This window comes from Tyto alba, unplaced genomic scaffold, assembly GCF_018691265.1.
Source record: "Tyto alba isolate M040663 unplaced genomic scaffold, T.alba_DEE_v4.0 Super-Scaffold_41, whole genome shotgun sequence".
NCBI lineage: Eukaryota > Metazoa > Chordata > Aves > Strigiformes > Tytonidae > Tyto > Tyto alba.
Window position 1 is genome coordinate 1,469,141 of NW_024881317.1, and position 121,896 is coordinate 1,591,036.

The 121,896-nt window shown below is 48.8% G+C and overlaps 3 protein-coding genes across 19 annotated transcripts; all 3 read right to left on the reverse strand.

The window, feature by feature from the left end:
* Positions 1-24,988: 24,988 nt before the first annotated feature.
* On the reverse strand, positions 24,989-42,476 carry KIF23 (kinesin family member 23). Of its 6 annotated transcripts, none has more exons than XM_042804239.1 (24): positions 42,371-42,476; positions 42,201-42,270; positions 41,969-42,097; positions 40,530-40,635; positions 39,696-39,832; positions 38,901-39,010; positions 38,144-38,314; positions 37,156-37,197; positions 36,608-36,720; positions 36,345-36,466; positions 35,714-35,816; positions 35,299-35,378; positions 35,089-35,208; positions 34,411-34,570; positions 33,703-33,870; positions 33,313-33,470; positions 32,756-32,929; positions 31,885-32,064; positions 31,209-31,514; positions 29,050-29,280; positions 27,899-27,981; positions 27,531-27,612; positions 27,344-27,414; positions 24,989-25,781 (listed from the first exon to the last, which is right to left on the reverse strand). In XM_042804239.1, the coding sequence occupies exons 1-24, from the start codon at positions 42,379-42,381 to the stop codon at positions 25,766-25,768; spliced, it is 2,943 nt and encodes a 980-aa protein (XP_042660173.1). In that variant the 5' UTR covers positions 42,382-42,476; the 3' UTR covers positions 24,989-25,765. The 6 variants fall into 6 exon arrangements, with proteins under 6 accessions (XP_042660173.1, XP_042660174.1, XP_042660176.1 ...); XM_042804240.1 differs by having other exon boundaries at positions 42,201-42,267; positions 42,371-42,470; XM_042804242.1 differs by lacking the exon at positions 37,156-37,197.
* Positions 42,477-46,415: 3,939 nt separating this feature from the next.
* Positions 46,416-61,529, reverse strand: PAQR5 (progestin and adipoQ receptor family member 5). 6 transcript variants are annotated; one of them, XM_042804325.1, is made up of 10 exons: positions 58,072-58,852; positions 57,863-57,951; positions 55,704-55,756; positions 55,030-55,240; positions 53,762-53,889; positions 53,434-53,639; positions 52,569-52,695; positions 48,085-48,181; positions 47,401-47,542; positions 46,416-46,771 (listed from the first exon to the last, which is right to left on the reverse strand). In XM_042804325.1, the coding sequence occupies exons 4-10, from the start codon at positions 55,078-55,080 to the stop codon at positions 46,524-46,526; spliced, it is 999 nt and encodes a 332-aa protein (XP_042660259.1). In that variant the 5' UTR covers positions 55,081-55,240; positions 55,704-55,756; positions 57,863-57,951; positions 58,072-58,852; the 3' UTR covers positions 46,416-46,523. The 6 variants fall into 6 exon arrangements, with proteins under 6 accessions (XP_042660259.1, XP_042660255.1, XP_042660256.1 ...); XM_042804321.1 differs by adding an exon at positions 61,481-61,529 and having other exon boundaries at positions 46,499-46,771; positions 47,401-48,181; positions 58,072-58,512; XM_042804322.1 differs by having other exon boundaries at positions 46,499-46,771; positions 47,401-48,181; positions 57,863-57,947.
* A 4,451-nt stretch (positions 61,530-65,980) lies between these two features.
* On the reverse strand, positions 65,981-121,581 carry GLCE (glucuronic acid epimerase). 7 transcript variants are annotated; one of them, XM_042804182.1, is made up of 7 exons: positions 121,102-121,155; positions 114,598-114,653; positions 103,381-103,480; positions 103,009-103,197; positions 76,559-77,115; positions 72,578-72,823; positions 65,981-69,983 (listed from the first exon to the last, which is right to left on the reverse strand). In XM_042804182.1, exons 4-7 carry the CDS (start codon positions 103,041-103,043, stop codon positions 68,959-68,961), a joined length of 1,863 nt encoding a protein of 620 aa, XP_042660116.1. In that variant the 5' UTR covers positions 103,044-103,197; positions 103,381-103,480; positions 114,598-114,653; positions 121,102-121,155; the 3' UTR covers positions 65,981-68,958. The 7 variants fall into 7 exon arrangements, with proteins under 7 accessions (XP_042660116.1, XP_042660118.1, XP_042660117.1 ...); XM_042804184.1 differs by lacking the exons at positions 114,598-114,653; positions 121,102-121,155 and adding an exon at positions 121,488-121,581; XM_042804183.1 differs by lacking the exon at positions 114,598-114,653 and having other exon boundaries at positions 121,102-121,188.
* Positions 121,582-121,896: the final 315 nt, after the last annotated feature.

Genomic DNA, 121,896 nt, shown 5'->3' on the forward strand with positions numbered 1-121,896 from the left:
GGATGTGCCCGAGCAGAGCGGGACAGCGGCTGCGGGGGCTTCCAGCCCCTCCTGGGGCCCGGCCACCCGCCGCCCCCCCGGGGACCTGCGGGGGTCCGGGCTGAAGCGGCACCCGCCGGGGATGCCCGCAGCGGGATGGGTGCTGGGGTCACCCCCAAAAGTGCAGCAGGGTGGGGTCGGGTGTGCTCCCTGCAACCCCGCGGGGACCCCCGGGGACCGGCACCGAGCTGCTTTGAGGCTCGCGCCGCGGGCAAAGCCGTGCCTCTGCCAGGGGCAGAGCCTTGGCATTTGCACAAGAGCAGCGTTTCTTGCAGCGAAATGGCCATTTTCCAGCATGCCATTATTTCTATTTTATAATGCTGCACAGCGGCCAAAGAATGGATCCGCAGAGTCTCTTTGGCACCAGGGAGGTTAACATTTTCCTCTTGGCACTTGTGCATTGATAGCTGTTAAGTGCAGGCTGCTCCTAGGCCAGAGATATGCCTTTCAATAATCTCTTCCTTTACCATTTCAAAGCCTTGACAATAAGTATTACTTCCTGGCAATTCCCGTTAGCAGCGCAGTACGTGCTCTGCCTGTGAGACAATACTCTCCGAGCAGGAGAAGGCTCTTTGCTGGAGTCTTGTTGTCGTTGCTGCTTTTGTGGTAGAGGAGGAATTCATCTGCTATTATAATTTCATCTCTTTGTCATCTGTTGGTATTGGAAAGCGTACTCCCCAGGCTTGCTGGACACCACATGAGCTAGTTAATGTTAATAAAAGATTAAATTAACTACGGGATCAGCAAGGCTTTCAAGAAACATATAACATTATATTAATCCCAGACATGCAGATTATTGCACATATTACTGGATTTAAATAGCGAATTGAAACTAGAGAAGGAAAAGGGCTATGCAATATCTGAACTATCCGAGCGTGCCCATTACCCGGAGAGGAAATAACCCCCTCGGTCCCCAAAGTCCTTGCCACTGGAAGAGCGGGGGCCGGAGCGCTGCCCAGGGAGAGCCCTTTGTCTGCCATTAGGCATCGATCCAGCCCTTAATGAGGTCAACAGGAGGCTTTCCATGGGCTTCAGCAGCCTTTGGAGCCACTCCTTCCTAACAAACCCGAATCTAAGAACCCTTAGACAAGCACAGCTTCGTCACCGGGGCAATTAAGCCCATGCTGGGAGCTGAGGAGCTGCTGCTGCCACCAGCCCACCTCCCTGCAGGTGGCCAAGCCAGGATGGAGAAGCATCCTTCCTCCCTTTGCCCAGGGCTGGCAGCCGCAGGGGAGCATCCCTGGGAGCATCCCAAGGAGCATCCCGGGGAGGATCCCGGGGAGCATCCCCAGGGAGAATCCCCAGGAGCACCCCCGGGAGCACCCCGGGGAGCATCCCCGCAGCTCTGCGGGAGGAACAGGGCCGGGGCGAGCAGGAGGAGCTGGCGGGGAGCTCTAGTTACAAGCTCAGTCCCACGTTAGGAGCCAAATCTTGATATCGAAAAACTTCGAGCGCAAAACCAGCACGACGCAGCCCCGAGTTAAATAAAGCTCCCCGCTGCGTTAGAGCCGCGGTCTTGAGGGGTTGCTCCTCGTGTTCCATGGCTCGGAGCCCTGGCTGGTTCTCTCGTTTGCTGGAAGCCTGGATTTCTCCTAATAAATCTTATTTCTCACCTTATGGCTCACCAACAGCTGCGCCAGCCAAGCGCCTGGCCCCAAGCACGTGGCTGGCCCGACGCGAGGCCGTCTCCAGCTCCCCCCATCCACACATCGGCTTCTGGGGGGAGAATATCCCATGAAAGGGTTGGAGAAAACATTGCCCAAATATCCCCATTTATCCATGTTTATGGAGTGCTGCCTTCCCTTCCTCATGGACCACTGAAGTCAGACTGAGTGGGGTTTCTTGTGGTTTTGTGTTTTGGTTTTTTTGTTTTTTTTTTTTTTTTTTTTTTTAATCCCTATCTTGGTTACATCTGGTGCATAAAAGATATCCAGTATATTATTAATACACCAACATTTTTTCCTACTTATTGTTTCAAACACCCAGAACAAAGAGCATTCGAGGCTGGATTTTTCGGGGGTGTGAAAGAAGCCCGATGGAGTCAGCAGGATGAAAGTACCAAACGTGCAGAGGCAGGAGGAGAGACCTGGGCTGGCCGGGCACATCTCGCGCCGGTTTTAACACCGGAGGCGAGCGATCGTCTTTTCGTGGCACCGGATCAGCGTGGCAATTCGCCTCCCCGCCAATGAAAAAAATTAATGCTGTGAGCTGTAAATGAGCTGAAACTTGGTGGCGGTCCAGAAGATGGCTTTCCATCCTTTGCCTGTGATGGATTACTCACCCAACTAACAAACAAGCATCTAAACTCCTGTGCCACACTGACATCTTATGGAAAAAGCATTTGTTACAATTGCAGAGCTGCAGGAGCTGGAGGGGGAGCTTAAAGGACAGGTTTTCAACACAAAGGCCCGAATTTTGTTGCCCACCTTATCCTAATAAAACTGTTGCTGTTTGCCATTGTATAAGCTGCACAAAAATCAATGAAATTTCTCTGCAGTGAAAGCAATATAAGCAAGACTGTGAGTCTCCTTCGCTGCTTGGCACAACCTGGAGGAGGTCTTGTAGCTGCAAACCTAACGCTTAACCTCCAGCCTCACTTGTTTCCAATGATTTTATAATTAAAAAAAAAAAAAAAAAAAAAAAAGGCTTTTGGTGCGCGGACCTCTACAGCAAGATACAAAATGAATTTGCTAGAAATTAATAACGGAAGCAAAAGGGAACATGGAGCTACCAGCACAAGATAACAACGTGCACATTGGACCCAAAGCCTGTGGGCAAACGGCCACTTTGTCCTTCACTCTGTAAAAAGCAGGATGTGTGCGAGCAGCACGGCCAGCACCGGGGGAGCCGAACACCACCGGCTGCCAGTTTGCCCATCACATTTTATTTGCCAGGAGATTTTTGCAGGGGAGCAGAAATAATTCCACTGCAAGTTATTGGGAAGCTTATCTGAACCTCTTAGGTGGCTTTCAAGATCACCACTTGGGAGCAAACAGGGATAATTCACCGAGTTTAGCAAAACTGCTTAAAATAAACATCACGGAGAGCAGCCATCCAGCTCACAGATAAAACAAGGATGCATCACCCCCGGGGGAATGCGGCCTCAGCCAGCCCTCCTCACTGTGTCTTACGGCTGAGCCTCCCACCTGCGGGCAGCAGCACCCTGGGGGGGGTCCCCGGCGTGATTTTTTTTCCCTTTCCTTCAAATCGCTGAGGTTTCAGGCATCGTTCCTTCTTGCACAGCCCAAAGCAGGCAGCTCCAGCTTTTCCTCCGGGGCCCTTGCACCCCCAGTCACCATCACTGCCTGTTACGGAGCGGGTGTCTGCAAACCCCCCTCTCCCGGAGCGAGCCTTCCCTTGATAAACCCCCTTCCCAACAAAAGCCGACACTAAAAGCTTTGCTAAAATCCTTGATCAGCTCCCACATCTTTTTTTTTTTTTTTTTTTTTTTTTTCCCTCTTTTTCTGCTGGGAATTAATCCTCCCTGTCACCTGCTGCGGCCACGAGCAACCCCCTTCACAAGTGTCCTTTAGATAAGGTCGCTGCCACTTAATTAGCTAATATTTGCCCAGCGGGGGCGGGGGGGGGGGAAGGTGTAGATTGCTTCCTCGGTGCTAAACGTCACAGTGAGGTGGGAGATGATCCATCCCTGCTCGGGCAGCAGCAGCAGAGGAACCACCGGGCACAGACCCAGCAGGCTCTCCCAGCAGAAAGTCACCTACAGAAACCACAGATGTCCCCTCCGGGGGCTCTGCCCAGCAGCTCCCAGCCCCAGGAGCTTTCAAAGAATTTATTTTATTTTTTATTTTATTCTTTCAAAGAATAAATGGGCCAAGAGCAGGTTAAAACACAGGCTTACGGAGCTCGGCACGGCTGCTCCGGTACCTACTGCGTTCCCAGAGACGCCGCCTTTGGGCTCTGCTTTAGAGAAACAGGAGAAGACGTGGAGGAGGAGGATGCAGCTCAAAGGCGGGAGGATGAGGATGAGGAGGGGGGGGGGGGGGGTTCGTCTCTACTCAGCCCCCCACCACGCCACGTCCCGCAGCCCTGCGGGGCACAGCAGCACATTCCCCGAGCCAGGACGCCGGGCGTGGGGCAGCGACCCTCCCGGGATAAACCCCAGTAGCAGCAGCACTGGTACCAGCAAAGCAGTTAGTACTTCATTGAGAGCTCGATCCTGCAAACAGGAGGAGGAAAGGAGCAGGCTGATCCTCCCCCCCCCCAGACCATCGCTGCTGCAGCCCTCGAGTGCTTCCAGCATCCATGAACTTCGCTCCTAAGGCATTTCTTGCCTTTCCTTTCACTATCGCCACGATAACACTGAAGGCCAAAACTTAAAGAGACTATAAACACTTCGGAGAAAAGCTGCTTATGGTAAAGCAGTTATTAAAGATATCCACAGCATTACCCAAATTGCAGGGAGAGCAACAGAAAAAGAGACCAACACGCAGAAACCCTGAGAAACGGCGGTCACACGACTGAAGCGTGAAACAGGATGGTGAGAAATCTGGGTTTTTCCCCTGCTTTGGCCCAAAAGGGAATATTTGGGACAAACTTACTGACTCTTGAGTTTCCCACGTGCATGAAGCTTCCTCGAGGTTCACTGGCTGCTCCCACGAGCCACGGCTTCAGAGCTTGGGTCACGTTCCCTGCAGAGCACCGAGGGAGCACAGAAACACCGGTGCAAAAGCATAATTAGGCGATTCTATTTTTTAACAAGAAACTTAAAGAGCTTACTCGTGGCTATCTGGGGTGGAAAGAGCCGTGCCAAACTCCGCGCCGTGGGTTCCTGCTGGGCTTCACCCCCCAGTTCAGCGGGATGTTGTTCTCGCTGGGAATTTCAGAGTGCTGAGCAAACGGCTCTGGTTTTGGTTTTATGGAGCAGAGAGCACTGGCACGGGGCTGGCTCCAGCAGCTGCGAGTGCTGGGTTAGCAAAGCCTCGTTGGAATTTACGCGCTGGTTTGGGAACCCACAGCCCTCGAGGGATCGTGTCAAATCCCCGTCATCTGCCAGAGTGCCAGATCCCACCGCTGGATCCCCTGCTCACTCAATTCCCCTCTGCAGCCCCCTGCCCACCAGCTAACCCACTTCATGGGCTGAGACAGGGTGGTTTGAGGCGGATTCCTGACCTGGGGAATTGCCAGGTTCTGTATGAAACACACGTGGACTTCTCTTGGCTTCTTTTGGGATGTCCTTTAAACACGGTCAGCCCTTCACACGCCACTTCGTACCGGCTGCTGCGATGGAGAAGGGCTCTGCATGTCCAGCTCCCCAGCTAGGAAGTGATGGAGCTCCCCCCAAAACCCCCCAAGGGATCAGAGCAGCTCTCCTGCTGCAGCCTGGCCAGCAGGACATCTGCTTGGGGCAGGATGCTGAGTTTTGGGGAGAAGCGCCTCATTCCTAGGGCTGTCATGCAGATGCTGAGCCCTTGCTATAACGCCCGCAGCCCCTCCAGCACTGACACAATTCACTCTCCCAAGTCAACGAGATGGTAAACCCGTGTTCATCCACACCTGGCAAACCTCCTCGGGTCTCGGCTCCAGCCCTGGCAATGGGCTGCAGCCACTCATCCATCCCGAAAGGTGGGAGAAAAGAAAACCCACCCAGGTTTTCACCTCGCTATGCGGAGATACGACCCAGCCCCTGCCACTGCGGGTCCCTTTAGAGGGACACTTTGCTTCGCCCAGGCCTCTTGGCAGATCCAGATGGGCTCCACATTGACACATCTGGATCCCTTCGCAGCACCTAAACAGGGATCCAAGGGTAACAACAACGATTCAGCACGGCACGGAGACAGGCTCTGCCAAACCCACCTTTTACACGCTCGCAGCGGCGCAAAACAGGTCTGCAAAGAGGGTCCCACTCCCCCCCACTGCCACGGGAGAAACATCAACACCTTGGCTAAACAGCAGCCTCTCGCACCTCTGCTGCGCCGAGGGAGCGGTGGAAAACGCGCTGTTATTTATGAGCAGCTCTCCAGCATCCCCCTCTCACTGGAGTGCCCGGTGCATTCCTGGGATCGGGGACACGAAGCGCGAGAGTCGGTGTTAACATGCAGGTGGACAAGCGGTTTGGGAGGTGACAGCCCTTTCCTCCCCCTTTGCTTTTTTTGTAGGTTTTGCTGGCGCAAGGTGCTGGATTAACAACACCCAGCTCTGGACCCCCGAGGACGGGTGACAAGGTGCTTTGCAGCCGTGCCGAGCCCGGGGAGGGCAGAGCAGCTCCCCAAATCCTGCTTTTCCAGCCAGTAGCTCCCAGCCCCTGCCACCTGGCTGTAGGTGATTAGCAGAAACCATCAGTCTTATTTCATACCTTTTAGCCAGACACTGATGACTTGAGGTCACAACCCCTCGCTAACAAGAGGCTTTGTGTGCCTGACCGATGCCCCGAAGCAATTAGTCCCTCACAATGCTTATTATTTCTATCTGACATGGATGCTGCATGAGTTTTCTTACTTTTGGCAGAATTTCCTCCCTGTGGAGTAAATAAGTGTGCCAGTATTTACCAAAAGCGTTCCTGAAGGCTGCATCCCCAGCGGGGCTGCGGCAGAGCCTTGAAGGAGAGCCAGCATCGCGTGGTGGCAGCTGAGCCAGGACACCCCGTCTCTCTTCCCTGAAAACCTTGGTTTTTAGCTCAAACCCCACAACGTGAGCAGCCCTGGTACGGAGCCTTCGACCTCTCTGCCTGGGATGGGGCGGGCGCAGCACGGGAGAGTTCTAACCCAAACAGCAATTCGTTATCTCCTTCGGCAGGCTGTGCTTTGCCAGCACTTCTGCTCATCTCTAACCTTCAGCTAAAACACTGCAACGTCTATTTATAAGACCAGGGGACTGTGAAATCCTAAATTCAAGCCCCGGAGCAGCTCAGCCAAGTCAACCACCGAATGCATTAACACCTCCCTCGCAGCCAGACCACACAAACCCAGGCTGGCAGCCTCTCCCCAGCCCGTTAACGTGCCGACCGCACGCAGCCCCCGAAAGGCCAGGCTGGCTGCAGGGGGCAAATCGCTCCCCTGTGCCCGAGAGGCAGCGCCGCGAAGCCCGGAGCACCCCGAGGAGCCCCACGTCCTCCAGAAGGGACCTGCTGCCAGATGCAAACCAGCCCAAGCGAGGAGGACCCGGCTGCAGCTCCTACGCGGAGGTGTCCCGCCGAAGCACAGCTCCCTGTAGTATTTTTTTTTAGGGTGGGGGCAGACTTATCAGCTTGCCGTTTATAGGAGACTGAGCTCCTTCAATGTCCTTTAAAGCACTTGCCTTCTGATTCGGAAGGGAGACTCGAAATCAAAATTAAAAGGCAAACAAAACCAGTGTCTCCACTTAAAAGCCCTTTAAAGGCTTGGAAATGATTAATGTGTTTAAACTATAAACTGTAGCTGTTTTAAGAGGAGATAAATACAAGATCAAGACTTCTGACTACACAAACAGTGTGAAAGAGTAAGTAAACAGCCAGGACAAGTTTAGCGCTCTGGTGGAGACGGGGCTCTGCAGAGGACACGTGTGCTCCGGGCCACCGCTGCAGGATTTAAAGAGGAAGCCTGAGGCTGACACCCAAAAGCGCCGTGCAACTAAGCTTTTCCTCAACCAGCTGCCCCACGCAGGGTCAGTCAGAGCACCTTGCTCACCCCCGGGGTGGGGTTTCAGGAGTAGAGCAGCTGGAGGTGGTTTCCAGCGAGAAGCAAGCAGAGCAGCAACGCCCCGGCTCGTTAGAAAGGTTGATGAGTTATTGGCAGCGCAGGGCTGGCCCGCAGCTTCCCCCTCTGCCTGGGGGAGGAGGCGAGACGGTGGATGGACCACGGGCAGGGCAGCACCAGCGCACGCAGCTCGAGGCAGAGCAGGCTCCTCGCCCCCACCTTGCAACGCCAAGTTTAGTGGGAATTCTGGCCCAAAGAGTCATTGCTGCCGATCGCCAGCTCCTCCCTGCAAATCCACCCTGCTCCAGATCTCGCCAGCGCCCGTTCTACTCGGGCAGGGATAAAACCAGGAGCAGGGTGACAGGGGGGAAGGCATCTCCTGCCGCCACGGCAGCACGGCCCCTCTCCCGTGGGAGCACGACGGCGGCGCCGCAAGGTGCAGATGCGCCGGCGCGTTTCGCGAGGCGGCTCATCACCTTCGCAATCCAGCAACGGCACCACGAGCCAGGGAGGGGCAAGGCAGGACTGACAGACGGGAGGACGTGGCGGGAGGGACAGGCAGACGCCCCTGCCCACTGCCGGGAGCATGACCCCACGTCCCCCAAGAACAAAACGCTTTCTCAGTGGCACTGGTTGGTCTGGTTTGTGTTAAACACGCAGGCACCTGCGACAGAAAATCCTGCGTGTCTCCCACAGAGCCCTGCTGGGACCCCACTGCTCTCCTCCCCAACCTGGCGAGCAAGAAATCTTCCCCCCAGCTCTGGCAGATGGCGAAATACTCCATAAGAGGAAGAAGGAAAAGAAGCAACAACAAAGCCCTTTCTGCCACAGAGGAGTAAAGATCCTCGAACCGCCTCCAGGGAGAGGCACCGTCTCCTCCAGGGCGGCTCGCAGCACTCCACCTGCACGCTGAACCCCGAGCCCGCGCCTCAACCACCCGAACCGCCTCAGCACCAGCCCCCTTGCTGCCCATCCCATTTCGTAGCTGGGAGCTGTGGCCCCAGAAACTCCAGGATTTACATTCCTGCCTCGGATGCCCTTTTGTCCCCGGAGCCTCCGCCCTCCCAGGAGCACAGAGGCAATCCTCAGTACCCTCCCGACCACCAGATTGCCCCTTTGAAACCAGTTTTTCCCCTTCGACATCTGAAGAACTCCTCACCCTCTTTTTGCCTGCCGGGAGGAGCCCCGGGGCTGCTCCACCTGGCCCAGCCTGCTCCCCACGCCTCGCCGTTCCGACATCCCAACGCGCCGGGTTCACCACGATTCATACCCCCGTTCTCCGGCTTGTTGTAGTTTTCTTGGTCACCCAAAACAGAGCTGCAGGGGCAAAGAAAAGGCACAAAACACAAAGACCATCAGACCTGAGCATGGAGAAACCCCTTTAACAGCTTTATCTGAAATAGCAGGGTGCAAAAGGTGAAGGTGGAGCCCACGCTGGAAACCCCAGTACTACTTTCTTCCACGCAACCCACAGTGACATCCCGAAACGAGCCCAGCGGGAAGGTTTCGGGGAAGCAGGGAGTGTGCTCACACACCCACGGATGGAGGGAAGGGGCTGAGGCTGGTGTGAGCGTGGTGGGGAGGAGGTGGTGGTTCCTCGGTGCGTGGAAGGGAAGGAAAGCAAAGCAAACCATCATCAGAGAGCGCGGGAAGCCAAGTGATGCATCGGACTTTTCTGCTGAAAGATTCCTGTTGAGTTCAATGGGCCATTTAGCAGGTAACTGTCACTTCAAACAACACGGATTATTCAGACAACAGGAGACAAGCCAGGGTAATGCTGCTCATAATCCTGTGTATGTTCAAACACTTTGACGGCTAGATAAATAGACTATTTAATTAAACCAACAAGTCATCGTTTATTTTCACATCACAATAGGTTAAATGGCTTTTTATTCCCATTTTCCATATCAACAGAGCAGACTTTTTGGTAATAAAAGCTAAACTCTAATTAACAGCTGGTATGGTTGTACTTGGCAGCATTGTGAGTAATTCAGTACAAAGCAAACACATTTACTATAAATGGCTTTTGATTGCAGAGACCAAGGTAATGGATGTTTTGCGGGCGGGTGCCAGCTACCGCCTGGTTATTGTTTCAGAGGTGCTGGGACAGGACTGAGGACGAGGTGAGAGTGGGCATTGGCCTGGCCAGGAAGCTGGAAGTGAGAAAACATCTCAATTATTTATAAACAGATCCTGGGATGGCGGCAGCACCCATGGGTGCTGCTGAAATACCTCTTGGGGAAGGCAGCCAGATCCCCCCCCTGCCCCCCGAGCACAGCAGGAGGGTCCCGTTAAGAAATTAAACCATGAGAGTGAGGGATCATCCCAACCTGCCCACGGACTCCTGGGGCTGTTTCACACCAGCCCTGGCCCCGGGGGCTCAGCCAGTGCTCGCCCAGCGGGCAGGACCCCATCCCCTGCACCCCCGGGGTGCTCCCCCTCGGCTTTCTGCAGCCAGAGGAACAGCCATGCCTGCTGCTGCCGCCGCTACAAATCAACACACGCCACTTAGGGATGGGATGTAAAAATCTGCCCAGCTCATCACTTCCTATCATAACCTTTTTTTTTTTTTTTTTTTTTTAATCCCCTCCTTTTAAATCAGCGCTGCTTTAATAAGCAGCTTGCTGCTGGTAGTGCCAGCAAGAAAGGGGCTAATGCTCTCAGCACGGGAAAATAAATTGTGTGTCAGCGGTTTCACCTGCCAGCAGCGTGATTTGCAGCTCTCCCCACACCTTCCAACCCCGCCAGCCCCGAGGTTTATCTAGGCACGCTGTCGGTCACATCTACCCCCTTTTAATGTTTTTCATTATTTATGCAGAAATATTGACAACAGCTTGAAGTCCCCGGCCGTAAAAATTATTTAAAATCAATCTCTCATGCTTCACTTACTGATTTCCCATTGAAATGGTCCCTGCGGTGATTTAAACGCCGCATCCTCATCCAGGCCTCCGTATCGATCCGCTGCTCGGAGGGAGCGGTACCCGACAGGAGAGGGATTGGGACCCTCGTGATTTGTCCCCCGCTAAGGCGACAGCTCTCCTGTAAGACACAAGCAGGCTCTCTGAAATTAAAATGGAGGAAAGGTTTATTTGGAGATGTTCTAGCAGGGTTTTGACCCCCGGACCGCGGTGGAGGTGTGGGGAAGAGCGGGATGGTCCCCAGGGAGCCACGTGTGCTCTGCGAAATGGGGGGTTGGGGCACCCCCCCAGAGTAGCTGCTGCCTCGTTTGGGCTGGGAAGTTGGTTTGGGGGCAGATTTACTACAGGGCTGGGGAGGCAGCGCTGGTGTTTTACCATCCCCCTTTGCCCCAAAGCCCCTTTTCCCCAGTGCTGCCAGTTTACCGGAAGGAAACCGGGAGCTGAGAAAACCAACAGCACCGAGTTGACGACTGTTTGGCTGGATGTAAAATTACAACCCAGTGGAATGAACCAGCCTCTGCTTCCGCCAGCAGGGTGAGAGCGGGGCGGCTGGGAGGCAGGGACGGGGGGCACAGGGATGCAAAGCCCCTCCAAACCAAAGCAGCAACCCCGCGGGGGGCGAGACGGATGGGGAACCCAGGCGCAGCCCCGCAGCGCTCGCTCTCCGCCCCCGAGCGATAGTTGAGCGTTGCACAAAGAGCAGGGAGGGCTGGAGCAGGGTGTCCCCCCCAAGCTCCCTGCCCCGGGGTCGGGCCCCCCTTGCACTCACACTGCGCTCACGCCGTCGGCGGGAGCCCGTCGCTTTGGGGTGCAGGGGGGGGGGGCTGGAACCCGGACCCCCAGCGCGTGCACCGAGGGGGCTCACGCAGCCTCAGATCTCCGGCGTTACAGAAGCACCGCCGGCCTCTGCCTGGCTGTGATAGCTGGAAAGCATCCAGCGTGCAAGGACTCGGCCGAGCAAGGACTTCAGCATGAGCAAATCCGAAAGCAAGAAAATACCCAGCGGTTTCCCTTGGTTTTAAAGGAAACACTTAATCGGATTATTTTGAGCGAGGCTGGTCGCAGCAACAGCACAGAAGCAAAACACACAGTCTCTAAACCCCCCAAACGCTCACTCCTGCCATTCTGCCTACCTGAGCAAAGCCAAGACCCCAGAACAATCCCCCCTCTTCCCGCACCGAGAGCCTCCGGTACGTTTTAGCCAGCTCTGGTTTTCCTCGAGGAAACCAGAAAGCTGAGGAAACCTGCGGCAGCCGCGTTCAGCCGGGACACCACGGCGTAACCCGATGGAAACCCAGACCCCGCTGTTCCCAGGTGAGCAGCCAGGCAGGACGGGAGCAATAAATCCACGCGCTGCTCTGGGAGGGCTGTCCACGGCCCCGGGAGGGGGGGGGTGGTTATTTGGGTTCCTTGGAGCCCTCTCCCCGCTGCTCTCAAGCTCTTCCCCTCCATTCTTGGTGCCTTAAGGACTTGTCCCACCTGCACCCTTCAGCCCAGGCATCTCCCACCTCCGCTGGGCTCGGCGCGGGGCCACCCCCCCGTGTCACCCCAGGCTGGCCAGGGGGGCGAGCTGCTGTCCAGCCAAGACTCAGGGCTTTAGGGGCACCCAGTTCCGGCTCCCAAGCGGTGCCTTCCCCAAAGCACGTGCTCCGCTCTCCCAGAGCCAGCAAAAACCTCCCGGGCAGCCACCGTGGGCACACAGCCCCCCCTCCCCGGGGACCAGGGATGGCCCAGGAGACCCGTTCCCCTTGCTAACAGCAGCAAAGTCACCTTGATATTAAAATGGAAGCCCCGGTGGATTGCGGCACGGAGCAGCAGCTGCCTTGCGTGCACAGAGAGAGCTCTCGGCGCGGGGAGCGGGTAACCTTTACGTGGAAAAAGACAAAGGCAGCAAAACAAGTGACTTTGTAAAGGCCCTCTTCCACAGAAAACACAGCAATTGTGGCAGCCTCACCTTGGTCTTCCTGGTCGGTTAGGATTAACCTGGTACAGCTTCCTTAGGGTTATTTTAATTTTAGCATATATTTGAGGGGAGAATGGGGGACCGTTCCCCTGCCCACGCAAAAATGATGGAGCTGGGGGAGAGGGGGATGTCTGCAACGTCCACCCCTTAGAGCAGAAGCCCTTCTACATGCTGCATGGGAGCCCTGCATCGAACTTCTGCACATCTGATAGGCGAGGTGCTTTTGAGCTGAGCATCTTCCTCCCCGTCGCCACCCCAGCAATCGGTTAGCTCAGTGAAATAACCATTTCTTTTCATTTTCGGGCCGTGCACCCGGGCTGGCAAGCCTGGTTCTGCAAGAGGGAATAACCGCCGGGCTCCAGGGGTTTTGCAAGAGGCACAGCCCTGCACGCGCGCTCACGCTGACCGGGTCGCTGCACAGGCTGCTTTCTTCTGCCATCCCCCCCACCAAAACGTGAGCTACGGGAGCACGGCACGGTTCAGGACGAGGCACAGGTTTTTGCAAAGCCCCGCGAGCTGCAAAAAAATCGGAGAAAACGTTATCTGATCGTAAAGCTCCCGTTTCCAAGGCGAACGTGGAAGCAGCCCCGGGGTGCAGCGCGCACGACAGGATTGGCTGGGTCAGAGGGGATGGAGCTGCTCCAGGGCGAGCGGGCTGGAGGAGCCTCGTTAGGGTATAATAGCAGCTTTGTAGGGAAATGGCTGGAAGGGCGTTGGGAGAGCCAGCCCCTGCAGCCGAGCCGCCCGGGCTGCGAGCTTGCCAGAGGTAGAGCGAGCCAAGAATGCAACGGGCTGTATTAGGCTTTGTCATCGTGGCCGGTGCTGGGGAGCGCCAGGCTGGAAAGAGCCATCGCTTTTGGAAAATGCTCGTTCCCAGCAGCTTTTCAGAGAAGCCCTAGCGGTCCCCGCTCCCCAGCCCTTCCCCAGCCGTTGGCATCAGCCTCCCGGAGCCCGGCCCGCGGGGTGAGGGGGACGCAGGGTGCTGGGTGGGATGTACAGCATCCCATCCCGGGATGCGTTTCTAGGGATGCAGGTGCGTCCTTCCAAAGCCCAGTCACCCAGAGGAGAAAGGGCTCGTGGACGCATCAGGATAACTCAGCAGCCACAGCTCTCCTCCAGCTTTACCCTCCACAATAACCTGTACAATACCTGCTGTACCTTACAGCGGTGGCCCGGGAGGCGCGGGCTGCAGCTGCACCCGGATCCGAGGGCGGCTTTAAGCAAAGCAAGAAACCAACAAGCAAGCAGCATCAAGGCTCAGCTTCCCCGGGAAGGGCCGGGGACCCGCCAAGGGGAGCTGCTGCCGGGGATGGGGCAGGGCTAAACGGCCGCTTGGTTTTTTTTCTGGTTCACTCTCCAGCCTCTCACGAGCGTCTGGTCCAGTTTCTGCTGAGCTTGGAGCCCGTGCAACGGGGGGATATCATTTGGTGTGGATGGTGTGGATTGCCCTCTTCCTGCTAAAGAAGCTCTTATTTCTCTTGTCACCTTTCATTGGCTCTGTTCGGATTGGAAAACCTGCCAGGAGAGAATAAGGAGCCGCATTCAGGGCGGATTACCCAACCCCCAAAAAAACAAGGTGATGCTTTTAGAGCCGCAACCACTCCGCTGACGGAGAAAGACAAACTCAACGATGAGAGGCAACCCAGGGAAAGGAAAAAAAAAGAAAAAAAAACAAACCTGCCCCACCACCTGCATTTACTTTGCGTGACCTCTAGCTCTGACTATCGCTCACACAAAATAAATACAGAGGGGAGAGAAAAACACCGTGTCCTAAAGCAAACAGCAAGGACAAGCTTGATGAGAGTATTTAAGCGGTTATTAGAGAGAGCTTGATTGCAAACCTTGTAGGAGCCCCATGGAGCATGTGATGTTTGTTTTACCAGCACTTAGCAGCTGTCCTGTTAAGGAAGAGAACAAAGTGTAGGTGTTATAAAGTCAATATTGTTACAAGGAGGCGTGTGACAAAGGGCCACCGAGCTGCAGTTCAATGAAATCACTCTCTCATTGGGTTTATACAGCTTAGCTGAAGTTTATATTATTTCCCCTGAATTACTTTTCCAGATGTGTGTGACATAAAAGATTAAGATCATAGACCCAACAGGATTATTTCCACTGATGAGATTAATGTGTGGGTTTGGGGTCTTTTTTTTTTTTTAAAAAAAAAATTAACTAGAAGATGGATTTTTGGATTGAAGCAAAAGTGTATTTCCAAATGGTTTCATATCCCCCCAAAGCAGCAGCTCCTCTTCAGGTGGGGAGCTTCTCTCCTCCTCCTATCCCATTTTCCCCCTGAACCTAAGAAATTATCCTTTAAATTTAAATGTATCTTGTTTACTGTTGCCAAGAGGTTTATTGAAAAGAAAGGCCACAAATCCCACCACAAATCCCCTTGGCATCTTCTTGAGTGGCCGGACTCTAAATAGCAACCTTCAGAAAAATAAAATTAAAAAAAAAAAAAAAAGCAAGCACCTTTTTTTTTTCTGCACCTGGATCATTAGAACATGAAAGGTTTTAATTGCTTATATATCCATCCCTGGGGCAGGCACCTCTGAGCTGCTAGTCCACAGAAAGTTTTATTTTAACACTTGCTTTTCGATTGCCAAATTTTTGGTGGCCTTTGCCAGAAACGTTGAGTTGCAGTAAAAAAAAAAAAAAAAAAAAAAAAAAGACCTATTCACAGAAACACCCGTGCCAATAAAATGGGTATTTTCCATTATGAAAATAATTCCTTCTAAAATTATGACCCAAATCACATGGAAGAAATCTGCTCCCCCCACCTCAGATGTGTGCCCCCCCCCCCCCCGCCAGGCAGGGCTCCTGCTCCCAACCCCCCAGCCCTGCAGAGGCCAGGGGGTCCCCCCAGTTAACCTGGAACCATTGCACAACGCCCCGAAATAAAAAAGCACAGCCCATATTTTCCTGCTTCTTTCACGGGAACCGCTGGGGCAGAGCCCTGCGAGCTTTGTGCGTTTAAATTCTGCTCCGATGCTGCAGTCCCAGATTTGTGCTTTCAGGAGGGAGGATTAACTTTATCGTTATTGCAGCTATTAACCTCTGCCTGCGAGGACACTGGAGGTAAATGAGTAACTTCATTTCTTGGGTAACAAGAAAATATACATTACTGTCACCAGCGCTCATGGAGAGGTGATTTTCTTTCCATATGTGAGAGTAAACACTTTTTTTTTTTTTTTTTTTTTAAACACACTGGATTTTTTTTTTTTTTTTAAAGGAACTTCCCAGTTTGCAAATTTTCACATTTTTATGAGGCTGTGCATCCATCAGGGGCTTGGCCTCCACTCCAGAGCCACGTTTTCTAATCCATAACTTATTTTTTCTCTTTATAAAACCAGAGGTGTCAAACCCAGACCTTGAGAGGAAGGTGGAAATCCAGGCTTGAATCCTAATACCACAGCCTGACCTCTTCGCCTGGATTTTACGCCTCTGGAAATACCATCAGCTAAACCCTGCTTTTCCACTTAAGCACCATTTAAAGATGAAACTATCTATAAGCCCGGCCTAGAACAACACAAAGGCTTTTGCCCTGTGTGGGGGCAGGTGGAGACGTCCCACCTTGACATCCTTTGCGTGTGCACCCGGCAGCCTGAGCCCCTCTCAGCAGCAGCAGAGAAACCCCAGCCCCCAAAATGGATCATTTTGGTCTCCTCTGGGTTTTGCTGCATTTTCCTACCGAGCCGGTCTCCCCCCGGCTCTGCAAATAGCAGCTCTGCCTTGTTTATAAAGGCAATGTTGACATTTTGTTATAAACGGTAATGTCAATTTGATAAAGTTAATTACTTATTATTTGCAATCTCATTTGCATTGAAGGTTGAATTCATTAAAAAGCAGGACTTGCGCTGAAAAAAAGAGGTGTCAGAAGCAGCTGAGGGGGGTGCGGGAGCGGGCTGGCCCAGCTCCCCACGCACGCCCGGCTCGGGGGGGGGTGTGCTCCAGCCCCGCTGTCAGAGGGTTTATTAACACAGCAGATGAAAGTATTAACGTACCAGAGCTAAGAATTCCCAATGCAATAATGCATTCGGATAGCCCGAGCTCAAGTAAATATTTACTTTGTCTTGTTTTTCAACTGAATTTCTTAAGGCGGCTGAGGAATAATTGCGCCTTTCCAAATCTGCTCTGGTTTCAAGTCCACAGCAAAACACCCTTCCTGCTCGTGCTAATTTTAATATCACGATGTTTAAAATATTTTTATTATTGCAACTTTGTTTTGGCATTGGTTCATTCCGATGGCATTTCTTCTAAACCTCGGAAGCCCAAACCCTTGCAGAAGGCCCGCCCTGCCAAGTGCACTCCTTGCTTTGTCAGCCACCAGCCATCCCTCCACCCGACGGCCCTGAAAATATTCAAAGCTGTTGATTTTAGCGTGTCACACGCAGAAGGGAAGCCCCAGACCTGCTGGCCCCTAACCCAGAGCCAAAGCTGCGTGCGCTCACCTTCCTCTATCTAGAAACAAAACCACGTTTCCTCCTGAACCCATTTTCTTCCACAACCCTCTGTACTGCTCATACCATTACTGAAGTCTGCAGTGCATCCACCAAAACGCCATTTAACACCCCTCTCTCCTTACGTGGCTGGCTGGGAATAATCTGGGGGGTTCCAGTGGGAGGATACAACACAAAAGGGGAGCAGCAAAGCCCCAAACCCACTGCCAAAATAGTGGGCACCTCGGCAGGACCTGACCAAGCCACCCACCCTCTGGGCTCCAGCCCACTAGCCCCGAGGAGCAGCGGCTCCCCGGGCTGGGAGCAGGGGAGGAAGGGGGTAAGGCAGCCCGGGTGCCCCACGGCGTGACAGCCCTCCCCTGGGGGAGGCTCATTTCACCCCCAAAGCATCAAAGTGCCGGGGGTCTGTAGGCATTACATGGTGCTTGACCCTTTGCAGTGCTGACAGCCCTCCGTGTCCTGCTTTTCCCCCTCACCAACCCTTCACCCACACGCCCGAGGCTGCCGGCACCTCGGCATCCCAAATGCTTCTCTCCTCGCTTTGCACTGGCAGACTCCGAGTCGCTGCTACACCAGATTTATTGCCAAAGCGATTGCCGCTGACATTTAAACCATCCTATTTTCCCTTTATCTCCTCACCCTTCTGCAGCGTGGCTTTTAGCCTATAATTCCATGCCAAGATCCTTTCACCTCGTAGCATTTAGGCTGTAGCTTGCTAGAACACACACAGCCTAGCAGGTAAGTCATTTTAATGGGATAAACACTGCCCAACGCTGTACATGCACAAGGTCTAACAACCAATTACTGCAAAACCACCACACTTAATTAGGCATACTCCAATCAGTGCTGGCAGCATCATAAAAAAAGCCACTGAAAAGGAGTCTGAGCTGGTCTTAAGGTGCGACTGTACCAGGGAGAGGGTGGGAGATGTTTCACAGCATCACTCCCACCGCTGGAGCCTGGCCAGGGACCCAGAGGAGGATGCTTGCCTGGGGACCCCCTGGCTTCTCCTCCAGCTGCCCATTAGAGAGGTTTTCCCTTTTCCTCCTCTCTCCATGTTCCACCCCTCACCCCAGGGAACACCAGACTTAATGGGTGCTGTCAGTCACAGGTTGTGCCTCAGAGCTTGCCTCGGCTTTCCTAGCGCAAGAGGGATGTCTCACGAGCGGAGCCAGGGCAAAACTCAGCTAGCTGGGTACAGTGGAGTCACTTCTCTTCGCTCCTGTGTTTGTCCTGGCATTTGCTCTCGCGGATTTTAATCACTGGTGGAGGAAAATGAGAGACCGCCCCGCCGCCACGTGCTCCACAGCGCACACCACAGTGACACGCTTCACTCCAGCCACGTTCAGCTGGCACAGCTTTTCCCCCAGCACAGCTTTTCTCCTCCGGCACCAGCCAGGTGGGAGCACCAGACACCTGCGTTTCACCTGCAGTGCATTTCCAGCAGCGCCAAACAAATCTCTCCCGCATCTGGGTCCCGGGGAGCTCACGCATCAAGAGGACCACCAGGATATGATGAAGCACAGCATCGAGGTGTTCCTCTGTTCGTTTTTCCCTGTGTGCCCTAGGAAGGCCAGAGCATCAACACCCTCATTAACCTCTCCCGATATTTTTCTAGCCGCCCTTCTAAGGCCACTTCCCCGGGGTGCGGGGGTCCCGGAGGCGTTTCGGGGCGGTGGTGGGAGCAGAGCTGGTGACAACACGACCGAGCACCATCTGCCCCCCCGTGCTGCTCGTGCGGGACCCACAGCACCAAGGGGGGGGGGGGGGGGGGGGGGCAGACAGCCCCGCTGGTGCTGGTGCACAGCAAGGGGCTGCCGTGGGACCCCAAGCCCCCCCCCTGCACTCCCCCTTTCCAGCACTTGGAGCGGCGCAAGAGAAAGGCTAAGCCAAGCCTGAGAAGCTGACAAACGGCTTCAAAACATTTCCAAGTACAGCAGAAGGGCTAGTTCACTTTGAAACACGGTAGGTTACAAGATTTACTAGGCAAAGCTGATGTTACTTACTGTACGTGTTCTCTGTAAAGGTTAAAGCTCTGCGAGCCAATATGGGTTCAGGGGCTTCGCCATGACCGGCTGCTCCACATGCTCATTTAATTTAATTTCTCTGGCTTTTGTCTGCAGAACACCTTCTACCCCTTTCAACAGTAAAGAGCCAAAAGCCCAAAGCTAATATTTATGCCTTAGATCTCCTTGATGATGCAATCTAGTAACAAATCACTACTTAAATAATCCAGCTATTTAATCATCCAGAAATGTGTAGAAATAAGAGGATTAGCCTTCTATCCTAGGGAATTGTATTTTACAGGCTCTAGGTTTTTTCCTAATAAAACAACAAGAGCAGCTCGTGGTATTCTAAAAATAAATCCAAGTATCCAAAGCTCCAGAACAACTGAGCCAGTAGGGCAGGAGGAGGCTTCACTACCAGCTAAAACTCCTTGCTCAGTAATTAAAGCGTTTTCATCTGACCCACGGGTTAAGTGATGTGTTTAATTCTTGCACACCCAGGTCTCGGGGAGCTAACGTGAACCCTTGGCAGGGGTAAACTGGGAATCAGCCTGCTGCCTTTCCCTGGGAGATAACTCGGGGTGATCCAACCGTGCCACTATTCCTGCCCCTCAGCAGTGGCTCTGGCCAAGGCAAAGGACAAACATCTTTCCTACAGAAAGCAACTGTTGTTCCCCATCGCCACCCGAGCAGCCTTTTACTCATCTTTTTATAGGTGCTTCGTCCACAAAGCTGACTATAATCAGAGACAATATAGTTTTATCACGCGGGTGGATTATTTTTAACAGCATCTGAACTCAGCATAAATCAAGGCAGCCATTGGAGACAAATGCTATTTCTGGGGAGCAGCTCGCTGGAAAAAGATCGTTACTTATCCGTCCTTCGGGCTGCCAGAGCAGGTCCCGCCCGGAGGAGGACGGCGCTGCCGGGGGACGCCTGCACAGAAACATCTGCCCTGTTTACAAGGCAGGACAAAGCCCCGGCCTTGGGACGCGGGCGCTGCCGCCCGCTGTCACAGCCACCAGCCTGTTTTTCACATCAGCTGCCCTCCCCAGGAAGACAAAACGCTCTTGCCTGAAGCGGTAAGGTTCAAGGTGATGTTTGTCACCCCCGTCCTGCCACCACAGGCTTTGCCACGGTGCCAGCGGTTCATCTGCTGCCATCGCTTTGCGAGGGCTGCTCGCGCTTGCCAGGATTATTGCTTATAATTATTCACGCTGTGCCGTGAGCAGCGAGCCTCTCGGAAGAAAAACAACTCCAATTTTAATTCCTTCAGGCAATCTAAAGCTTATTTCTGCAAACTCTTCAGGGTCAGCTTTCAGCCTTCGTCCTCAGCCCCAAAGTACCACTCGCAGATCCTCACCGTGGATGTTGCTGGGGGGACGGGGGGAGATGGAGGCCACCCCACCAGGGACCAGCCCAGGCCAGCAAGCACTGCCCACACCAGACACACAATACAGGCCACACGCTCTGCAGTCAGCAGGGTTGGAGATCAGAGAGGAGACCAGAAAAAGGAGAGGAAAATAGCACAGAGTTTACCGCGAGAAAACGTATGACAAGCAAAAACGATCCCTTAAAGAGTGAGGGTACCCCATGCATCCAGCAGTGGCTTGTTCTCTGACCCCAGCCTGCATTTTGGGGGACGTGGGGTTCAGAGCCAATTTCCTGCATCGCTGTTACACGCTGAGAAATAGCTGATGGGAACAGGGCAGCAGCAGAAGGGCAGGCCAGTGCCGGCCCCGGCAGCCCGCTCTGCCTCCATCACACAGCGGGGACAAGGTGCCAAGCACGGCTCAGGGGCCGTCAGGCAGCGGGGCTTGGCAGGGACAGCCAGAGCACAGATACTCTGCACTGACTTCGAAGCAAAAACTCAACTTCCACCCCAGCCAGCTTCCATCACCCCCCAGTCAGTCAGGTTTTTGCGGCCGGGCCTTTGATCCCTCTCTGCAAATAGCTTCTACCAGGCACAAGGCGGGGGGGGGGGGGGATCTGGAGACTGACAGTGCCCGATCGAGAGGCCAGGCTGAGAACAGCTGTAGACATGGGGGTCAGGGTCGGAGCATGTCAGCACACAAGTGTGAAGCACGCACAGGAGCTGCCAGGTCCAAAAGCAAACAGGCTCCTCTGTATCAGCTTTTTCCTCCCCTGCTCTCTGGCAGCCTGCCCAGCGCACAGCCTGGGTTCAGCCAGAACGCTTTGCACAGCAGCAGAGTGCAGGCACTTTTTTTTTTTTTTTTTTTTTTTTTCCGCAAAGCACTTGGCAAGAAGAGCAGGCAGGCTAGCGAGGTAGGCAGTAAAACCCCGTTAACTTCACAGGGAAGAGTTCAGCTAATCCTACAGGCTTCTGGTACTTACATCCTTAACAGTGATTCACTGCCGCAGAGGGGCAGGACACAACCTGGATGAAGATTGGTGTCCTGAACTTTTGTACCCTTTCTCGACCCGTTTTTAACAGCACACTTTGGAACAGCCCCAGTTCAGGAACAGCTCTACTGCTCCAGCTCGCTGTGTCTACAATTTCAGGGTTGTGCCTGCATATTATTCTTCTGCTTTTCATTACTCAGCAGAGGCTGCAGCCAATTAATGCCAAGAACATCCAAGCACTGCAGGCAACAGAGTCCAGAGCCTTCACCTTTTGCCAGTAGGAAACTCTGACGATTCGGAACTGGCAGGAAGATCGGGCAGTGTTAGCTGCGGACTTCAGCCCGTTGTGGTAGGAATTTGTTACCTCAAAAGGTAAACATGAATTCAGCTCGGTATTCCTGACAAATGCTGGCTTGCTAAGGAACTAAAGGACAAGGAAAGTGACTGAGATTCTCCCCCAGCACCAGGCTCGCTCGCAGAGCAGGGCAGCCGCTGCTCGTCAGCTCTCTTCCAGAGAGAAGCAGCTGACTGGAAGTGCTGAAATTTTGCAGGCTTCCAGCTACATGAACCAGAAATCACAGAAATGAGCCTCAGAACAAAGACACTGAAGAGCTGTTTTCATCAGCGGGCTACAAGCCTTTGCACGATCGCATGATGCGTTACGCTGGAGTAGGGTATGATCCTGCTGGCCGACAGGACTGGCAGAAACAAGGACCCGCAATAAACCCTGTTTAAATGAAGAAAAGCACTAATCACACAGATTATCACGCCTTTACATCACACTGGTTGCTTTGTTTCCACGTATAACTGAGTTCTCCTCAGCAACAGGTTCAAGCATCCCAACTGGGAGGCAAGCAGGCAGCTGCCTCTTCCACACAGAGCAAAGGGACCCTGAGCAAACATTCCTGCTGCTGAGAGGGAGACCCCAACATGCCCTTGGGTTTAGAGCCCCCGCTCTGTAAAGCACCAGCCTAATAAAATACTCTATTATTGGGCAATAACAAATTCAGGGCTGACCCCCCCTTCCCGCCCCCAAAAGCTTGCCTGCTAGAAACTTGAACTTTGAGTCACTCCAGAAGGCTACTACCTTACGGGAAATGTTAGCTGCAATCAGTACAAAGCTCAAAGGAAAAATAAAGGAAGGTATACATGCACTACAAAGGAAAAAAAAAAAGCTGCATTTCCAAAGAGGAAAATTTTTCCCCAAAGCCCACTTGCTTCAAAAGGCTTTTCCATCCTCACTGACAGCAGACTGGCAGGAGCTGGCTCTGGCCAACATCCTCGTGCAGCTATTTCACAGAGAAGCCGTGGTACAGGCAACCCTCCTACTGCGTGCTGCTGTTTGTTTTAACGCTTCCCACTGGATGTCAACGGAGTCTAAAGAACGACAAGTACACAAAGATACCCACAATAAATGCCAGCCCTTGTTAGCTGAGCAAATTGTGTGCTCAGCCGAGTCTTAGAGGAATCTTTGCAGAGTAAACACTGCCAGTACTATGTGCGAGAGTAAATATGTGAAGAAGATGCAAAGACATGAAGAACAGCTTCAGAGGAATGCGATGGAGTGGCACCGAAGGCGCTGGAAAAGCGTTGCTAGACCTGGGCTAGGAAGCTGAGCCCGAGGGGCACGCTGGGCTCCTCCTGCTGCTGCTGCCACAGAGTCCCCGTGTCTTCTCCTCCCTCCAGCTACCAGGCTTTAACCTCCTCCCAAAGAGCACAAGTCCTCAGCTAAATTCCGTTTCTTTCCAAACACGAACCCGAGGCAGCTCCCAATGCTCCTTCTCGCTCATTAGGTTCCAATCTTTAAAGTTATCTGTGGCACCCATCGTAGGAGGCAATAATAGCATTTGAGTAATTAAAGATGTAACTAGTTAAGATCGGAGGGAGGTGCAATATGGTTGTGTTGGCTGCAGAGGCGATGACTAGTCAAGACTTCAAGCCAGGAAGAGGAGCTCAGCCTTCACCCTACCCTGAAATTCTGCCCAGAGATACCAGGCAGCACAGGAGCTCAGCAACAGACCTCCAGGGCAACTGAGGCACATGCAGAACAAGTCACTGCCTCGAGACAAGTTGTTACCATGCTGCCACCCTCCTCACAGCACTGGCAAGGACAGATACGCCCCTTAGCAGGGTCTTGCATTTGCACTTTTGATTAACCTTTACAAAGGGGCTACAGTAACTGTGCTGAATTGTTTTCTCCTCCAAACCCGGTTATTTCTGAGCAAAGCTTTTGCAAAACATGATGTGTCAAAATACAGACCTGGGAAAGGGGTGAGAGAGAAACACTTTTGCCGTGCAGCCTTTGCTCCCAGTGATATAAACCCCATCATTTTGAGAGCTAATTCAGAACACCTTTCACATCACTTCTGAAGCAACCCAAAAGAAGCCACATTCTGTAGCTAAATATTTTTCCTTTACAAAGCTGCAAATATCAGTTTCTCATGTCTCCCAGGTTTCCCCAGTAACACTTTTGATGTGACTTACGCTGATGACGGGATGAATCCAAACCAAAGAGATAATGCATTTGACAGCTTGAACGTTATTAATAATTATTTTAGCGTATGTGAAGGAGTTAATTTAAATGCCAGAAATAGGAGCATGCACCTTCTTTAAGCTGCTTCCGTTATTTCTGCTGGCTGCCCTTCCTATCCCTAAGCTCCCACAGGGTAGCAGCAAAAGGCAGGGAGATGGGTGGCAGCGGGGAACCCCCCCGCACACCTCAGGGGTCCCCCCCCCCCCCAAGACTCAGCGGGGTGGGAAGCAGGAATTCCCTGCCCCACGCCCAGGGCAAAGCCTGCCTCCCTGCAGCAAGGGCAGAGGAAGCAGGGACCTAGTGCCAGCCCTGATGGCTATTTCACACCATCTAGTGGTATTAGCTCACCATGCCGCCACGGCAGCGCCGCGTCCCACCGCCGTTTGGAGGATTTCGTGTTTCCCAGGCCAGGGCAGAAAGCCTCTGAAGCCACGGAGCAGCACTGCTTGCTCAAGACAGAAGAATCACCGACAGCAGAATCACCGTGCTCTGCCCCGCGTCTTCTCCGGGTGTGGTGGAGCCTGCTCTCAGCTAGATGAACACTAAGGCTACCACGGAGGACGGTGGTGGCACCAGGCACTGCTGCTGCACAGCTTTCTGCTCCAGCTGTGGGTCCATGAGACCTGTGGAAAAGATGGTGTTTCTTTAGAATATAAGCCTTTTCATGGACCACCTGAAACTAGACTTTTTTTTTTTATACCAGCTATGAACAGGCAGTCATACTGCTCGCTTTTTTCCCTTAAAAAATTTTCAGGGAATCCCCCGGGCTTTTACAAAAAACAGAAGCTTTTTCTTATGATGGAAAGCTCAAAGCTTTGTCATCATTTAACGGGGCAACGACACACTCAAAATGGAACCAGCTGCCCTTGAAAGCAATTTGCAGACACGAAGATCAGCTTGTCCAAAACGTATCTTGGGATCCAAGCAGATTCCTTGGTTTAAACTTCAGAAGCATCCCAGAAGGTACATTCATTCACAGCTCCTTGCACTGGACACAGTCAAGACGCTGTGGTGCTTACCTTAGTTTCTGTAGCTTACCATACCTCTAAGTAACAAAAACACGGTTTGTAACAGCCATTGAATAAAAGTATTTATTTCAACAAGTTTACAGAGCCACACATATAAAAGTTGTCACCACATCTGTGAGCAAGTTACCCTTTTAGCCCATATATCTACAGATGTAAAATAGGTATTTACTTGCACTACAAAATCAAGTAGGTCGGAGGTCAAGTCACCATTACTCTTCATATCAGTATTCTTGCTTCGTTACTATGAAGGTTTGAAGACTGAAGTGTTTTCAGAAGCTGATTTGCATATTAAATAATCAAAAAGTAATTCTTCCAAGAAGAAATCCGTATTACCAAGCTGTTGCTAGTTATAATAAAATATGAAATGGCATAGAAACGCTCTTAAAGTGCGTTACTGCATCTAAATAAATAGCAGCATTTATGCCTCTTCAAAACAGAGGACCTGACAAGGAAGGGATAGTGACCAGAATAGAAGTATTTTGCACTATAAAAAGATGAAAAAAATATGCAAGGCAAAAGCCTTGCCTCATTAGTCTATAAAGATACAGCTTAATGACAAGGGCTTCATACATACAAGACACAAGGTGTTCTTCAGAAGACCAGGGGAAACAATGGCAGAACCCCTCTACATCTATTGAAAATATACACACCCCACATGCACGCTTCTTTGGGATCGCAAGAAGTAGCTCCCATTTAACCATTGCTCAGCACAGGCCATTATAAAAATATAAGCCTGTAGTAATAACAAAGCAATTTTTATCAAGTTTATCACTGGCATCAGTCTGACGAAAATCAAGAGCATTCCAACGCAGTAGTACGGTTAAGTTCATGGCTTTCTTCGCCTAAAAAAGGAAAGAAAAGAAACCACGAGCAACCGTCAGATTTCACACAGCAGCAGTTTTGGCCAAGTAGTAGTCAACAGCCTATTTACCTATTCTGCTGTATATGTGTGTCTCACATACTTCCTATGCTCAGAAATGCAACAATTAACACAAGAAAACTAAAGACCTTATTTATCAAGAAACACTTGTATTTCACTTTATGTTTTAGACAGCTGTGAGCAAATTTTAATTTAAATTACATAATAAGTTAAAATAAATGCAAGCTTGAACTCAATGCACAGGCATACTGAAGGATTTACTACAATATTACAAGGCTGTGGCAAGGCTGCAAACAGCAGTAGCCACCTTGAGCAGGTCTCAGTTTCTAAGAAGAGACGTAACAATATATGAAAGGCGCATATTTGTGACCTTCTCTGAAAGGGGGATTCCTGATTTCAGATACTTTCCGAAATACCCTTCCACTGTAGTTCTAAACTTTTTGGATTGCAAAAGCAATAAGTTTAGCTGATTTTGGCTTCACAGAAACCTCTTTACCTCTCCAGCCCTTTCTCCTGCCTGTAAACATGTCTTGCAAAACTGCAAATTTTCTTCCCCTGAGCTGAACAGGTGACTTCCACAGCACCGCCAGCATCTATCTGCAAGACGCCACATCTGGATATTGAATTCTGTTCTGCAACACCTTGTTTAACAAAACTAACTGATCTGAAGCATATCTTCTGTCACTGAAGTGTTATGTTAGACACAGGGGATCAACTGTTAGGCATTAGCCTTACAAACTGCTGGATTGTTTGGACTTTTTGCTAGAAATTGGGACTTGTGATTTGGTAAGCTTGCATTTATGTGTGCAACCACCACTGATGCCACCACATCAAAGAACGATAAGACAGCCCTGAAGAATTCAGACTATTATCTATGCATTTGAAAGAGAGGAATTTCTTCTAGCATGACTAGAGCTCATGCTTCCTTAGAAGGTACCTTGACAATTACACAGCAGGCAGCAGCTGGAATAGGAGCTACATTCAAGTATGCCAGAGTTATATCCCACAGATGCCTCAGTTTCCCTAAACTATACTGAAGTGAATACGAAGGTATCTGTAACTTTACTTGGATTAAATTTATCCAAAGATATAAAAATGTATGTATTTTACTACATCAGCATCTGGGAGAGGCAGGAGGGGGAAGAAGAGGGATAAGCTTAGTACTTTGTGTCACTGCCATCCCTAACCCGATGCCACCCTGGACCTGCCAGGCATCCTACCGCTCGTGGCTTTTTACAGCCAAGATAGCACAAGATCAAACCCGACATTCTGCTCACTGCACTGCAGGCCAGAGTTTTACCCAAAATTCAAGTTAATAATTCTGCTTAGTCTCCTACAGATCTGTCAGCAGTTTCAACACTGAATAGGCCTGCTTATCTTACACTATTAAAGAGGTATGCATTCCAAACCTAAAGTGGGAAGGGCAGCAAGGTCAAGGGGGGAAAAAAATAAACAAATTCTCGCTTCAAATGTTACCAGGGAAGAGAATGCAACACCCCAGCTACAAAGGAGAGATGCACTTACTTGGGCTGAGCGTGATGCTGATATCCAGGTCCAAGAGCTGATCCTGCCCTCATCTCCACTGCCACAGAACACTGAGAAGATACAGAAAATCAGTCTCTCTTGCTAACCCCCACCCCAGCTGTCACCATTACCCCAGCTCTCATCCAGATCAAGCACGAGATGTCCCCCTTCTTCCTTTTTAGCTTACTCTGGTTTCTACATCAGTCCATTCAGAGTCTGCAGCATCCTCGGGTGGGTCAGGATTAGAAGGTGATGATCTTCGCTTTCGACTGAAAGAGTATGTGGAGAAAAAGTTACAAGTGTCATGTATTTTGGTAGATTCTCATACACAAGAGAACACATTTGATACTTTCTAAGTAAGTACTTTGCTCTCAGCAGCAGACCAGCCTTAAAAGCATCTACAATATCCATGAGCCTCTGAGTTACTTTTAGATGATTTCAAGTTAGATGCAACAACTTCTGTTCAATCACTCGGACCAGAAGTGGTTACACAGGCACTATTGGAGCTACGTATCTCCAGCAGTGCCAGAACCTAAAATTAAGACCACAACTCACCCAGTCGGAGATTCTTGCTTCAAAGTCTCTATCTCTGTGAACTGCACAGCCTGGCCACCACCCCTGGTTTTGAAAACATCACCCTGGAAACCAAAAGCAGTTAAGAAGGTACAGTCACGAGGAGGTCAGTATGATGGCAACAGCAGCGGTTGTCACACGGAAACCTAAGTGCTTGCAACTGTCCCTTCCTTGCAGGCTAGTAGCCAGCAAGCATACGTGCACAGATATGCTCTCTCCCATCACATCTCTTCTCTTACTAGACACAGGACAATAAAGAGTGAACACCATCTGCCCTGATGATCATGCAAGAGACCCATAGAGCAGTCACTACGATGACAAAGATTCCTACGTGGTAATGACGACTAATATCACAGAAACCATGTCAGAGGCTTAGTTTCGACAGTTCCATTCTGCAGCATGAACAGGTATGTTTGTCAGCTATGCAAGCCTTTTGGAACCATCGCTGGAAACTACAAAGTTACCGTACAGCAGTGAGAGCTTTCATAAAACTAAAAAAGAAAAAAGAAAAAAAAAGCAATATTGGAAGGCCTGTGACTGTAGGAAAAAAGAACCAAAAGCTTCTTGCTACAAATTACAAAGAGCTCTCGACTTGCCTTAGGTAAGTACAGTCAGCGTTTTGGGACACAAACATTGCAAGCGTTCAAAGCCTAGGCTGTCTCACCAATTTGTTTGTCAGTTGACTACTAGAAATTATGTCCTGGAGCATTTGAGCATCCGTCAGTGCAGCAAGCTTACTCATACCACTAGTGGAAATCAAATAACATCACTCCGACAAGACTGACTCCACAAGATTAGCTGCCACCACCAGCCTAAGAAACTTTTGCTATAAATGGATTATTGCATTTTTACTAGAGGAAAAAAAATAACTTAATTACTTTCAAGGAAAACAGTGACTGAGATAACCAAGCTTGTAATGGTTTATATGAAGTAATGACAAAGTTCAAGGAAAGTATTTTCAGAATCTAAAAGCTCCCTTGAATCCAGCTGCACAAAACTTTCAAATTAAATCTCTTAGCAGACCGAGTCGAACATACCCTTTTGCAAGCCAGTAAGCCCATAGCACAAATACATTGCCAGAAATAGGTTCTGACAGGGTTATCACAAGTTTACAAGGAAGGCATTTGCTTTACCTTAATTAGTTTTGTTTCAATCTCCCCATCAGAGGCTAGCTCCTGGTGCGTCAGCATATACTTGTCACACTTAGCTAGTGCCTTTTCACTTGCAGCCGCTACCGTGATGGCATGAGGGACATGTGGCTGCATGACTGTTTCAGTGGGCAGATTAGAAGGTGGCTTATGATCTACCCATCTCTCCCCAGCTGAGCGTGACCGTCTGTGTCTGAGGCGAACCGGAGGTGCATTCTGATCAGAGTGGAAGAGAATCAGAAGAAATCAGCACACAGTAAATCTCTCCGAGGATATCATTAGCAGAAGTGAACTTTGCAGGTCTGGTTAAGATGTGTTTGTATGAAGATCAAAGCTTCGTTTCCTAAAGTGCTTTCAGAGTGCATCCTGCAAGGCACCATTACCAAGAGCCTTGCATAAAATTATTAATGGATTATTCCTGTGCCAATTCCTCTTTCTTGTAAATTTTAGCTAAGTGTTATCCAATCTGTTGCATTCCACACCTAGGTAGTTTCCTCATGGAGGATATCTTTATGTTTAGTAACGTTCCTCCTGAGCTTCCAAATCAAAACAGATTGCTACGAACATATTAACCAACCAGAAAAAGAGAAATTTATGTTTCCATGGATGCATTCATGAGCCAAAATGTATTTCTGCAGTAGCAAAGCAAGCAGCCCGAGTATGGATTTCCAACATCTCTAAAGGATGAGAGACCTCAGAACACGTCCCAGTAAACAGAGCAGAGGAACCATCCCCTGCGCTACCGCTATTGCTTCCGAACTCAGCTGTTGGAAATGCATGAGAAATGATTGAAGTTCATGTGTTTTTTATTTCATGAACATTATTGTCAGTTGCTCAGGAAAATCAGAACATTCTGCAATCTTGCTTAAAAACCTGGGTCCCTTCAGTATCTTTGAATGGGCTTTTGAAAGAGTATTTGTGGACTCTGTTCCATTGACACACTAATTTTAGAGGCCTCTGAATCACAGTGAGGTTACATAACCCAAGCCTGTGAATGCAAATCCCATCCACCGTATTTTCAAGCGATGAGCATCGATTAGGGTTTCTTTGACAACAGACATGAGATTGGCTGCAACCTTTAAAGATAAGCTCTTATAAGTAAGTCTAAAGCCGCTCTTAAAAATTAAATGTAGATAGGGAAATGTGGCTTTCAGCAAAAATCTTCTATTAAAACAAAAAACAAAAGAAATAATTTCAATACTTTTTCCCCTCCTTTTATTGGGCAAGTACTTACTTCCATTGATGTTTTTTTAAAACAGTTCTGCCAAGGTGCCTTAGAGGCATAAGTAGGGGGCACGCTACTACTGGTCACATTTTACTGTAGCAGAGACCACATCCCTTACTCTGCTGACTGTGCTTCATGTATTAGTTAATTGGAATAGCATTTCCTTAAAAGCACGTCCCTGACTTCAAAGGGCCAGCAAGTAACAGAAATTTTGAGAATACTCTCAGAAATTAATTATACCATGATAAACTTTCCTCCTCTCAGGAGGCTGGGGTCATACAATTCTCTGATTTACCTGAGCCACTGCGACAGTGCTATAAGGTGACAGAGACACCACCAGTACAAACATTTGCACGCATCAAGTTCAATGAAAAAAAAAAAAAAAAGTCTCCCACCTGTAAGCAAAGCCCCCAGTTTTAATGCAGCTGTGAAAATTAAGGAAGACTATTCTAAGAGAGTTAAAGTTAACAGTCACACAAGTGAGATGTTTGTCCAAGCACTATTTCCAGTAGACATTTGCAGACATGGTTCAAAAACCACCTTTTAAGCTGCCCAAACAGACTATGGTAAATCGCAGGCTGCAAGACAGATTTGAGGAGACAGACAGAAGTTCAAACACAAGGACACTCATAGCCAGAGAAAGGGTTTAGCTAGTTCAGACTTCGTTACAAGTGCTATCTACGTGCCAGCAAGAAATACACACGCTGGTTTTAAGGAGTTTCTAAACGTCAAGTTAAGAAATCGAAAGAAAATGAGTAGTGAGACTCGATTTGGAAACAGTTACTATCCTACGAGAAATACATTTAGGGGAAAACTCCGATCTATGTTAGGTGTGCTCAATGTAAGAGAGCAGTCGTATTGAGCTTTTGAGCCAGACTAAGCAATACTACATTTAGCTTTTGACAGGAGCAGCACTAACCCTGCAGCATTGATCCTCTTCTATTTCTAGCTCATCTCTACGCCTGGGAACCTCAATGACTCCAGTCCAGCACATCCCTCGCCTTTTGTCTGAAGTGTTATAGTCTCTACTTTGTTCTGGTTCTTGTTGTCTACTCCTTGCATTAGAAGTGCCATTGGTATGCTTGTGCGAAGGGGTTTTCTGCTCCCATTCCATAACACAGGATGCCACAGAAATGCTGCTACAAGAATTAGAACGTCTGTGCACCTGCGGGTTGCTCACGAGCCGCTGGCTGTTAGGGACCTGAGTAATAAAGTTACTAGAAGGCTAGAAAGAATGGGAAAGAAGTTAGTGAACATACAGAACTGTCAAGCAATAAGGCAACAAAACAATGAATACTGACAACGTGCAGAGTGCCAATTCGGCTATTCAAGCTTATGGTTTTGGAGAGGTGGTGTTGTTGCAGTGACTGCATTAAGAATCGGGTATTCTTCCAATACTAGTAGCATTAGAAGGTAGAAGCATGAATAAAGAGCACTGATAAATACAACAGGAGACAAAGAATTCAAAGCAAGTTTAAGTTATCCAAATTCTGTGCTTGGGAACTATTTTCTAGCCACTAAAGAGAAGTGGCCTGCGCTTCGTTCTTACAAATACACTTTTCCTTAAATCGAGAAGTGTTTTAAAGGCAACTTACAGGTACTGGTGAAGGAGACACTGATCTCTGGACAGGCTTCTCCCGGTCTCTCTCTCGTGAAGGCCTTTCTGGCTTTTCATTTTTTGGTTCAGTAACAATGGCCTTCAGTTGCTTCAGTTTTTCGTCTTTGACCCAAAGTTTGTTCTGCATCTCCAGCTGCTTTGCTGCTACACGACGCTCCTACAAAGACAAGTGAGGAAAAGCATGAAGCACCTTCCACGAAAGCACAAGTAATTGTGCTGAGAGTTTGAAGGCAATTGCATATTCCACATGGAATTAAGTTCTTCCCCACTGAGATACAAGCTATTGGAAATGACATATCAAGCTAAAGAAAGACTTTCCAGATTATAAAAACGGTACCATGTTTAATGCCATAATCATTTTAATTCCTAAATTATGACAAATGGGAGCATGTCTAACTACAGTTCTAACAGTGGTACTGCAGCAGTAAAGAGTTAATCCCTCAGATTTCCTTTCCTTACTGCTTGTGAAGTGCAGAGCTGAGCAAGAGTTCACGTGAGGAAAAAGGGGAAACCCAGACATTAGGCTTCTACTGACAACTGACAGAACCAGAGAATCACTCCTTAGGTAGCATGCCACAGACCCAAAAGAACAAATTCTAGATATTGAAACAGAGTGACATGGTGCTTAAGAGAGCTGCTCTAGCTGCACCAAAAATCTTCGAGGAATGTATCTTATCATACCATATTTATAAAGATTCAAAATGTCTGTTCTAGTCCATAATTAATGTCAAACACATCTCCATTCTTAATGCTTCTACTACATAAAAATCCCTCTCAAAACCAAGCTGCCCGGCTCCTCCCAGCATTATTCCATTACACACTTCTAATAGATATGGCAGTCTACTTACACACTCCTTCTCCCATTTCATGGTTGTTTCTGCCACCATGCCTTGCAATCGTGCCTCTAACCTACGCTTGTCAGAAGCCTGACGTTGCAATTTCTGGCTCTTGCTTTCTAGTTCTTGCTGAAGATTACGCTTGTCTTCTTCATAAATTGTCGCAGTTTTCTCCAAAATCTCAATCTGGAGAAGAGAGGAAGGACTTGGCTACGCTGCTTAAGGGCGCAACCATCTAAACCCAGAATTGCTAGTTATATTTGATTGTTAACATGCACTAGAATACATCAGCCGTTGTACAAATATACCCAGATAAACAGTCTGCGTTCCAAAAAGTTTCAGAGATTTTACAACTTTCCTATAAATTGTCCATCTAAATGTATTACGAAAAGCCTCACCTCATAAGAAAGCCAAAAAGCTAAGCGTTCTGTAAAGTTCTCCACAAAAGACTTTTAATCTTGTTTTTAATACCCATCTCGCAAGCAACTTCTGAGATCAAGAAGCTCGCGAAACAGTACGTAGAAAATGCATTTCGTGCTTAGCTTTAGAGGCAATGAAAAAACACTGACCTTGTATTCCAAAGTTTTAATTTTCTTCTCCAGGCGTTCCAGCTCCATTTTCTGTCCTGCTATTGCTTTCTCCTTTTCAGACAGTTTTCCTTGAATATAGTTTTCCTTGGATGCAACACTGGAGTCAAATTCTTGCAGCATTGTTTTAAATGCAAGCACTGCAAAAGAATCAATATTTTTATCTTCTCACTGTATCTCCATAATATCAAAAGCAGTTCTGTTTTTCTCCTACCGGTTTAACGGTACCAGCTATCTCATTACCTCAAAAAAAGGTTTCTTAAATGATCTATCTAGACAAGATACTTACTTCACGTTGGTACAGAAGAGATCCCTTGCGTAGTTAATAAGGGCCCCAAAAATCTAGCTCCGCGCTGATGTTCAAATTCTTACCGTTTTTGGCAAACTCCTCTGACAACATTTGTCGTAGTTTATGGCGTTTTTCCAGGACTTCAATAAGCTTTGGAAGTGTTTGATCATCATTAACATCCAATAGCTCACATGAAGGCAACGGAGGAAAGTTCTGCAAAAACATTTCTGTAACAGATTGCTCTTCTGTTTCTGTAAGATTTAAAGCCAAGGAAGTCTGTCAGCAAGCTACAGAACAGGAAAAATTCCATTTGACAATGCGCAGCCACAGATCATTCATTCCACAGCACCCCGAAGCAGACAGAACTTAAGAATAATTAATGAGAACTAGAAGTTTTCAGAAGAGATGACAGTGTGGAGAAAAGATTAAATGTGACATTCCCGATTCATTGCTTTATAATACCTCCAAGGCAACTCTTCATTCCAAAGTAGGCCCTAAGCATACAAAAACATCAAAGTATCATCCGCGGCACAATTTCCTTTCAAGAGCTGCAATAATGGAACCATGAATTGAACTCATCACCAGTAACAAAGAATTACTTTGAGACTTACCCCGTGACTGGGTTTAGCACTGCAGTAGGAAGACAGCAGTACCTATTGCAGAGAAGGCTCACAAACTAACAGTTCAAGGTCCTTTTGCACTTCCAAGGTTCAAATAATTTGTTTTAAAATAGCCTTCAACTCCTAACAGAAAAGGACTGTGCTGCAATCACCTAGCATTCTAGCTTTTACCTCCATTGATTGGGCCGCCCCGCATCTCCAATTTCCGCGACAGCTCCTCCCTGAAGGCCTGATTCCTGAAGCGCCGTCCCGGCGTTAAGCCGCAGAGCGGTCTGTCAACAGGTCTCGCCACTTCCACTTCCTGGGTCATTTCTGCAAAGCGCATGACTTGCTACAGAAGGACAAAAGCCAGCTTAACAACAAATCCACCTGCGAGGAGTCCAACGGACGTTTGAAAGGGATATTTTAGGTCAATGGGAGTATCAGAGGAGACGTGATCAAGCTATAATCTGGGTAGATCCCAGCTGGATAGCTTGTGATTCTGCGGCAGAGCACCCAGAAACCTGCCAGTAACACCTCCCTGACCTCAGCCCCCCAGAGAACCATGAAATCAACTGTGCAGAGAACTGAAGTTTTTGCAAGTACTGTCACAGGAGAGATTAAGCACCTAAGTATGGATATCTGGACTTCTGTAGACAAGAGAAACTCATCCTGTTTTACTAGCAAGGAACAGTTCTCATTTCTAAGAAAAAAAATAAGACCTCCAGGGCACATTTGCCCTACAATATTGTATTTGATTACCTGAAGTGCAACAAAAATTATCATTCCTCTCATCTACTAAACATGAATTCAGTGATAAAGATGAAAGAAGAGTAGGAGGGAACGAGGGAAGATCTGCAAGGATGTTACCAAGCTTTCCTCGTAGTCCTCAGCTTTAGGATTAACGCAGACAATCATACGCACTTTTCCTTCACCATCAAAATAGTTCTTGAAGAGATGAGTCAGTTTGGAATCTCTGTACGGAACCATCTTAAGATAAAGTACATGAAAGACCTAGTAAGCATTCGTTACACCAGATCATCATCAAATCAAAAGATAATTAGATAACAGATTGTATACCTTATTTGTTCCATACATCTGGTTTTCCCGTAGAACTTCAATACATGTCCTTAATGTCATTAGTGACTGATTAATATTACCTTAAATAAAAAACAAAACAAAACACACACAAGACAAAACTCTGTAAGCAGCCATTTGGATTACGTTCCCAAATTATTCAGCAGTTTACTTAAGAATAAATTGCCTGGACTTAAGTTATATTTGTTACAGATAACTGCTCTAATTAACTCAAGTATCAGAATAAGTGCTACGAAAATCTTCTCGTTTCCAAACTGGAGGATTTGAGGTCATCAGACAACTGAACATCAGAACAGAACACTTCAGTTCTTCTTACTATGTCTTTACTGGGAGACATAATTAATACAAGCATACATTGACACATAAAATTACCAGGCTGTCTAAAGGTGGTACGTACCTGCTTCTCGCAGCCTGTTCCCTTCAGCTTTTGTTCTGTTAGTTCTTTCACTTCCAGCCAGATCAACTAAAGACAGCTGGCTCAAAGTGATCTGTTCTTTCTCCTATTATGGAAAACAAATTACGTTAGGCTAGTGATTAGCTCTATATTCCACACACCCCCCCAAACCTAAAATAACATGCGGACTTAAAAAGAATATGTATTGCACCTTTATTTAAAGTCTGAGGGTGGTTTTATAGCCTTTAATGCATGAAGCTGCACACCACTAGCTTTTCTTGATAAAAAGTTCAGCAGATGCCTTCTGTCTTGGGCCACAAGATAGATATAACAACTGTGCTCATTCAAATCCTTTAAGTTTTAGATTAAGTTTTTGCTCAGAAGAAGCAGAGGCAAAAAACAAAGGAATAAGCAGATTCACACTCCGTTTTAATGCTCTACTTCCATTACAAAAAGGAGACCAATTCTGTCAAAGACTCAAAATACAGTCATTTTGATTTCCTTCACAAGAAAATTGCTAACACTCAAGACACGGTGACTGTTTCAATAGGCCATGCTCCAAGGTTCACCACCTTTGCTCACACCTACACATGGCACACACAGTTCTCCTGTAACAGCCTGCCCCAGAACTCACCTGTAGCACGTTATCTCCATCTGCATCCAGGGGTGCCTGAGCCAGCTTTATTATAAAAACACTGTGAGAGCGACTGGATTCTCGATTCAGCTGAGTGTTTGCGATACGCCTCTTCTTTTGACCTGTTTCAAACAAAAACAATCCCTCCAAAACCCGTTTTATTCAACAGACTTGCCAGCTGGCAAAGCCAACTGCTTTCAGCATGATCACGTCAAGTATTACACATCTGTACTGAATTTAAGAAGCCATATTCTAAGATTTACCTCTCCAAAACACTTCAAAAGCTTCTTCTGTAGATTTCACCTCTACTTCTGTGCATCCTGTGACATACATGTTGTGATTCTGGTCCTCACGAAGGATTTTGGATTGTGGAGGTCTTAGAGAACAAAACAAAACAAAAAAAAAAAAAAAACCAAAACACATTTGAGTGGAGTTTTATGTACAACAATACATTGTACCATGCAAATTTTCTTTTGTTTAAGTACAGAATTCAGACTGAATATGTCAATTATCCATACACCAGATGGAAGAGGAAGTGCAAGTACATGGACACACACTCAGCCAAGATTAGTTACACTTCAGCTACTGCTTTAATTTAGAAGCTATGTTTAATTGCAGTTCTTACTGGAAATCATGGGTTTGGATGGCAGCTATTGTTTTTCTACATGCATATAGAAGCAAGATGGCTTCAGTGATCTATATTCACTAGTAAAGCAAGAAGAGATAGGGAGTCAGTCTGAGTTTATTTTTTGCTTCTACTAAAAGAAAATTTCACGTTTTAATATTGGGAGTAATATGCTTATGCACATACATAAAGTCACCATTTCGCACAGGAGTGTTGCAATTGTTCCACCTACCAAAAAAACAGGGTTAAAAAATATTAAGTCATTCAGCCTGTGTCTAAACATCTTTTCATATATAATACACTGTAGCTTCCATAAATAGAAATAATCTAAGATTCTTCATAGGCTGACTTTTGGACATAAGCACAATACTAAACTAAATAATTTTATTATACTTTAAAAAGCATCCACAGACATTCAAACCCTTTTCAAATCAGTATCCTGGAGACAGCTCTTGTTGCTTCAGAGACATAGCATGCTTTGCTCTAGTTAGTCTTTGTTAATCAGCCAACTCTAATTAACACATACTAATGGACAGGCATAGGGTTTTCTTTAATGGATTTAGAATTTTTAAAAAAGGTATTCAAAGTTTAATTTGCAGATCATTTTTTCTCAAGACTTACTGATTTTAGACATCAGCCGAATACACCCCCTTCCAAAAAATACCCAGAATGTCATTTATGAGAATTCATTTCTGGTTTTATGGAAATTACTGACATCTGGTCAAATAACTTGCAAGCTTGCATTAACTGTAAAGTAACAATAAAATAGCAACTTTCGCTCAATACACTGTTTCCAGGAAAAAATGTGTCAGTCATGGAGTGGCTTACTCTTCAAGTTGCAGTCACCTGCTAGGAACAGTACTCAGAATAGCATGAACAGACTTAGAAACTCAGCGGGAATACAACACACTGCCTAACAAATTAAATATCTGCTTACTAATCTTCCATTATAATGAGATAGGGAGCGCCAAGTCTTAGCAGCAACAGAACAACTAGCAGTACTCGGCACACTGAAGTACTATTGTCTGGACTCCTTTGCCATCACCTTTTTCACATGATTTTTTTAAGTGGTTCCTATGAACGGAGCCAGACTCGCCAAGACTACAGCTGCAAAGACATACTGTAGTTCCCAAACAAGCGTAACTGAAGGAATAACGGCATTCATCAAACTAACTTGGGTTTTATAGGCTCGAAGGGAGCTTCCTCCAAGAGGTCATATATGTAGTTGTTGTAGATCTCAATATAGGAGACAAAGACACTGTAAACATTATCTTCATCCACTTCTTCCACTTTGCAGTGATCTTGCACGTTGATCATATCAGCAAATTCTGGATCCATTTGTCGCCTGTTGGACACACACAACTGATTGTAGTGGAGCATCCACAGCCAGCTAACATGTCAGGTAGTAACTACACGGTTGAAAGGCAGATCTACTGACAGATAGCATGATTTGAGTATGGAAGTGCTCACGCTAGCAACTAATGACAACACAGCCAGTCACATTAGATTAAAAAAAGCACTCCGAAAAACTTAAGTAGATAAGCTTTCATCTGACACTGCTGTACACGGCTGGAGTAAGAAATGCCCTGCAAAATTCCCAGACAGTCAGCATTTCTATCCTCCAGTCAGCAGTCTCACTGTTTTGCAAAATACCCCCAAGTATAACTTCACAGTATACCTGCCCAGCAAAGTCACAGCATTTTACTGGTTAACAGTAAAACCAGACTTCTGTTGCCTGATTCTAAGTCTTCTAATCAAAATAATTAATTATACTATTCCTCAAACCACATGAAATATACTAACTTTCCATTAGTATTTTTCTTTCATTTTTTCAAGGGAAGGACAAAGAGACCAAGGTAAGTTAAAACCACAGTCACAGAATAACATTTTTATTAACTAAATTCATTCCGCATGTTACATTAGTTACTTACTTGCCAGATGGAGTTTTTGGAACAGGCATGGCATCTCTTTTCTGGCGCTCTAATAGAGCATCTACTTCACACTGAACATCCACACCATTCTTGTCATCAAGCTTAAAAACCTGAGCAATGAGCATGTTTAGACAATATAATGACAAACACTAGAGAACATAAGGCATTGGCCAGCAAAACAAATTATTTGATCAAGCTGTCTAGCAACCAGCAGATACCATGCCCCAAACTAACACTCGATCTGCTGGCTAATGCGAAGTAGATCTGACAGAAAACAGATATTTCCAACATAACAGTTATTTCATAAAAGCTCCCAAGCTAGCACGCTACCAAGGAAAAGACTTCCAGCATTATTTCAAACATATTTAGATATCAAAAATCCAGAGATGTCTGCCCACAAGAAAAGCATCACATCATGTCCTATATTGTTTTATCTTTAGATAAGAGTTTTCTGTGGCTTTTGAATCTTGCGGTGAAATTTCATGCCATAACTCAGAAAGCTTCCTCTTTCCTTTTCTATTGTTTTAAAGACGTTAATTAGACAACAAGCAACAATTATAAGGATAGCCAGACAATACATCTTCATGAAATGTCCGTCCTAGCCACTACGCCTGCCTCCTTGGCCCTGCTCTTCAGACCTCATGGGAATGGGCTGTTTTTCAGTTGGTTTTCTTATTAAAGTGCTCCAGTCACATGACTAGCCAGGAGAGACACACTTTGAACAGAACATTTCCCTCTCGTGTTTTTAGGCTGATACAAGCAACGGCGTGAAGAATTTGGTGTAAAACTACTCACAAATCGCTTGGCCTGGAATGGTCCTATGCTGTTGAAGATCATATCCAAACACCGCGGGAGAAGTCCTCCATCACCAGGAGATCCTGTCATGGTGTGTGTTTTCCCGCTGCCTGTCACACCATATGTAAAAAGGAGACCTAGGAGGAACAGGAAAGTTAGGTAATGCCAGCAAGCAAGGCTTGCTGTCTCAAAAAACCGCTCCCTTGTAATCACGCGCCCTGGCTTGCCCAGATCAAATGTATTTGGGAAAAACAATGACTCCTTTTGAACTGTTAACTGTAAACTATTCCAGCCCATCAAAAGCCACTGTCAACGCTAGTGTTCGCATCTCACTGACAGCCACTTCAACTACAACTGACAGCCCCTATCACCCTCCCTGGGGAAGAACACAGTTGGAAGCCACTAAGTCCCAGGTGTAGGAGGCTGATTTGTTATGAGTGTCACTGAGGAGTCCGACATAAGCCAGATACTTCAAGGACCAGCACTGTGATATCAAACCATGTCCAGGAGATCAAGCCCTATAAACTGATTTCTGTAGCCAGCCTTTAGGTGGATAAGTCACACTTTTCCGCAGAAAGACCAGTTAACAGTGTACAAAAAGATTAGACCTTGCCACAAGTAACACTCACATCATAACAAAGGTAAATAGGTTTAGAAGTAATGAAAGCCAAGAAGAGCTTTTCCAGGATGTGGTAGAGGGGAGCTATTCTCATTGCAAACAAGGCATGCATGTTTCTACCTAGACAAGCCAAGAAACCTTGAGACATGCTCGAAATCATAGCAACATCCGAAACTGCATGGTACACATAGAGAAAAGTGGTAGAGATTGCTTACCATTTTTCCCACGAATGAGATCTTCCACTAGAGGTTTAGCCACCACGTCAAAAAGCTCCTTCTGAACAACAAGGGTGCCAAACACTTCTTTAAATGAGTACTGCGTCTGTAGAAAAGAAGATATACCACCCTAAACATTAAGTTTCCCTGTCCAAAAATCCGTTGCTTTACACCCTAGGGCTGCTTTCCATCAGCTTACCAGGATGATATTCTACTTTAAGATAATACCAGTGTTTGAACATGGGCACTTGCTCCATCTCCTATTCCGAGAATAGGATGTGCATAATGAAGAGCAGCAAGAGCCTCATTCCCACAGAGCTTAAGTCCAGACATAACCAGAACGATCACAAAGCCTGGCATCCCAGCAACTACAGAATCTCACAATTTACAGCTTCAAGCTCAAATTTCTCTTTGGGCCCCCACCATAATCTACACAAGCACTGAGCAAAAGGAACACCCACAATGGCCAAAGTCGAGTTGTTCCAGCATTTAACCATTTTGTTTTAAGCTTGTGTCTTTTTTCCAGCCAGAGTTTTTCAATATACTTTTTTTTTTTTTTCCCCTGACAATTCTGGTTGCTTTTCAATCAAAACATTTGCTTATGTAAATATCAGAATTTTAAGTTTTTGAGCAAAGGTTTGTTTACCAACCTTTTAATTAAATCTTTGCTTATTTCATTTAAGCCTCTGAAGATCACTTTATGTTCTTCATATAAGAACTTCCCATACTGAAATGGGAAACAAAGTATTCTACAACCCAACTAACACTTTTCTTTTCTTAAAAACACCAGGAGCCCTTCTCATTTTGAGTTACAGCACTGGGTGTGGAACCTGTAGTTAACTGTTTCACTACCAAATCATATTTAGTGCTACAAAACTCTGGCTCCTTATTCTGTGCGCGACCTCAGCGCTCCATTTCTAGGAAACATGGGTATTGATCAAGTAACAATATAAACTGCCCTGTGACCTGCTGCCAACTTTTCTGCATTTCATGACGTTTCACCACTTTGTGTACATAATCTAGAGCTTCGCGCCCCTATTCTCGAAATACGGAAACATTGCTTTCTGCCCAACTTCAGTTTGGGATAAATCAACCGTTAATTTGTGCCTGGTTTAATCTCAGAGATGGTTTCTTCCACTCAGTTCTACGTGAAAAAGCCCTGCAAGCAGTCTAAATACTTGCCAGCTTTGCTTTTGCTCCTTTTACCCTCCTCCTCCGCCCCGCAGAAGCCTTTCCGCACGTGGAGCACGGCTCACGAAACGGCGCGTGGTTGCTCTAGCCGGTTTTTAAAAGCCGCAAAGCGCCAACTGGCGCTTCACACGCCGCAAAGCCGGCGGAAAACACCGACAGCGGGGAAAAAGCCCCCTCGATCCCCAATCGCAGGCGGCCCCTCCAGCCGGGCACAGCCCCGGGGCGGAGGGGAGACGCGGGGCCGTTACCTCGCGGTACTCCCCGTTGCGGAAGACCCGGTAGCCATCGGGCGGGTGGATCTGGACGGTGGTCTCGTTGATCACCTCGATGCAGCACTCCTGGTCGGAGCGGCTGAGCGGCCTCACCCTGCAGTACACCTGGGGGAAGGGACACACAGGCACAGGCGGGGCCCGCCGTCCCTCAGCGCAGCCCCGAAGGGCGGCAGCGGGCCCGGGCCCCCTCCCCCGGCCCCTCACTCACCCCCACCGGGTCCTTCAGGGCGGGGTTGGACGGTTTCTTCAGCGCCGGCCTCCGCGGCGGCTTGGCCCTGCTGTGTGAGGGCGGGAGAGGCGTGAGGGGCGGCTCCACCGGACCCCGCGGCCGCCTCAGGGGGAGGGGGAGTGTGTGTGTGTGGGGGGGGAGGAACTTACGGCGGCTTCATGTCGCGGGGGAGCGGCGTCGGCGGCGCGGATATCGCGACAGCGGCGGTAGCGGCCGCCAGAGGCTCTGAGCTGAGGGACCGGCAGCGCCGCCCACCCGCGCGCGGCGCTCCGATTCAAATCGAACCAATCAGCGCGCGCGCAGCGGGCGAACCCGCCCCTTCCTCCCCCCCAACCAACCAACCAACCAACCAACCAACCAACCAACCAACCAACCAACCAACCAACCAACCAACCAACCAACCAACCAACCAACCAACCACCCACTCCCGGGGGAGGGGGGCGGGGCCGCGCGCGTTGCTGTGGCGACGGCGAAGGGAGGCGGCCCGGAGCGCGGGCGCCCCCCCTGCTGGGCCTGGTGCACTCCGTGAGCGGTTGCCGCGGGTTCGAATCCCGCCCTCGGCCCGGCGCCGGGCCCCGCCTCACGGAAACGGCAGAAACCGCCGCACCGGGGGCCTCGCGCTGGGCCTGGGCGCGTCATCACCCGGTTTTATCCGCTCGGCGTCAATAAAAATTGGGGGTTTGGGAGGAGAGGTGTAATCCCGCGAATCCGCCGGGGCAAAACTGCTGCCGGGCTGGGGGGGGAAAATCGGTTTATCCCCAGCCCGGAGGAAATGGAAAACAAAGCCTAAATTGTGAAGACGTGGGTGAAAAAAAAAAAAAAAAACAGCCAAACAAGTTCATTTCGAGACCTGACTTCCTGAGGAGGAAATGCTCTGCTAATTCAAATGGGGAAACTGGGGTGAAGGACGGGGTAACTCGGGGTTTAACCCTGGGTAGCAGCTCTAAAGGCCTCCAGCGGGTTGAACTCAATCTTTCTTACACCACAGACTCCGGTCAATTCTCAGTTTTAGTGCAAGTTAACTACATCAAATAAGCTTACACCCTTAAGGGGAAAAAAAAAAAAAATCCAAAGAAATAAATCCCAATAAACTGTGTTTTATTTTTCACTGTGACCGCTAGCAGAAGTCAGCAACCTAGTGCAACTTTTGCTTCTTAAACAGCGTTTTAAAATACACCGAAACACACATTTCTGGATGTTCTTCGTAACACCCATCAAGGAGACAACCGGCCCAAATGGAACCGAGGAGCAGAGCCGGAGCCCCGCGTGCGGTCCCGCCGTCACGCCACGACCGTCCTTGCCCTGCACCCCTAAAACTGGTAAGATGGGGCTGCCACCCTCAAAACGAGACTGAATTCCCAAAGCCCCTGGGGGAACTAATGGATAAAAAAAAAAAAAAACACCCTGAAGCTGCACTTCTTGCCCCAAAAAACGGCTCACGCTTCCGCTGACTGCCGCGGGAGCGTCCCCCGCGCTTGGGAGGGTGGTTTGAGGAGCGAGGTGAGGATGGGCACACCGGCCGCCTTTCCCGAGGCCGAAGCAAACCCGACGACGGCACCCGCCTCCCCGGGGGGTGTTCCAGGAGCCCGTCCTGGCTCCCGCCACAATCCCATTCATACCCTCCTCCCAGCTCGTTTAAATCCACATTGGGTATCATACTCTTCTGGAAAAAAAAAAAAAAGCCGTGCATCTTTTTGGATTAAGCGTTATTCAGGAATATTCAGATTCACCTTTCACCTTAACCCAAAGGAACTCATTAGACCTCAAACTCTGCTGTGTCCGTATAATTCATCAGCGCAGTAAAATCTGCTTGGCTGAAGAGTAGATGAGTGATGTTCTCTGGGATTTACTCATAAAGGTGATAGTTTTGTTCGGGGTTTGCTCTGGATTGGGCGGAGACACCCAAGGAAACACGTTCCAACAAATAATTATCCTGTATTATTTACTCGTAACAACTTGACACAGATTTTTTTATTTCTTTATGTGAATGACATTTAGTACATTGAATAGATTTCTGAAGGCCTATCTCCAGATGAAAAAGAAATCTGGCCGACCTGTGCTGCTTCAAGATCAAACGTTCGCTTGTTCAGTGTGCGAAGTATGTGCCAGACAAAGGGGCCACGCGAGGCGTTGCAGGATCCCCAGGGATTACGGTAGTGGAGAATACTACCATACTGTTATATTGTTATAGTGCACAATACTACTACTGTTATATTTCTAATGTAGTTTTCCTAGAAATTATTTCACCTGAAGAGGACGAGAGGAATTCCCGAATTCAAAAGTTAAATGGCCAAGAAAAAAATGCATAATGATTCACGTAAATTTTGCAGGCTCTTAAATCATGTCTTGCAGGCAGAGCCAGATTCCTTTCCGGTCACATGAGTACGCAAGGTAAATAAGCTTTGCAATTATTAGCAATTATCTCTGAAGTGATTAATTTTCACGGACGGTATTTTTATGAAACTATACAAATCAGTTTAGCATATATCAGTGCGATAGTTATATTAGTTTTCTCTTTTAATGAAATAAAACTGTTGAATAAACAATTCTGTTCCAGTGCTTATAAATATTGATAGAAATCTCGGTCAGCTTTCAAAAGAAAGCTATTTTTCAAAAGACATATTTGTCCCATAATATATTTAATGAGCTGTTCTATTGTCACTCAAAAGTGCATCAATTTTACCTTGATAGAGGCAATTACACACAAAACAAATTATACACCCGTATGATTATCAAGAAGCTTGATAATATTCCCTAGCAGAAATCTTTACATCAGCTGTTCCCGTACCTCCCGCGCGGCGTTAGGGAAATCCAAGGTGACAACCTCGGTTGCTGGGGCCGCCGCACCCCTCGCCCCGGGCCGGGCTGAGACCCCCCAGGTTCCCCCCAGGCCCCCCCCCGTTTCTGCCCGTAAAACCCAAATGCAGCAGCAAAGGAAAGCGAGGAGCAACAGCCGGAGCAGAGGGCTGGTGCTGGGCGAGCAGAGGTTGAACTCTGGAAAGGCTTTTACAATTACAGGTTTTGATCCCCTGTGCGTTACCCGCTCAGCTGCTCTAAATCCTGCCTTTCATCCCACAGCGCTCACATTTCTACTCCCACTTCTTGCTCAGATGATGTTCTATTCTCCCCAGACACCCCCATCCTATTCACTCTTGAAAAGAAAAAAAAAAAAACAACATTCTTCTATGCGAGCGGGACGAGAAGCTAGAAAAGTTCAGAGGCAACGGCCCTACCATCAGTCACACCCTCAGACCAAGGGTCTGTCCAGCCCCTGTATCCCGCCTCCGGAAACACCCGGGAGAGGATTCCTCATGAATTTCTCAGCCATCGCCCTCAACAAGGTGACAAACACCTTTCCTGAGCAGCGCGGCTTCGCGCCCGGGCTCAACACTCGGCACGGATCGGCGTTTGTGAGGAAGTCCACGTCGTCACCTCGCGGCTGCGGGTGTTTCTCCCTGCGGTTCCATTCGATGCCACAAAGGAGGTTGGAGAAGGAGCCCGGGTGGGAACACGGGACGGAGGTGGCCGGTGCGAGGAGGGGGGGGACACAGTGCCCGGGGCAAGGGCATCGCCCACGCAGGCAAGAGCTCAGCTCTCCCGTGGGAATTCATCCCCCAGGACGTACCTGCGCACCGGAATTGGAGAACAACAACAACAAAAGCTATTCCCCAGGAACATCCCAGGATCCTTTCTAGAATAACTCTTTCTGGGTAATGATTAAAAATTTAAAACAGGCGAACTAGTCTCTCTCAATCCCGCACCTGTCAGGCACTTGGGTTTAGCGTAAGGCTGTGTAACACAGATATTTGAAGTTTTAATCTCCAAAATAATGCCACTTCCTAGGTGAAAACCTTCTTCAGGGAGCCCCTGGGAGAGCCCTTGCTCGTGCCTTCACCAAGCAGTCCTGGCTGTCATCTAAACTGATGACAAGGACATCTATGTCAGCAGGTGACCGGTGTGATCCACATTCACTTGCCTCCCCGATTCTTCCGTAAGGCAGACCTGATGAATGCCTATTGCTTTGGAAAGTATTAGCACTTATCTCCCTTTTACAGAAAAAGTTAAGAATATCTTAAGTATTTCTTGTGACGAAATAGCAACTTGATTAAAAGCACTTCATAATCTGTTCCCAGTTTTAAAGCTGTATACGTACAAAAACCAGTGCAATATGTTTCACTCTTGAGAAAAATGTTAAATTTTCTCAGAGAGCGCAGGCAAATAAACTCCTCCTCACCCATACCATACACATATTGTTTCGGGTCTCTCCCGTGGAGCAGCATAAATACTGGATAGACCCGAAGCCTAATGCCCGTGTGGTTTTTCTCTCTGCGGAGGCTCCGGGCTGAAGCGCAGGGAGGTGGAGCAGAGCCCGATGACCGCCAGGCTCACGGCCGTGCAGATGCCCATGGACCCGAGGGTCTGCAGGGAGGAGGGCAGCAGCGAGGTGGGCAGGAGCCGCCCGCGGCGCTCGGCCATGTCCATCGTGATGGCTTCCATCTGGAAGTGCGTGCCGATGATCCCGCAGACGTGGAAAACTTGGTGGCTGTGCCCTGCAACAAAGCCAAGAGCGCTCAGCAGAACAACAAAAAAAAAAAAAAACAAAACAAACCAAACCAAAAAACCCACAAATATTCCTTGGGGCTTCGTTAAAAACACCACCGTGAGGGCTCAGCAGACCTTCTCCGCAGCGCCCGTTGCCTCCAGGCATCAGGTTTTTACATATTCATTCTACTAATTTCTGTGGCTTTTATCGCTGTGCCATCGGAGCACGGAAATCTTACTTTCCAAAACACGTCTGGCTGTAATGGAAGCGAGGGGTGTGCCGAGGAGGCGAGGGCAGGAAAACCCCAAAGTGGCCAGGACTGCCTCCAGTCTCCTCAGAGCAGTGCCCCGACACGGCACCGTGAAGCACCGCTGTGCCACAGGTGAGGTTTTGGTTTTTTTTTTTTTTTTGCATGAGAAATGAGTGCTTTGCGGTCATCTCTGAACCATTTTGGATACAGCAGGCTTCCAGCGCTGTTCCCACTTCACCTAGGCAGGTCTGCTGCGTCTTATATGTAAAACCACGGTTTGAATTTCCACCAGGGAATATGTTAGAACCCCGGGGAGTCGTGCATTAACGCGCTTTCTTCCTGAAATTCATGAGAAAACAATGCCAGCTCACCCTTTTGGCACTTACCGATGTAATCAAAGTGTCCTGGCGCAAGTCTCTCTGGCAGGTGGCTGGCGAAGATGAAGCAAGTGAGGAAGGCGAAGGCGGTGTGCTTGTAGTGGACCAGGATCGCCGCCTCCGTGCAGCTCTCCGCCGCGCACAGGTAGAACTGCAGCAGCAGAGACGTGCCCCACGCAGGGGTCCCACGCAGGGGAAAGAGGGGAACAACACGTTTCTAAAGGAATCAGCGTCGTCCCCCGAGTCCCCCCACCCCCCCGTCATCTCCAGCTGCCCAGCCCCAGGGCAGGACCCAGGGCTCCGAACAAGAGCTGGCGCCTCCGTTTTCACGCGAATCCCAGCCCCGCACTTCTTGTCCTTAGAGCTCACTGGAGCAAAATTCCCACCCCGCTCCAGTTTAGGAACTGGAAAACCTGCGGCTTTCAAAGGCAGGAACTTTCCAGCACGAGCAAAGTTTGAGCGCGGCGCTTTGAAGTGAAGGAATCTGCCTATCAATAGGTACAGGAAAAAATAACCAAATCTCTTTTCCTGCCAGAGTTTGTTTTCCTTGGGGGGGGAAAAAAAAAAAAAAAAAAAAAAAATGACTGGCATATTTTCCCAAATATTTTCAGAGTGAGATGAAGCAGCTGATATTTCCAACCCTGCAGCAAGCAAATGTGTTGGTGCTGTGAATATGGGCGGTGGGAGGCGTACCCTGTAGAAGAGAGGGATGCTGTCGAAGAGGTACGGGTACACAAAGGCCAGGGTGCGGGAAGCCTTGCTGAACCTGGGCCGCTCCACCTCCAGAAACCTAGAGAAAAAAAAAAGAGAAGCTATTTCACGTGGCCCAGTGTGGCAGATGAGGCTGAGGTAAGCGCTGGATTCAGCTTATTTGCGAGGGACTGTGAATTACAGCGGACAGGCTGCACGTTTGTCCTCCCACGATGACTGAATTCAGCCAGAGCCATGCAGTTTTTCTCTGCTGAGAGTATTAAAGCCGCGACCACCCTCAGCTGAGGTGGCTGAACCTTCCCTGGCTGCACCCTGAGCTGGGGGAGGAAGGATTTAGGGGCCACCCTCCCCTCTCCGATGCTCTGGCTCTCGCAGGTGCAGCTCTGAAAACAACCTTTTTCACACCATCTTGCCACGGCCAATTTTGCTCCTTCTGCCATTGCTCATTAGCTGCTGCCCATCAGCAGCTGGGAACAGAGCTGCTCTTTAAACAGCTGCTTCCCCTGCAGTTGTTGTTAACTGAGTTTTCACTCTTGGTTTTGAATCCAAGCTTTCCAAGCACGGCGATCAGGGAGAATACATCTGCCTTGGCTCGGCAGGCTTTGTAGGTAATGCAGCGTTCAGGCTGCGATTGTCACTGTTTGTTAATTAAGCTGTATTGCAGCTTATGCCTGAAATGCACGAAATGTCGCAGCAGCCTTCTTTTTTACACCCCGCCGAGACTTCGCCAGTGTCATTTCAGAGAACGCATGCGGAGAGTTACCGAAATCACAAACTAAATTAATTAAACAAGTTACTTTTTCATGACATCACCGTTATAACGGAAGCAGAAGCCTGTTGGTTATAATCGCACCGTATATGAGGAGGGAAGCGTATGTCTGGACGGGGAATAATATTCTGCATTCTGTTCCCCAGGAAATCACGCTGCTGAAAAGTAGGACGTACTTCATAGCTGAAATCACAACATAATTGACCGCCCATGTTCCCCACCCCCGCCCCTCCAAAAAAAAAAAAAAACATCATAAAACCCGGAGCTGGGTGGCAAGCCCTGTGCCCAGCCCCGTGCCTGCTCTTGCTGTGTGGGGAACACAACTCAAACGAAACGTGGAGGCAGGGAGCCTCAAAGAAGCCGGCCCCCCGGCCACCCTGCTCCGCGCAGCATCTCCTCCCGCCCGCAGCGGGACCGGCGCGGGCAACGCACCCCACCCCGACCCCCGCCCCTCCGGCCGCGGGGGGCTTAGGGGGACAGTGGGGTGGGTGTCACGATGCTCCCCACCCCGAGGAGGGCTCCAGCAGCGAGCCCATCCCCCTGCCCTCCCGCCGCAGCCGCGGGAGCTCCAGGCCAGGAACAAAAAGCCTCTCCCTCCGATGCTTCCCTGCTGGGAAAAAAACAACTTTTATAGGGTTTTAGCCCCGGGTGGAAACGAGGAGGTTAACTGGAGCAGAGTTACAGCAGCTCTACCCGCAAAGCAGAAGGGCTCTATCAATACGATCCAAAATACGGGTTGAAACCCCAACAATTCAATTTATGCTCAAGAACCAGGGCTCCTCCTCCGTTTGGCTGTCCACCAGGGCTTGTAGCTTGCTCAGAAGACATCACGATGAGGCGGAAGGTGCCTCCTGCTCTGTTTTCTCTCCCATTTCTGCACGATTCCTGCTGTATTTTCCTACCGTGGCTTCACCCGCCCGGTGCTGCGCTCCCACCCTGCCCACCCGCCGCTGCTCGCTGCCGCGCTCACCCTTACCACGCACCTTCCCACTGCTTCGGCCACGTGCCGACCCAACCTGAGCTCCTCTGTTGCCAAAACTGAGCCCCCGTATCGCAGCCCGGGCTCACGGTGACCTGAGGACAGTGCCGGAGTCACAGAGGACAACGTGAGATGTACCAGAGCTCAAACGCACCCTGTTCTCAGCGTGAAAAGCCCATACAGGTTATTCTGCTTTCGCAGGGATGTCTGCAGGGAGATGCCAAATCTTCCAGCATGAAAGAAACCTTTTATGCGGCTGCACCGGGGAGGGGATGCAGTCGGACGCTATTTCAGTGTGACAGGGGTATCTAGTGTCACGGAAAGGACAAACACACCTATTTCAGCCTGTCTGCATGTGCTTCCCTCTCTGGCAATCCAGTGTTCCTAGGGCACAGGATGCAAAAAAAAAAAAAAAAAAAAAACCCACCAAACAAAAAGTCTTACTGTTGACTCATCAACCAGCCACCTAGGACTGGAAAATTTTCCTGAGAGGTGGCTGGAGTTTGGTGCAGCAGCCTTTCTTCGCGTCCCTGCCTTCATCACGTCGCTGCATCCTCCTCTGCATCGCCCGGCACTCCCGCTGCCCTTCCCGCAAGAGGCTGAGCGTACTCTGCCGCGGTGCTGGGTCGCGGTGCGGAGGCTCAGCACCCCTTCCCTCGGCTGAGCCCCTCCGAAACGACCAGCCGCTCTTGCTCACCGCTCTCTCCTCGGGTGACCCCCCCCCAGTCCCCGGCAGTGCCACGGGCGCCCAGGGCCACCGGTAGCCACGGACCCCCCCCCCCGACTCCTCGAGGGAGCCCTGCCCAGGGTGCGGAGCCGGTGCTGAGCCCTCGGCGAGCCGGGCAGGAGCCGGAATGCCCGGGCAGGTCCCCTCCGAGCACACCCAGCTCGGAAGCATCACCTCCCGTTGCACAATTCCGTTTCGGGTCCGCTCCCGCCCAAACCTCCCGCCTCGGAGGGACGTTTTGGCTGCTGGGACTCAGCCGGGTGAGCAGCGGTGGGAAACGGGGTGACCCGGGCGCCGGTGGCCTCGGGGGGTGGGGGGGTGTCTCAGGGGGGTCTCCCCATCCCCAACCCACCGGGTGCAAGCCCGGCACAAGCCGCTTATAGAAGCACCGTGTAGCAGAGGCGGGTGTTTTTCACATACCTGTACTTACAGTTTTGTAGTAGAGAGATGCTGGCAATTAAGTTTGTGGATCAAAATTATGATCTTTTTTAAACATTCCAAATTGATCTGGCACTGATCTCAAGTTGCTGGTATTTCCTAAGTGTTATCTTCAAGCGGTAAGTACTAGGATTAGCACCTGGTCAGTGAGCTTCGTTTGCTAAGCCCATCTAATGAGACAATAAAGAGACGCACAAGACAAAAATAAGAGAGGGGAAAAGAGACAAAGAGAAAGAAATGAGGAATATCAGGAAAAAATACCAAGCCCAAACTGGCATCATCCACCGAGTGAGCCAAGAGAGATCCTTGAGTTTGCAGTGCGGCTCAGGAACGCCAAGGACAGGTCCAAATCTTCCACCCCAGGGAGTTACTCCGGTGAGAAACCCACAGACCAAAAGGCGAGTAAATCCTCCCGCACACAGGAGAAAAGTAAATGAGCCAAATTTGCAGGATCCGTCAGGAATATCGGGAGCTTAGCGCTCTCCCTGTGGGGAAGATGGGAGCTGTGACGAGAGCCAGCCGGGCACCGTGATTTTTTTTCCTGCCGTGCTTGCCAGGACCTGGGAGCATCCTCCTCCCGGCCGAGGCAGCAGCGACAAAACACAGCCCTGTGCCCGGGGAGGGTCTGGGGGGAGCACAGCAACCGGGGAGGAAAGGACCCCCAGGGTTCTGTGATGCTGTGACAAGCCAAAGCCATCCCGAAATACAAAACCACCCCAGGATAGAAGGAGGGAATAACGCCAGATGATTCACGCCGCTTGCGAGAACGGGGATTGGACGTTTTGCCAAGCAAACTGGCTGTCGTCGCAGTGACGGACACAGGAGTGCTTCACAAACACAGCCTTCAGGGAGGGAGGTATCTACCCCGAATTAAACAAAACCCAATCCAGCTAGAGCTCTAGCACGGCATGTATCGCTGGAAATCAGCCAAGGAGTTTAGACCTTTGAGTTATTCCAAACAAACTGATGCCATTCAGGAGCAAAACGCCGCGCACGCAATGCTGCTCATGCTTCAAGAATTACGCAACCGCCCGCGAGAATGTTGAGGTTCCTCCTCTGCAAATCTGTTATACGCACACAGAAACACTCGCACGGGTAGAAACCCGCGTAGATACACACACAGAAACCCGCGGACACCTACAGCGCTCGGGCTGACACGTGCTGTTGGGAGGCCCACGCTCATGTTTAAACCTAAGCACATGCTTCAACGCTGGGGGTCCTGGGGCCCACCCCTTTTTGCAGGTTATGTTAGAAAACCAACAGCCCAAGCAAGGTGCTGGAGGCGGGTGTCTTCCTGCCGGGCGTGCCCCCCTACAAAATTACCTTCGGAACTTTCAAAAATTAAAGCTAACTTCGATTGTTTCGCATTTTTGAGCATCAGACTCTCCCAGTGCCCACATGCAACACGCTTCCCAAACCAAAAGTCCTGTTCTTCCCCTTCCTGAGCTTAAGACTCCTATTGTCACAGTACGGCCTGTAATGGAAAAGCTTTATTAATGATACTGATTAATGATTATGCTGTAGCAACCACGGCAGATAAAGCAGCAGCTCACCTGGAATAGCAGGACAGACCGGTGCTGACGACGGTGTTGAACACAGCGATGGGGACGTAGCAGTGGTGGAAAGTGCTGTCGAGCCATTCTGCTGGGAAGATGTACGCCGAGTACGCCAGCGCCGAGCCTGGAGGTACCGGAGGGACCCGCTTAGTTCCAGGACCCTCAGCACCCTCCCGGGCGCAGCTGTGAGCGGGCGCTGGGTGCCCTCGGGGAAGGGAGCTGTGGATTCAGGTGGAGGAGCCAAGGGGAGCACGAGGCAGACACCCCCCTTCCCAGTGCCTGCTGGCACCTTTCCGTGAGGAGATGGGGGTGGGATGTGCCCCACAAAGCCCCCGGCTGCTGCTGCCCACCCTCGGCTTGCCCCCTGCCACCGACTTCACTGACAGAATTTGTCTTTAATGTGCTTTTTTTTTTTTTTTTTTTCCCCCCATCTTATTCTATTTACCACAAATCCCCAAGAGCATCAGGCAACCAGGCCTCTCTCCCAGGGCTGCCCGACTTCACTGACAGCATTTATCTTTAATATGCTTTTTTTTTTATTATCCCCTTACTCTACTAGAAGCCCCGAAGAGTGTCACGCAGCCAGGCCTCCATCCCAGGGCTGCCCGGTACAAAACCCAGCCCCCAAATTATTATTTGCGGCGGTGTCAGAGATGCTTCACGGTCCCTCCCAAGCACCAAGCTGCAGGGAGGAGGAAGAGGGGTAGCGACTACACACAAGCAGCCGCTGTTTCTGCTCATCCCGTCTGAGCACCCGGGGTTCATCCCCCTCCCTGGTACCATCCTGTGCTCCCCCCCCCCTCCCCGGGGAGCGCTGGGGACCAGCACCCGGTGAAGCCTCTGCGGCCGTGCGTGTCCTTACCCAAGCTGTACATGCTGAGAGCCGCGTAATCGAAGAAGTAGCAGATGTGCCGGGCGCGGGTGGACATGGTGCTGAAGGTGTGGGCGCAGCTGGAGGCGAGGGGGTAGATGCAGCAGGTCAGCAGGTAGGCGAGGAGGGGCCAGGCGTGGGGGTCCTCCTGGCCCCCCGGCCCCCGCAGCCGCCCCACCAGGGTCCACACGAAGTACCTGCGAGGAGGAGGAAGGTGAGCGTCGCACCCTTGGGTGCCCCCCATCCTCGCTCCCCCCAGCTTTGCTCCCACCACGGAGAGCCACCACCTCCTCTTGCGGATGCTGGGCACGGTACCTACCAAGCGGGCACAAAATGAGTCCAGATGTTGAGGGTCTCGTTCGTCATTTGGAAGACGCTGAGGAGGCAGTCGGCTGCCGAGCTGCTGGGGGGGCGATACCCGAAGAGGATCCCCTGTTCCTGGTACCCCTGCAAGGCAAGGACCGGCACTGGTGGCCGTCGGGGGAGAAGGAAGGACAAATCGGAGGAGAAGGAAGGACAAATCGGAGGAAAAGGAAGGACAAATCGGAGGAGAAGGAAGGACAAATCGGAGGAGAAAGAAGGACAAATCGGAGGAGAAGGAAGGACAAATCAGAAGAAAAGGAAGGACAAATCAGAGGAAAAGGAAAGACAAATCGGAGGAGAAGGAAGGACAAATCGGAGGAGAAAGAAGGACAAATCAGAAGAAAAGGAAGGACAAATCGGAGGAGAAGGAAGGACAAATCGGAGGAGAAGGAAGGACAAATCGGAGGAGAAGGAAGGACAAATCAGAGAAGGAAGGACAAATCAGAGGAGAAGGAAGGACAAATCGGAGGAGAAGGAAGGACAAATCGGAGGAGAAGGAAGGACAAATCAGAGAAGGAAGGACAAATCGGAGGAGAAGGAAGGACAAATCGGAGGAGAAAGGACAAATCAGAGGAGAAGGAAGGACAAATCGGAGGAGAAGGAAGGACAAATCAGAGGAGAAGGAAGGACAAATCAGAGAAGGAAGGACAAATCGGAGGAGAAGAAAGGACAAATCGGAGGAGAAGGAAGGACAAATCAGAAGAAAAGGAAGGAGAAATTGGAGGAGAAGGAAGGACAAATCGGAGGAGAAGGAAGGACAAATTGGAGGAGAAGGAAGGACAAATCAGAAGAAAAGGAAGGACAAATCGGAGGAGAAGGAAGGACAAATCGGAGGAGAAGGAAGGACAAATCGGAGAAGGAAGGACAAATCGGAGAAGGAAGGACAAATCAGAAGAAAAGGAAGGACAAATCAGAGGAGAAGGAAGGACAAATTGGAGGAGAAGGAAGGACAAATCAGAAGAAAAGGAAGGACAAATCGGAGGAGAAGGAAGGACAAATCGGAGGAGAAGGAAGGACAAATCGGAGGAGAAGGAAGGACAAATCGGAGGAGAAGGAAGGAAGGTTGCTGGAAGGATGGTGCCCGTGATTCAGGACCCAGGACTGTGGGACCGAGCGCTGCTTGGGGCAGGGGGGGGGGCGGCCACCCCAGCACGCTGCTCCCGCTTGTCACCTCCCCAAACCCCACCGAGCCTCGGGCATAGGGAAGAAAAACTCCTCTCTGACCTTGGGCACTTGGTTGATGCTGAGCAGCCGGGGTAACTTGAGGCTCAGCATCGTGCAGGTCGGGGTTGAGGCTCTGAGGGACGTTTTTTGGCTCGGGACGAGCCCCGGCGATGCCTCACACCCGGCCTGGCCGCATCTCACCCCCCGCTGGGGCAGCGATGGGCCGGGGCTGTCCCGTGGTGGCCGCAGCGATGCTCAGGACGGGGTGGCCCTGGGGGAGACAGGAGTTTGTGGGGAGGTGGCACAGTGTCCGTCCCCCCCCCGGGTGGGGTCCCAAACCCACAGGTGGCAAAGGCTTACGGGGTGGGTGGGGGGGGCTCCTGTGGCACGGGGAGGGGAGACAGCACCCACCCCTGGCGAGGATTTTGGGATCCCTCCCTCCCACCCACACCCGAAAGGGGCAGGGGGAGTTGGACAGTGCATCCTTGGGCCCTCCACTCAGAGGGACTGAAACTCCCCGTTACCACCCCAAAAGAGCCGGGGGTGGCGTGGGAACAGGCCCCACACCCCCAGAGCATCCCGAGGTCACACAGAAAGCCCCGGGCACGGGCTGGGAGGGCTGCAGGGTGCAGGCAGGTCCCCTCGGGGGGGGGGGACACTCAGGGTCCCAGGCTGGCTCCTTTCTCCCCGCCGAGCATCCCAATCCCTCCAGCCCCAGCGTCTCCATCTCTTACCCGCCGGTGGCTTTGGCAGCGCCGCCTCTCCCCGCTCCACCTCCGCTGCTCGGCTGTGAAATAAAGGTGAGAAAAAGAAATGATCATCTGCTGCAAGGGACAGCCTGGCCCCGGGGGGAAACTGGGCGAGAAGGGAGCCCAAGGCTCGGCTTGTGAGCTCAGCCTGAGAGCTGCTCCCTGGCTGGTGTTTCAGCTGCCCCAGCCACCCCATCACTTCACACCGGGGCACGGCGAGCTTCAGCCCTCAGCACACGTTGCCGGCGGCTTGCCAGCCCCAAATAAAACCCTTTTCCCGGCCTTACCCTTCGTTCTTCCTGTGCTCTTCCTCCCCGCCCGGACTCTACCTCTCTGCCCGGCCAAGCAGCTCCGGTGAAAACCAACACAGGCAAAGCGCCGTGGGTCACCGTGCATGGGGAGTGCCCGGAGAGAGGGAGGTGGCTGGGAGGTGGTTAACAGAAGGGAAAAATTTAACGAGGCAAGAGAGCAATAAACCCGACATAAAATAAAATTGGCGATGCCTTTAGTTAAAGATTAGACTTAAACCGGGAGCTTTTTCTTGGCGGTCGTGCTACAGGTGGCTTTGCCTCAAATCTACGAGGAGCCTGCAGCACCCCCCCACCCAGTGATCCCCTCGGTATTCCTGTACTTTTCCAAGGTGGAAAAGGGACCTGAATGCTGAGGTGGCCTCCGGAGCTTGGGGACGCAGCTGGAGGGCAGGGAGCCGAGGGCAGGGAGCCGTTTGATTATTTGCATGCTCCAGAACTAAAGGGCAGCCTGGCCCAGAGCTCTGCCTTTGCCACCTCTGATAGAAACACAAATGAGGGCGATGATGGGATGGAACAAAAAAGAATGTCTTCTGCCTCGGTGAAGCCCCAGGAGCTCTCTCCTCAGAGCCACGCCGCGGGGAGCAGGAGCCCCGGATTTGCAAAGAGCCCTCGCCCAGGACCCCCGAGCTGGGTGCTCCCAGGTGCAACCCACGCCTAAAGTGGGGAGCTGGTGTCCCCCCCCCACACACACACCCCGCAGCGGGCTGCCTCCGCCGAAGGACGTGGGAGGCACCAGGCCCAGGCTTAACGAAGAACTTGTATTTTTAAGAGCCAAATGAGTCACCGGAGCTGCGGGGCGCAGCAGCAGCCTGGGCACACCCTGCAGTCCCGTGTTTTCCTCCTCCTTCGGCTGATTTTTTTTCCACCCGGGGAGCCGGCGCTCCCGTGGCAGCGGCGTGGGTCGAGGGACGGGGGCACGGCGCAGCCGTGACCTCTGCGAACGTGACCTTTGCAAACAGCAGCTTCCAAACCCTGCAGGCTCACCCAGCTGGCTTCAAACACACCTCTTCCTCCTCCTCCTCCTCCGTGCACAAAGCCCCGTGGGGATGTTGGGCACCGCAGGCTGCAGGTCCAGCCCAGGAGACTTTGGTTTGGGCCAAGTTCACCCGGGGAAGGTTCCTGCCTGGCACCGGCTTTCCCCGTTAAAGGCTGCGGTTTGTCGCTGCTGAGAGGAGCCCTGTCGTGTCCCCTGTCACCCTGTCACCCCATTACCCTGTCGTGTCCCCTGTCACCCCATCACCCTGGCGCCCTGACCCCCTCCCTCCGATGCGTGTCCGGACCTGGCTCCAGCGAGCGCGGAGCCTGGCTGCGGCAGGTATCCCATGGCACAGCTCTCCCCGCCAGCAGCCAGCGTCTTTCAGTGGAGGGAACAAATATTTTAGCTGTTAATTATTAACTTTTATGACTTTCTTACGGCGGCGCAAGGAGAGAGGCTAGTTTGAAGTGCACAGCTAGAGGCTGCGCTGCTTTGAGCGCTCGGCACCGGCGTCAGCAGCACAGGACATGCCAAGACCTTTTCCAGCAGAACAACAGAGGCTTTGTAGGAGGTTGTTATTGCTGCGGGTGGCTGCTGGTATCTGAGACGAGCAGGCAGCTCCGAGCACACGCAGCAGCTTAGGGCTTTCCGATCATCGCTGCGTCTGGGGCACGTGTTGGAGCTCTTTGCCAGACCCGGCGCTTTCATCCATCCTCCTCGGGGGGACGGCCGCGTCTCCGCGCCCCGTCCCGCTCCCCAAACGCTCCCGAGGGAAACTTTCATCAATTCCCCAAACCGCCAGCCACGAGCTGCCGGGCCCGCCGCACCGTCCCCAGTCACACCCGGCTCCTTCCCACCTTCGTCTTTCCGCGGCGCGCGTGAGAATCTCCCAACCTCCCGGCGCGGACCCACGGGCGAGCTCACGCCGTGCGAATCCTCAGCCTCCCTGGGGCAGCGTGAAAAGCAGCAAGGCAAAAAATGACACGGGGTTGTAGGGTAGGGAAGTGGGGGGCGGCGGGGAGGGGGGGGGGGGTGTGGGGGATAAAACAGAGCAGCCGGTACTTACGACGCTGCTCCCGGGAGCGGGGCTGGGTCGGATGCTGCGTTATCGCCGGCGCTGGCTCCGGGCGCCCGTATTACTCATCTGTGTACAAACACAACCCACATGGCCAAGCCACGCTGGAAGCCTGGCCGGGGCGTAGGCAGGCGAGCAAGCGGGCTGGGGCAGGTTTGCCAAAGCTGGCAGCCCGGCAGAAAAAGCAACGAGGCTTTGCCGAAATCCCAGTTTGCTGCCAGCACCCGGCGGGAAGGTCCCCGCAGCCCGGCTGGGCTCGGGGCGGGGGGAAGGACGCGGAGGAGGTCAAGCCCCGTCGGCTGCTTTCCCAGATTAGGAGCAAATTAATTCTGGCTCGTCTTTTAGTGGAACAGGAAAAAGGCAACAAAATAAAACCGGAAATAACTGCGGCCAAACGCTCTCAGATCGTGCTCTGGATTAGCTTCAGCCGGGCTGCGAGGAAGTGGAATAAGGGCAGGAAAAAATATTAACTCACAGACCTCCCTGTGCATCTTCAGCTCCCCAGTCCCTCTGCTCTAGCACCGGAAAACACCCCAAACTTGCTTAACTGTCTCCAAGGAGACTGTAAAGTTAAAACCCTCCTGTAGACGAAGCGGGAGGTGCTGCCAAACTGGAGAGATTTGGGACATGGTTCCCGGGTGGCCGAGGACGGCAGCCGGCCGGGGACGGGGTCCCCTCGGCCACCGCGGAGCAGGACCCGCCGGCTCCCCCCACGCCTGTGCCAGCGGCGAAACCCAGCGCGTTTCCCCTTCTCCTCCCCGATAAAGCCTCTATTTTTACCGCAGCCGTTGGCAAAGGTGTTTCCCAACACTCGAATCGAGCGGTGGGTTGAGGACCGCGGGGCGCTGGCGAGGGATGCGCGGGCGCTGCTGCCGGGTTATCGAGTAGCTGGGAGGCGTGGAGCCAGGCGTAGGGCACACCAGCAATAAGGGTCACTCGAAATCAGGGCCGGGGCGTGTGCGGGCGCTGTCCCCGCGGTTTAATCGCAAGGGAAAGGCTCATGAGAGCCCTTGCTGGGTGTAAGCGCGTTAACCCCCCCCTGCCCGCGCCGCAGCACGGCTTTCCCCTCAGACAGCGCCTTCCCGGGGTTCTGGGATCTCCCTCCGGGTGCCATTCCCCCCCCCCAACACACACACCCACCCTGTGAGCGATGCCCCGGCGCTGAGCTCGTGCCCGTTTCCCCATGCCGGGGCCTTGCTGGCTGCCCCACCGCTGGGAGGGTGCACGGGGGATTTGCACCAGCTCCGCTACCGGATTCCTCAACCCCCCCCTTTGCAGAGAGCCACATCCCACCAGCAAAACCCAAACCCCGGGGGCCAGGCCCTCGAAACTCATCTCCCCGGGAGCAAACAGGAGCTCGGGGGACGAGCCAGGGATGCGGGATGGGTGGGCGCTGGCGGAAGCCGATGCTCGGTTTATAAACAGCCCTTTTGTGTGGACGAGGAAAGTGGAGGCGTCCCCGGGGCTCTGCAAGGAAGGCGATTTCATCACGGAGCTCCCGGGCGGAGGAGCTGTGTCGTGGATAACCGGGCGCCTCTGGGTCACCGGCAGCTTTTTCCCCCTTTGCCGGCAAATTGGCACAAAAATCAGGATTTGCTTTGCGGGCAGGGCCGGGCTGGGCACCCGGCAGGGCAGGGGCCAGCTCGGCTCCCGGGGGAGGTTGTCACTGACTTCATCCCCCCCCGGCCCCCGGCCCCGCAGGGCTACGGGCCAGGAGAGCGGCGAGCAGGAGGCAAACGCTGCCTCTCTGCCCTCCGTTTGCTTTTGGCATTGAGCGTGTGTTTTAAACCATCTCCTGGGCTCTTTTTTTTTTTTCCTCCAAACCATTGCCCGCAGAGACCGAGATGCAGATTTACTCTGCTTACCCCTCCGCCTACCTGGGTTTATGAGCTGCAGCTGGTCAAATGAGCTGGAAAGGGTAAAGTCTGCTGCTGCACCGTAATAAAACCGCAAAAAACTTTAAAATGACTCCTGGTTGGTTTTATGCGATCATTGACACGAGCCCATCAAGTAATCCAGCCGGCGGCTCATGCCCCGGCACCAGCTCTGCCTGGCAGCGGCCGGGGGGAGATTTTGTACCCCAATACTTCCACCCCAGCTTTGGGGGCACGACCTCCAGCCCGAGGCGGGACTCTCTTCCCAGCACCGTGCCCGTGTACAAGCCACCCGGGAAGCCCCGTGGTCCCAAACCCAGCGTCTCCAGCGCCTGCAAAAAGGCTGTGCCAGCCCCGCGGTGCCTCCCCAGCAACTGGTGCAACGAGCTCCAAACTTCCCAGCACCGAGTGGCTGAACCCCAGCTACAGTTTTTTTTTTTTTGGTTTGTTTTGTTTTGGTTCTTTTTTTTGGTTGGTTTTTGTTTGGTTTTTTTTTTGTTTGTTTGTTTGGTTTGGTTTTTTTTGTTTGTTTTTTTTTTTTTTTTTCCCCAGCAAAATAGGAATTGAGCTGAAATACAACAGTGTGAGCAGGACATCCCAGGGGTCTGGAAAACCAGCAAAGAGCATGAAGCAGCCGAGAGCTTTTGCTGGCTCTTGTTCCTGGGGTTAAAGCACTGGGAAAAGGCTCCTTGCAGTGGGGAAACTCCCGGCTGTGCAGCTCAGCTTTACCCAGGACGATGAGCTCTGGGGAAAAGCCAGCACAGCACCAAGGCAAGGGTGCTGCTGGAGCACCCCCCCCGCCTCCGGCGAAGGGTGCAGCCCCGAATCCCGTGGGGCTGACGCGCGGGGGGGCCCTGCAGCGGGGCGAATTCCCCGGGCAGCTCTAACGGGGGGAGCTGGAGGTGCTGAGCTCAGCGTCCCGCCCGCCCTCCCCGAGCCTCGCCGCCCGCCCGCGTTTGCGTTTAAATTTTTTTACTTTTTTCAAAAAAATTTAAATGTAAACCAGCATTGGAGCGTTGGCCAGATCCTGCCGTCCTGCTCCGTCGTTAATGGCGAACGGTGTGAGCTGAGCGTGGGTGGGTGCAGGGAGCCCCCGCTGATTTGGGGGGGGGTCACAGGGATTCTCAGTGCGTGTTGTGGGCAAGGAGCCCCCACGGGAAAGCCCCAGACAGGGCGCCCAGTGCAGGTTTGGGGGGGGGTGGTGGTGGGGGGTGCAGCTTGGCCCAACTGCTGGGAACTGGGGGGGGCTGAGTGGTGCCAGCGGAGACCCCCCCCCCCCCCAGCTTGGGGACGGGGACAGCGCTGGCTCCGCCACCGCTTTGCCACCAGCAAGGAACTGGGGAGAACTGGGCGCCCCTGTACATCATCCGTCCCCCCAGCTGTGCACATCCACCTCCCGGGCACCCCCCCCCCCCAGATGTGCCCCCAGATGTTCCACCCACAGCTGTGACCACCCCCCGCAGCCCCGGCGGGGCCTGGGGACAGTCACCACCCGAGGGGACGGGGATGTGGGTGCCAGCTCTCACCTTTCCCCCCTCCCTGGTGTCACAGCTCATGGGTCCCGGCTGCATCCCGCCGCCGCCCAGGTCTGACACACGTGGAGCGATGGCAACGTGCTTTAAATAAAAAAAAAATTCTTTAAATTAACCGGAGAGTCCGGGCGCAGGCTTTCCCAAAATTTCTATCGAGGGGTGAAGACCAAGCGTGGGAAGGGTTTCCCCCCCCCAACCCCCAAAAAATGTCCAAGCACATGAAAGCCATTGCACAGGGGGGGGACTGGGAAGCATCCCTGGCCCCGCGGCTGTCAGGAGCTGCAGGTGGGGCTCGGCACACAATTCCCCCCCAGTGCCAGGGGCAATCCCTTGAGATGTCTCACCCCTCCCCTGCCCAAAGCCGTGGCCCCACCAGCACCCCCAAACCCCCAGGGCCAGTGCTGAGCCTTCATGTCGGATCCGGGGAGGGAGGAGGGGGAGGTCACCGTGGCCAGAGGGAGCCTGGTGTCCCGCTGTCCTCGCCAAGGGCAGCGCCGGCTCATCCCTCCCACCCCGGGCAGGTCACCCAGGGGGGAGCCTCCAACCGTGGGACCCGAACCCCGCCAGCCCCGCTGCTCCTCGCGGGAGGTGCGAAGGGAGAAGTGGTTAATATTTAATCCAGCCCTAAGCCTGCACGTTTAATCACGCACGTCTCATTCCTCGCCGTGTTCTTCACGCTCTACCTCAAGCGCCGCCTCTTCGGTGCCCCCCCCCCACCACCACCACCACCACGGGGCCTGATCCTGCCGTGCCCAGCGCCGGGCAGCGCAGCACGGAGGGGATGCCCACGGAGGACGAGGGGTCCCACTGTGTCCTCTTTGCAGCCGGCGTCGGCGCCGGGCACAGCCACCAACACGGGACGACTCACGAGGTGACAATTCTGCTGATCAGTCAGGGTTGGGTTTTATTTGTTTGTTTGGGTTTTTTTGTTGTTTTTTTTGTTGTTTTTTTTTTTTTCCCCATAAAAGGGTGTCCATCACCAATGAAGTTAGCTGGTGCGAGCCGGAGCTGTGCTAAATAAAGACAATCGGTTGTTCCAGACCTTGGGCTGGTTTGTAGCAAAGCGGAGCTGAGCTTGTGATGCGCCGGCCTTGCAGAATTGCAAAATGTCTGTAGGTGACCCGGGGGCTGCGGCGGGTCCCACAGCCCCCAGTTTCCACGGGTGTTCCTCCCAGTGGGACCACAGTCAGGGCCGCGAAAGGCTTTGCAGAAATCACGGCTGATAAAAGGGCTGGGGGTGTAAAAGGAGGAGGCACTCGCAAGCTGAGCGGGATCCCTGCCTTACCCCCTGCTGCAACGGGCAGGGAAAGCTGGGGTGAGAGTGGCTGGGGGTTTTGCTACGGGATGGGGTCGCTCCAGCACTCAAAAAAAAAAAAAAAACCCCAACACTTTAGAAAAGTCTAAATTCATCCTAAAAAAAAAAAAAAAAAAAAATGAACAGCAGCAGTTCTCCCCTCCTGCATCCCAGCGGAGACCCCCGCGGCTGGAAAGCGATGGGGGGAGCACTGAGGTGGCCGAGCCTGGGTGGAAAAAAATAAAAAAAAAAAGGGGGAGTCTGGCCAAAATCACCACCCCCGGCACATCCATGGGCAGCGAGCGGGACCCCCTGGCCCCCCCCCCGGCTCCAGACACAGCCCAGCTCATGCAACACATTCCTGGCTCCAGCCTGCCTTAATTAATATTTTTAATTATAACATGAAGATGCTGGCACGCTCTGCTCACAGGGCGTGCGAGATGGAGGGACACCAGTGCTGACACCGCTGTTAAAATTTTGGAGGACGCGGGGGTACGGCAGCCGGGATGCTGCGGCGGGAGAGCGGCTGCGGCAAACCAGCGGGGACTCCGTGGGGAAAATCCCCCCCGGCCCTTCCTCTCCAGCCCTGGCACAAGAACCCAGCCCCAAATGTAAACCCGCGTTTGGAAAGTGCTTCCTCACACCCTCCTCCTCCTCCTCACTTCCCCGGAGTTTCAGGCGGCCTCGCTCCGCAGAAGCCGGGCCCAGCGCATTTCAGAGAGCAATACTCAGTATAAATATTTAATTCTCTCTAAGCAGCTCATCTCTTGCTTAAGCGCCCAGCAGCCAGCCCGCCCCGCGGTCCCCGGGCCGAGGGAAATGGCATTTACCGCCAGCTGCTTCTGCTGACATTTGATTGTTCAAACAAGGCCCAGGGAAAACAAAAAAGCTACAGTGGAACATCAGAGCGCTTCGTAAGATCCAGCCAAGTCCCGCGAGCGCTTGGGATAAAGACGGGATTTCAATAAAAAGGCTCTTTATCATCAAATTAATGGGTTAGTATTCTCCGCCCAAGCGATGCCATTTGGATCTTCTTTTTTTTTCCCCCACCCCTCCCAGCAACCAGCTTTGCAAAAATAAGTCTCTTTAGATGCTTCCCGCACACAAGGGGCTGAAGATGCTGCTCGGCGCCTGCGCAAGCCTCTTCCTGAGCACCCTCGAAGCCTCTTTTCACACCCAGAAAGGTTCGGCCAAGATTTCGCTCGCCAAGAGGCGCCTGGGCCCCCAGGGAAATGTGTCCGTGCCCCGTTTACACCTCACAGGGCAGGTAAAGAAGCTGCCGCCTCCTTCGCTGGGCAGGGAAGCCGCATCCCGCATCAGCGCCGGCCCTCGTGTCTCCTCCTCGGGGCGACGAAGTCCTGGGAGCACGAGGACTCCATGTAGAAGAGAGTGCTGCGAGGCCATCAGAGTGGGCTGAGAAACGGGGCCAACAATTTTAGGGCAGCGTTTCCCCCGACCGAGACGGGCCAGGAGACACGGGAGGCGAGGGATGGAGCCGCAGCAGGGCGGGGAGGCTGGACGCGGAGCATTTTCCCCCTTGCAAATACTATTAGTCCGGACTAATCTGTGAAAACAACCGAAAAAAAAAAAAAAAAAAAAATGACAAGGAGACATCTCGCCTTCACCACCGCCAAGAGCAGGACGCGGTACCAGCAGCTGCGCAGGCTGAGGGCAAGAGCAGAACCTTGTGTGCGTGAGGCCGGGCTGGTGCCCTTGTTTCTTTGCACACTTACCCTCCAGCAGCCCGACGGCCCTGCGATCAGCCATCAAAAATGTCCCACTGTCCCACCCCCCCCCCCCCCCCCGGCGAGCCCCCAGCCTGCCCGAGGACACCGAGGACTAAAGCGCTGGTCGGCGCGCTCCCGGCACCCAGGGCTTGCCAGCTCCCGGCCCTCGGGAGGAGCAGGAAAGCCCCCGGGGCCAGGTGGAGGAGCAAAAAAACCGATGCGCAGGACCCGCTGGGTGCTGACCCCTTCCAAACCACGGCGCCCTCCTCTCCTCCGAGCTGGGAAAAGCGCCGAGGCAGCCGCCAGCCAGCAGCAGGAACCCTCTGCTCCCCGGCGGCTCTCGCCGTCCGCCCGGAGCGCTGCGTCCGTCTTCGCTTCAAGCCCACGGGAGCTACCGGGCGAATCGCTCGGAGATTGGAAAATTCGACAGGACGAGCTCTCGAAACGTTTACCCCCCCCCCCCCCGAAAGGTCCCGCGCCGGGGGAGTGCCAGGACATTTGCCCTTCGCCCTTGCAAAACTCCACCTTGGTGAGCGGGCCGAAACGCTGAGCGTCTGGCCTTTAAATAGCTCCTGCCGTTTTTGGAAGAGATTAGCAAAGTATAGAAGGAGCTATTTAACATTCAGGAAGCGCAACGCATCCCTGGGAGTTATCAGTCACTCCAGGCAGATGGGAAATGTATCTCCTTTCACCACAAACTGAGCAGCGAACATTCAAATCCATCACCAAGACAACATATTTCAATCCACTCCGGTTTTCAATTCGTACGTTTTTAACTAACCGCTAAGTAACGAAAAATCCGTTTGTTTGTTTTTTTTTTTTTTTTTCACCCCAGCGGCTGGGAGACGGTCCTGGAGCCTCTGCCCAGCTGCGGAAGATGCGCTCTGTGCTTTTCAGTCACGCAAAATGATTCCCCACCGGGTCGGACGGGGGGTCCTGGGTGTCCCGGCCGAGGCGGCACCGGCGTCCCAGCGGCCCTGCCCCGGTGTGCCGGCGCTTCAGGCACCGAGTGGCTGAGACAGAGGCCACCTCCATCCCGACTTTGGGGAGCGGGGAATTTTGATCGAACTCGCATCTTTTTAGCGGAAAACTGGAGAGTGCTGTGCTTCCTGCGCCTTACAGGCAAGCTCAGCTGACTGCCAGGCTAGCTTTTAGCGACCAGTCAGTTAAAACTGTGATTTAACAAAACTCAGAGAAATTCGAAATGCTGAAATAACTCACACCCGCGATATACTGCGTGAACTCTACTCCAGCAGACAGAGATTATAGATCTGTGGTCCTTACCTCAAATCAGCAAACTCCTGAATTGTTGAAAATAAGCATTTTCCGTCTTCCTTAGGATAAAACCCTTCCAGAATACCCTAAAAAGAGACGCCTCAAATCCGCCAAGGCGACTGCTCGCCAGGGCTCATCTGCAACCACACGCAGGGCAGAAGGTGCTGACTGAAATAAAGAAAACGCCCCGCATCTGTCTTAAGATAAAAAAATTTATTTTACAGTCTTATAAAGCAGCTTTACATTAAGCACAAACGTTGATCCATTTACTTTGTATAGAAACATAGTAGAACCTTTCCCACTGCAAAAAGTCATGTCTCGCTGTATATAAAACTAACATGTGCACATTGTGCTTAAACTGCAAAGTCTGTACAGCTTTACAAAGGACTACCCTTTACAAGAGCATCCTGTAAACAATTTATTGCATATTTAACACATGGTGTATATCCCACATGTGGAAAAGAAAAAAAAAAAAAAAAAGAAAACATAGGAAAAATAAAGTACAATTACAAGGTGAATGAAAATAGCAGCTTTCAGTGAATGTCTTGCACAATGGCCGAGAGAAACAGCACTGCCACACTTGTACAGTTGTGCTTGTGTGTCACTGGTTTGCATATACCCATGCGCACGATGTTTCCGATGAAGTCTATGTACAGCAAAGCCCCACGGAAAGATTAAACAGATCTTAGTCCCTAAGACCTTCGTCAGTTTGAAGACTGAAAACAAACAAAAAAAAAAAACAAAAACAAAACACCAACTGAAGTGAATTCGATGAAGTTATGGGCACCGATGTCCAAGAATCCTCTTCCACTGCACAACTCGACTGAAAAGAGTAACAGGAGAAACCGCAGGCGAACGCCCGCCGGCCCCGGCGGCCTCTGGGGGTGGGCGGCTCGAGCTACGCGTGTGCTAAGGCCAACAAAAACGCAACGAGGTGTCAAGGACAAGGTGGTCTGACAGGACCGAGGGCGGTGGCTGTGGCCATCGCCCAGCTCACCGACCCCACGGCTGCCGGGGTGACTCTGGCGAAGCACGGCAAGATCGGCGACACAGCAATTTTTCAGCTGGCGTTAATTAAAAATAATAAAAAAAAAAAAAAAAAAATAAAAAGAAATTGGAAATTGTGGCCTCCGTAAGGCACTCTCTTGAGCGGCAGGCCCAACGAGCCTCTCTGGATTCTCCAAATTCAAAACGGGCAAAAGAGGGAGGAAACGTGCAGGAGAAAGACGTTCCTGTGTTTGCAGTAAGGACCAGTCGTTTGTGAAGGAAGCACATTTTGTCTGGGTTTTGTGTGTGTGCGCACGTGTGTGTGTGTGTGTGTAGACACATGTACGTAAAAAAAATTCACCTCTGCTACCTTTGGTATTGAAATCTCTCCTGTGACACCCACTCCTCATATCAATTGATACGATCGTAGCATGCGCTTGCAAAGATCAAGTAATCAAAAAGTTGCTTCAAACTTCTGCGAGAAATCGAAGAAGCACCAAAAAAAAAAAAAAAAAAAGAAAAAAGAAATCAAGATGCATATTGTCCTTGTGCCCAGCCTTTTGGTGATTTGAATGAATTCTGTCCTCAGCACGAACATCTTAAGCTTAATCCCCACCTACGTGTACAACAGGTAACGGGATCAGCGGCAAAACCCCAGAGCTGACACACGTCCTTCCCACGGCGGGAGCTCTCGAGTCCAGGACTCTCACAGCAAACCCCAGCGCGCCTCAGCAGCGCGGGTAACCCCGCATTTGCTGCACCACCCGGCAAAACACCCCTGACCTAATGATGCGACCGGTGGGTTTTACTCTTCTGGATCACCCAGGAGGCTACACGCTGACGTGACGACCGGTGGGTGCGCAGGACCGATGAACGGGGAGAAGAAACTGGCCTGGTTTCTTCTGCATTTCAACAGTCCAGCGAAAGCGTTCGGGTTCGGCCGCGGGTGTGCGGTTATTGCACGGGTGCCCTCGCTCGCCTGGCAGAGCCACGAAGACAAAGCACGGCCAAGGAGCCAGTGCTGGAGATGCAGCGACCCCTTAGACTCCGAGTAAGACAGTAGGGAGAGGTGAAACTTGGTATTAAAGCACGGGCAGAGCTGGAAAGCCTCCTGGGGGTAATTTTAATTTTTAAAATGCTTGACATACTCAAGCAGGTTCAAACTGAAAACCGCCACGGGAAAACCTTCATTCATTCCGACTGAATTTCCCGTGCACTACTCAAAATGAGCTCCACGTCACACTCAGGAATTCAAGACAAGCCTCCCAAAGAACGAACTTGCCAAAGCTTAGAGAAACCTCCCAGATGTAATTAAAAAATACAGTATAAAACATCAGGCTCCACGACAAGGGATTCCAGCGACCAGGGCGGAGGTGACACCGGCAAACCTGACGGGCGATGGTGAAATTGGCTTTATAAAAAGGGGGGTGGCACGGTTGGAGGCTCTGTGCGGTCCGCGAGCCCCGCCGAGTTGTGCTTACGTGACGAGCCCCCGAAGCCTGCACGCTGCCTGCGTGTCTCCCGTCCACACGTCTGTAAAGAAACCAGCCAGCTAAAGGAGCTCCGTACAGAGAACTGGGGGCGGGGGAGAGAGAAAAGAAAAAAAAAAAAGAAGAAAAAAAAAAATTGTATTTTTCACCCCAAGAAAAGAATCTGTCTAAAAAAAAAAAAAAACAAACCAAAAAACCTTAAAAAAGACACACTATCCACTACCCGGGCTACAAGCAAATACACATTTACGGCGTTACACCACATGATCTGTTAGGCTCTTGCAACATATACACGTATAACTCCAATTTAAAAGAGGCCACAGACTAACTTTTCAGGCAAGTGCTGGAGTTTAGAGACCTGTATGGCTTCTGCGAATATTTTCCTACGAAAAGGAAAAAAAAAAAAAACAAAAAAAAAACCAAACCAACAAACCAAACCAAACTCATCCCCGAACTCAGGAGCACAAAGGGGTTTTGCTTCGTGCGGATAGTTTCACTGTGGAGCACTAAGGACAGGCGGAGTTCCCGAATCCTTCCCATCAGACCCGAACGTTTTCACACTGGAATGCAATGATTTCAGGAGATCAGTTCTAAGGATCACTTCTTTGAAACGGTCCGTAAAAAATTCAGGACGCCACCTTTGAAGCTGTACCTCTGCGAGGCGGCAGGACCCGGGGGGGGGGGGTTTGGTTGGAAGCTCTAGTTGTGCTTTGCCCGCCCGCCCCGCAGGTAGCTCTTCCACCTCTTGACGAACTCTTTGAAGACGGGCGACTCGTCTATGGTGCTGAGGAGCTGGAGCTGGTTGATGTGGGTGGTGTGATAGTCCCACCGGGCCAGGTTGGGAGCGGTGCCCAGCATGAAGTGCCGGAGGTCGTAGATGGTCCCCGAGCCGGTGTCGTAGAGGGGAAGCATGGCCTTCAGGGACTCCATGCCCCGCTCGTAGAGGACCCGCGCCTCCTTCCCCAGCTTCTCCCCGGCCGTTTCTTTTAAGTCGTACAGCCCGATCAAGGAGTACATGAAACCGTTGAGCACGAAGGAGCTGGGGGAGGTGGGGTACTCCTCGTACCAGTCGTGCCGGTTCATGAAGACGGCTTTCACCCCGCGCTGCTCCGACGGCAGCTTGTACGGCGCCGTCGCCCGCAGAGCCGAGCTGAGGAAGGCGTGCTCCTTCGTCAGCAGGTACGCCCGCACCAGCGTCGAGATGGCCTGGCCCTGAGCCATGGCCGAGTACCAGCCCGGGTCCAAGGACTTAAAGCCTTCCCCCAGCTTCCTCGTCACCATGATGGGCCAGCCGCCCCTCTCGTCCTGGTTCCTCACCAGCCAGTTGCTGGCCGCGAAAAAAGCCGCCATGTGAGCGGTGGCCGAGATGGTGACGTTGTCGAGGAAGCCCCTTCCCTTGGCGACCAGCCTCACCACCCTCTTGGGCATGATTTTGGTCTGCTTCACGGCTTTCGTGTTCGAGAGGCCGACGCCCTTCCGCAGGTCGGTGACCAGGTCTCTGGTGAGGGTGCTCCAGCTAGTCCTGGGACCGATGCCGTAGTAGATGTCCCGGTCCTTGAAAGCGATGAGCTGGGTGTTGGACACGTAGTGCACGGTGAAGAGCTGGTTCTTCTCCGTCGTCTCAAGAACCACGGAAACGCTCCCGTTCGTTACGAATTTGAGATCAAAAGAAATAATGAAATCTCGGGCGTTCCCAAGCTGCAGAGATACCCCCTCGGTGTTTTCTGCAAAACAAACCCAAAAAAGCCTTGCTCAGTGGTCAAGCACTCGTTTCTCCCCAGCACCGAAGCTACGGAGCGCAGCTTCCAGAGGTAAGCCCTCGTACCAGGCAGCATCCAAAAGCTCTTAGGGCAGCCCATCAATAATTCAATCCTCCTTTCTGCGCGCTATCATATATTATTTAATTAAGCATAAAAGTAAATTTATGCCGAGGCCGACTCCCGCGGCACCGGGGAGAACTCGTGGGCATCTTCCATTAACGCGGTGCCGGGGGCTCGAGCGATGGCTTTATTATCAGATGCTCCTGGTACCCGACCGATGGAGGAGCACGACAGACACCACCAGGATTCAGGGTAAGGGAAAGGGTCTTACTGCTGCCTGCGAGCAGGGTGCAGGGCAGGCAGAGCACGGCAGCCAGGCTGCAAGAATGGAGATGCGAGAAAAAAAAAAAAAAAAAAAAAAAAAAAGGAGATTTTTTCCTCTTCCGTAATTCAAAACGTAAACCAACAACCGCCCTTTTGTTCCGCACCGAAAACTGGACTTGGCTGAAAAGACACCAAAAACGCGGCGCCGCTCGAGCGGTCGAGCGGTCGTGTTCCTGCATAAAGCTCCGGTTTCAGCAGAAAAAAAAAAAAAAAAAAATCCGGGAGTGCCGAGAAGCAGGTATTCAGCATCTCCCTGGGACCAATATTTAAATCTGCGACTTTTTTCTTTCCCTGCCTGACAGCTCCAAAAAAAGGGAGAAAAGAAGGAAAGAATATAGAAAGACTAACGCGTTAAAGTATTTATTAACCTCTGCGTTGGCAAACCTCAGTTTAATTAAGAAAAAAAAAAATTAAATAAAGCTCCTAGGCAATGCCACAATAAAATCCAAGCTAGATCTTAAAATGTAAAATCAACTACTCCCCAAAAAAAACTATACTAGGAGATCAAAGGGCTAATTAGTTTGGAAGGCTGCGTGCAAATCCTGTAGCTTTGAAGGCACAGAGGGATGATAAACACTTAAAGACAGTCGTTTTAAATTAACGGCTTTCCATAGAATAAAATGCTCCCGCGCGAGGCAACTGTTTCCTTTCTGCTCCTCCTCGACGTGGGATATACCCCACCAAGGTTTCTACCTGCAACCATCGAGGCAGGGTCAGCGTTTTCTGCCCAGCAGAGGCTTTTCCCCACCTCCCCAACTACCTCTGGCATTTTGCAGCACCTTGTGTTGTAAGGTGCTATTGCACAGTACCTCTTATTTTGACCGAACGGCACCTTTTCCAGCCTTTTTAAGTAAAAGCTTCACTCCTTTGAGTTTTGGAGATCAGCATCTGCTTCGGGCGAAGAAACCAAGCTCTTTGTTACACAACATTTTGCTCCTGTGAAAAATCTAATTAAAAAAAACCCCACTCGCAATTCCTGTCAAGTAAGTTTTATGGTTCCTTGTAAATAAATGCTTGTGTGATAACGAAGTGAATTATAATGGGGGGGGGGGGGGGGGGGAAGAAAAAAAAAAAAGTTTTAAGAAACGAAGGAGAACTAAAGGCTGCCCGTTGTTTGCACCGCTTTAAGCGCCTGTAAATCCATTACTTAAGGCCATCTCAGACGAGTGGATGCATACCGCGGCCTTCGAGCCCTGCAGATTACTCTGCCATCAATAAAGGATGAGGAGAGAATACAGAACAGATCTTTTAGCCTTTCCTCTCCCCATATTTATCTACTACAAAGACACAAGAGTGTTCGACAATTTTTTTTCTCTGGAGACCCAGGCCTGAGGTGCCAGCTGAAAATTACTTCATTGTCTTTTTAAGTAATGGACTCATTAATTCTAATGGGTATTGATTGAGGAAAAATACATTCCGTCCTTATTAATGAGCCTGTCCGAGCACACAGGAAACTCTTGCAAGAAATAATGAATTTCCCTGCTAAGTACAAAACAGAACACGGTCAATTGAAGAGACGGCAACAAAATGCATCTCGCGCGTCTGCGGGTGAAGGAGAGGGCCCGTACGCAGCCCCAGATTCCCCCCCCCCCCCCGCCAACGCCTCGGCCGCTCCTCCCTCTTGCTGCCCCCTGCGAGGCAGCTCGGGTTAGCCAGAACTAAGAACTTAAATTTCGCAAAAACAGTGGCATCCCAGTGAAAAAAAAGAGAGGTCCCAGGCCCAAGCGGAGAGCCGCACGTGCTGCTCTTGCACCGGGCTGAAAATAGACCTTATCTGTCAACATCTGCGTATCACACGTCAGCGCTATTTCCCAGGCTTCACAACTGGTTCTATCTCCTTTTTTTTTTTTTTTTTTCTTTGCTTCTATTTTGAGACAGAAGCTGAAAAGCTCAGGAAACGTGACTGCAGCTTCTCATTGCCCTCCACGATGCACAAATCCACTCATCTTTTCCTTAGAACAATGTTGGAAAAGCAGTGATGGAGAGAAAACAGACGCAAAGAAAAACTCCGGGGGTACAGAAACGCCATGACCTCCTCAGGGGAGACCTTAAGGATGGGAAGTCGGGCAGGGTAAACGAAACCACACGAATCCCAGCAAGTTAAAGCTCCCCCCGGTCCGTTCTGGGCAAACTAACGGACGTGGCTTCGCCGCCACGCGCTGAGGACAACCCACCTGGAGCGACAAACTGTTTGACGCTAGTGAACCTGGCTTTATCCGACACCGTGGACAGGGAGCAGCCTTTGGGCACCGTCCAGTCCGCGGCCCTGCTGGTTTTGTCCTTCTCCTCGGCCGTTTCGTACACCTCGACGTGAGGCGGTTTCTCCGTCAGGTTTTTACTGTAGTGACTCAGCCCGTACTGTGCAATCTGGATGGGGTAGAAATAGCCTTGAGGTCCCCACTGCGTGGACAGCGGCACGCCTGTGAGAGAGGGGAAGAAAAAGGAGTATTTTAATGGGCGCGTTGCCACAAAAACCAGTGTTTGCAACCCCCTCCTCTTTACTCCATCACTCCTTTACCTCTGGCGGGTAATATTTCTAGGTTTCACCATTAGCTAGACTCGAGGAAAGTCCTGTTTAAGGACTGAATTGCTCCCATTTACACGGAGGTCCGTGACTAGTCAACTCTAAGCAGATTTGAGCGGTAGAGAAGTGCTTATCATGGGCTTCCATACATTCTCGTTTAATTGTTTATTGAAGCATCATACTTATTTTAAAATATATTTAAAACACCCTCACAGATTTTCCCCCCCCCTCCCCCAGAGACCACTAAATCTCCAAACAATGTTACATCTAACACAATCCCTTTAATGCCACATAAATCTTTGCAAAATTTAGCGGCTGTGGTATTACCGGATTTTGGTGAGAGTTATTTGATGCTAAAAGAGCAATTTACCCAGCACCTACAAATCTGCTCCAATTACCCTGGCTCCCCTAGGAGCATTACAGCCGCAGTCTGAAGCGATGCCTGAGGAAACCAGCCAAGCTCTCCGTGCCACACCGGCAGAAGATGCCCCGCTTTTCCCACCCAAAGCTGTCCTTTCTCTTCAGAGCCCCTGCTCCAGCCCAGCTGCCCTTGGGATTAACCCTCCACACACAACCCAGCTGCCAGGAAAAGCTGTCCCGAAAGGCGTCAGCCTCGCAGGAGAGCACGCTTCTCACTCTTAATCCAGGGTCAGGGTGATTTTAGATTTAAAAAGTCCGGGCGCACCAGCAAGAACCTCTTGGAGCGCGCCCTCTCCCGAGGATTCGAAGCGGGAAGGGCACAGAGTCCGTCTCGCGGAGCCTGAGGCGTCGCATTTCACATGCAAAACCCATCGAATGAGCTCAGACAATGTCACGGGGCCCGTGCTCGATGGAAAGCTTCCACCTTCCGTCACGGCCCTTCGAAGAGAACACCCCGCCGAGCTCCAGGCTCTCCTCTGCCCGCCCTTCACCCGCTCCCCGGAGCTGCAGCCTCGGGGTTTGGGGGGGAAAACCCACGGGCCGTAAAACTGCCTATTGCATCACCGGCTGTGCGGGAAAGGAGACCAAACTGCGTGGAGGAGACTTCTTTATGCACACACCTCCAGAAACAAACTGCGTGGAGTTATACACATACCTCCAGAAACAAGCAAACACGGGATATTTAAGGTAGGGATAAAAGCAGCATTCTCCTAAAGTCCTGGACCGTGCTTGGGACAAATTCCCAGCCCGTACGTATGAATCCAAAGCGGGAACAGATCACTAGGACCCTCCTGCAGGAAACTACGGATAATTAGTGCTGCAAACCTCTGCATGCACGTGAGAAAAAGATGAAAATAAACAAGTTGGCATTTGCACCATTTTCCCCCCTGGCAATGTCGAGCTCAGAAACCAATTTCTTCTGAAATCTGGTACAATGAAAAGATTACTTGAACTAAATATAAAAAGATACATTTTCATACATATTTTGGTGCTTTGTGTTACTAATAAATATTACTGATGGCGATATGATGGCTTACTGCTGCCTAGAGAGAAAACCATCACAGGAAATATTTAAATACCACGTATTATCTCAAGTCCTGGAAGCCAGCTCACTCATTAATGCTAAGCATTTTCAGTTAAGGGTGCATTCACTGAGACTGAAAGATGCAAGAAAAGAAATCTGCTAGAAGAGCTTTACTTGAAATTTATACAAGATGACAAGATTAAATTCTCCACGTCATAGGACATAACAACACATTAACCTTGCAGAAAGGGAGAAGGTGAAAATAGAACACGAGGCTTTTTTCCATCGTGCAGCAACAGGAGAATCTTTGGGGCTGGAATGATGCAAGGCAAGAGCCTAAAGCTGTCTGAGAACAGGCTTTAATATTAAAACCCCTTCCCTACAAACTATGACTATCGCTCCTCTCCGACCTGCTTGCTGGATGCTGGTAACTCTGGTGCCGTTACAAACCCCAGGCTCTGGCGCCGCGTTTCGTAATGGCAGCTCTTAAATCACATGCTGCAAAAAAAGCAAAGTTTATCGACAAATAACCACGCTGGCGAGTGTTAAACTCGGTCTCTTGAGGCTGACGTCAAGAGCAGCTACGCGCAGCGCCTCGTGTCCCCAGCGTGCACATCTGGCAAGGTCTGGTTCTCAGTTAGCTCTTACCAAATTTCATCTTTTTGCTGAAAAAACCGCACAAGACCCGCGGAGTCCAATCGCAAAGCCTTGCGCGTCTTCCACATTTCCTACAAAAACTGATGGGGCTCCAAGACCCGGGTCCAAGCCCACCCCCCAGCAACAAAAGCGGCGCCCGTGGCCATTATTCACACCCCCAAGCTGTGTTCGACCAGCACTGACTGTAGCAACCAGAAAGGAAAGCTGTCTGCCCAGCCTCTCACCGCGGATGTAAACCCTGAGCAGGGCAACGCTCACACGCAGGGGATGTGCAGTAACCAGGATGCATTCGCACCTTTGGCAAAGCCCTGCGTTTCAGAGCCCTGTTCCCCTTCCTTGCAAGAGGTAACGAGGGTGAGAGTTAAAAAAAAAAAAAAAAATGAGAGTAACCTTAAAAAAAAAAAAAAAACCTGACATATCCTATGCATTTGTTTACGTGAATCCTTTACAGACAAATTAATTGCAAGACGTGCCAGCCCTCTGCAGTGACCGTATCACGGGAAGAGCTCACACCAACCCAGCGGAGCGCCGCCGATCACTGAGCTGCATGAAAATTAATCTATTTTATTCCCTAAGTGAAAGTCGGTCTTTAATTTATGAGGGGTCACAGTGTCACATTCCGTCGCAGCTTTATAAAGTCATTAATTTTTTAATATGAAGCTCGACAAGGATTTCGCGCGATCAGATCTTCGCCCAGGCGCAGGAAGACCTTGCGCGCTAATTACTGATTGCCCGGTTTAGCAAAAGCGCTAATTGGAAAGGCTTGACCGTATACTCATTTTATCCAGGGACGCTTCAGTGGCTGGAGAGTTTTTTGACCACCCTTCAGCAGCTCCCCCAAACCTCCTCACCTTGCCGCAGGCGGCAGCGCCTTTAGCAGGACGAGGCCCCAGGCGGTGACGCCGATTTAGCCGGACCCGTGCGCAGGATGAGCTTTGGCAACAGCGGATTCCACGCTGCCCGCTCGGCTCTGGAGCAGCCCAGCAGGGAAAGTTTGGCTTGCTATTTCTCCAGCACTGCCCCAGCAACGCAAGGAGACGGGATATTGTTAAACCTGAAGTGAAATGTCCAATATTTAAGCTGCCCGTGAGCAGCCAGGTTGTTCCTCAGGTGCTGGCAGCGCCGTTTGGCTCGGAGCGTGGGGCTGTATCTGTGCCCACAGGGAAGCAAGAGCCTCCCCAGACAGCTGGGCCAGGCTTTTTTATTTAATTCTATATTTTAAAATCATTTTGGCTCCCTGACAGAGATGACAAGCTTCTACGACAATGCCAAAACCCGACAGCAGCACTGTAAGAGAAGCGTCCCGGCACCTTCAGAATTTGCTGCAACCAGTAAACCCAGAGATGCCGGATGGGAGCTGGTGAGCCTGGTATGAAGCAGAGACCGCGCTTGATTTCTCCGAGTAAGCGGGTTTTACCCACAGGACCACGACAACGTTAAGATCGCTTCGCATCTCAAATGCTGGCAGCAAATTTTACAACTATTAAAAAAAAAAAAAAAAAAAAAAAAAATGAAATACTCAACACAAACCTTCCACACCACTTATGCACTTCACTCTGTCTCGAACCTCTACGTTGTAGCCCTCGAAGGACATGAAGACCCCGTCGGGGTGGTAAGGTGCTCGCTGTGTGTATACTTTGGAGTAGCTATGAGAGAATTCAAACCTGTCATAACCATCGTACTGAGCAATTTTCCCATAAACCTCAAAGTATTTCTCTACCCAGCTGAACGGCAGGAAGACCTCGGTGCCTTCCCTCCTCCCTTTAATGGTGTGCTCGTCATTGATCAAACAGTCAATCTCCTCGTACTTCAGCCCCGGGGCTTTGTTGCTGTGGAAGCCTCCCGCGACGGGGGGAGCCTTCTGCTGCTCCTGGGGTGATGCCTCCTCGCTCTGCTGCCGGGCCGGGTCGCTCTCGGAGGCGGCGGCGGCTCCTCCTCGGCGTTCGAGGCCGCGGGGGAAGGGACTGGCTCTGTCGGAGGAGCATCGGTTCCAGAGCAGCACCATCACCAGGGTGAAGAGGGCGCAGATGATGATCAGAGTCTTGTAGTTGACCCGAGCTGCCAAGCAACGCATATTCACACCATACCTGCCAAAAAAAAAAAAAAAAAAAAAAAAAAAAAAAAAAGAGAGGGGAGAGGTTTATTAAGAAACCGTCGGTTCTGCTAATTCAGAGCCGTGGAGGAGCTGGAGCATCACAACTGCGGCGTTCGGTGGGAAGGGGACAGCCGGGGACACCGAGAAAAGAATCTGGGTTTATTCCAGCTCTCCATAAGCGACGAGATCAAACATACCAAGTCACGAATCACCTCCCGGCTGCGCCAACGGATTGTTTCACCGAACGCAAAGGATGCGAAGAAACGGCGGCGATCGCAGGGCAGCCGCCTCTGTGTAGAGGGGGTGATGGTAACGAGACGCTCAGCAGCCACCGGGAACCAGCGAACAAACTCCCGCCAGCCTCAGCAAAATATAACAGCCACCTACCCAGCACCACGAAAGAAGGATTTCCAACAAAACAGCCCTATAATCAAAACCTCAAGCCTACAAATATTCACAGTTCTCACAGCTGAAATCGCTGAGATACCTACATAGAAAGGAAGGGCTGTTTCTGGCCCTGCTTTTTTTTTTTTTTTTTTTTTTATCATTTTTTAAAGCACAAGCTTTCTGAGAAGAAACTCAGCGCTCAAGGCCGGGTCGATTCTCGGCGTTGCTGCACCTCAAATGCACTTTTAAAACAATATAGTGTGTATGAGGAAGAGCAAGCAGGCTGGTAACGGAGGACTTCACAGCCAGAGCCGGTGCCAGAAGCAGGGAAGGAGGGACTGGGAAAGCAGAGAACTGCCCCCGGGGACAGGACCTCCACGGCCACGCTCCGGGGCTCACGTGTCCTGCTCCCCCCGGGGGAGAAGACAGAAACTATGTAAACCCTCGCTCGGGAATTTTTTTTTTTTTTTTTTTTTGCAATTTTTTTTTTCTGCAAGATGAACCTCCCGCTGCACGAAGCGCGCTCCAACGCCACCCGCTACAGCCCCGCCAAGGAGCGAGGCCGAGCAACGTGAAAATAAAGCCAGAAATCGAAGCGAGCGAAGCACGCTTTGCTCAAAAGATCCTACTTTCGCCGAGGAGTGAAGTCTTTCGAACGAATGACACGTGGGTTTTTCAAACGTGCAGGAATATTTAAGATCCGCTTCATAAAACCCTTATTAAGCGGCAGCTTAATTGCCCCTCCCTAGCAAGCCGCAATATCAGAGCCCCTGAGTTAAGTTTTAAACCCCTTGTTTAATTGCAGCCCCCCCTGAGATGCTGGTGCAGCCCCCGGGGAGGGGGGGGGCCGGGATGGTCCAGGGGTGCCGGCCCTGGCCCGTGGGGATTTCAGCAAGGTGCTCCCCCCAAAGGGCTGCAGGCAGCGCAGCTGCTGTGCTGAGAGGCAGGAGTTAACCGCACAGCAATTAAAAGGAGCTTCACCTCAAGTTTCACCCTCCGTTTTTTAAATGGAAATAATCAATTACCTCTCAACCCGTTTTATGCTTCCATACTGTAAGCACCATCTGGTCATTTAAAACTGGACTTTAAAAGATAAGTGTCTTATTTTCTGAAAGCCCAGTTTACTACAAGCTTTTAGAGAACATAAATTTATATATAATTGTATTTTTATGGAAATGCTAACAGAAGAATAAATCCAATTTTCTGCATCAGCAGATAATTTTTAGTGATGATGCTTTCAGGATGACCTCAACAAATACGCTCTGCTCTTTTTACACAAAGGGATAATTCACTTTTAAATACGGAACGATTCTCTGACACGTTTCACCCCGGCCTATAAAACTCAAAATTAATTAAGCCATCTGGATTACCGAGGGATGGGGAGAGAGGGAAGGGGAAACACCATCACCACACTTTTTACATCCCCATTACCCCATGCCCGTTACTCCATGGTTTTAAACAGACTCCAGAGGTGTGAAAAGGTCCTGGCTGGGCCATTATAAATAGATTGCATTTCATTTTGGTTCTGCTGCCTTGGACAGGAGAGAATTGGGAGCGGTGCAAAGCGTCTCCTACGCTCGCTGCGTGGCTCCGGGGAAGAGCAGGAGATGCTGGTCGGGTCCAGCTGCACCCGCAGCTTCCTGGCAATGCTGCTGAAATGCTCAGTTTTTATCAACTATAAATGAACTGAAGAAGACTCAGAAAGAAAAGTGAAGTATTTTCAGGGAACCACCGCGTGATGTCTTACCAGTCACCAAAAAAAACCTAGAAATAGCAGTGCAGCAGAAAGAAGCTTATTACATGTTAAATGGATAGATGGATTTTTATTCAACTGCAGAAAAAAAAAGAATTCAGAATTTCAACAGTAAAAAGAAGTAATTTAAACGCACAAAGAGACCGTGTTAAATTGGTTTATTCCCTTGCTGCTCTTATGAAAAAGATTCCATCATACCATGCTTAAAAGATTTAAGGGGTGCAACACGGGGCAGTAGTTTTAAGTTATGAAGTAATATATCCAGGGAGATCCAGGTTTGGTTTCTCCTCATTTTGCTGGATGACATACCTAGCCTCTCTAAGGCTGTGCACCGAAACACCTCCCACCTGAATTTTAAGGCGGAGGCTGCTTATCATGAAAGTCGATCCTTAGCCCTCAAGTAATACCGAAGCTACAGGTTTTCAAGGGCAAATACTTCTCAAAAGTCTGGCTAAAATTTTTTTAATTCCTATCCTGAAATTCCTGGGCTACAGAAATGGCTGCAGCAGCAGAGTGATGCACTGCTGTTATTTACAGCTGGGACCAACACGCCCACTGGCCTACAACAATAACACAAATAATCTATAAATTAATACTTGTTTAGTTTTATACTGTTTACACTTACACAGTTGCTGTAAAAATCATTATATAAATTCTAATTAAACTACAATGCAATAGCTTTTCTTACAGAGTGAACGACTAGTTTCAAACATATCCCAAAATAGGGGTGCGATTAGAGAAACTTATTTTGCCAATTCAAGTGGAAGTGTCGGGGCTTCCGAGACGCTGTTTTTAATATAGAGAACAACTGGGTGAAATAAAATAAAATCTTGATACTGCTGCTTTATAAATGATGCCTGGAAAAAGGACAAATCTCGGTATTCCGTGCTGTGAATTAGGAATCCAGTCCCAGATGTGTATCTGCAAATGACAGATTCAGCTCGTTACATAAAACCCAGTTATTCTCACTCTAAAAATATAGATGTCTGCCTCTCTCTTAGGAAGTACCTTATAAGACAGGGTTTTTTGATCTGCAAAACTGTGTTGAATATATTAAAAAGACAGAATTTCTCTGAAGTCCAGACTATTGCCAGGTCTCTGTGTACTGGGCTGGGAACCATCCTGGTGCTTCCCTCCTCATTGCTCAGCTTCAGCGCCCAGGACGAAGAGAGGAGGCTCCTCTCGGACATAATTACCAGTTTAGGCCATTTGTAAATCCAGCAGGCAGTGCTGCGGCCTTTTTGGGCAGGGTTGTGTTTATAAGTGATACTCTCCAGCACAGGAAGACCTCGGGGTATTTTCTAGCTGGGAAGATGCAGCTCCCCAGCCTGGGAAGCATTGTCAGTGCCTCCTGGGAGCAGGGAAAGGGAGGATGCACTCCAAAAAAAAAAAAAAACCAAAAAACCAAACCAAACCAAAACAAAACCCACTTTTGCTTTCCCAGTCTTGATCGACGTGATGTGGCTAATTCATTTTAAAACCGAGCGGCGTGGAAGCGGGTAACCTGCAGCAATCCTTGGACTGGCCACCCCAATCTTGTTCCAGAAAGTGAGATTTGGTTTCTGCAGGGGGGTGAGACGGCAGTGCTGCTGCTGCCCGGCAGGAGCGAGCGTCTCCTCTCCACTCCCACACCAGTCCCCGCCGGGTCTGCGCTGCCACAGCCCGAGGTGTTTCAAGTGGAATGGGAAGACTCTGCTGCGAGGAAGACCCCAAAGCCCTGCTGCTCCGAGCCCTTCTGAAAACCACATCTCCAGGTGGTTCTCAAGGCTCACTGGCACTCGGAGTTAAACGACTATTAAGCACGGCGCGTGCCGGCAACGGACGCAACGGGTAATTGTAAAGGCTGATGGATTTTACCCAGGCTAGAGGCAAGAATTATTTAAAGCTTTCTCACAGCTCCCAGAGGCCCCATCCGTGCGGTTTACCGGTGACCCCGAGGTGACAGTGACAGCGGGATGAACGCAGGCAGGAATCCTGCTGCTGCCCACGAGCTTTTATTTATTTTTAACCATCGTGCCCGTTTCACCTGGGCGACACAGATACAAACTGCTCTTTCAGATAAGCACACAAGAAGAGCTGCTGGTGACTTTTTTTTTTTTGTTTTGTTTTGTTTGGTTGGTTGGTTGTTTTTTTTTTTAGCATTTTGCATGGATCAGCTTTTAATAAACCAGATCAATGATTCTCCAACCAACAGAGATGGCTCGCATTTAACTGGAGTTAAAAGCCCCGGAGGATGCATCACGTGCAGCAAGAGCCCGACTTCCACGGTTCTGCAATCACCCTACTAGTACGAGCAAAGAGCAGAAAGTGTTTTAAGCTGGTTAAAAATACTAGGTGTCTTCCTGAAAAAATAACTAAGGACTCAAGAAACCACATCACAAAGTACATTCTTCCTAAGAACATGTTGGTTGGCAGCAAGTTAAAGCATTCACATTTAAATTCTCTGCGTTTAAACAATAATCAAAAGTAAGTTGCCCGCTGAGCCTCAGAGGTCTCCAAATAGTCTAACACACCAGCTCAGGAGGAAGACAGACAGTATTTTTACTTAAGACCAGGGATTTCTGCTGAATAGCGATAAGCTACCTATTTACTTTGAAGCCAGACTAAGCTATTTAGTACAGAGAAAAAAAAACAAACTCTGAACAGTGACTGCGAATCTGAGATATGTTAAACTCAATACTTAAAGAAAAGATACACCACATAATTTAACAAAATCAAGCAACAAGACTAGAACTTTAATATATACCCAGGCGTAAAAGTTACACTCTATTACACACAAACCTCAGGCAGAATTTTTTTCCCCATTTCCTGTTTTGGGTTTTTTTTTTTTTTTGTTTTTTTTGTTTTGTTTTTTACACACAGCAAAATACTATTTAGGCTAGTCATTACAATGTTATATAATAGAAAAAACAAAGAACTCAGGAATTGTTTTCAGTAACTAGGGAAAATTCTTTTTGATAATTGTAATGACATCAAAATTTCAGATCCTTTGCCAAAGCTTACTTACGTCTTAAAATGTGATATTTCTGAATCATCTAAACTTCCTGGCAGCTCCGCGTTTCCCAAACATGTTTTACCTGCGTCCTGGATCTGCTCGCGTTGGCTCCTCGGAACTTACTTCCTCTCATCTGCTTCATTATGCATTTGCTCCCCCACTGCGCATACAAACTAGCACTGCTCTGCAAAACACTGGACCCAGAGGTGCTGTGCATTGAGAAAAACCTTTACAAATATTCTGGCAATCTGCACAGGCTATCAGAATGCTAACCTGGCCAAGCTGGTTTCACCAGACAAGCCTTGGTTCTAATATTTTATTTATACTTGATTTGCACAGAGCCTGCGTTCAGTTAGTATTTTAACACCTAGCGCAGCGTCAAGATTGCTTCTTTTTTCCTTAAGTGCTAGGAAATTACAAGACTGTGCAAACAAAAACGAATGTACCCACCATAACTGAATCTAGATTATCAGCCTCTCCATTGGCTCTTTAGCACAGATTTACTGTCTAATCCTCACTGCTTCCAGTGCTCCATCTGCGGACGATTAGACAGAGAAGATTTAAAATATAAAGTGAAGAAGCCGTACCCAGCAGTTTATCCTGCAGTTTTCCAGCCCAATTAGAGCCTAATACGGTTTTATTTGTATCAACACACATCTATTATTAAGCATCGAAGTCTGTGGCTATATAATAGTTCATTCAAAAAGTCAAAGTACATTTCTGTAGATACTGATGTTATCATTTCTCATTAGAAACTGAGATTTGCATCTAATCGGGCACATGCAGTGCTGATATCCACGCAGCTACACAATTTGCAAGGTTTTCAAACAGGGTTAGCTGCTGCCTTGAGACACGTAGGGAGCGAGAGCATCCCACCCTCGCCCCGCTCCCCGTCGGACAGCCGTCTCCTCCTGCCCTCTGGACAGACAGACATTTCTCTGCACACACACGAGACAGTTAACACAAGTTAGAGCATATTATTCCCCCACACTAGAGTAGCATTTTAGTGACTCATGGGCCTTTGACTCATGCAATCAGGAATGCTTCATGATCTAAAATTGGAAAAAAAAAGAAAAAACAAAAAACAAAAACAAAAAAAAAACAAAACCAACTCTAAAATTGGAAAAAAAACTTGCACACTTCATTGCAATGAAGAAGTTGCTTCAAGACTCGACAAGGCCCCGGATAATCTAGCCTAAACCCTGCTTTCAACAGGAGGTGGGGCTAGATGATCTCCAGACGTCCCCTGCAACCTCGACTTTTCTCTGAAGCCGTAGCAAGAGGCACAACTTTATGAAAACACGTTGATGTAGACAACAGAAAACACAAGATCTGTTTGTGCTGGTCCTACACAGCAAGCACTGGGCTTCCCTCTCAAGTCCTGTATATGCTGCACACTGTGAAAAGTACTCATCAGCCTGTATTTAAAAAACAAAACAAAACAAAACCAAACCAAACAAAAATGGAAAAAACAAACAAACAAAACCGAGTATAGCTCAAAAAGTAATTGTATTCTAAACTAGATAGAAAAAAAAAAAGTTTTTGAAGATGCCAGGAAGGTGTTTGTCCCGCCCTGCAAACGATGGCGTTATCTGTGTTTCTTTGCACAACTGCTCAGCCTGTGTGCACTCGGACCAGCCGGCCAGTCCCAGTCACTGCAAAGGCTCTCGGGCACCGAAGAGACTACCGAGGTGCCTTTGTTTTCCTAGTACAGAATATCACTACCAAACTTTGAAGATAAAGTTACTTGTGTATCAAACTTTTATGCCATATCAGGAAAACCAGTTAGTAGGGACTGCTGCTGTAATTACGAGCCCATTTATTGTACAGTCTAATAAATCTACTTGCTTTCCAGAGGGATTAAGCTATTAAACCCCTCACTAATGGCACAAACAATAACTCCAAAATCTAGCTGCTGCTTGCAGAGGCATTACACTGCCTCCTTCCAAGCTATCAAACAGTAAATTGTTACTACGCGGATAAATGAAGCAAAAGATGAAAGCGTTTCATCAGTCTCCCTTGTACGTAGGCTTTGCAAGCAGTGCCTGAGCAAGTCTCGAGACAGCAGCGCTAAGGGCTGCAGCAAGACTCTCAGGAGGAGCCTTGCGATAGGATTTCGGGGAGCTGGGCCCTCTCTTGGGGCAGGAAAGGAAAGCCCACCGCACGCCCAGTCCCTTTTCCCTTAGCGGTTCTCTGGACGGCACCAGCGACGGCCGTGCCTTCCCTCTCCTGGATGCCACTGCTACCACGCTCCGTTCAAACTGCTTTTCAGTTCACGGTACCTTTCTGACAGCACATCCGTAGGTATACACAGGCATGTGCTCTGACTGCACGGCCAGGCACAGGCATTAGAGCTCTTCTGCTCAGCGACACGTTATGACCGTCTTAGAACAAAGTAGAAAGCATCTTTGCAACTATTTGTCTTCATAAAGTAAAAATACAACAACAAAGCAAACCGGGGAAGCCCCGTCCGCCGCCTTCTTTACAGTGCTGTTTGGGGAGATGTGATGAGTGGACTGTCAGGGAAGGTCTCGCTGTGGGTTAATCACTCAGAGCAAACAAAAAAAAAAATCATTTAAATAAGACAACTGCAGGCAGCACTTGCCGCTTTGTAGACACAGACGTATCATCTACTCCATCCCCCGTGCAGCCTGCCTGGCAGGAACAAGCAATTGGATCAGGTTTGTTCCTCTGGATCATTAGCAACTTCCTCCTAACAAGGCATCTGATCACAGCCCTGATGAAGAAAAAGCAGACCTCACATCAAGAAAGCTGGAGCGAGCAGGCATCCTTCCTCACCCTTCCCTCCCCCGAAGGTCCCGTCTCCCCCCGTCTCCCGCGGAGGCTGGCGGCTCCGGGGGTGCTGGGCACCCAGGGGCGACGCTTCGCCCTCCCCGACCGAGAAGGGGAAGGCAGTGGCACGGGGGGGGGAGGCCAGCCAGCTCACACACCAAGCATTCAAACCACTCCAGTCCTCGACTGCAATGAGTGCACGTAATCTGAAAGGTTCGTAGAAGTGTCGTTTGACCGACGGTTTACATTACTTTACACGTATCTACACCCAAGTGAAATACCTTCATTAACACCATTTCTGTCCTTAAAAAACAGCCTCCGTGGTAGCTCTGTTACCAGCTTCTCCAATCCTGCAGCCTCCATACAGGTCGCATTTAATCACCAGTGCTGGCAACTATTACATTATCACGTCAGCTCCTATTTGTTACTGACTTATTAAAAAAGAGAAGCATTTTATACTGATGACGGAGAGCGGCAAAATTTTATATGAATATAAATCCCCATCCCCGCTCTGCTCTGGCAGCAGCTCGCTCCCGTGCTGCGTTACGGAAGCGCAGGTACCTTCTCCAGCTGAGCAGAGCTATGGTTTTGACTGCAAGTGTTTGCCTTTCCCAAAATAAAAGCATTTGAGCTCAGAAGCTATTTTTGTCCAAAAGTTACTGCTTATTGGAGTGTGATACAGAACATCCAACAGCTACAGTTACAGCTGTGATCCTCACAACATATCATATCCCCAGACACCCACATGCTGGTTCTGTTACGCAGAATCATTGTTGAAATGTGTTAACATATAAAGTACACACGTGTTTTTGGCAGCACTACCTCTGATGGACCGATATGCCGCTTTATATCCCGAGACAGCTTTGCTGACAGAAAGCCTGCAGTACCTGCCAGCTGGTGAAATCATTATAACCTTTATCTGAAAGGTGGGAAGGTATTTTACATTTAAGGCACAGTCACGGGATAATGAAATCATAAGGAAAAGGAAGGTAACACATTTAAGCAGTGACACAGGCACATGCTTTCTAAGTAGATGGAAAATGTTCAACCCGGTGTTAAGGGAGGGCCCGGGTGTCCCCGTGTATGTGCTGGGGGGACGGGGGGGACAGGAGCACCCAGCTGAAGTCCCTGCCACCCCAGCTGCAGGGCTCAGCTCAGCTCTCTGCTGGCGGCCAGCACGTAAGGCCCAAATTCCTTTAACGCAAGGACTGATCCAACGGAGCAGCAGTAATTTAATTTTTGATCATGCCACTGGAGAGGGGATAAGCCACATAACTCAGGGTCTATTTAGCCCTAAAAAGTCAGACCACATCTACTCTGGAAATCCTGCAGCTCAACGTTACACACGTACATCTTTAAGGTTGGTAACGCAGAAAAAGGCAGTTCACCCCTCCTGCTTCCCTTTTCACAGCATAGTGAACAGCTATCAAACCTACACACCTGGAATAAAGTTTGGAGGGTCTTTCAGAGAAAAAAAAAAAAACAAACAACCTGCTTTTCAAGCCACAGATACAGGATTTGCAGCCTAATTCTAGGCTGGATTTATAAATCATACAAAAAAAAAAAACAGACAAAAAAAAAAAACAACAAACCAACCAGTGTTTAAGGTGCACAGACCACAGCAACGCAGGACAAAGCACCTAGCCACGCATCACGAGGTTATATACCTTAGCCTGTCTATGGTTTATAGCAACAGAACTGAAATCATACCATCAACCCTGTGCTTAACAAAGCAGCTTTAACAAAACAAAAGCACCACGTCTCCTTTCGCCCAGCCCGGTACTGTTGCCTGCTTCAGGACGAGTTTCGCCTGTCCCACAGGGCTACCCCCATCCAGTTGCGAGAAATCATCTCTTAACTGCTTACCTGTCTCTGCTGAAAGCCTACATTGGAGGGACTAAAATGCGAAGCCTGAAGCTTGGTTTCCCTCGTTTCTGAAAGGAGGGCAGCATCAAAAGCCTGTCCTCTCCGCCAGACCCGGGGAGCTGCTGTGGGGCATCGCTTCTGCTCCTCTCCCAGGCGGGTGTGTTTGCCTGGTAACTGATGGGAAGTGAGCACGTAACCTAGGATCAAAATGAGACTTTCCATCATCACTTTACTGTTTTCCTGGCTTAGCAGGAATGCTTCAAAGTTGTCTCACGCGGCTACGTATGCCTTAGCAACTATATCCTGCAACTGAATTCTTTCACTAAATGACACGACACCGTCACCCAGGCACGACAAGCAGCCAGCCTGCGGTTGAGCTCTCTGTCCTCCTTTGCTTTCCTAATGAATTGGGAAATAATGGCTGCAAGGATTGAGCAGCCAAAGCAGCATGAACTTCCTTCCTTCTGAAAAGACGTGTTTATCTGTTTTGCTCTCAGCATATGCTCTGGGAGACCTTTTACACGAACAGAAAAAGGAAAATCTTTTCCGCCGGTGCCAACAGAGGCAGCACAGCTCAGTGACCCTGACCATGTTAGACCCGGTGACGACTCCTGCTGCCCAGAAAGCCCCAAGTTCTCTTTGTGCTTTTCATTTCTTTCCCAACAGGCTCCCTCGAGGAGTTTCCGCTAAAAAAAATCCCGATTATTTAGAACATCATCATTTTCTTCCTGCTGTTGAGCAGCCTGATACACAACACACATTTTAGTGGGCAAGATGGAGCGGCTTTTTCTTTCCTGACAGGGTTTCACAGACAGTAACAGAGCGGACAGAGATGCAGGCACTTCTGCTGCCAACTCATTACAACGCCTACAAGAATTCAATACAAAGTGTGCTCCAAATTACAACTCGGACAGCTGGCAAGTATTTGGCGTGCCTGCTCGCATGCAGCCTTCAAATAAAAATAGAAGAACGCTTCTAGTCTGAACACTGACACCATTTAAAAGGAGTGGGCACAACACTTGGGAGCGTATGTCCACCTTGCCCTACAAATCACACCGTTCCTATCAAGCAGATGATTTTGAAGACACAGTCTACCATCTTCACGAGAGCATGGTTTTGTTTGGCAACTGCTAGCTGAGCTTCATGTCATTCCTGCAGTTAACCATGAGTTATTTTCCAGTAAGCAATGGATACACAGGTTCTGCAAACGACGGTGCTGCCCCAGCCCGCGTCGGAGCAGTCAGTGCATTAGCAGCTCCCTCACACGCGGCTTCCGAGGGCTTCCCCGAAACCTCAAATTCCTGGGAAGCCCCAAATCCCACAGTTTCAGTTCACTGATGTTTACAGTTTATTATTGGCAGAAACCATTCACAACTGTACTCTTACATACGTACTCTGAGGGCTTTTTCTTCCACTATGAAAAAAAAGCAGAGGTTACGGAAGTAACACTGCTTGCAGCAGAGAAATAAAATCTGTTTTAAGTTAGAGGAAGTGGCTAAAAATGCCTCATTTTTCTTGCTTAGCAAACCCTGACACACTGTACGGGTGGTTCTCCAGGAAGGAGTTACTGATGGTAGTTACTCAATCGCAGAATGAAAGATTTCAGTGAAGTTTTGCTGCTTCACAAATTAAGTATTTCTAAAGAGAATGGCCTGGATAAAAATAAGCAACGCTGCTTAAAAACTTTATTAAATGGATTTTGCTGGGAAATTTTGAAGCTTAGATTATAATTGCTTTCACAGATATTTTCTCATAGTGTCCACTCAGGAAAAAAAAACACCGAAAATACTTTTCCTCAAAGTACATAGTGTAATATATTAGTAGTGGCTGAACCTCAATGCTGGCAAACACAAGCTAAGCAGCAACATAAAGCATTAAGTTTTCCATACACGCTGGTTTGAGCGATAAATAGAGGGCAGAGACCTCGGCAACGGCCACCTCTGGGTTTTACAGCCTGGCTTAGACACAGGCCTGGCTGCATGCAACGGGCACCAGGAGCATCCGCCCGATGCCGAAATAAAGCAGCGCCTGTGCACGGCCCCACTTCTGAATTATGGAAAATATACACACCAGGTAACCGTGTCCAAGCCGTAGGTAACGGGGAACAGGGTCGAGGCTGAGGAGCAAACACCCGGCTGCAGGGTTTCCGATCCACGAGACTTCTATTTCTGGGGAGAGGTGCTCTGTTTCCATCTCCTAATCCTTCAAATCGAGCTCAGTCTGGCACTTCATTCTCCAAGTCACAGTCTGTCCCAGCAGAGTTTATGTTTAGACTCTGGCATTAACCCTGGCAAATGTGTTTGGAAACCTTCTGTTTCTAGATTTTTTCCATATTCAGCACGCCAGAGATTACTCGGAGGCAGCAGCGCTGGGTACTGGGGAGACCAAGATAACGTACAAATCCTGTTTTTATTGAAGTTCACCACAAAGGCTGAGCTAGCTTTTACATTAGGCACAATAGTAACTTTAATTCTGTTTTTAGAATACAGCCCGTGAATGCATACAGGCATGTAATAAGGCCTAACATAGAGATATCCTTTTATTTTACCTTTTTTCATCCTACTTTTCAGCTCCTCAGAAGAGTTGATGAAAAAGGAGGGCAGAGCAAAATTAGAAGCGATATAAAAGCATGCTGAAAGCTACTTGATAGCAAGCTGCCTCGGCCCTGAATTATTTTGTATAGCTATGACAGTGAATTATGTAAGTACAGGAGGCGATTACTATTAAACATCCAGTAGACAAAAAGAATTACCAGCGAAAGGAAAGGTCAGGACGACTGCTGAGAAGAGATAAAACGTTTTCAGAGAAGACTCCTCTCTTCAGGAGGAGACGCGGGTCAGCAAAGTGCAAAGAACTGTTGTTATGTGGGGAAAAATGGAGCATTTTTGTCCATGGCTCCTGTTTTCTGCTGATTTCCGAGATTCTTTGGTTCTTTGCTTCTAAGAAAACTGGGATGCATACCTACAATTACTATAGCCTTGCATGTCCACCACAAAGCCTAACACAGGCTTGGCAGGATTTGTACCTTTAGAATTCTAGCAAACAAAATATAATTTGATCAATCAAGACGGCTTTTCTTTGGAAGAAAGAGAATTTCAGAATCTTCAGATTCAGGGGGACCAGTGCCACCATGCAGGATCAGCGACCGAATGCAGGGACCTGGCTGGGGGATACCACATGCCTGCCTATTCTCCAGCTCTATTTGGGAAGGCCACGTCGAAGTTTAAATAGTTTTGCCAGTTGGAGCGAACAACAGACTTCAGTCTTAAAGACAGCAGGAAATACCAGACATTCAAATTCTGCTGTAGTGCCAAATTCTTCATTTTTTGTGACTTTTTATGCCTATCCCTGCTTGAAAAATAAATTCACATTTTACAAGCCTTCTAGCCCAGTATTTTAAGCATCAGGATCTCAGTTCTTCTAAATATTTGTAGACAGAAGTATTTCACCCATGATTTCAACCTACAACTTCTTAAACCAAACACAAAACAAGCCGAATAAGCAACTCCACCCCACCAGGAAGAAATCCCAACGGGGTGTGTGTTATGTGACCAAGAGCAGCAACACCGAGATGCATCAAACCAGATGAAGGAGCAGCGTTTTCACAGGCAAGGCAAGGACGGCCGGGGGGTGCCACCGCTCCTGGAGATCACCAGCTAAAGCATCGAGTGGAAGGGCACAGAGCATCGTCTGGGGGACTTCTCTGTTTCTGGTCAATGTTTTTCACTAACAGTGATTACTGTCTCCATCTGCCAAGCTCGGAAAGCACTGCAAGCACAGTGGAAAACAGGATGCTTAATAAACTAAGGAAGTGGTCTGAAAAATTCTTAAATGCAAATTATTTAGACAGGACTAACCAACTGCACAATGAGAAGATAGCCGTTGTCCCACTAAACAGGATGGCTTTGGACTTTTTTGTTTGTTTGTTTGTTTTTGTTTGTTTGTTTGTTTTTTGTTTTGTTTTTGTTTTGTTTTTTTTTGGGGGGGGGGGTTGTTTTTTTTTTTTGGGGGGGGTTGGTTTTTTGTTTTTTTTTTTAAAGTACCTAGAGTTTATACTGCATTACAAATTAAACTCCAGCAGGCTGTCGTGACAGAAACCACTACGCAGGGGTAAACACCTGGAAATGGCTTACAAGTGGCAGGACATGAAGCAACCCCCCGTGCTCCGCTGGGCATTTCTGGAGACGCGGCTTCGGGAACCGCTGCAGGACCCAGGGGATTCCGAAGGCACGTTCCCAGCGCCCTCTTCCCGGCCAGGTATCATCCAGTCCACACCTCTACACTCTCTGCTCCCCTGCTCGGATATCAAAACCAGCTGTTACGATCAAAGTTGCTTGGGTTTGGTTTTTTGGTGGTGTGGGTTTTTTTTTTTTTGGACTATTTATGTCATTTCCTAGAGCAGCTGATTTAATTTCATACCAGTCTAATGAGACTTCAGCAAGTTAAAGTGGTTTGTCCTCAGGAGAGGCAGCCTTACCGAAGTGTGTGCATGCATCCCCTACAGAAACTCCTTTTTTCATGTCATTCACTAGTAAAGAGGTAATAATTGCATTGAAATAAGAAAAAAAAAATAATTATTTCACTGTGCTTTACAACATTTAGAAGCAGTTAATGGAGGATAGATGTTACAATAATGGCTCTATTCAGTTTGTCTAACAGCTTAAAGTGGAAGCCTGTAAAGTATCGTTTTGTACTGTGGCAAAAAAGGTCTGCATGCATTCTGGCGGCTACATCTTTCCACTCCGTGTTTTAGAATTTAGGTTAACTCACACTTAACCTAACAAAAAAGTCCTAATGATCGATTAAACTCTCAAACTCTCTTCCAAAGCAAGTTTCCCTTCTCTAGCTCAACCGCGAGACACGGTAATTCAATCCTGAAAAAGAAGAGCCTTATCCTTTCAAGACAAAAAAAGGGAAAAAAATTTTACTTTATCTGGATATCCTGGAACATAAGAAATGGAAGCGAGCAAGCAGCTCCCAAAGCGTCAAATATTCTTCTACTGGTCTGTCTCTGGGCATCAAGCCTAGGACTTGCCCTGCTAGCTCACGGATGCCACGTACCCACTTCTCACTTTTGTGGGAGCCCAGCACAGAGTCGGATTTTGATTTTGCCGCCTCCTGCCACCTTTTCGGAACCAGGAGCGGGACCACACTCCGCTTCTGCTGGGCTAAGGCGGGTTTAGGTTTTGCTCCCCCGAGCGGCTGCCCTGGGGGCGCCCGGGAGCTGGTTGCAGAGAGGGGGCCGATGGTCTCTCGGTGCAGAGAGCAGGGCCCCCCCGGCACCACTCCCACAGCCCTCCCGGGGGGGTTCCCAGGGTGGGAGGCCACGCACCGGACCGCGATCCTCGGGGGGAGCTGGAGGCACAGCTGCACTGAACTGCTTCTCACAGGCTAGGAAAAAAAAAACAGATGAAATGACTCCAAACTCCTTGGATTCACAACAGATTCAGAAGATGAGGCTCGCATCATTTTCCATTAGGACAGGAAAAGGCTTTTGATAAAGTTTTTGTGCAGGAGGGGGCTCTTTGCCTACATGCAAAATCCTCGGTTTGCTATGAAAGAGGAGTAGCTTCTCAGTGAAGCTTGCACAGTCCCTCCCATCACACCCTCGCTCTCTACGCAGTAACTGTAATTATTGCTATGACTGAACTGGGCCAGCACTCACAAAAGAGTTCTTAAACCCCAGAAATCATGAACTTCCACAAATATCCTGACTATATACAACCATTCTTCCTTAGGAAACTCTGTTCTCCATTAGCCTTTGTAACCAAGACTCTTGCCCGCTTCCACCTCAATAATCAGGGGACTGAAGATAATTCAGACTGCAGTTTCTTAGTCGGGAAAGAAAAGAATTTATGAAGAGACAACGTTCAGCTCCAAACGCAGATTTACAGTCAGTGTTAATCCAGAGGGAGCCTCTAACGATCTTCTTTGGCTCCACTTCTCAAGATAGATTTTAGCTGTGCTCCCTGTTGCAATACACCAAATTATAACCTTATAACAAGATACTCGCTATTCTTTAAGAAGCACCACTCAAATTTCTGCGAGCTTTGAGCAAGCCACAGAATAGAAAGCTGCCACCTGAACTTACTGCTCCTGACAACATCATCTTTCTGCTCGGGATCAGTCTCATGCAAAAAACCCTAGAGTCAGCCATAGTGTCTAGCAACATCATTAAACAAAAGACACAGACAACAGACACTTCCTGTGTTTCGAGGGAAATAACTGGCCGTGGAGTAACCTCGATCCTAACAAGCACAGACTGATTTTGGTCTGCGGCTACCCGATGGTTTCCATTTCCTCTACAGGCTCTTAGTTTGATTGGATTAACTTTAGCTGCAGGCCCTCCAGCAATACTCCCAGTTGGATTTTCACATTAAAAAAATGTAGGACGGGGCTTTTGGAGCCGCTGTTAGGCTGGGATTGTGGGGTTTAGTGCTACCAGGCCAGACATCGAGTAAAGACTGTCACGCTCAAGGATGCTGTGATGCCCCTCCAGCAACGATGCCATCTTTAAACTATTTCAGCACACAAGCAGCCGCTGTCAATAAATTCTCCTAACGAACTCTCCTGCTTAAATGCTTCTGAACATCTCAGATGAGCTGAGCTCAGGACCTGGCTGCAGGTAACACTTTTGGATTACATTTGCGCCCATCGCTCCATTATCACCTGGCACACGCATCTCTGCAAGACTGGTAACCTGGCACTGAATCTCCTCTGCTTTTTCAAATATCCCATATTATAAAAAGGCGAGTAGCGGGGGAGAAAACTGCTGTCTCCTTCAGTGGGAGAAAACTGCTGTCTCCTTCAGTGGGAGAAAACTGCTGTCTCCTTCAACTGAAAACAGCGTTTCACTGGGAGCAGGATCGCGCTCTGCCCTTTTTCCAAGGCAAGCCGACAGGTTTGTTTTAAGAAGAGCTATATTGCAGAATGAACCCCTCAAGGAAATCAGCACACGTTTTAAAAATCTTTCACTCTTCAGCTCTATTTATTGTAGACTTTTTATTAGCTTGCAACTTGCCATGCAAGCTAATCAAAACGCTGTGGGATTCTGGTGGAGACATGGTTACGGGAACAGATCAATTTTACCACCACGGACTGCAGATGTGCCCACCTTCAGCTAAGCATCGTTGCTTCCTGACTTTTCTCGGCACCACCACCCAAACCCCCAGGTTTTCCCCTTCTCTTCTCTTCTCGCATCTTATGTGACACAAATGAACCTACAGGAGTTTTGCTACAGACTTAAGGAAGAACACAATTTTACTTCTGGATTGCAGATTTTTACCACGTGCCTGTACGACAGTCGCTGCCTGAAGCCTGCAAGCAATTCCCCCATCCCAGCGGGGCATCAAGGTCTCAGCTGCCGTATCCACATAACCCATATTCCTGCTGAAACCCGGGCAGGCACCGGCCCAGAGAGGCTGCAGACAAAGTCCTCCTGGCTCCTCGTCAGGAGAGTTAAATTGGGCCTCGAAACTTACACCAAGTACTTTGTGTGGCCCCATTTAAATCCACAAAGACACAGTCAATATCCTCAGGAAATGGGGACGTTTCTACAGAAGCTGCACAATGTAAATCCTCAGAATCCCAAGATTTACCTACTACTTCCTACAGAATTCTATTTATGAAAAAACAGCTATTAAGATGAAACAAGGAGGATAAAGGCAGTTATCTTTGCACGAAAACGACCGAATAAGAGGAGCCACAATTCCCATCTCCCCCGGCACTTCAGGTAAAAGGGAATGATTTGCAATAGATGTGTGGTCTTTGATCACTGGTCTGAGACTGAATCTAATGGACTGTAAACTACCAACCTCTCCCAAGTCAGTAAATAATGTATGAATATGTATTCACACAAACACATATAATGCATTGGGACAGCGAGTCGGAATTGGCACGGAAATATTCTCTTCTCTTCCAAAACAAGTTAAATCGTCACCACTTTATGCATCTGTTCCTGTTGCTAAAAAAGTCAGTTTTGTGGTTTACCTGTTTTTTCCAATGCCAAGTTCTGCTCTGCAGGAGTCGATTCTTCTATTTTAAATAAACTGCTGTGAAACATTAACAAGCCCAGTGCCTCTTCTCCCCCACAAAGGTAGGCAGCATCACTGCCACAAGCTTAATAGCAAGGACGATTTCCAAGTAAGAAGGAACAAACGGGATGGATGCCAGCAAGTTGGCTGTTCTGGGGAAAAGGAAAACAAACCTTCAGGAAGGTTTAAGAACAGCTTAAAATTCAGGTAAGTCAGTCCGATATCATTCGGAATTCCCTCATTACGAAGCACCTCCAAAACTATCAACATGTCTAAAAATTCTACCTGCAAGCAAAAAACCCCAAGCCAACCCAAACGCCCTTCACAATCACTCTGAAGATGAACCCAATTCCAAGGATGCTCCTATGCTTAAACTCCAAATCAGAACTCTCGATCTTCCAAGCATGATTTGTAGCCAGTGAGGTATCTATGACTAAACCGATGCTTTTTTTCCCCCCAAACCACACGTTTTCCAATGGCAGAAAAGTGTTGCCTTAAGACACTGGGGCTGAAACTTAAAAACCACGCAGAGAATGTTTTCCACAGCAAAGACACAAATTACAAATACTTAAACTGAACAGAAAAACCTGACACAGGAAGGTTGCCAGGCAATCCGGTTACACGACGAGCACTGACCTCTCTCCTCTCCACACCATCTGCTCTCAACCATGAAACATGCAGCTCGTTGACAGAGGAAGCAGGGAAGAGGAGATGAGTCAATTAAATGTTACCTCCTGATCTGAACTATGTTTATTTAGATTTCCTAGAAGACCTTGTATTGTTAAAGCAAGAAAGAGCACATTTTGCAGCAGCGGTTCCTAAAGTGCTTATCTAAATGCAAACTGCACTATTACCTATTTTTACATTATTACAAATATCTCGTTTTGCTGCACAGACTTCAGAAAAAGAGTATTTCCAGTTTTAAACTGGCAGTAGAGTATTTTAGTATCTTGGTTCAACCCTCTGTTGATAGTGTTTTATGTTAACTCCTGCTGATTCACAGCAAACAATTCGCTACATCCCAGAACAGCAAAAATTATAGATGCTCAGATCACTAGAAGATACTCTAGACACCAGAAGCCTCTAACTGTTCTGCTGATAGTTTGAGAGGTTAAAACTTAAGTGTTTCAAAATTTGAATAGCTTTGCCTCTTTGGAGGAAGAGCTTTCGCCAAAATGAACATGTCTTTACCAAAAATGTAAGAAAATATAAACTGTTGAACCTCAGCTAAATCTATTCAGAATGAAACCTCCAGCACTCGACAAGCTTAAGGAAATCTCCAGCTGATGAAAATTCACTCAACAGGTTCCCTTTTAGAGACTGCATGAACATCCTCACAGTTCAGACACTCGGCTTAGTTCCCCAAATCGGAAATTCAGACGAGACTATTTGGAAACAGCACGAGCTGAGCCCAAAACCTTACTCCGCGCTGATCGCAGAGAGGAAAACTTCAGCGCTTGAAAAGAGTGACCACAGCGAAAGGCAGCGCACGCAGCACCCGTTTTATTCTGGTTCCCTGCTCCCCAACTTGCAAGATGAAGAACGCCAGAAATGCAGAGTTGAAAGAAGGAGAACGACCACAGAGGGAGGAGGGCTTTATCAATCTATCTATATACAAACATCACGATTGCTTTATAGACAAGTTATGCCTATCCTACAATGAGGTCATTAATCTAATGAAAATATATCAAGAAAAATGTGTTGAGACTGACAACGATACTATACCTCATCATTAATCTTGACCATATAACATTGCTACAGGCAAAAGAGCTATTAAGATGAAGACACTTAAATCATTCTACAGATGGAACTTATCACACCACTGTAAAAATGGTTTATTAGCAATACACTTCAAAGCATTATCTGAAATTTTACAAGTTATTTGGTAAGTATTTAATATCTGCTGTGGCTTTATTGTTCCATCTTAGTTACTTTAAAAAGTCTGTACTATTAATGATAGGTCTGCCACTGACAAATGTAGCACTGCAAGCATAATTTACTCACAAGTGGGCTCTTTGTGGGGAGTTTTTTCTTTTGAGCAACTGGCAATGGCATTGCCAAAAAATTCTGCAAACATGCAAAGATCCAGTTAGCAATTAAGCATTAACAATAGTTCCGCTGATTATACTGTTTATGCTGAACACATTCAGCAATATGCATTGCAGCAAGAGACTGCATATGCAGACAGGATAAAGTGATTCATAGCATTTTTGCGCTAGCAGCTTTCCTGAAAATTTAAATAAAAAGAATTTTCAAAGTAAACATTTTAAGCAGAAACATAAGCATTTAGTATTCTATGCATATATAAGCATTTCCGCTTTACGCGTTATAAGCATTTCTATTCTACGGATTAGAAGCATTGACTAATAATGCAAATAGAGTGGGTCTGACTTCTTTCCCAGCATCGCCAATAATTTTCAGAAAAAAACGCTGCCTGGAAGATACCAAAGTAAAGGCACAAAAAGCTAAAACTACTGGTTACTGCTGCCCTTTGCATTGCTGAGACCACCGGTTGCGGGGCACGACAGAAAGCAGGGGGGGTCCTGGTATTCCAGAGAAGAAGACATCAATGCAGTCTCCCCCCGCCGCATCGCACTGCCAGAGGCAGACGGGGCTGTGGGCTGCCATGCCACCGCTCCGCCCCAGAAAACACGTAAACTGATATAAAATTTGTTAACCACGACCACCAAGACGTGAAAGCAGCCTGCTTCCATTAACAGAACCTGCTGCAGACCGACAAGGTTGATCCAAAAAGCATTTCCATTTTAGCTGGAGCTCGCACTGCGTTACAGGAAACGTGCTGGTAAGGGTTAACGTTGTTAGAGGGATGCGAAGACAAAGTGTTTACTTGTGAGCAAGATGTACAAAAGGCCATTATAGCAAAGCTGCCAGAGAGAATGCTAATGCCATCTTCCTCTCAAAAAAATTGTTGGTGGCTGCATCTTCGTATTCGAGTGGTTGCTAGTTCTCGAGAGTCACTTCCAGAAGACAGGGGAAACCCAATTATGGAAAATAGCAATATCTTTGTCAAAAAACAGCAAACAATTAAGTCTCCCCTACACGTGGAGCATGTATTAAAGCTAATTATTGTACATCGGTCAATGTAATTGCAACGCAAATGCAACATGGTCCACGTAATTAGTTGGCACTAATGGAAACCTCATAATGCAACAATTGTACTAAAACGCTCAGCGCTGAGAATATTTCTTTGCAGCACCAGGGAGTCGTGCTACTTCTCTCGTCGAATTTAAGGAGCACTTTGCCAAAGGGAAGGCAGATGGCTATCCGTCCACCCCCACCCTCCCCACTACCAACACCTGGAGTTACTGAGCTCCTTGCACCCGCGGGAAGGTGCCCAGTCCCTGGAAGGTCCCCCCCGTACTCCGGTTGCAGCCTGGGCAACCCAGAGCAAGCTGTTTGGGCTCACCACTGGGCTGCCCGGGGCTGCAGCAAGAGCTGCTCTCAACAACTTGATTAGGGCACATCAGATTATCACCTGTGATAGCCTCATTAACGCACACAACCCAAAAATATTTTGTTTTCTCTTTTGCTATTCTTCTTAGCTCAGCTTCCTTTTGTTCCGTTTGACACAACCCCATGGAGAAACCGCCTTACACAACTCTGTGATACTCTCAGAGAGGGCACGGCAACATTTCCCAGCCTTCAGCTGACTACTGGGCTAGTTCCACTTCGATTTATACTGCTTGGTGATGCTCAGAGACACGGCCATAGCGGGAACAGCAGGAAGATAAAGGAAGATTTGCAGCTGCAGCAAGTCCCCTCAGGACACCCAGGGCGTTATTAACTCCTCAGGCAATGAGAACACAGTGGCAGAACTTAACAAGCATCTCTGCTGCACCTGGTACCTGCTAAAGCACCATGTGCTTATGAAAGCCCATACTTCACAAAGCCCAAAATGTGGGGCAGAAAACAAATGCTATTTTGTTGCAGGTTTCACAGAATTAGTAATGAGTGTTGGTTAACCCCGAGGTGATTTTACCCCTCCTGTCAGGTGCATTTCTCCAAGAAGGGAAAAAAAAATAGTTTCACCTTCTGTGAAGGACACAGTTGAAAGATCAGTTTTTGATGGCAATGGCAGATCTTATTCCACTGAGAGAGGACCAACAGTAGGCTGGGTGCAGCCCGTAACGGTACCCAACAGGGCAAATAAAGGCCAGCACGCACCTGGTATCACCACAGTGACCATCAGATGGATACTACCCTGCAAGCAAACAGCACAAGAGGTATTTTAAAGGAAAAATGCTGAATTTACCAGAAAATTTCTCTGTGAGGCAAGTTTTTCTCAGAACAAATGACCAATGTTCTCCTTCGTTAATTCTGATTATTTGTAGGCTCCAACAGCTGTAAGGCAGTTTAACATTTTTGTCTGGTTTTGGTTTAGTTGCAGATACCTGCCCAGTTACGCAGTGGTTTCGATCCAACATCACTGCTTACCCACCAGTAATACGCTCTAGCCTAACAAATGCTTTAACACACATTTAGTGACTTATTTCAAGTAGGTACAAATTAACCAAACCACCTTTTTGCCATCTGCTTGGAGAAACAAATTCCCACATTAGGGTAATAAAATATGGTGATGTGACATTTCCACAGTAGCTACAGAAAGGAGTGCTTGGGCACAGCCCCCGAAACACAGCCTGCCTCACCTCCGCAGGGGAACGACACAAAATACACTGAGCTCGTGGAAATTTCCAAACAGAAGCTGGTCCTTTGGAGAGAGGACAAAAATAAATAAAAAAAATAATAAAAAAAAAAAAGAAACCACCACCACCACAGAAAAAAACCCCACCCCCTCTGGAAAAGCAGCTCTGGATGTGCCAATCTGGACTCCATCACGATCATAAAATACTGAGGAGGAAGGGAAAGCTTACATATCTGTTTCCAGCAAGGGAACTAGGTCACTCGAGAAGCAATTCAAAGGCTTGCTGCAACGATCTCCTTCCACCCAGCCACGGTGCACCAGAGCCCAGAAGCACCAGCGCCGGGATGGTCACAGGACTGAAACACCCCCTTGTCTGAGCAGAGTTCAGAACAAGCTTCCGAAATGACAGTTTTTCACAGGCTGCTAGTTAAAAGTTAGGTGAAGTCTTAATTAACACAAAGCAGAAACAGAAACCCAAAAGCTCCTTTGCAGCCTGAAGGCCACCTGCATCTTACTGGGGTCTGATAGAGCTGATCTTAAACTTCAGCAGGTGTGCTACAGATGCATGGATCCAGTTATTTAAACATAGGGTAGCTCAGGCAACCCAGAAGGACTTCATCCTAATTATTACTGTTGAACAGTTACCATTGTAGCACAAGTAAAATAACGAAACCACCACAGAATTATTACAGAAAAAGCTAATTTAACAACCAGCTCTGGAAATATTGAGGCCATCATCAAGGATGAGAAGACTTCACAGAAGGGCATCAGCCTCCAAAAATAATCTGGAACGCCCTTGCTGCTCTGGAAAGGCAATATTGACCTGGAGATGTTACATGAAAGACAAGACTGATGCAGAAGTCAAAGTCACAACTTGGTATCCACGGGCATATTTATCACGAGGGTGCAGCCAGTGGGTTACTCCTGCCTGTAGTAACCTGGCACCTCTAGTAGGGAGTGAGACGAGTGAACACACAGGCAAAACATTGTGTTTTCACCAATACTGTAAATAAAAGTTTCTTTAAGAAGTTGTAGCTGCACAGCCCCACCCCCTTCATTGCCAGGAACAGAGTATTCTCCTAAGGCTTCTAACAGTTCAATATTCAAGCATACAAATAAAATTAATACTTAACCTGTTTTCTTCTGGATGCCACAGGCACCATCTAGAAATTCAATGCATTCACTCCTTATTCTCTTCCAACCCCACTGACAGCCTATAAATTATTACTTTATATTGCAGGGCATCCAGAGGCTCCAGCCAGGGTCAAAGCAATGCGCTAGAATAGAGACACTGGCTCCAGAAAGCTTCTCAGTCCTGGTCTATCAAAATCTCCTTTTAGGGGATGCTAAAATGCACCCTGTTTGTATAAAATAAACTGTTCAGTCTACGTCCATAGCTTCTCTGCTGCTGTTCCCCCTGGCAGATTAATTAACAGTCCACCCAGACCTTCTCCTTCACCATATTAACTGATACGTCATTTAAAACATATTAAATACAGCAATATACCAAACTTGAAAATTTGAATAATTCATAAAGGTAAAAAAAAAAGGTCTACACAAAGCTAGGAAATTTTGCAAACATCATTCTTTCATCTTCCACTCTCCCGTGTATTTTTTTAAAGCAATACTGAACTTGGGGGCAATTAATATCTGATACAGTTCTAACAGCAGCAAAATAATTTTTAGCATCTCCTTCAAACCACTGTTTCATACCATCCATCACTTACGGGAAAACACGATCAAGACAGGAGTCTATGAATAACTCTGCTTCTTCTCCAGGATTCAATCTAGACTGCTTCTAAATATGTATAATGCCTAGACTACATTAACACATTAAAGCTTTGTAGATTGCCATCAGTGCTTCTGCAGCTTAATTTCATCTGTCCCTCACAATTCAGATCTTCAACTACTTTCATCCTAAAGAAAAAAAAAAAAAAATCACTCCACTTTAAATATAAAAACTCATGATGCTCACGTAAGCAGATTGCTAAGCATGTTTAAGAGGATATATATTTAAAACCTGGCAGCAAAACTTTATTCCCCTGCTAAACAGGAGTATTCTCTCAGATTCTATTGCCTCGATGTTAATAAAAAGCATATTCTACGATCAGTTGAGCTTGAAAAAGTCTGGGAAGGATGATGAGTTTGACAAGTCAAACAATTTAGGATTAGACTTGGAGAATACAGCAAGCGATAGAAGAGTGAACATTTTAAGCAACTGATAAAAAAAAAAAAACACCACAAGGGATTCGCTGTGTTTGTTTTTTACTCCAGCTGCACAAAGGATAGAAAGGCACAGTGCAGTAACACAAAATGGATGCTTTTTTGCAAACACCACCTCGATTTCCAAACAAGTTTGTCTGTCCAGTTAAAAATTCTTTTCCTGCTTCTGACTGGAGATTTTAATTGCCAACACAGATGCTCTTTTCTGCTCCTTCAAAAGTAACGAGAGAATTTAAAACATTCTGTGCCCAAGACAGTCCTGCTGCACAAAGTAATTGGAAATGACAGATCACATACACCAGTACAGGCTTGACGTTTGTACAGTGAGTTCTGAAATAAACCTCGGCAGATTCACAGGAGTACTCACCCCAAGCTGAACAAATTCAGCAGCAAAAGCCTGAAAAATAAAACTTACCAATTTCAGATTAAGCACACAAGAGCAGCATGCATTAATTATTGGGCAGAAGTTTAAAGTTTCCTTTAATCATTCTGAAATGCTTTGAAATCACTTGTCTGGTATAGCAGCTCCAAAAGAGCTTTTATCTTTCAGCTGTAAGACAGGAGGCACGCTGGAAACCCCAGACGAGATTTTCTACCTTCCAGTTTTGGCATCTCTCCTTTTGAATTAGGTTTCCTAAGGTTGTGCACAATGAGATATACCATGACTAGTAAAGAAAATATTTAAGTACAAAACCGAATCATTAAATTTAACATGAGGAGAAACTTCACTTGAAAATTAGTCATGGAAAGCCAAGCTTCAGTTTAATATGTGTATTTTATATAGTAGCCCAAAGCCTCTGTATGCAAGTACAACAGGTTAAAAAGCCTGCCTCTTCTGTGCTACCGAGCCCATGCTTACAGCATGGGTAATTATAGACAACATACAAAAGAAGGTAATTAACATACTTCTCACATAAAAACAAATAGCTAGGCTAATAGCACGCGGACCCGTTCTCAGGCACCCAGAATAATTCACCATTGATACTTAGGAGCACTCACACTGGAGTAATTTATGGATACCATGGTAACATAACTACAGCTCACCAAGCCTCACCTTTCATGAAATTCATGCAAGTACTATCTCTCTGAAGTGAGATTTTTCACTACCTCCACCACCCCAGCATCCCCCCACCCCACCCCAGCATCCTCCAAAAGTTACCGAGCTTACTTACCGTCCAAACGGGGAAAATAAAACAATTCTGAACATCAGGTTTTAGGCATGACAGCCCTTCAGCTGTGCAACAAAACCAACCAGCTCATCTCTGCCCGAGCAGCGCAAACAAGCTGGTGGAGTCCCTGCTCTAAGCAGCCTGCTTCCCGTCCTCTGGGCAGGCTGAACCCGGTTATTGCCAGGACACCTCCTGTAAACACACAGCCATATGCCTTCTGCAGCTGCAAGTTATTAAATTGGATGAATGTTAACCGTTTAGGCATCGACAGCAGGCTAAACATTTTAAACACATTACAGAAACTCCAACCCTGAGAGCCAACCGAATACAGACATTTATTAAGCAGGGAACAGGGAGAATCTGCTCCTTTCTTACCTTAAGCAAAGGGAGGTCTCTGAATTCTAATGCATCTCAGATTTTTCAACTTCAAAAATACATCAGTTGGTGACTTAAAGTGGTTTCCCTCTCCGATTTCCTACAGGGGAGATGTGGAGAGAAAAAAAAAAAAAAAAAGAAAAATTGAAGTACTTAAGGATCTGCAGAAGCCATCGAAGTTGAATTTTTTCCCCTCTATCTGTAAAAATCCTCTTATTCAATCCTGTCTGCTCTTAAGACAGCACTGCTGACGAATTTCAAGGCGCAGCTCTTGACATGCAGAATCACTGAAGGATCAAGAGCATAAATGTCACTTCCTCTAGGCAGCACATCAACTGCAAAGGAGCCTAATCTGCTCTCCCCACCACAATCCTACCCAATTGAAGAGTAAATCCTGACATCTGCCTCATGCAGAGCTTTCATTAAACGTTTCTGAAGAATTCCAATTTAAAGCCCCTATCTAAAGGATCCCAGTTTTAGCTAAACCATTATGTAGTTTGACTTGAGAAACTGCACAAGTGGAAGAATATAAACTGAAAAGCTAATAAAACAGAAGTCAAAGACTAACCTTGAAACAAATTACAGCTGGCTACATCTGAACAGTAGCAGAGGCTCTGGAATTATTAAATGAGCTTCAGAAGAGATTTAACTAACCAAATTCCACTGCAATGCTTTATTTATGGTATGTGTGCCGGTCCCAAAATACTTGCTAAGGTTTTTCCATCTCCTTTATTGCTTTTGCATATTTCCTAATCAAATCCAACAGGCACGAACCCTATGGAAGCTGGAGGATTTTTTTTTTTTTTTTTTTGACAGTATTTCATAACACTGTGGCCTTAAAGTTCCTCAGAATAGAAATTAGGTGTCACAAACACAACATCCTAAACACATGCTATACGTGGATTAAACAGAAATCAGGACACCAGCATCGACATGAAAACACCATATAATTAACTCCTAAAATGGCATTTTAATGGTCTCTGCCCTTCCTCAACTTGGCAATAGCATGTATAATTACCCTCTTATTAGCTCTCTGCATCCTTCCCTCGCATTCCCAATTTAAAATCAAACAAAAACTCTTCTGTTGCAGTTTGCCTTGAAGAAGTCATGTTTTAAAAGGATTACCCATCGCTAAAAGCAAACTGGATTCCGTAAAAGGAGGCTTATTCATGCACTTGAGGTTTATTTCTCTAGGTATCTAAGACACACCTGGATCATTTAAAAAAATCTATTTGAATTTTCTTACTGAATTAGCTCAGTAAAGTAAATTTTATCACCCATTAAAATTTATGCCAACGCAACTTGAGCCTGCTCCGTGTTTCTTCCTATAATCCTCTTGCTGGAGGCTCAATTTAATAAACAAAGGCAGCTCTAATAATTCAAATCTTACTTTCAAAGATGTGATGTGCCTGTCAGAAGCTTTCTGCAACACAGTCAGAACATTTCTTCAGTCTCTCTCCAAGGCTTTGCATACGTTTAAGCCTGTGTCTTGCCTTTTGAATGCTGATAACTACTGTGTTTCTTTTCTCTCCTTTAAAGGATTAAACGCAACCACAGAGACATTTTTATTAGTGCATCATGCACCATTAAATTGTCAGCTTGTCTTCCACGATCCTCTTTAAAAAAAATAAATACATGGCCTTGAAAACATCTTTACAACAAAATACTCATTTTCTTGGCACTTACTTATAAACGGAAGCAAACAAAGCCAAAATCCAACCAACAAAGCACCACATATATTTTCCCTACAGCCAGGTTGCAGAAGATGAGAACCACTCAAGACACAGCATGTATTTTTAAAGACTGCGCAGTATGTGCACATAACATCTACCAGAAAGCCCTACACTTGGCTCCCCCAAGAGATTTATTTTTATTATTTAAGAGTTTACCCTACTGCCTTCAACTGGCAAGGCAAGAACTCCCCCATTTAGCGCTCTGGTCATATGGGAACACTCCCAGAGAAGAAACAGAAGTTTTGAACAGGAGAAAGCAGCGGTATTTTCATCCGAGACAGTCCTCCATACACAAAGGATGGTGCCAACACACATCCCATGCCAAGAAGATGATGACTTAGGATTCCCTGCAGTTATTTCCTATGGGCACTCTGGATTTTTAATACCTCCCTTATTTTTTTGTCAGTATTTCTACCTGGAAGTGAATCGACTCTTTTCCATACGCTATAGCTTCTAACCTACCGCCAAAGGTGCCCAAAATTTCCTTCATCAGGGCCATGCCTTGGCACAATTTTCAACCAGCCCTGCAGCCCTAACTTGAGAAAAAACAGCCGGCACTGCAGAAATGCGGTCCCTGCCCAAACTGAACCCATCCAAGAAGCTTCTGCCCGTACAAATCTTTTACCTTGTGTGACACTACCAAGTTTTAAAAGTAATCAACATTTGAGATGTTTGACTTAGTAGGCACAAGACCCATTGACACTTTAGATTTGCACATTCCTCCTGGTTTTCAGCATAGGCAGCAGAAACACCCCTGCCTCTCTTCATTGAGAAGAATTCCTCTCCAAAATACTGGTAAAATTCCAGAAACTGTTGTAGTCGCGTTCAACACTGACGCAGAGATCAGTGTTGGGCAAAGGTCCCCTTGCTCCCCGCCGTCCCCAGATGGGCAGGGCCGGGCTGGTTCGTTACAACAGGTCAGCAGAGAATAAACAAGGAGCATCCCTGCGACAGCTTGGACACAGCCAGGAGAGTCAATCTGGCCAAGTTCTGTTCCTGTCTGCTCCTGGCTTGCAAAAAGAACAGCTGCAGAGCCTGGAAATAAACCCAGGAGATTGCCTGAAGCCTGAGCACGAAGCAGCCAAGCAGGTGCCTTACCCCCGTTTCTTTTGCAAGGCGAGAGGCAGCTCAGGCAAACAGCTTGCACCGGGGGCTAGACGAAGGCATCGCTCCAACAGCGAAGAAATCCCTGCGGGCACCTTCAGAAGAGGGATGGAGGCCTTGCCGCAGCCAGACGTTGAGCCAGCTCCACGAGGAGCGCGGTAGGTGGAGGTTGAGAGGACAGAAACCGAGCAGGAGAAGGCACGAGTGAGACTTGGTGCAGCCCCGAGGAGCCCAAAGCCACGTTTGGAAGCAGCAGCCCAACGCGCTGGCTTCTTCGGGAGGCACCCCAGCAGCAGATGAGTTGACTTGCAGGTCGAAGGTAAAATTCACATACGCACAGGAGCACGTTTACTGAAAGCTTCTGCAAATACATGCATAAAATGAAAGATTTCTAACCGTCAGTAGATACAAGTTTTTGCCCTCTGGTCCAAGCCATCTGCTTCGTTTTAAGCTTTGCTCCACTCAGCTTCACTTCTCCAAACTCAGCTTCAGCCCTGAAACAAAGCTTTGGATTCCTTTTGTTATAGTTCTGAAATTATAGTGATTGCAGCACGGTTTGGTAAGTCATTAATACATGTACTAGGCGATTAGAAGCCTTCACTGGCAACCTGCAATTTCAGCACAACCACAGCAGTGTTATCAGATAATGTGTTAATAACCTGCTGTGTCTAAATACAGTGTTCCAGCGATAGGCATGTGCTGGTTTCAGAACGACAAAACAAATAGCCACGCACACAGATTTTACACAATCAATTCCAAACACCCGACTGAAGACGAAATCCTGTTTCTAGATATAGGCTAATGCTTTATAAAACACTGTGGGAATGCAATACCCTAAACGACAATTACACCAGCAAGGACTTGCCAGCCTTTTTTTTTTTTTTTAATATTAAATTTAATTTTTTATTATTTTTTTAATTGTAACTGCTCACAGCTTGCTTGGGAGGGGCAGCCTTTCCAGTAGCAGCGTAAAGTTGGACAACAGTGTGACTCCAGCTTTTGTACAAAGCTTTAACATACTCCCTGGAGGGAGCCTCACATAAAAGAACAAGACTTTTCCATCTTTGATAATTAAAGTTTCAACTGTAGGCAAAGCTAACAGAGGGGACAGGCTAACAAAAGCTAGAGAGGAGACAAGTACTCAGCCTTACCCCGAAGGACTGGCAGTAGGAAAAGCATGGGGATCTCATCCTAAGGCTATCAGGATTCATCCCAAAGAGATGGTCCAAAACCAGTTTAACTAATTTTGTCCATATTACTCTCATGAATCCACAAAAATAACATTTTCTCTTCGTGCCCATACAGGAGGATTTTATCTCTTGCCTACTAAACAGGAGAGTAAGGCCTCATGTTTTACTTCAGTGATGTATAAAACAGAATTTGTTGTTTCTAAAACCCAAGATTATTAAGAGGAAAAAAAAAAAAAAAAAAAAAATCTCTATTTTGCTTCCAGCTGTTGCACATTTCTGACACTGAGCCACGTCTACAGGCACAGCCAGGACCCACAATTCCTTCCCCGAGCTGAATTTTAGCATTTTCCCATCCGAGTCAAGAATCTGGCAGGTTCAAGTTACACGGTTCAGATCGGGCATCTGACGTGGCCATAAATGCCCAAGATCTGCATTTCTGCTCTCATACAATGCCCGTTACCAGTGTGGCTCCTCTGAACGCGCCGTCCCCGTCCATCGAGACCGAGGTTGGTGTTTTTCCCATAACCCAGAGTTTCTGCCACCTCCCGGCTGTACGGGACGGTGACACAGACAGACAGAAGAGCAACAAGGAAGCTGCAACCTGACGTCTCAGCTAAGATGCCAAAGGCCAGCAAAGACTCCAGGCTTTAAGGTTGTGTATCAGCCTGCTAGGAGAGGGCAGAGGAGAAAAGGTGCAGGCGCCGCAGCCTGCTCTCAGTGCACTGAACACACCGAGTTTCACACCGACGTTTGTCATTTATTGAGAGTGCTTTTCAATTTAAATAAGGTGGTTAAAGTGATAGCACCCAATTAACTGCTCAGTAGGAGGACGGCATTAATATTCATGAAACATTCAAAGCAGACATGGGATTCTTAATTGTCTGAACCCACACACAACAAAGCTGCACTTATACTGTACCATCCCTCCCCACCCCCACAAATATTTTTTTTTTAAAAAATCAGTATTCATTTAAGTAGGTGGTTTGGGTTCCATTCTGATTTTTGCCCATTTAAACACCAGCATTCAACTTTACCCAACTCTATTCCTGCTGAGAGGGGAATTTTTGGTCCCATAGAAAGAGGAACCAGCCTGACTCAAAGCCACGGAGTTAAACCCAACTAACCCAGGTGCCGGTTGTTACAGCAAGCCCCTCAATTTAAGCCACCAAGGCAGTAAAACTGTTCCTCCCAAGTGCTGCCATTCCAGATTTCAATCCCAACAGGGCTGTTTTTTCTGACTGCAATGTACTGCAAAGTGATTAGAGCAAAAAAAAAAAAAAAAGTGCCCATTTAAGATTGATCTTGTCCTACAAGGTGGGGGCTCTACTGGGTTACAAAAAGATCTGCCCAGGCTAAGTTATTTTGGAGGCAGTTCCGGGCGAAACGTGAAGGACCTGCCTGCCTCCGGTCACCGAAGTGGAGCAGGAGATCCTGCAGCTCCCTGAGCAGGGCAAACCCTCGCTGAACGGCGGCAGCACTGTAAGCCTGGCTCTTGCAGCTGCGCTGGTTTTATCAGCCTCTCCATTCCCACCCTCACCAGCCTCCCCCAGGCAGCCGGAGCAGGGTGCCAGCGGCTCTGCGCAGACCGCTGCTCCCCATCTAGACAAACGTTAAGCTTGCAGTGCAGAACACTGGAATAAGAATTTTATTTTAATTTTTTTTTTTTTTTTTTTTAAAGTGTAGGCCAAGAGAAATGATTGCCATCCCTGGCAGGAGAGGAGCGATTGCCAGCAGAGGGCACTCGGATGCCAGGAGAGAATAGACCGGCTGCACCCAGAGGGGGCTGGCAAAAAGCTCCTCAAACTGGCAACCTGTCACAAGTGGGGTCCCCCAGGGATCGATACTGGGCCCAACGCTGCTTAATAGCTTCATTGGCGATCCGGACGATGGGAGGGAGCGTGTCCTGAGGACGTTTGCTGACGAGACCAAACTGAGTGGGAAGTGGACACTTCAGAAGGGAGAGCCACGCCGCAGGGAGGCCTGGCTGGGCTGGAGGGGTGGGCTAACAAAAACCTGCCGAAGGTCGACAAGGCCAAGTGTGAGGTCCTACGCCCGGGAAAACACTATCCCAGCAGAGGCTGGGATCTACCCGGCTGGGGAGCAGCTCTGGGGAAAGGGACCTGGGGGACAAGAAGCTCCAGAGGAGGGAGCAGGGTGCTGCTGCGGCACAGAAAGCCAACGGGGTGCTGGGTGCATCGGCGAGGGCATCGCCAGCAGAGGCACAGAAGTCATTGTCCCGCTCTACTCAGCACTTGCCAGGCCACACCTGGAATATCGTGTTCAGTTTTGGTCCCCGCTACGCAAAAAAGATGCGGCCGGACTGGAGAGGGCCCAGAGGAGGGTCACAGAGATGATCAAAGGGCCGGGAAGGCGGAGAGAGCTGGGTTCGTTCAGCCTCGGGAAGAGAAGGCTGAGGGGAGACCCTCTCACCACGTTCCAGGGTTTGAAGGGTGGCTGCAAAAGAGATGGAGACTCCCTTTGTGCAAGGCGCCCGATGGAAAAGACAAGGGGTGACGGGTGCAAGTGACTCCTGGGGATATTCCAGTTGGGCACAAGAGGAAAACGTTTCACCACGAGAACAATCAGCCACTGGAATAATCTCCCCAGGGAAGTGGTGGATTCCCCAGCACGGGGCACGTTGCGATTCAGCTGGACAGGGGGGCTGGGCCACCTTGTCGAGACCAGGCTGCTGCCAGAAAGGTTGGACCAGCTGATCCTTGAGGCCCCTTCTAACCTGGCATTCTATGATTCTATGAAACCCACCCTGTGCAGGGCGTGGGGATGGCTCTGCCAACACCTCCATGGACCAGGAGAGACGAGTTTTGCCTTTAGTCTTCAGACAGTCGCAAATACAAGACATTTGATCCAAGGTCTAATTTCAGACTCTCTTCCAGCCACAGCAAAACTCCTCTGCTGTCAACTCTCATTTCAAAGGGTCTTGGCAATCCCACACGCTGGATGCAGGTGGGTTTGCTTTGACAGCAAAGACCAGAAAATAAGAAACCCCACTCCAGTCCCCAAGGAGTCCTTCCACTTTGGGAAACCGTTTAAGGGGAAATGCGCACTGCTGGCAGTCACGTCAGCTGTTAAGATGAGAAAGCAATGTCACGAGTCAAGCCAAACATCTTGTTAGATATTTTTTACACTGCAACATTTTGCAAAGAGAGCTTAAATCTTCTTGGAGAAGTGGACAACTTTATAGCAGCAAAATTGGAAATTCATTGTCAAGCAGGCAGGGAACTTGTTAACAATCCCATGAGTATTAAAATGCAGTGCACCACAAGTTGTATGTGGGCAGGATAACCTCTATTTGCTCAAATGGAAATGGGATATAAGGACTGAACCTGGTAGAATCAGTTTCAGTTGTAGTTAGTTAGGGGGGGGGGGGGGGGGAAAAAAAAAGCAAGTTTTACTGGTCAGTGGTCCTTCTGGAGCAAGAAGCATTTTACCACAAAGCATTACAGATGGTCATTTTAAAATAGTTGCCACAGCAAGGATTAAGCCTACAGTTACAGCATACATCTCCAAGCAAATGCAACGAGCTGTGTACCTGGGATTATGCACAGTATAGAATATGTGGGATGAGAACCGCACACTATGCAACCCACATGAGGGAAAATGCAAATGTTTACATGTACTAAAGGGGAAGACTGATAATGTATATATATATTTTTTTTCATTTACATAGGTTAAAAAACTTATGACAGGTTTTTTTTCGAATCATACAGGTAGACTTAAGACCAAATCAGAATGCATGACTGACAAGAGTCTGCAAAACCAAAATCCTGCGTGCTGCTCCACTGTCACAAGAACATGCACCTTGCAAGCACTATACCCCCAGCAAATGCTGAGAGTAAACCTGACCGTTCAGGGCCTGAACAGACCAGCTTTTGACCTCCTGATACTCTGCCCTTTTTATAAACACACATGTAACTGTCAGATAAACACAGCATCACCTTAAGTCTTCTGAACATGAAGAACAGCCGTGAAAACGTGGCGGTTCTGCAAATGATCTGTAAGCGTTCATTTTCCCCCAGACACACACAGGAAAAAAAAAAAAAAAAAGTATTTAGGTAAGAGACTTGAGAATTATATCTTTAAAAAGGTGAGAACTTGATAAATCTCACTCCTGCAAGAAAGCCAATTTTTTGCAAATAGCTGAAAAACGTGTCACAATTATGCATTACCATACAGCCTGCAGTGTTGTGGCAGCCCATTTGCATATCTATTACTCTATAAATTTTACAGTCCACAAATACCAAGAATACTGTTACTGAACACCAATGCCAGGACTTGCCTTTCTAAGGAAACTCAGAACTGTGCAAAATCCTTTGTCTGAAGCGTAACAGTCGCTGCTGGTGTTTACTGCAATTCTCAGCTCTGTGACCCACTCGGCTTAAAGTTTAAGATCAAATTCACCTTCTATAGATGTAATACTTCTGTAAGATATAACGCACCAGATATTTATTTCTAGATGTAGTTCAAAGAGCAAATATCAGTTTAAGGACTAGATGTGTATTGTAACCAACTTTCTCCACATTATACCAATAGGGATACATAACCTCCTGTCCAGAGGAGTAATAAACTATGCATTCAGTGATAAAAAAGCCCTCTACTGAAACATCTAGTGGAAATGAGACCCCTGACTATTGAGGAAGCATCTGGCAGACATTAAATCCAAGAGAATACCTTTTCTTGCATCTGTCCAGTCTCACCTCTCAGCAAGGTGCTGATCCTACTCTTGCCAGTGAGTGGCCAAAGTTTCTGATACTGCACATCAAAAACCTGTCTGTGTGCATGCACAGCTTATTTTGATGTAAAGCAACTTCCCTACCAGAGGAAAGCAAACATAAGCCTTTCAGTTACTACAGAGGGTTAAACACCAGGGCAGGAGTGTACTTCCCCCTCTTTTTTCCCCAGTGTGATGTTATTTTATATCTTATGCAAAGGAGTCCAAGTGTTGTGTTAAGTCTTCCATAATTCTTCACTTTTCGTGATAACATAATAGAAACAGTTCTTTTAAAAGTCTAATTCCCGGCAGGCTTAATATGAACATTCTCCAAGAGTGCTGTTCATGCTTAAAAACAGGCATTAAACAGCTAAAACATTTGATGTTTGGAAACAAAGTTACCCATCTGCCAAGGGTTTTGGAAGCATTACATACCACGAAGGATTTTCTGTTCTAAAACCATTTCATGTTAAAGAAAAACCTCCAGACATGCAAAGCTTAAAGCTTAAAAATAATCCTTTCCACTTACTTCTAGCTCTCCCTTGCAAAAGCGTTTGTTTACTGTGAAGCACCAGTTTTCCGTTGCAAAGAGCCCCCGATCGCATAAGACTGAGTATTTAGATCTACCTTGCCTCTACAAAATAATGGCATTTATAAATTAATCATTACACTTAAAAATAACTGACCTACTTTGCTTGGCCACCTCGAGCTCACTGCGCGCAAGCATCCAAGCTACGAATTGCCACCATGCCAATGGAAGTGTGAAGGTACTGTGCACCAAGCTGAGATTTCATGGCAAGTTGCTGCACAACCTGCGCTGTGTGCACGCTCAGCTGCCTTCAAAATGCTGCTGCCAGGGCTCGCCAGGGCTCCCAGTGGGAAGGTCCAGTTACCTCCACTGGGTTTCCTCCGACAGAAGTGCAACAGGCCGGCTGACCCCGGCGTCGGTGGCATGCTCTTAGGCACCAGAGGTACTTGATGCTTCAGCTACAGAGCAGGGATTTGCAGAAAGCTCGCTGCATGCTGACAGAAGCACTGAAAATAGCTTAAAAGAGGACAAACAACACATTTCTTGGTTGCAATGCGCCCATGAAGCGAGGGAATGGCTGGAAGATGATCCCAAAAGCAGGACGCAGCACCCTTACCGGGGGGGGGTGTGTGTGTGTGAAAGCTGGGTGCTCAGGGTGAGAAACAGCCTAGTGCTTGCGAGGCCACAGGCATCAAGAAGTTATTTTTGCAAGCTAAAGGGCAACGGTACATCTGTAACACCGCTCACCGAGTGCTGGGGGTCCTGGTCTGTCCAGGCTGTGGAGGTGACCGAGCTCTTACCCTTTTCTAATCCTAAAACCCCGCTGGCTTTAAGTTACCACTAACATATGGCTGAGCAGGATGAAGCTGTTCCTCCCACCAACCCAAAAGTAAGTAGATTTTCTGACAGTTTAACTTCCTGGGAAATTCAGATTTTTCTGGAAGAATACTCAGTGCACCAAAAAAAATATAGCAAAACTCACTAACATGTGGAGGAAGATGGCTGACACTGTAAAAAGCATGCAGATCTCCAACATCTCTGCTGTGGGACTGGCGTATAATAGAGATTTTATCTAAATTCACCTTCTGTATGGCAGCTCCAGTGCAAGTGTGTCATGTGGGCAAGGAAAAAACCCACTCAAAGCCAGTTATAGTGTGAAACAGAGGTGCACAACTCTAAGAATAGATTAAAAAAAAATAATAAATCACAACAACTCCAATTATACTCAGCATCTTCCCTGTTCTTCCACAGATGCCTCATCCTTCCTTTTCTTCATCTGTAGAGCAACCCCAGTGCTGTGCATGTTGTTCATTACTTTTTTTATTTTCAAACTGCAGAAAACCTCGCAGCCAACCCCAGCCACGCACCCGCGGGGACAGCAGGCTGCCGGGCACGCACAGCCAGCCCTGCCTAAACCTGAATTTTCTTTTTGAGTACAACCAGACACATCACCAAAACACTCACCGCCTTTGCAGTATGAAGTATGTGATCTATTTAGGTTTCTCAGCTACATCTAGAAACAGTGTAGCCAAAAAAAAAAAAAAAAAAAAACCAACAAAACAAAAAAAACCCAAACCCCAAACTAAATCCAAAACAAAACGGCAAAGAAACAAAATACAAAAACCAAGCCAAAACAAAACCAAACACTACATGGAGACAATCACTTCTCCCTTACTGCAGCAGGACATGCTCTGATCTCATTTGTTGACATTTATCATTAGGAAAAGAGACATCTGAAAGCCCTACTAGGAGAGGAAAGCTTCTTAGGGTTTTTAAGAAAGCCTACATTAAACAGCAGGGATGGCAAGAGCCGATTAGTCCTTGAGATACAGCATACAGTCAACACAATTCCATTTTGTTAAAAGAATTTAACACAATCAGCAGAGACAACATAACCAGCAGCCTCCCATATTCAACTTTATATTTGTGTACCTTTTCAACAGGAGAGCTTGCTGAGTAAATAGGTCCTGAAGTCATAGCTCCATTTCCTAAAAATCAAAGTTGACATTTTTAACAATATATGGCAAAGAAAATTTTTTATGATTATCAAAAAGCAGAAGCATAAATCATTAAAAAAAGTTCTTTTCAAAAACCCCTCCACTTCCAACCACAAGCCAGAATCCTATTTTCGGAAGAGTACATTGATTTGACAGAGGCTCCTGCAGGCGTTATGACATCTCTCTCTAAAGGCTTGAGACACTCAGCAGCTAAACACATCCAGGTCAGCACACTAACTCTGCTTTACTTGCTTATGACAACTAGTTGTAATCGCAAACCATGCTCTTAAATAGTCAGCTCAATAAGAAATTTAACAATCAATCCCTGTATCTGTTCAAATGCTGCTTACAACAAATCATTACAAAGAAAATTAAGCCAGCAGCCATCCATTATTTCTTATTCAGTCAAAACAGTACGTAGCTGTCTCATGTAACATCAGACTACATGAGGCAATCCAACAACTTTTCCCCGAAAATACGAGTGCAAGGAAAAAAAAAAAAAAAGTAAAATCAAATATTGTGTGAAGGCTACCTGACTGGATAACCTTCAGGTCCATTTAAACAACTCGATCTAAAAACGTGGCAAATACCGCAAGCGTTCAAAAATTAGAAGGAGATATCAGCTGCCCAGGTTAGGTATTTTGTGGGAACGTATCCCTCCATAAGCAACAAGAACTGCACTTGTAGGGCATGATTTTTAAAGAGGATTTTCTTGGCACAGTTACCTTTGCAGCCTGGATGGCACTGCCTGCCTGTAGCTGAGCTAACGGGCTGTTAACGAAGCAGGGTAGGAAGCGTGGTTGACGTGCCCATTTCGACTAACTGAAAGAAACAATGCTTTATTTCTTCAAGCTTTTCTTTGCAGGAATTAATTGCTATCATTTGGTATTGTTGCAAAGATTTATATTTGAATTTCCCATAGAAATTAAATATATCAACTGGTAAAATAAGCTCATTTTGTTCAGATTGAGACTTCCTTTCTTCTACAAGGAAAACAGTAAAAATCCTTCTTCAGGAAAACCACGCCCAGGAAGAAACGGGGAAATCATTTAACTTTCAACAGAAACCAAAGTTTAACAAAACTGCCTTTTCAAGCACCAGATACGCTTACCGAGGGTGAGGTCAACCTTTGGTATCTCCAGGATTGAGAAGCACAAATAAAAGTTCCTGAGTTTTCACCTCTGAGGGATGCCCCACTGCCTCACCGGCTTTAGGAGCTCCTGATGAACTGGTTTTGTTCCAAAACTTTCTGGAATTTCCTGCATACCCTGATGTAATTAAAAAGAGGAAAAGAAACACACCAACAGCCCCATTTTCTGTGCTAGACCAGCTTGGGGACACTCTATCAAACTTGCCGGTTCAGAAGGCTTCTCACCGAAACACACAGCCTAAACTAAACTCACAAGCACCCTACAGGGGGTGCAGAAAAAGTTCTAATACTCTGGAACACACTTAATTTTTCATGGCAAGCAGCAGGACAGGAAACACTGACCTTGAAGGAAGCCTTGCTTTTTGGTGGGTCTATGCATTAGCCCTAAATCTCAGCAAATGCAGGTCGCCACCACTCCCATTGCTGAAGCGTGGGGCCTCCCCAGCACCTTCTCCAGGGAATATCCAGAGCCGAAATGTTGGACCTTCCTAGATATGGAAACCCTCTGCTCAAGTGAGCTTTGTTAGGCAGACTTCAATCCTTAATCCAAATCATCTATGCACGTCTCTCAATCTGGATTCCGACCACACGAACGCTTGCTGAAGTTTAAAAATGTTACCTGCTATTTCACATATTCTTAAACTAATATTGCCATTTGAAAAGAACCTTAATCAAACAGAAACCTTATTGTTTTCAACCTTACCAAGGTCATTTTAAAGCTCAAGCTAAAAGGCTTTTTGAGGTTTGGGGGTTTTTTGAGTGGCTAACCTTACAGTTACTTCAGAAAATTCTGTGTTAAGGTTTTTATAATAATGAAACAGAGAATCTCTCATTCCTGAAAGAGCCAAGATTCAGTGCTCCAAAGCCTCTATCTATACGGTAGATATTTCACAGGCAGCAACACAGGTTTGCCCTGAACATCTTAATTTCCAAAGGCATGACTTTAAACAACAGTAAATTCTAACACGTGAAAACATGGCCAAACCAATTTATTTTGTGATCAACAAGCTACATGTAATCAAGAGTCTGTAAATCAGATTTTATAAAGTGACACCAGCCAACTGGTCCCCGTATCAGGGGACACCAGCTGATCTTTAACGCTAATAATACAAGCAATATAAACGAGGAAAAAAGAAAAGGTGGCATACTTGAGATAAGACACTAATTAAAAGCTCATTTCCTTTGGAATTAGCAGTGAGCTTTCTTTAGAAGGATCTCATTACCATGCATTTTATCTGTCACCTCCAATATTTCAAATTCAATATTAACATTTAAAACACAGCTGAGAAGCTGTGTGCAGTTTTCAAGTAAACTTTGTTAAATACTAGCTAGATCATTACAAAGTCTTCCTACCCTGCGGGCTTGCACATTGCTTCACTCAGATTAAAAGCAAGTGCCGAGGCTCACCTGTGGCTCTGGCAGCAAGCACGGCACAAAGAGCGGTGGCAAGGAGGGATTAAAAAACCAGCGGCCCCCCGATCACGAGCAGAGGACATGCCGTGCTCCAGCGCCGACAAGACACCTTGAAGGAGCAGGAAGCAAAAAGAATGCCAAGAGGAGGTGAAAAAACAGAAGCAAAAGCTGCAACTGTGGAGCACGGAGTGGGGAGTCAAGAAAATAGCGAGCGCCGATAGGAAAGCAAATTTACATTTTGCTCTAGAAACGCTAAGTGAAAATCCAGCGTAACTACTGAAAAGCTAAAGTTGCACTAGACGTATTCACATGAGCAAAGAGTCCCCAAATACAAGTGTTTATTCCCCCAAATTTTATTTAGGAGCATCAGAATTTTAGCCCTAGGGAAAAATAGGAAAATCACAAAATGGCAACATTGTAAAAGGGGAACGTCTTCCGACATTTTAGGTCTGCAGCACAAGGCTAAACTGATGAGTCAACTTGCTTTGAAAACCAGCAGAAATTAGATCTTAAAGTTTTGACTGTGGCTCAGACATGAAAGCTAGTTCATTAAAAGCATACCCAAATACTAAAGTAATCAGTTTAAGAAACACCACAAGTGGATGCTTTTTAATCTTATGGTTCAATTAAACGCTCAGAGAAAAAGAGCTACTTTCAATGTAACCTCAGTGAAATCCAACTTATTATTTCCTCTTTCTTGCCAAAGGAGTACAGAGCCTGGACAGAAAGAAGAAAACCACCAAAGGCCATGAGGCAAAACCACCACAAAGCAGCAGTTTTGAGTATCACCTGCTCACCCTACAACGGTACCATAGGCAACCATTGCCACTCCTGCCAAGTATTATTGTGGGGAGGCTTTGGGGTTTGCTTTAGTTTGTTTTTTTTGGGGGCTTTTTTTAGTTGGTTGGGTTTTGTTTGGGTGTGGGGTTTGGGTTTTTTTTGTTTGTTTGTTTGGTTTTTTGGTTTGGTTTTTTTTTTTTTCTTCTTCCTGTTTGTTTTTTTTACACCTTTTACATATTTCTCTGGAGCAGTCACCCAAGACCTCTTGTTTACTCTAGCACGTGCACTAACCGGCAACTAGCACACCTCTTGTTTTTCCCACTGGAGGAGCACTGTAGACTCAGCGTTACAAATGGGAGCCCTATTGTTAAAGAATCAATTGGACAATGAAAGAGCTAAGGACACTTGTCTTACAGAAAATTACTGTCAAACGCTGCCAGACCCAGCTTTCCCTCTTTCTGGGCCACCAGCCAGATACTAATCATTTCAGGCCCCTACTAATTTTTAGCTGTGTAACACTCTGCAGGATACAAGAGGGCCAGCTTTGCCCAGTCTGTGCTTTAGGATACTTTTATTGATTATTAAAAAGAAGAAAAAAAAAAAAGAAAAAAAAAAAAAGAAATAGCTACCATCCCAAAGGTAGACACTGAAATTATTACTTCATGAAAAGTCAAATGACTTCCCAAGGCACCACCTGAAGGGACATGTGCCAGTATATCCTTATTAAAGCGAGTCTTCCTACCTTATTAGAGCACAATGTCAAAAGCCAATGTCCACAAGCTGGGCAGACAAAATAGCCAGGGAAGTTACATCATATCTCAGTAAGAAGGGATTTGCTTTTTTTAAAAAGGTACAAAGAGCACCTGGACAATCGAGATGCCTTTGACCTCAATTACATTTATTGATCACTGACTATATCTGAAGGGTTAGGAGTTCACGGAAGGGAAAACAATGCCTTTAAATAATCAGAATGCAATATTTCACCCAGGTTTCACAACTATGCCAAAGAGCATCTCAGCAGGGCAAGACACCTCTACAGATATATTAAATATTGTTAAGGCTTGTTACAACTAGCCAAGTTTAGAAGCACATAATGTCCTTAAAAACCTTTCTTGCTTGGCCAGCTCTAACTAGCAGAACTATTAACTACTGGCAACTCCTATGTCTAATGGAACAAGCTAAAAGGCTCAAGTTCCTAATAGTCAAAAGAATTAAAAGCAACAACAAAAAATAAAAAGAAAACCACAACAACAAACCCCCCCCACTTTTTGGGCTGCACTCCCCTGAAGCCAACAAGCATCATGTGGAAGAACTGGAAGATCCCACTCCTGTACGTACACTGATCCTCCTCCACTGCCTGGGAATCTGCGAGGTATTTGCCTTTGCAACATGAAAATTTTGCTTAAAGGCAGAATATATTAGCTAAAACTTTGCATCATAATACTACTATCACGCATCCTTCTTGCGCTTCTCAAAATGGGCAGACGCAAAACAGCCTACAGACGCTCAAACCTATCTGCAAGTACAGCATAAGCACCACTTATTTGTGTTCTCGTGACTTTGCCTTAAAATAAAGTGCCCCAAATCTCCTTTGTTATGAGACATCTTCCACAGCTTCATGCGTGAGGTCTGTAGCAGCTGATCTGCGTGTTGTATACTGAAAAAAGCCAGAGCAGATGTAATCCTGGAACGTACTGTCCTCATTATCTGAGTACTCACCTGCACTCGTTCTAGCCCTTGAAAAAAACATGGATATTATTTTAATTTTCCCCTTCCCACAGAGTGCGTTGATCAGGTTTTCTCCTCTTCACGCTGTTCAAGTGGGTGTGGATTCCAGAAGGAAAAATGAAGAGCACATACAGGCCACCTCTGCTTGAATTAAGTCCTATTAAGGAGGGTGACTGCTCCTGCACTCACGCACCTCCAGCACAAAGCCCACTTAGCTGCAGCCTTCCTAAAAAAGTTGATTTCATCTCGTTACACCTGCTACAGCACTCGCTAGGAGCACGCAGCAACCCTTCACATAAATAGGTTTACAGGTGGTTGTTACTTTGCTGATTCCAGAAGCACCAGGAAACCTGCTGTTTGCTGGTATGGAAGCGGTTTCAGAACTTAGTTTGACAAAGCTTGATGTGTCTTAAGCTCCCAGTGAATAACTAAAGAAAGTATTCTGGAGTTGAGTTCAGCTTTATGGACACCTGACTAAGCCTCTCGGCCTTACTGCGAGTGCCTTCATGTTGTTTTTGTCACCTTGGTGTCTCAGGCACAGACACAAACGCACACAGAACGCCTTGACGAAGCCAAAGAGCCCCCACCCCTGAGCAGGGCCAGCCCAGCACCCGATGCGGCCACTCCAGCATTTTCCCTGGGTTCAAGGCAAGCTGCCTCAGCACAGTGCTGGGAGCCAACCTCCGAAAATATTCACCCCCCTCCCACCCAGCAGAAGCCAGGTTGCACTACGTGATTAAACATGATTCCTTACTACCCTCCAAGCCCAACCAGGCGCTGGCCACAAGCCACCCCCGCGTCTCCCCAGATGACACCCCCATCCTGCTGCCGAGGAGGAGGAGGAGGCAGTTTTGCCTCCCCTCAGAGAAACACCCCGGGTTGTACCGGAGCTGGGAGGCCTCAGTTAGCACAATTAGTCCTTCTAGAGTTTGCTTCAACCTTCAACTGGAGGTTTTTCCAGGCAGCGCCGGAATCCCACCGGGTGGAAAAAGAGAAGTCACCCTCCCGCAAAACCCAGCCCGGATTCCTCCCCCCACCCCCACCGTTAGCAAAGCTCTGGGGAAAATCCCCAAACCTCCCAACTTTGGGCCGAGCGCGTCCAGAGCACCGGCTGGCCCCGGCCCCCTCCCCAGCAGCCCCAGGCCGCTGGCTGACATAACCCGCCATCACGGAGAGCCCCGTTACCGCGACCCGCTGAGGGGAGAGGGGGCCGCGGGGGGGCCCGCCCGCAGCTGAGGAGGGGGCGCGGGGCCCGTGGCTCCTCCGGAGGGGCTGAGAGAGGCTTCTCGGGGGGAGGGGGGGGGGGGGTGAAGCGAGCCCCCCGCGCAGCGGAGCGGGGGGGGGGGGGGGGGAGCAGCCGGTTCCTACCTGCGGGGTGCGGGGCCTCGCTGGCGGCGGAACCCCGGCGCCGGGGGAGCGGGGGCGCACGGAGAAAGGGGGCAAAGCGCTGCGCCCCGCCTCCCCGCGGCGCCAGCCAATGGGAGCGCGGAGGGCGGGGGGGCGATCCGGTGACCCCAGCCAATGGGAGCGAGGAGGGCGGGGGCGAGACGGAGGCGCCGGCCAATGGCGGGGCGTGGGGCGCGCCGTGACAGCGGCGCCGACGGGGCGGGGAGCGGCGGGGCCCGTTGTACCGGAGACACCGGCCCCGAGGCGGGGCCGCGCCCCCCCCCCCTCCACCCTCATGCCATGCCCCTCACCCCCCCCTCAGCCACCGCTTCACCCCACCCCGCTCCAGCCAGCGGTGCCGCCCCTACCTGCGCGGTGCCGCCGGTCCGGGAGGCGGGGTGGGCGGCGGCGGCCTCCCGGGGACCGGCAGCGCTTGGGCAGAACCCCGGCGCCGGTGGTGGGGGGAGCGGAGCGGAGGGGGGGGGGGGGGGAACGGGCGGGCCGACCCCGCCCCTACTTCCCGCGAGAACGGCGGGTGTGGGCGGGGCCTGCCGCCGGCCAATGGGGTGCGCAGGAGGGGGAGGCGGGCCTATGGGGCGGAGGGGGCGCTGCCTATTGGCTGCGTGGCGCCCCGCCCCGCGCGCACGTGGCGGGGGCGCGATCGGGGCGCTGCTGCCGCCCCGACCTTAATTAAAATAACCTGGGCGGGCTTGGAGGGGGATTTTTTTTTTTTTTTAATTAAAATCATCAGTGAGAGTTTTTTCAATTAAAATAACC

Bases quoted from the DNA above. Each gene is read 5' to 3' on its own strand.
- KIF23 (XM_042804239.1), bottom strand. The intron at 35,379-35,713 runs GTACGTACCACC...TTTTTATTTAAG, and splicing joins GAACAGGCTGCGAGAAGCAG to GTAATATTAATCAGTCACTA. The intron at 32,930-33,312 runs GTCAGTGTTTTT...TCTCTTCTCCAG, and splicing joins TTAAAACTTTGGAATACAAG to ATTGAGATTTTGGAGAAAAC.
- PAQR5 (XM_042804321.1), bottom strand. From the start codon at position 55,080: ATGCTGAGCCTCAAGTTACCCCGGCTGCTCAGCATCAACCAAGTGCCC. The intron at 53,890-55,029 runs GTCAGAGAGGAG...CTTGCCTTGCAG, and splicing joins GCATCAACCAAGTGCCCAAG to GGGTACCAGGAACAGGGGAT. The intron at 52,696-53,433 runs GTAAGGACACGC...CGGTACCTCCAG, and splicing joins TCTCAGCATGTACAGCTTGG to GCTCGGCGCTGGCGTACTCG.
- GLCE (XM_042804184.1), bottom strand. From the start codon at position 103,043: ATGTTCAGAATTGTTTTATTTTCCCCGTTTGGACG. The intron at 77,116-103,008 runs GTAAGTAAGCTC...TTTTTTTGGCAG, and splicing joins TTATTTTCCCCGTTTGGACG to GTATGGTGTGAATATGCGTT. The intron at 72,824-76,558 runs GTTTGTGTTGAG...CCTCTCTCACAG, and splicing joins GTGCATAAGTGGTGTGGAAG to GCGTGCCGCTGTCCACGCAG.